Source organism: Micrasema longulum, unplaced genomic scaffold, assembly GCF_059751315.1.
Source record: "Micrasema longulum isolate JH-2025_06_02 unplaced genomic scaffold, ASM5975131v1 h1tg000899l, whole genome shotgun sequence".
Classification (NCBI taxonomy): domain Eukaryota; kingdom Metazoa; phylum Arthropoda; class Insecta; order Trichoptera; family Brachycentridae; genus Micrasema; species Micrasema longulum.
In genome coordinates, this window is record NW_028278090.1 from 6,574 (window position 1) to 150,752 (window position 144,179).

Sequence of the window (144,179 nt, forward strand, 5' to 3'; positions counted from 1 at the left end):
ACTAGAGAAAAGAACAAAATTAGACTTCCATTTAGGAAAAAGGCAAAGTCACAAAATTCTATTTTATTTAAAGCAATTAAAAAGTATTACGAAATGGAAAAAAATGTTTATGAAGAAAAAAACATATCAAAATTAAAAATAATGGTCAGGACATATGTGATAAACAATTTATAAATTAAATATATTTGCAATGTTATTATTAGAACACACATAACAATATGTATGATATGTGTGCCCTACTTTAAGATTTAAATAAATAAATATTGTGTCTCTGGCGGTTGTTTAAATCGAAGCCACCTGAGATGGGTTTGATGTTTATTCATTAATGACTTTCATGAAAATTGCGACACTCACAACCTTTCGACTGCGCAGTTATGCGCGAAATGGTATAAAATACACTGCGCTGTTTTCTGATTCTGGATTATGGAACTGCGTAAGTGCTTTAGTTTCTTTAAGGCGGGACCTTAGTACAGAATTTTGCAAGGCCGCGCATGCGCAAATAGAGATCTTTAATATCCGTGGAACCAATTCTAACAAACACGTCCAGGTTTATTTTCTATGTATTATGACAGTTTTATAACAAATTTAGCACTAAATCGGTTGACGCGATGGAATTATAAAATGAAATTATGGCATATAATTGCTTTATGGTTTATTTCAAAGCAATTAATTTGAATTTCTCTGTTAGTAGTAGGCACTATTATGTATATATCTAGTACCAATGACTGCTTCCCTAATCGAATACTCCACCGCACGCTCCTGCGTCTACCATTCATGAGCTCCTGATGGATATGATATTATATTGATTTAAATATGTAAGTGTTTTTCAATACAATATTTTACATTCCTTTGGCTGGTATTCGCTGCATTGGTTTATTCATTCAGTGCCCCGCGTAACTGCGAATTGATTATATGAATATGCATTTTGCAGTAATAATTAAAGCATTACATCATGTAATTAATTGAATTAGATATTTAACATGAATATGAGAAATATTCTACAATACAAGTATGAAAAGATGCCAGTTCGGGAAACCTGCTTCACAATCATTGAAAGCACATGTAGAATCTATACATTAGAGAACATAGTCGATTACTCAAACTAAATTGATAAACTCCTACGGAATAAACTCATCATCAGAGAAGCATACAACGCAAAAGTAATAAAATCGCCTGAAAAAGAAGAAAGCCCACAAAAAGAACATTGTGTACAATATGTGATAAAATAAACAAATATTAAAAATACAGCATCGAAAAAAAAACATAAGAAGTTAAAATTGCATAATATCGTCGGGTTTCTGGAACAAGTTAGTAAATAACATTTGACTAATTGTGAGATATAGCACTTTTGGAGTTAAAAGCTCGTCCTAAATCAACAATTAAAATAAAAGCGCAGGTTGAATATTATATAATAATGTTTTTTGCATTTATAAAATTCAAAATATTTTATCGACTTTTTAAACAAAGATTATTTGATACCAGTTCTGAAGACATCTCATTTCTCGAAAATTTGTAATTAGCAAATTGATCCAGAAACCGACGATATGATTCAAAAATTATTTTGTAAACGTAAATTTATTTTGTTTTAAATTATTACTGATACGTAAAAAAAAAAAAACTTCATTCACATTTCTGCTTAAAAATGTGATTGATTTTTAATACACGTGTTGTTATTTATTTATTATATATACGGCCTAAGCCAATTACAACAGTTAAGCTCGGGTTTCCTAGGACAGCGGTGCCCGTATTTTAACGGCCGTAGTGAACATTAATGCGGTTGACAGCCGTCGTAACGGTGACTAGAGAGTAGTTTCCTATAAAAATGATGTTGATAACACCGTTAAAAAATAAAACCACTCTCTAGTCACCACTACGACGGCTGTCCACCGCATCACCGTTCACTACGGCCGTTAAGATACGGGCACCGCTGTCCTAGGAAACCCTAGCTTTACATGAAGAAACATAAATGCAAGAAACTGAACAAAAAGAACATAAAACTATTTAGCAAAGACAAACAAGGGCAAAACAATAATTGTATACAATTAATTAAAAAAAACGAAAGACCTAAAACTTTGAGCTAAACCATGCCAATCCAACTTCATCCCACACTGTTAGTCGCGAAGAGATCTACGAAAAGCCGGAAGATCTATCCCAAAAAATGTTGTTATAATTAATATTTGAAGCATTAGCTTTGTGATTTTCCATGTTAAATTATTATTGATATCTAAAAATGATTTTATCAATTATTATTTCATTCACAGTTTTCCATAAAATAATTCTTGATGTTTAAATATTATAATTATATTGCAGTAAATAAATTAAAAAATATATAAATTTGTAATAATTTATGCACAAGATCTCGTTGAATGTTAAAAACGTTATCCGCTGTAATAATTGTAGGTGAGATGGATAACCTTTTATTTTATTTGAATAAAAAAACGTTAAGTTTTATGAATACAATCACGACTTTTGTCATTTACGGCTATATTTTGGTTTAAATTAATAGAGAAAAATTGCCCCATTGTACATTATAAGTATGAAATGCCTTTGTTCCCGTTTTACACTCGCGTAATGTAAGAATCTTTTGTTCCAGTAGATACGAGTGATATTTTTAAGAAATATAATGAAAATGTAAAATGAAAGGAAACACTTTCGAAAGAAAAACGGGTTTTGAAATAAATTGCGCCAAACAATAAATAATAAAGTTGAACACGGTCATAATATAAACGAGTTTTCAACTCTTTTGTAAGACTTTTGGGGGATTTGTCAGGACTCGGGACGTGTGTATTTCAGAGGATTTTAAACTACCGATTCCCAAAAAGGCGAAGACGGTGGAGACGATAAACTATATGAACATATTATAAGGGAACAATACTACACTGTAAGAACAGATAAAATTCTGCGAAATCGTGTGTACAAAATATTTCTATTTAATTTATTATAGAAATAAATTACGAGTGATACTTTAATCCAAATTTGGAATATCCAGTGAACGGTTTCATCGCTTCCGCTACATCTTCGAGACTGATATCTTTATTGAGGAGTTCAATCTACTTATACAAAACAGAGGTAAGGATAGAGAATTCAAAATTATATGAAAGTAAATGAAATAAAGTTATTTTTATCCAGCCCATCAGTTATATTCTGTATCCATTGTACGGAGTGTTAAATATATCAAGACTGTTAAAATTCTTGTCAAATGATTCACATATACGAAAGAAGGTAGAATGTTTCCGATGATATAATATTGAAAGCAGGATTGATTTTATAATATCAATCCCACTTTCAACATTACGCAGTACCTAAATCATTGAAAATTTTTAATCTTCAAGTAAGGTGGAATGACAGAAATAGACGTTTTGTCTTTTTTTGCTCTTTATTTCTAGTCATCAAATGCAATTTTCCACTCCTACTTTCCTTCTTTCATCCTTCACCACTTCTCATCAATTTTCTTCATTTCCTTCTCACTATCTCCTTGTTTTGTCCATATTTATTTTGTTCTTTTCTTTAATTTGATAAAGAGTATATTTATCATTTATATAGTTTAAACCATCGCCGCTTTATTTTAGTATAATTAAGTGAATACATGTTATTGGATGGCAGGCCCTACTATTTATATATATTTACATTTTTATAGATTCTATTTGTAATCATTTTACCGGTACATCTGTTTGTATTCTAAAAAAATAAAAAATAAATTTTCTTTCCTTACCATTTTTTGCAACATTTCCTAATTTTCTCTATTTTTGTGTCAATTTTACATTTTTTATAGATTCTATTTGTAATCATTTTACCGGTACATCTGTTTGTATTCTAAAAAAATAAAAAATAAATTTTCTATCCTTACCATTTTTTGCAACATTTCCTAATTTTCTCTATTTTTGTGTCAATTTTTCTTTCTATTTTGATACCAGTTATTTTTATATTGTTATTATTTTTTATTTGTGTGGTGAAATTGGCTCTGCGCCACTCAACCTTTTTACTGGAATAACTTATAATTATGCATATAATATCAAACTGTAATAACGATGCGTATTTTGCATTAAAACATTCAGAAAATGACTAGCTTGAAAACCTTCGTGAGGATGCCAGAAATTCAAGTGACAACCATATAAATATAATGACTTGGAAGTAAAGTGGACGTGCCGTTTCCCGTGTTGAATTTATTCGTGGAAAATAATTAGATGGAAAACTATACATTTTTACTTTTTGACAGTCACATCCATTACGCATTTTTGAGACATAAGTCCCAACTCCATGGGACTAAAAGTCCCGTGTTGAGTTGGGACGAGCAATTAGTTTACATGAACATACGAGTATATCATCACAAATATTATATTGGGTCAGAAACATAATAATAATTTTCAAAGATAAATATATGGCACATCAATATGGTAAACAGCAAACTGAAACGTTCGGAAAATCATCAAGGAGTTTCCCACTCAAATCCCTCCCACTAAGGAAAATCCAGTTCTTAACCCCTCTCTTGAAAAAAGTTTTTGTCCTTGAGAACTTAAAACATTAAGCACAAATATTTCTTATTCTTTGACAAAATAAACACTGTATTGTAATTATTCAGATAGTTGTACAAAAAAAAACAGCTAATAAATCTTTTAAAGTTATCAATTTAGACTTTCTGACGACACTCTAGCTACTTAGGTATTTTAATTTTTTTATATTTTGGTTCACAAACAATAAACAATGCATACGACATTAGTATAATAATCACAATTTGTTCTGTGTAGATATTGTGTATCAATTATGTGTGAACCCATCCAATTCTTTTTCGTGTTCTTTATTGTTACAAATAAAGAGGAGAAAAGTTTATGATTGACTTTTTTTCAAATTGGGTAGCTTAATTGAATTCTATGATTGTTATGAAAGTTATGACAATAAATTATTACTAACATACATAAGTGACAATTTCATTTTATAAATTGCGTTACAGTTTTCCTATAATTATTTAATGTACCGTTAAAGATATCAATATCAGCATTACTTTCTACATACTCATATAATCTTAACATACGTGATAGTGCGCCATATTATTATTGAAGGTTGGAAGATAAAATGTTGTCTACGACCCAAATCGCCGACTGGGGACATTCAGGGGTACATTCTCTTAAGAAAATGTAGAATCAACATTACAATAAATTATTTTATAAAGATACATCAAGTCTAAAATCTGTCTCCTAAATTCCAACTTATCTAGACTAAAATGTTCTAGGGGCTGATCATAAGACTGAAGGGTTCTGCCCAGGTTACATTTAAATGTTAGGTTACGAAGAATTTTTTTCTGCACAGATTTAATTAAATTAATGTGAGTTATGTAATGTGGTGACTGGTGACCAGACTACAGATCCAAACTCCAATCAACTACGAACTAATGAATTGTATAAACAAATTATCGATTATACATATTTAAAAGGTTTACATATTCTGTAAATAAATCCTAACATCTTTAGGGCTTTTTCTTTGATATTATTAAAATGAGTGGAAAACGTAAAGCGTGAGTCAAGAGTTATTCCTAGATCTCAAATCATGTTAACTGAATTAATGCTTATATTTTTAATACTGTAAATGATATATGTTGTTTGTTCTTTTCCTTGTAAATGTAATCTTATATATGGATGTTTGTTATTTCAGGATAATTTTTAACGTCAAAAAGGGGAAGTCAGAAAAATTCTCACGATAGGTAATGCATGGTGTTTTAATGGTTTTTCGAACGGATGCGAATACTTTATGTCGTCAAATACAGACGACCCGTCCGTTCGGGTGAAATCATCGTTCACACTTGGCTGACTACCACGAGGAATTAAATTAAACCCAATTGGACACTATTATCATTGTTATTCAGTTTCTCACGAATGCAAGCCATTCAAATTATATGCAAAAAATACACTTGGAATTGGTATCTATGCTGGCTTCTCGTACGAATTTTCCGGGTTCGATTCCGGGACCCAATGCCTCTGGATGTGATCTAAGCATATGATTTTGTACAGAGTTTTCCCATAAAAGGGAAGTAGTGTTGTTAATTTATTTATGTTATAACATAGGGGCAAGTTGTGTACCTTTGGGCGGATGTACCTTTGGACAATCGTCACATATCTGGCAATATAGTAGATAAAAAATTCACAAAAATATAGTGGGATTACATTTCAGCTAGAAACACATTTCTATCAAACTTGTAAAACGAGTTTTTTTTATTTTGATTTGAATTGATTTTCAACAAACATTAAGTTTTCATGCTATATTTGCTATTTTTTTCCCACATACTAAATTCTAGTCTTTACTTTTTGTATATTACATAAGTATAGTTTAAAGTGCTCTTTATTTGTTTAAGTATGTGTTTGTTAAAATTCTAACCTCAGATTCAATAGACGGTTATAGATTTTTAGTGAACTTTTGGACAGGTTCTAAAGAATAGAAGATGGAGATAGTTTTCTATATCACAATTGCTATACCATTTCAGAGGAATCCAATTCATTCGATTCTGATTGTTTTTTTAAATTCTACCTGTCCAAAACCAAAATTCTAGCCAATTATTTTTCGTGTTCTTTATTACTTTTTATTGGCATTGTGGTGTAGTGATCAGCACATTTATCTACCATCTAAGAGGTCTCGGGTTGGATTCTTGACATGGTGGACATGAAATATTTATTTATGTGTTTTTACATTAGAATATTTCATAGTCCCTGGACTGGCCACCTGAAGCGTAAGATGATGATGATATAAATTTTTTAAAAGGCTATTTTTATATCCACACGTCCACAGGTACACTTATATCGATACTATAGTTCTATAAGGAAATAACTCAAAATAGCTCATTTTGAGTAACTTGCACTTATTTTATTGTATTTATTTGTTCTTTTACAATTTATGTATTACTTTTTTTACATTGATGACAGTGTTTCTTTACCATCTGGCATCATTAACTCAATATTTGAAGATTTTAAGTTATTTCCCTGTAGAACTGGGGTATGGATATGTGTGGTACCTGTGGACAAAAACGTACCTTTTGTGTAAATCACTATAAAATAAAATAGGTGACATTTTAAGTATTTTAAAAATTAGTGCTAAATAATTATGATTAAAAAAATTATAAATCTGAAACATAAACAAAAAAAACTATCTCTATTAATAAATGGTCAAATGTAGAAGGTAGTAACAATTCTTTCACAGTGATTAGATTCAGTTGAAATTGTTCATAGCGGTAAAAAAAAGCTGATATAATGCTTGATTACGGAATTAACCTTTTTTTTTATGACTCATATGAAGGATGTCGGTAGGGTTAGGAAACCCTTAAAAATAATTTATTTTTGCACCACAACGGGCCAGGAGGCCCAATTACAGTGGTGAATTACATCACAGAACACCAGGCTTGAGAAAAATCACAATTTAATTTTTGTGTTTCACCGGGAATCGAACCCGGAACCTTTCGTGTGTGGGTACACCACGGAGGCCGCCAAATAATAATGATGATAATAATTTAATAAATAATAATAATAATAAAAATGGTGATAGATTTTTGTAACTGAATTTTTGATACAAGAACATAAACACAGTTTTTGCTACCACCCGTTTTATTGCAATATGATCATGAGGAAGAATGACAATATCCGAAAAAAGCCTTCCATACAATGCGCCAAACTGACAGTGAAAGGGACAATGAAAGCAGTAGAGTTAAAATTAATTAAAATCGCAGTTCATTAATTTGAAATTTTCAAAAGTAACTCGATTACTGGCAAAAGTTTTTTAGTACGAGCGAAATCGATAGATGTTTTTTTATTTAGAATTTTGAAATAGGGCATAAAAATCTATTTTATGACTTTTATTTCTATATTAAAAATTTATGATATTTTTTTTTCATAAAGTATAATATAGAAAAAATCTCCAAACAATCAAGCGGGTTTGTAAATTTGAAAAAGTAGTGCAATCGATTCCGTAGTTGTGAGTAGTAAATGTAATTGTCTACTACTATTTACCTAACCCTTTTTGGAATTATCTCCCTGACCTACATGTACCTACCGTTTATCCTCCGCCCACAGCGCTTTATTATTCCCCTCTGTTTAAAACTAATTTCCTAGACCAATCAATCTATTGAAAGGACCTTCCACAACCAACGTATCTGTGTCAATAGAAATCAACACAATATTACAGAGGGTACTGGTGGATTTTTTAAAGCTGGCGCGTGCGCTATACTTACACATACGCAATATGAAAATAAAATAAGATAATATGTACGAGTATTAAGTTATCGATTAAAAACACCGGTTTATAAATATGTAGGTATTTTCATTTAATCAAATCATGAATAGGTCGATTATGTAGTGATGGCGCTTTCGCAAAACTTACACAGAAACATTTTTAATGTACAAAATATTGATGTTAAATAAAAAGTTTTTAAAAATCTCCTTTGGATTAGAGCAAAAAAAAAACAATTACTTAAGAAAATGTCAATAATTAATAGAATGTAAATAAAATACACATTTCAAATTATATTGGTGAAAATATGTATACACACTTATTAATAAACAATAAATCTTGTTATTTATATACTCAAAACAATCTACACAATTTCGCATTCTAGTTCTAGAGTCTAGAGTAATTGACTATATATATACATTTTTTTATTTTTAAATTTAAATTGCCCCTTGTTCTTGGAAGGACTACAATTAGAAAAATGCAACATTTTAATTTTTTTTTCCACCGGCCGGTTTCAAAGCAAACAAGCTTCTTCGTCAAAGTTTACGTAACTAATGAATAAATTCCTTTTTTAAATTTTTATCATGTTCACTAAATACTACACGTGGACCCAATAAATCAAGTCGTTTTTTTCTTACACGGGTGGTAATTTGATATCACTATTTTCGAAGTTAGACAGGAGAGGACTAAAATAAATATTGTTTATTTGGTTATTAATTATTATTTTCTTATTATGAATCGCTTTTTTAATTTCTAAGATTTCTAAGTTGTCTAATTTTAATATTTTATTTTCAACATGAAGTACTTTTAATCCAGTTTCTTTATTGAAGTTATGATTATTGTCTATCAGATGATTTGCTAATTCAGAAAAATTATTATTATTTAAGCATCTTAAGTGTTTTTTTTACTATAATATTAAAGTCTCTTTTAGCTTTTCCAATGTAGATTGAATCGCAATCATTACAATTAAATTGGTATATCCCAGATTTATTATATTTATGGACTTTGTGATTTTTAACAATGTTCCTATATTATTAGTTGTGTAGAATATCGGTTTAATGTTTGATGGTAGGGAATTAGATAATTGTTTTGAAAAAATGTCATTTATAAAAAGAATTCGCCTCCATTGTTTAGGTGGGTTTGCTTTATTTACTGTGGGAGTCAAATATAAATATTTATTTATAGGTTTGCGTTTTTGTTTTTGATTTAATATTTTATCGATTAAGTTCTCATTATATCCATTATTATTAGCAATCTGTTTTATTGTATTAAGTTATTTTTTTTAATTAGTATCATCTAGTGGAACGTTAATTAACATATGCATCATTGAATGGAATGCGGAATGTTTATGGGCATTTGGATGATTTGAAGAATTATGAATAATTGTGTCTATATATGTTGGTTAACAGTATATATCGAAATAATTTATTTTTTAGTACAACTAGCCCCATAGATTTTTGTTTATCTACCGATGTTTGTCGGTGTTTTTTGTAATATTTTTTCCGGTAAGCTAGCTAAAAATGTCTTAAAATATGTATTTGAACGTAGTTATGCAGAAAGCAGCCAGTCATAGAAAAGTAAAACTGAGATAATAGCGCTTTTGTGAAAAGGGTGAATAATCCAATCTTAACAACAGTTGGAACGTTTTTTACTTTTACAGATGATAAATAATGCATGGATTCGTTTTTTTTTTTTTACAAAAAATAATTTAATTACGTGTATGACAAGACTGAACGATTTCTAATGTCTGGCTGACCATACAACCTAAGATGTGCATTTTGCAGAAAACAGCCAGCCCTAGTAACTCTGATGTGTGTTATGTCATTATGTATTAATATTTTTATTTTATGTTTATATTAGTGTACTGAATTGTAATGAACCACGTAATTAATTTTTTATAACAACTAAAAATATAATTTAATTATGTTTTAAAAGAATTTTGGGGATTTTTTAAAAGTCTAGCTGACAACAGATCTAATATTTAATGAAACCTTATACAAACTCCAAATGTTTGAGGTAACATTAATTTTCATGACATTTTGACATCGTGGAATTTTCAGGTGATTATTACACTTTTTTGTATGATAGCGGCCTGGCTATTTTAAGTAGAACATAGAATTGACCTTCCTAAAGTGATATTCCAAACGCTCTCACGGCCGTATAAAAAGTATTTATCTTGCGTTTTTGTATGTAAATACGCGAGATAAAAGTGTTCTCTACGGCCGCGAGTGCAGTTCAGAATAGCACCGCTGAACTTGAAAACACCAAAATCTCATTTTTCTAAATCGTGGACTGGCTGCTTTCTGCATAACTAAGTTTATTTCAGGGAATGAAAACTAGTTGCCTATAATGGCAAAAGGTAAATTAAATCAATTACTAATTCAGGCGTGATCAGTGTTACAATCCGCCCCGTGTGAATAGTTATTTATTGTTTACAACGTATATAAAATGCTTTTTTTTTTTAAACATCTGTATGCGAACGTTGAATTTTTTCTTAAATATTTATGCAAGAATAAAACATGAATCATTTTACTTACTATATACGTAATTTTGAGATATTAAAAGCTTTTCTGTTTTACGATTTCCAGGGATCAGACAGGAAAACATACACAAAGAATATACGAAGAAATAGCGGTGGATAAAGCTGCCGGGAGGCGAAACCGGTTATCGGGGCAGGGAAAAAACCGAGAGGGAAGGGGGAGTCGGGAATTTAAGATCGATAGAAAGTTCTAGAGAAGTCATCTTAGACCATTTCTAAGTACAAATTATTATAGCTGCTTATCGTGGAATTTTAATATCTCATGTACAAAACGAGGAGGCGTAAGTACACAAATTTACATAACTGATTTTGGATATCATTTACAAAATGAAAAATGATTTTAAGAAATCAAATTTCATGTATAAAAATATTATAGGTAATGAGTTATGTAAATTTTACCAAGGGCATTCGTATGTTCATTTTAATATTGTTTAAGATTTAAAGTTGAATATAATGTATTTGCATAGTATTTCATATTCAAATGGCAATTACAAACATTGCAAGACATTGAAAATAAACATGAAACACAACTCAATTCAATTTGTTCCGGGCATTTTATCACTATCCATACTAATATTATAAATGCGAAAGTGTGTTGTTTGCTTGCTTGTTTGTTTGTGTTTCCTTAACGTCTCAACGGAGCGACCAATTGACTTTTTTGTCCATAGGGATAGCCGAATAGGCGAGAAGTAAAATAGGATACTTATTTTTCATCCCAAATTTAAAAAAAATACAAAATATGTGATAATATATTAACAATGAGCAACATTATTTGAAAATGAGTAGGCGGTAAGGCGGGATGTCAAAAGGAATAAATTTGAAATTATTTCAATAATTGACTTGCTTTATCTATGGTTAGTTTGGTTTGCTTCGTTTTGGTTTTATAGTAGGATTTCGGATTCGTGAACACAATAACGATGATACGTCGCCATAGACAAACGCATCGTCATATTTTTTTCATAGTGATTGTTAAAGGGCCGGCAATCGATACAAGCTACTTTCTATCTCGAAAAAATATATTATTCCATCGGGAAAATTCTTACTGAAAAACGACAAACCTAATTAATTACATTACTTATCATCTTCAATCTGTTTTTAATGCAGCATCATCATCATCTACATTCCCTTTCCGCACCTAATGATGCATAGGGCATTGCATTGGTACACCAATCGCAGCGTAGCTTGATCATTTTTGTTACATGAAGGTAAGATGATCAGTCTTACGCTTCAGGTACCAGTCCAGGGACTATGAAATATTCTTGTGTGAAAACACCCTTTTAAATAAATATTTTATATCAACCTTGCCGGGAATCGAACCCGAGATCTCTTGCACGGCAGGCTAACGCGCTGAACATTACACCACGAGGCCGACAATGCAGCAGCAAAGCTTATTACGGGAGTAAAATAATATTCTCACATCTTGCAACATCTTCGAGATTTGCACTGGTTAAAAGCCCGGAGAGAATAAAATACAAGCTTTGCTGGACAGTATTCAAATCCCTTCATGAAATGGCTCCAAATACCTATCAGACATTCGTATTAGGGAAAATACATGTCAAAGAAAATCTACTCTTAAGTCAGCATTTGATTCAGGCAGAGGAAAACTTGTCGAAATCCGGCGTTCCCCAAACACTAGATTTGGAGATCGTGCTTTTGCCGTTGCCGGCCCCTTTGCCTGGAACCAATTGCCTTCAAACTTACGAATCAACGACAGTGTCAATAAGTTCAGATTCCAACTAAAATCTCACTTCTTCAGTTTATCATACCGTCAATGTTTAATCAGAAAATATAATATGTCAGTTTAGCTCAATTAGAATGTAAGTTTAAGTATACAATTGTAAAGCGCCCTTGAGGTGATTTTTCACAAAAATGGCGCTATTTAAATCAGCCAATTATTATTATTATTACTAATATTTCCTTAAACCACGTGAGCGAAGCCGCTAGTAAAAGCTAGCATATTAATAAAACCACAAATCCTGATGTGTAGAAAACAGCAAAATTAAGTGATTCACAATGTTTTACGATAAAAATTGATGAAATACAGTAAAAAAGCCTTATCTTTAACCTCAGGTAAATGAAGAACGAACGGGTCAAGTTTATCTGGTATTGCATCATGAACATAAAAAATGGCAGCTTGTTAACAGTGAATTCAGCGGCAAGATAGCCCAGAATTGGAGGTCAGATCCGCGGCGCATCAGCTCATACCCCGCAAGATGAAAATAGCACAGAGGAGAATATTAATGGAATGAGTTTACTATTTACGTCGGCTGTATTTATAGGCAAGTGAAAGACCACTTCTTTAAGCGGCATTGAGTCTAACCGCTGACCGCCGGAAACCGCATACACATTATGCAACGAAATCCCGCAGTTGTAGTTAATTGGACGTTGAACGAAATGCATCTCCGAAGAGGCTAACGGGTCGCTTAACCGAAAACTAGCAGCGAATTAACCTAATTTATTATGCTCTGACGGTCCGGTCAAAGTGACTTGAATCTACACGAGAGAACTTGAGAGTAAGTGAGTGCTAAGCTTAATGCATGTTTTCTACAGTATATGAGAAACATGTGTGGTTAAGTAAGAACGTTATATTAGGAGTGGATTCCAGATGGAAATATTAATTCAGGGTTATTTCTTTAATCGTTTGCACCACAACAGGCCAAGAGGTCCAATTAGAGTGGTGAATTGCAGTACAGAACGTCGGACTATTCCGTCAGATCCTCATAAACAAATAAGAAATTAGATAAAATAAATGTTTTCTTGCGCGCGGTAAAACTTAGAGCATGAAAGTTTCCTGAAAATGTACGAAAAAAATAATAAAAACGAACCGCTTTGAACGACGTCACTGGTTCATATGAATCAACCAATGATAAGAGAGTTGTGGAAGATTTCCGGTTTGCTTGCCGTCAATGGACCAATGGGCGAAACTGATCGAGAATAATCGGAAAAGAACCTTTGACGTCACACGCGGAGTCATTTCAGAAATACAAAACTTAAAAAATAATAGCGCTGATAATTCATTCATTATTCCATGTCCGCTCCCTAGTTGGAGCATATGGTGTCAAAAAAGATCCTCCGAGCATCTCTGTCGGCTGCCAGCTCCTATGCATCCTCCCAAATCAGGTTCGCGTCCTGTAGTTCTGACACGAACTGCCGACGAACAGTCGGCAGTGGACGTCCAGGACGTCGAGAACCTGATGCCTTGTAAAGTAGGCAAGAGTGGTTAAGGCCCTTAGGAGGCATCCGCAGCACATGGCCAAGCCAACCGTATCGCCTCCGCTTGATGACAGTTGTCACCGAAGTTTTCTGCGTCCGTTAGTTTATTGTATAATTTCAGTCCCCGGTTTATTCGTCTCCACTGTCCGTGTCTTGATTTAGAAAGTTGTATATGATATTTTTCTGATATTCTCGTATTATGTCCATGTTTACTACAATTTTTTACAAGTTTTAGTTCTTCGTCTACGTATAGAATGTTGAAAGCATAAAATATCTAGGAGTTTAGATTGACTCTAAATTATCTTTTTCAAAAAATGCAGACTATACGAGTAAGAAAATCGCAAAGAAGGTATCCCTGTTAGGAAGGATAAGGAACAAATTAGACATTAAAACCTCTCTGCTGATATTTAAAAGTATTATCGTTCCCCACATTGATTATTGCTCCAGTATTTTATATTTAAGTAATGAAGGAGATCTAAAGAGACTCCAAATAATACAAAACAAAGCGATGAGGATAATATTAAGATGTGGGAGACGAACAAAAGTTAAGAAAATTATTTAACTTCTAGATATCACGAAAATTGATCAAAGAATCAAATTCAATGTTGCTAATGAAATAAACAAAATTATTAAAGGAATAGTTCCGAGATATTTTCAAAATAAACTAAAAAATAATGAGTTCTTTCATAGAAACTATGCAACAAGAGGATCTAAAAATATAAGACTGGAAAAGAAATCAAATGTCCCAGAACTGCCTTATGTACAAGGGAATACAACTATTTGAGGAAATGCCAGAAAGCATAAAAAATGAAATTAATGTAAATATACTTAAAATTAAATGTAAAAAGTATATATGTAAAAAATATTAGGTAATATATAGTGTAAATAGTGAATATAATTAATGAAAATGTACATATGAAACAGTGAATATTATAAATTAGGATATTAAGTGTGTGTTTATTTTTAGCTGCTCGTCAAACTATTATTGACAATTCAATTTCATAAATTAAAAAAAAAATCTTACTTGTTTATTTTTATTACCTTATACTTGTTTTTTATTTTTTACTATTATATCAAATTGCACTGTAGTATTGGCAAATACGCATTTCATAGATACATATTTTTATTTCTTATTTTTTCGTGATAATATATGCTTGCTTGTTTATTAATTTAACTTAAAAATGTCTTTCTTGCTTACCGTAACACTTTATTTATTGTTTGATTTACAGAATTTATTTCATAAGCTTATATCTTTGCATTTTTTGTTTATATGCTTACTGTTTTTTCTTGCATACCTTTGTTATTATTGCTTTTTTTTTTTTACTTTGTAAAACTTTTTATCATATCCTTTTTAACTAATTTCACAATTTTTTTCTGTATATTCTGTTTATTATTTAGTATGTTAGCATGTATTTCATTTTTATTTTTTGTAAATGCCTTTTGGGCGTTAATGAACAAAATAAATAAATAAATAAATAATAGTGATAAATAATGTTAGAATAAGTAAAGATGTAAATATTGTGTTGTAAATATATATTGGACTATGTTAATCATAGAACTAAATAAAATTAAAAATTAAAAAAATATATGAAAAAAATTTATGATTGTAGTTAAAGAGTTCAGTTATATTTGATTGCTTAGTTTGTTTAAAATGTTCTCTAGTTGCTGTTAGATATGGAAGTTCATATAATAACTTTAATATTTTGTTATTTCTATTTTTAAATATTTTTATCTATTTTTATTTTCTATTGAATACGATTTTTAACTTGAATTATATAAAATTTTATTGGTTGGTTGGTGATAATATTATACACCCCTTCATTCAATAATGTTCATGCTTCGTGACGTCAGCGGGTAGGTGCTATTTCCAATCCTGGCTCGTGCCACAATCTATTTCCCTGGATTATTATTCATTCGCATGTCTTCCCCGCGACGATCCCTGAAGAATACTACATTGAAGCACGTCTTCACGCGTGCGCAAGTCGGAGGAATAATAACCAGAAATAAATAATTTATTTTATTACAAGCGACAACGTCTAAATGGCTGGCGTCTCAACATTGAAATATTTCACTAAATTTTAGCACGTCGCGTCGGCGTCATCGTTTCCATAATGTCAAGAAAATAATATAAAAAAACAGCATTTATACATTAAAAATATAATTTTTCTGTAATAAATATTGTAATAGGCTACAGCCTATTACAATATTTATTACTTGTAATGTAGGCTGAATGCTGTCGAAATGCGAACTGTCGAGCAAATGTGTGGTAAAACTATGATAGAAATATGAAGTGTATATTATGGACTTTGTAATCCTGTTTTGGCCTACGGATGTGTCGTCGTGTGGGGAGGAGCTCCAAAAACTATATTAGACCCACTAATAAACTCGAAAACTTGAACGACTTACATGCGTAAGGTATATTTTTGGTATTAGGAAATTGACCACATTTATGTTTATCGTAGGCAACTGAAATGGCTCAAAATTAGGCAGCGGAGATACTGTCACTCCCTCTCACTTCTATTCAATGTACTTTATAGTCCTAACGCTCCTATATACCTGCGTGAAAATTTTTAACACTTATCAGTTTATGGTTTACCTCTTTGTTCTGATTTTCAAAGCACTCTCTTAATACCCATCCATAATTCCTCTTTCTTCTTTAACTCATATAGTGTCCACGCCGCTCGACCGGAATCATTTCCTATCCACCATCAAAGACGTTATACAGTATCTCTGTTTAAGTCGCGTCTGAAGAAACATCTTCTTTCTCTTTCACATTCCTCCTTTCCTCTTTTTTCCTTTTTTTCACTGAGTAATGGTATTGATTTTAGGTAATTTATACACAAGTACATTGATTTCTATTTTTATATATCTTTATTGGTTGGTTGGAAGAGATTGCCATTTGGCAATAAGCCCGCCAACGTACAATTAACATTATGTACAAAAAGTTAAATAAATATTATCAGCTCAAAAATCTGTTTTGAAAGTAATACTAAAATGGTCGTATAGGCCCCCGAGTGAAGAGTGGTTTAAAACTCTACGTGTTCTTGATGTAAGGCACTCTTATATAATATTTTTTTAATTGAAACACTGGGATACCCTAGACAGGGTACACCATGCACACAAAACACGAAGTTCTGTAAGGAATGACTTGATGATTTCTATCTTCACGGGACGAAAATTGTATAACTTAGTGCCTTACATCCGGAAAAACGAAAGTAGAACATGTTTTTGGTAACTAATTGGCGAATGGTTGATTGACATGGGAAGCAAGGTGTCAGAAAACTTGTTAACAACTGTTACTTAGTTTGTAGATAATCTGTGTTTACTCGTATTATGTAAAACCAAATATATCACGTTTAGTATAGGTAACAGATCAACAACTGAACCCCACCTTAATTTGGAATTAAAATCCGATTGTTTGTGCCAGATTTTACAACCAGTTGATTACAATAAATATCTGGGAATAATTATTGACAGATATCTAGGATGGAAGGTTCTAGTCCAATCGCTGGATTCCAGATTAAGAAAGTTGTATCATGTATTCTGCTCACTAAGAACATCTTGGACACTGTCACTCTTAGAACTGTGTATTTTGCTCTTTTCCGGTCAGTGGCAACCTATGGTATAGTGGGCTGGGGAGGTTGCACTGCGTCTATCATGAGCCCCCTAATAAATGTACTAAAAATAATACGATGTCCCACTACTTTTCCATCTGAGACATTGTTTCAATTCATGAAGGTATTGGATATTAGACTTTTTTTTAAAAAGAGTCATTGACACATTTCTGGTCATGCGGTTACAAGAGCAGATCCCAGCAGAATGCACATACGAGGTTTTCCTGTAATTTGAATTATTTAACACCAAAATACGTACGACTTTTGCTAGGAGAAATTGATATTTTGTGCCTCAATAAGTGTTCAATGTCTTGAACGAATATCATATTAAGTTCTCCAAAACGTAAGCCGTTTTCAGGAGAAGTCTACAAGTTTGAATTTTGTCTAAGGGAAGAGACCATTGCAGGAGACTGCTGCGAGATATTGCATACATTTATGTACTATTAAGCGTGTTGTCTAGATGTTTAATGAAATATATGCTTATGTGAAAATGTTTGCTATTATTTAATAATGTACATGTTTCCACATTCTATTTTGTTGTATCCCAACTCGACACAGAGTTCTTGTCATGGCTGAGACAAGCATTATCGACAAAATCAAGAATGTACAGTGAAAGAACGGCCAAAAGGATTTACGATGCGAACATCGACGGATCCATTTTTTTTTTCATACATTCGACAGAGAGATCCTTTCATAACTTGTATAAGAATTATACAATTGTATTGACATAAAATGAATGCAGGAAAACTCTAATATCGTACCAAAAAACGCCATTGAATTAATATTCAAGTCTGTTATCACTTAATCCGATCCGTCAAATGCGTATGTCGGTCAGGCGCTGTGCAGCTTGATTGAAAGGGCCCGAGGTCCGTCCAAATATGGCCAGTCTAGGAAGACTAATGTTCCCCATGAGGCGGTCTATTAATCATAGTTAAAATGAAGACGGATAATCCCTCGGCGAACCGACATCCGACGTCGACAACACTTCTTAGAACGCGATATGATTATACGAACGTTTATACTTGCTACGGACAGGTATCAAAAGAATATTAGTCAACAGGGGTGGAAATGGAAAAACACCCTAAAAGGCTTGCTAAGCCAGGCACACAATACGTTAAATATGACAGAGTATTTAGTACGCAAGCGCCAGGTTTAAACATCAAGGAAAGGTAATTAACAGATGGACGAATTAAAGAAATTGTATGAATGGTCAAACATAGACAAAGATTTAGTTTGAATTAGTAAGGCTAGTGAAAAAAGTACAGTTAAAATTCTCGCTGTTTTCTATCTTTGAAACCAATCCAATATAAAAATATCAGGTCTCAAAAAACATACCCTATTCGAACAACAGATAACGCTAGTTTTCTCCATACTTCCATTCTCTATAGTAAACCAACATGCGTGGGTATGTAATTTTCGAAAAAAGTATGTAGAGAATCGAAAAATGCTATACGTGCATATGGAAGTCAACTACCTATAAAGAGAATGGTGAATGTTACAGTGTGTAAAGTGATCACCCTACCAAGCCGATGGCAGATCATAAGCTTTGTAAATACAAAGATTTTCATATTCCCCAACAAAAAACGTTGTCTATCTCTGCTGATATTATATATATTTTTTAATCCATTTAGAGATGGGCATTTCGGTTATTTAAAAAGAAAAGCATGAATTGTTACCGATTTACAAATTAAACTGTTTTGTAAAACGGTTTCTAAACAAAAGTTTAGAGCAGCTGCAGCGTCTGCAAAAAAAAACTGTTACTTCTAACTAAAAACCAGTCAGGATATGTGAAACTGTTTCTAAATTTTTACGGTTTCTTTAATTTTTTTTACCACCTCTAATCCCATTTGGTATAAATTGAAGACATAAGTAAAAAAACTTTTTATTTTATTATATGTGTCCACGAACAAAATCGATACTTGTAGTCGAAACGTAACGACCGTAAAACGTCTAACGTATTTGGTGGTTAGGTGTCAGCGACAAAAGACGATTGTCAAAAACAGAGCAAATCTGATAGAAACTTGCGACAATTGATTGCCGATATTTGTCGTTACTTGACGATCGTCAAAATATGTCCGGTATATCTGTAGGGAGCTTTGCTGATTTTTATAACATTTTCACAAATCGTGGAAACTGACAATAATCAATAGCCATGCACTGTAAGACATTTAAAAATTGATTATGTTCTCGGCATATTTACTGTCCATATTGTATAATGAGCTTGAAAATTGATGTTCGTTCATCACGCCATATTGTGAGGTATTTTAGCAATTTATGTAAGCACGAAAAGTACAGAAATTGTCGAATTTCGGAGAACAATAATATCTAAAGAAAACGTATTTTTTAAATGACTTACCTTACTTAATGATTCATTGGTTGGATGCACAGATATGTATATAATTGTAAAGCGAGATCCCCATAGCGTGCATCCTTTGCCTGTTTAAAACCAATTATTTAAAAAAATGTTTGTTGTCAGAGATTTTAATAAATAACAAAATACACGATTAATAATATAATTAAATAACGTCGATAAAAAAATAAAACATTTTTCATTTCATTTATTTCATTTATTTATTCAGATATTTAGAACATTACAGAAACTTTACAGCTCAACCACTGGATTTAGGCTTCGTGTGAAAAAATCCCGTGGATTTAAGGGCGATCTTACACGGGCGGAGCATTAATCATCCGAAAAGATTGAGTGATTGTCTAATTAGGAGACAGTAGGGCGGAAAGGGGTTAACTCTCACGGGGATCTAGAAATACAATAAATAAAAACCTTAACCCTTCACACGCACGAAACGAGATTAATATTTCTTATGAATACCGCACCCAGATTCGAAAAACCCTTAAAAGGTATTTTTTATTTAATGTTTTCAGTGTCGTTTTTGTCAGTTAAAAACAGCTTTTGGTTTCGGCTTGCCCACCACATACCGCACACCGCACCTGAGGACATAAGTCTCCTTGGCGGTGCCCACATACACGGAAAAGTTGCGCGTTATTTTAGGTTTACAAGAAATCCTGTTTTTTTGTGAATTCATAATTTTTTTAATTTTGTGGTGCAATAATATTTATTAAACTCATTAGAAATATCATTATATCAACTCATTAGTTAACCTGAAGCACTTTGTTAATGATCCTTAAGACAAAAATAGTTTAATTTAATTTACTCTACTATTTAACGCATGACATAAACAAATGCTTTAAATATTGTAAATTCATATCCTTTGCTGATGACATGAAAATTTACGCCTGCATTAAATCTCACACTGACTGTGCAAAAATGCAAGAAGATCTCGACAGACTTTTTCAGTATTGTAATCAAAATTTACTGGAATTAAATATTAGTAAATGTCATTCATTTTGTATTTCGTGCAAACAAACAACAATCAGCTTTCCTTACTCTTTTAATAATACCCCGATCTCTATAACAGATAGTCGAATTCGCGACTTAGGTGTTTTTATTGATTCGAAACTAATGTTTAATATTCATATTGAATCAGTCCTAAAAAAAACATATAAAATGGTCGGACTTATTATGCGAGTATCAAAACCTTTTAAACATGCAGAGACATATGAAAAACTCTACAAAACATTTGTTCGTCCCCAGGTAGAATACTGTACTCCTATTTGGTCACCTTACTATAATGTAAGTATTAATAGACTAGAAAGGGTCCAACAAAAAAAATTTAAGCAGGTCGACTACCGGTTAAACATTAACTTTTCTAATCATGCTGAAAGTATGCAGTACCATGGAATAAACTATCTTAAAAATCGAAGAATAATGTTGGACCAGTTATTTTTATTCAAATTAATAAATAATAAAATTGATTCTCCTAACCTACTAGAAAGACTTCCATTCCGTGTGCCATCTAGACCGACAAGACAAAATCTTTTGTTTTACACTGAAAACGCGTCAACAAACTATTTTAAACAATCTACAATACCTAGAATATGCGACCAATATAACAATATATTTACCGAGGCTGGTATTTTTTGTGACAATGTATGTAAATTTAGGTCAAAAATTATAGAAATTTTGAGAGAAGCAGACATTTAACGTTATTATTATATAAATATTTTTTCATTTCGTTTCTTTTACATTTATTATATTGAACATAATTGAAATTATTGTATTAAGTGTAAACAATTTTTTTGGTGTGTGCATGAGTTTCTTACTCTCATATACAAAGAAATTGGCAATATATGTGTACATACTGTTTGTTTACCTAATAAAATAAATAAATTTATCATTTTGAATTCTCTATCCTTACCTCTGTTTTTTTTTTATAAATACACTGAATTTCTTAATAAAGATACCAGTCTCGAAGATGTCGCGAAAGCGATGAAACCGGTCACTGGATATTCCAAATTTGTGGATTTAAGTATCACTCGTCTTTTATTTTCTATAATAAAATGTGCGATTATCTCAGTTCCACTTTTCTGTGGATGTCTGCTTTCTGCATAACTACGTTAAATTGTGAAAAGACAAGTGACCTAAACATTCCAATATTAAAAAAAAGGATACCGTAGATGAATGTTCAACCGCATTGTTTTATTACACTAAAATAAATATTTCAAATAATAAATTAATAATAATATTGACGGTATGGAATAGAGAATTTGAATGGAATATATACAAATATACATGTTTTCGTACGTAAATAAATGTTAGTTTATACCGTCTCGATATGTACCGATGAAGATAACGTTTATAATCGCGGCGCTGAGATCGAGAGGCCCTCTCACGACAAAATTATTTGAAAACCATAAATACGATTTGCTTGAAAGAAAAATAATTGAATAGATAGCACAAATTATGTATTACTGTAATGGGATATTTTAACATATTTTAACGAATGTTTTATTTAAATCCAATTTACTGTAATAATGTAATTATTACGTATATTGGTTATGTTATTGTTACAACATATTGTAGGTAGATTACATGTTTAATAATACGGTATTATCACAAACGAGGAATAATGATGAAAATGTAATGAACATTTAGAGCGAATTTTTACGATTCGAATAATATAATTATCAAAGTATAAAAAACAAGTTTTCAAGCATAATTTTCGGGTTTAAAAACGAGTACATACAAAATGGCTCGCTGTTGGCGCCTCGTCGCTTTGACGTCACACGTCATGCTCACCGAGTGCGCTCCTAACAAACAATGCGTTCAAGTATAGTGTGGTAACGCAATACGTGCCGTACCATGCCGTACCTTTAAATAAGCAGTGCTGCATGCATGATTGTGGGATTGATCTTTTGATGACTTATATGAAAGGCGTCGGAAGGGTGAATTTTATATAAAATAAAATAAATTAAAAACATAAATAAAATTGAAAATAAATTTTAACTTCCCATCAAAATACGTACCCTGGGTCCGTATTACAATGGGAAGATAACACATGTATCTTCAATTTTATCTACAAAGTAAAATAAAGTTTTCTGCGCATAAATTTGAATTTGAAAGGTTTCTGGACGAATATGAACATAAAATTCCATACAAACATACACATTTTCGTACACAAATGAACTTCGATTATACTTTATACCGTTTAGATATGTACTGATGGAGACAGCGTTTGTAATTGCGGCCCTGGGATATTTTATTGAATACATGCATAATATTACCACACTGAAGTATAAAGAATGATGTGTGAAAAAATCCTTACCTGAAACAAAAGAAAAATAAAACAATTAAAAAATGAAATTATTAGTGTTAATAAAACATATTACATATTACAAAAATTGTTCTTAAAAAATATTACATATTTAAAATGATAAGATGGAAAGTACAGAGTGTAGATAAATGACGTGCTCAACAAAAGAAAAAAAATCCAATTAAGTCATCAACACGACAACATTTTTTTACCCAGTAAAAGGCTAAATGGTGAAGAGCCAGTCAATTTTACCATATAAGACAAAAAAAACATATTTTAGTTTTATAAAACAATATGGAAATAAAGCATAATAACTAAAATAACATAAAATCTAAATATTCCTAAAAAATAAAAAAGAATAATAATTAACCAATGGCAAGAGAAAAAAAAGAATTTTTGCACGATAGTTTTTTTTTTACAATATATCCTTATGGCAGCCTCAACATTTGTAGAAACTGTTTTAGAAATACATAAATATGCATATTTCGCCGCCAAATAGTTGAATTAGCAACTGAATTGAGTAGCTAGGCTGTTCATTAAACGCCGGCATTTAACTAAATACCTAGGCCGTTCGTTGAATGAACGTTTAACGAAAGGGTTGAACATCGCTTAAGCCTTTATTTTTCATACACAGTAATAATCGTTAGGTTAGGTTAGGATAGGCTGGGTTAAGTTTAATTATAAAAAAACATGATTTTTTCCTTAACTTAACTTAACAAGTTAAGTAAAAAAAAAAACATTTTTTATTATTATTAAACTTAATCCAACCTATCCTAACCTAACCCGGCGGCTTTTGATTGGGCCGTTTGAGGGCTAGCTTACAACCAGCCAACACGTTGAACGTTGAGTTATCTTAATTCATTCAACGAACGGTCTAGCCATTCAGGTGAATGCCGGCAATTAATTAACAGCCTAGCCGCTCAAGTCAAGTGGCTGATTGAACTATTCTGCGGCGACATATACATTTTTACTTTAAACTCTCTGTTGAAAAAATAACGAATGTTGACATCTAAAGTAATGTAGAGAACATTATTATGCAGAGAACATTATTATGCAGAGAACATTATTATGTAGATGTTTTCAATTAACAAATAATTTTAAGAGTAAAATACTTTTTCCTAATCTACACAATGATTCAGATATAAAATGTCGAGCATTTTACCATTCAAAAGGCTTAAACGTCAATTTGATTCTACTCGTACGTTCCTCAGGCCTACGATTTGTTAGACTTTGTCGGAGCTTTAAATGATATTAAGTAAGAATAGAATGAACAAAGGTTGAATAACAGAAGGAGTTTAGACACGAAAATAGGACGAGGAAGAGAAAAGGATAAATAAGGATTGGTGTTTAATCTTCTCCGTGAGAGAATTCAAAGGAAAAGGGTGATAAGCTTTTATGTTTTTTCACCGTGGCTATTTTTGGATTAAAAAAAAATAAAGCATTAATTTTTATAAGACGATAAAATTATTTTTTTGTGAAAAATCTTGATTGCAGTTCATTGTAATTTATTACAGACATAAAAAAAATATTGATGCTTAAATTCACAAATAAGAAATAATCTTTTAAGATTTTCGGTGGATTTAGAATCACCCGGATAGTTGTTCATTTTTGATTATTAATAATAACGTCTGAAAATACGGTTTATAAAAAAATATTTAAAAATCAACTGATAGTACAGTATAGTCCTCCTTAAAATAGGTTTTCCTAGTGAGGACTCTTAAATTAATTTAGTATGAAAAAATATTTCACGTACATAGTACAATGATTGAAAAAAAATATTCAAAAAAAATCATCATAAAATAAATCAACGGTTTTTACAGGTTGTTCAAATTTCGATGAGAAAGAAAAATATGAAATACTTTGTTAAAATACTAATTAAAAATGGAATATAGGCATATCAATGGCTCGAAGCGGTTTATCCAGGTATGTATTTGAAAATGCTTATTTTAATTTATGTATAAAAATTACTAGTTTACGTATGTGTTAATTAGTACAAATATGATTAATTTTACGTTATTCTTGGATATTCGCATTATTATTTTGTCTGTGTACATTTTGCTGTATATTGTCCTTTCTGTTTTTGTTTACAGGTATACTTATTATAATTTGTTTTAGGCCGACGTTTCATGTTTTGGTAAAAATCCCAAGTAAATAAAAAAAAACGTTTTCAATTGTTCAATGGAACAATACATGTTTTTAAATCAATAAATAGGCACTTTCTTAAATATTTTTCCAAACATGTAATAACGTAATAATTCATGTAATTAAAGCGATTGATTTATTGCAACCACAGCGTATAAATACGGGTAATTCAATTTCATGAATAAGGTTTAATTTAGTATTGATCGTTAAACGATAAAATAAGACTTATTCTGATGCCGGGTTGCCTGTGAATAATAAGCGAATAAATCTGACCAGTTACCGTTCAGTACAATGGACAGGACGTTTGACTGCATTCCAATGCAACCAAAATGCAATCAAGATGATGAAAAATAACAGGACCCAACGCATGACAGCGACGTTCATTGTATAAGCATTCAAGGATGAATTTATTGGGACAAAATAAATTGAAAGAATTTAATAAGTAAATGTCATATTGTGAGCATACAGCTAAAGCCAAGTAAATTTTTTACGATTTAGAGATTTTTTCACACAGTTTTAGTGCTAGTCCAAGTTCACTATTACCCGTATGCAACCTTAAGGTGAAGTAAGTACATTCTATTGTCTTCGCCTTCGGGTTATTCTCTGCATATGAGATTAGAATGTACTTTCCTCACCTTAAGTTTTGTCTCTGCATACGGGTATATATCTCAAAGTTTTTTTTACAAAATTGATATTTGCATATTGGCCAAATCGGTTTATGAACATCAGCTAAAGGATTTCCATATTTATGGACAAAATCAAAACATTTCCATACTAACATAATACATTGCTAATGAGATGATTTTGCTAATAACTTATTTTAACGTATCTTTATTTTGTTTTAAACTCGTACTGAACAAAATACTTCATTTTTTTTTTTTTCAAGGAAAAGGAAATATTTGCGTTCTAATAGTTTACGCAAATATTTCATTTTGAGGGCCATTTTCAACGAGTTGTAAATAGCTCACTAGTAGAAAATGGGAATCAAGTTGGGGTAGAGTGGGATTCGAAGCACGGACCTTTGATCCGTGAGTCCGAAACACTAGCCACGGGACCACAACCCGATTCCGATTTGATTTACATTTTTGCTTACAAATATTACTGGTAATATAATTTATTTTGTTTCTCTTTTCATCATTATATAGTTTTATCTCTTATAAAATTTCTATAAGTATTTAAAAAAAAAAAATATAATGTTTTCATTAATTATTATAAAATTTAAAGTATTCAATTTTTTAATTCTTTTTTTATTTTATAACTTTTAGTTTCTTAATTTTGCGTTATTGTTGTTTTAAATAAATGTTTGTATTTTTCTTATGTCAATTGTATGATTTTTACCAACAATTTATTTAAATAACATTTTTTGTATTTTTTTTTGTATATTACATTATTATTGTTTTATAAATTAAGCTATACTTTTGAAAAATATATATTAATTGTATTGTAATCCAAAGCGTCTAATCAAATTTAGTATTATACCATGTTGAAATTTTGCAAAACATTTAAGCTCACCTAAAGAGCTAAAATATATACAATCAAATGTACCTAAATTCCTGTATTTGAAAATAAATAAATAAACATACTTTGTCTTTGTAAAGAAAAAGAAACGTCAAATCAAAAGTGTTCTAAATAGCAAAACTAATAGTTTGTGTCTATTTATGTAAAAACTTAAATCTTGATTTGCCAACAAACAAGAATTCTGAGTTGGCCAGTTTTCGTTGCATGCTCACTTAAACCATCCAATGACAGGTCAGAAGCCCTGTAAATGCCTAGACTACCATATTCCCTTTTCAAAAATGTTTTCTCTCTCCGTTCCAAAAAAAATGGATCTAAATAACTCCCAAAGGAGGAATTCCAGCCAGTCTGCAGACATTTGGATATACTCAAAACATTGTTGAATTAACTAACTGGTAAAGGACGTATAAAATTAGAAAATTGCTCTTTTTAGGCGCTGCCCAGTAGGTGAATCGGTTCAGCCGGATCTCACCCAGGTGATAAAGGTTTCAGCTCTTTTACTACACAAAAGTCAACATATGGAAGAGTTGCGGAAATGTGGATGTTTAAACATAGGCAGGATGGTGAATGTCACACAGTTTGTAAAGTGGTCACGTACACCAGCCAATTACAGGTCATAAGCCCTGTAAATGCCTAGACTTCCATATTCCCTTCTCAAAAATGTTTCCCCTCTCTGTTGCAACGAAATGCAATCTATTTAGACGAAAATTCCTGTTTATAATCGTTTTTTTTTTATTTCTATATTGTTACTATTGATATATTTATTTATATTTTTTTTCATTTTGTTTAAATACACGAATGTTTCTCGTTTTGTATTTTGCATTTATGATTATTTTTTATATTTTGTTAAACGCATAAGCCGTTGAATAAATAAACCAATTGTAGGTCGCATCAATTACTTAGCTATCGCTTTTAATTAAATTCCAAAAGTGCTTTAAAATGTAATGTTTTCAAGCGAAGACTTTCAAACTTGTAAAATTAAAAGTCTGCTGTAAAATTAAAAATAAACTATTATTTTTAGGCAAACATACTACGCTGTTATTGGACGGATGCGGGTTTTCAGGCGTGATATTCAACATAAACAAAAACACCCAAATCGATTGTAAATATGTGTGCTTTGGAACGAAAGGTAATCCGGTATCACGAATCTTAGTCTTGAAAGTTGCTTTACGGTATCGTTAAGTCTTTTGATATTTCATAGCTTTAAAACGTACGTACGTACGTATTTCCATTCTACGAGCTAAAAGCTTTTCTCAAGCATCAATCGTCGTCGGCCTTAAGACATTACACTCCAAACTGAAATAGATTTCTAGTGGAAAAAGTGAGTAAACTTTGATCACGGGTGGGTATTGAATGAATATGAAAACTGGGCCATAATGACGTATGAAATAAAAACAAGTCCACTGATGTTGGATTATTGGTTACTTTAAAAAAATAACACAAATTTCAACGACTACACGCAAATGCGTAATTAAGCTAATAAATTAATCTAAAAAATCACAAGCCGATCGGTACAGTTCTTATTAAAATCTGTTTAGAAATAAGAGAGATATAAAGGATTAAATTCTTATCATTTGAATGGTGCAAAAAACAAACAATTCGTGACGTCATCAAGTATGACGTCTTCGGATGTTTTGTGATGTCATCAGATTGTTTTCATAAATGTCTATGGATTTTTTGGATTATTGTAAATAGCTTCCTTTTTCTATGTGTCGTTTGTTTACATTTTCGGCGTCCTGTCACTTATCAAACGCTACGGGTTGTGATTATAATTTTCATGATAAATTGATAATTCAATTTATCATTATCATAGTAAATTAATATTTAGAAGAGGCTGAAAACCATAAAATAATTAAAGAAATTCGAGATGTAAGATGTAATTCGTTTTCACTTTTATCTGTCAGTGTCTGGAACTGGAGTGGATAAGGGGGGGGGGGGGCTTAAAATAATATGCATAGACAACTCTCCTTATATTTCTATCTGTGGCCAGTGGCATGTTACGACACATTACTCCAATTTAAAAAAAAAAAAATTTTTTTTTTGTTGTTTTTTTACAATAAACATAAATGATAAAACAGAGTATTAAAAAAAATAAAGCATAATTACATAAAAATGAAATATAGTATATTAATAGTAAAAATAGTAAACAAAAAAGTCCCACAAAGACATGGCCTGTTCGTGGGTTTACAAGAAAATGTTAATGAATTTTTGCTCCTATAATAAATAATGGACAGTTATAATATTTTTGTGTAACATAAGAAAGGAAAAATCAGATATTCTGTAAAAGATAATATGGTATTTTTTTTATAGTAATTAAAAAAGGAAATAAAAAATATTTAAAAAAACACAAAAATATTACTAATTATTACAGGGTAGCAAAATAAATCATAGGAAAAAAAGAGTTCGTATCTTTATCGTTCATGTTTTTTGTTTTGCTTTTAGCTATAAATAAAGTATTTTAAAGTTTGAATAATGTTAAAAACTTTCCATGTGCCGCTTTCCACTTAGGAAATTAAAAACGGAGGCTTTTGAGGTAATGTTGCTTCAAAGTAAGGCTTGTGTATCCACTGCAGATTTTAATTCGAGTGGTTTTTACAGAGCACCCTCCAAAAGTCCGTCGCTTCTAAATACATCCCTCTAAACTTTAGTCTCACCCCACCGTACAATGAGGTTTTCTAACTCCATCATCATATTTCTCTAATGAAGAAATTGTGACAGAACAAAATATAAACGCGTTTACCATCTATGCATTATAATCATTTTATTAAGAAAGCAAACGCTCTCTTATTTACTAGCAGATTGTGATTTAATTTATTTTAATAGAAATAAATAAAAATATCATCAGTCATAAAATGGAGTACGTATTTTCTACAATCGAATTACTTTTTACTATAATAAATCGATCAATTTGGACATATATGGATGAATATAATAAAAATAGATTGTTTATTGATATTTATTAGTCAAATTGCAATTTATCTAATAAATAACACGCGTATTTTTAGCTTTGATTTTCTTCTTCTTTAAAGGGTCCAGTAAGGTTTCGTCGAAGCCGATATCATCAGTAGCTCAATCACAAATAACTATCGACGTGCTTAAAAACATGCCAAGCATTTGAGCGATCATAATGAACAATAATGAACATGCTTAAGTTATCGCAGTCATAAGTCAACGCTCGCGTCGGTTTGTTTTCAGTTTTTCTCGTAAATAAATACAGTTCACTGGCAATAAACCGGCGTTTACTTTAAACAATAATACAATATATTGCATTTGCAAAATAGTAAGGAGCATCTAATACAAAAAAGGAAAAATTAAATTACAATTGCTATGGCGACAGCTTTTCTTGACGTTTGGCTTGCCAACCGCCGACTAAATGCAATAAATAGCATGATAAATAATAAATAAATAAATAAAAAAAAGCAGTTTTTAAATATTTTCCATATTTACACTGGTGAAATTCAACTATGTGATTGCGCAGCAGGATTATACGTCGCGAAACGTAAATATGTTGATATTTAATATTGGGTGTTCACAGAAGTTGCATTGTGATCGCGAATACGATAAACAACCCTGGTGAGAAATTGATATCACGTCGCTAATAAGCACGTCGATAGTTATTTGTGATTGTGCTACAGACGTGGTTAAAGCAAAAAACGCTTTTTATATATTGAGGTAATAAGGCGTATTAAACAATTTATAAATAATACATACATTTATATATATATTCTTATTACAAGAATGTGCTTTAGTTTGAACTATAAGAATATTTAAATAAAACAAATAATTAGGCAACGTAAAAAAACAAAAACCATTTGATACAAACTTAACCCAGTTCACAAAGACCTAGAAAAGTGTCGATTTTGATATTTTAGTTATGTTTGTACCTGTTTTAACTCTGAAAACAGCATTTTTGATACAGACATATTATTAATTATTCAATAATGGTGATTACATTCCGACTTCGAGTAAAAAAGAGCCAAGGTATCTATTACCTACATAAACCAAGTGTAAAATAAACACACAAATGGCTATTTATTTCGTAAATAAAGATTTTGGACAAAAGTCGAGTATTGCGATATGGTTGATTCTCATTGTTTATTCATTTGGAGGCCGCTGTGGCTATGTAGTACGTCAGCATAACATACAACACCCACGCGACGCTTCCTCCAGCAGTTTTCATGGTGACAGTATTCTTGCTTATCAAACTATTCTAACACCAACATAAACCCCGCAAGATATATTATGCTAAGCTGTAAACAAATTAAAAATTCATACAAAAGAGTGGCTTTTAAAAATGGGAAGGAGCCAGTTGGAGCAGCAATTAAGAGTTTGCGCGTGATTTATAATTTTTTTTTGTCAGTGTGTCTTATTAAAAAAATATATTATCTTGTCAAATTTTATATATTATTATATTTAACTTGATCTAGAATCTAGGGTAAAACGAGGTATTGTCGGCACCCCCCCGGTAATTGGCACTCTTATTCAAACTAAAAAAGATGGTTAGTAATTTTAGTATTGAATTTATCATGTTTAATTATATTCTTAATACTGGCTACAATTATTCGTTGTTACTATGTTGGTATTCCTATTTAAAACCATCTGTCAATGTGCTCTACTAAAACGTGAGAGAAATCGAGAGTTTCTTAAGATTTTTTCAAAGACAGAGCTGTGTTGAACTTTAATTTTCCGCAAGGTTAGTACAAAACCTAACTATATTATTTTTACCAGTGAATGAATACATGTTTATTAAGCTAGTTTTGTATCAAATGTGATTATTTTACTAAGAAATTATATTTTTTAATGAGAGACAACTATACAAAGAAAAAAATGTACAAAATCAGATATTGGCACTGTGCCAATAACTAACACGTTGTAGTGTTATTCGTTAATATTTGAATTATTGGCACATGGCAATTAGTATTTATGCTAGGGATCGAATCCGGCACTTAAAGCATGGTAAGCGAACGTGCCAACCATTACACTACGAGGCGGATTACTGTTCACTAGATTTTCTTTTTCAGGTTGTTGGGTATTGTGTTAAATAAATATATATTTGCCTGGTAAAAGAGACTATAGAAAAAAATATTACTGTAGATTTTTTAACGACGACCATCTTTCGGCTTTACTAGGCGAAAGTAAAGGACACGGGATTCATGCGAGAGAAGGTGAGAGTTGCTGGCTGGCGACAGGGTCTCCTAGAGGCATCTGGTGATGCTCCACTGAGGAGCGCACGAGGAAAAATAAAAAAAGAAGATTTATTTGACAGTATTTCTACTTTAAACGCGACCGTATTTAGCGTCATGATTTATCTGATCATGCAAATATTTTTCGTAATTTGTATGCTCTTGGTAGAGAGTTGTAAAAGATCACTGACCCAGTTCGTTTTGTTAAAAACTGTAAATGTTCTTAAATAAATAATAAATACTCTCCACAAATAGGTAACAGTTGTGTCAAAAAATATTTAACACTAATATTCAGTACGAATAAATTGTCTTTGTTAAAAATTAATTGAAATCTTACAAAAAATAGCGATTATGGAGTGTAACCTGCATCTGTATTTATAATTTATTTATAATTACAGCGCGGATTCGCCTGTAATGCGGATGCATATGCTTGCGAACCAATATGCTAACATCGATATCTTTAACGTGAATCTTGTAAATTTTAAATATCAATTATTATTTTTATGGATAACTTATATAGCGCCATTTTCGTAACAAAATACCTCAAGGGCGCTTTACATAGTGATTCTTTTAAAAATAATTTACTTTGTTGTCACATGCTACGGATTTATTCAAATGATTTAGAGAACAAGTGGGTTTTAAGTTTTTTCCGAAACATCACTTCTCTTTCACAGCCTCGCACCTCTGCTGGGAGAGCATTCCATGCCATAGGGCCTGCGACCGCAAATGCGCGTTCACTAAATTTAGTGCGCTGTTTGCGTAGAGGTAAAATAACTTTTCCTCTCGCCGTAGACGTAGCTGATCTAAGCGTTAGGCGCCTGTCAGCTAGTTCATCTGGAATGCATAGTTCCCTTAGATATTCCGGAGCAGAGTTGTGCAGTGACTTATACATGAGCCGACAGAGTTTGTATTCGACCCTCTGTGGAAAACGTAGCCAGTGTAGTTCCCGAAGTAGTGGAGTGATATGACTGAACTTAGAGATTCCGAAAATAAGTCTCGCTGCGGCATTCAATACAGATTGTAGGCGAGTCATTTTGTTCATTGGTAGACCTGCATAGATACCATTACAATAATCGACTCTAGACACTACAATGTATATGTTCCATATCAAATAGAACTTAATATTCTGCTTATATTGTATTTTATAACATTATGTACCAAGCTGCTTTTAACCTTTAACTGCATTTCTTTAGCTTTTTTTAAAAAAATATTATTATTTATTTTTTTTAAAACCAACTAAACTTCTAAACACAGTTCTATATTTTATTTCTTTATATTGTATTATTTTAAATTTAAATTGTTTATACACTCATCTTTTTTTAAAAAAAATATACCAACTACACTTCTTAACACTGGTCCTATCTTTAATTTCTTTATATTGTATTTTTTGAAATTTATGTTGATTATATATACTGATTTTCTTTTTTTATACCAACTTAACTTCTAAACACTGTTCTATCTTTTATTGCTTTATATTGTTTTTTTTATTTTTTTATGTTGTTTATAAAATGATGTTTTATATAACTTCCATGTACAATAAGTTTTTCTGGGTTATTATGCCGTGTGTCGTTCGTACTCTCTACCGACGTTTCGGATCGCGTTACAGCGTCCATCATCAGGGTTGATGTTATTTGTGTATGAATATGTGTTACGTTAGGTACTTAGAATTTTTACCGTGTCGTAGTCGTTTTTGTGTGATGTTATGTATTTGGGACTTGTACCGTGTCGTAGTCATACACAAATAACATCAACCCTGATGATGGACGCTGTAACGCGATCCGAAACGTCGGTAGAGAGTACGAACGACACACGGCATAATAACCCAGAAAAACTTATTGTGCATCTTAACGGCCGTGAAAATCTAAGAAGTTTAATAACTTCCATGTATGTAAAAGCCTTATGGGCGGGAAAAATTAATAAAATAAAATAAATTAAAATTAAAATAATCGATCGTGACTATTACTTAATCGTAAATCAAATAACGTATTTCTTAATTATTATAATGCATCTTTCAAACTACCATACACCAAAGCGGTGAGCTAACATAACAGTATGAGCGTCAGCCACAAAGGATCGTAAAAGCATCTCCATACGGGAAGGTCAATAGAAAGGTTAACTTCTCAAATATCTTAGAATATCGATTATTGACTATCACAATCTTAGCCACCGGCACAAAAATCATTATATTATTTTATTAAATTAAAGTTAGCTTCAGTTTACAGCGATACAACGGGCCGAATGTACTCAGGTCGAGAATTGCAAGCGCAATTCGAAACCGCCCGTTACACGTTTGTTGTTAAACTAAAAACCACATAAAAAAATTGCAACGCTTTTGTTTTATGCAATAGAGATAAAGGGCGTCTCTATCGAATATGGATGTCCAAATATAGGCAGAATGGTAAATGTTACACAGTTCGTAAAGTGGCCACTTAAACCAGCCGATGACAGGTCATAAGCCCTGTAGATGCCTAGAAATCTATATAACTATTATTATTATTATTATTATGGATAACTTATATAGCGCCATTTTCGTAACAAAATACCTCAAGGGCGCTTTACATAGTGATTCTTTTAAATTTGTAATTTAATTAAATTAAATTACCTTTCCTTAAATATTCTTCATCTCTGTTGTAACATGTTTTAATGACTAAATGCATTCTGTCGGTAAAGCCTCGATATATGGTTATTTACAAATAATTAATAACTGTTAAAAAGATTGACCACAAAGCTTTGAATAATAATAAAAAAATATTTAATTTGATTCAAATCAAATTCGCAAGAATACAAATTGATAGCGGAATAACAAAGAAATTGTGTACAGGAAACCCGAAACTTATCCAAAAAGAGAATAAAACCGATAATAAACAGCCGAGAACTGTTTCGTTCGTAAACTGAATAACTAACGATCAAATAACAAGAATATAAAACCAAACCTGAACAGGTAAGGGCTAAAAAAAAATAAATAAAAGGAGCACGAGCGTTGGAAACAACACGAGGTGTGTTCAGAAAATAACGGGAATTTTTCAACTTTGTGGGTTCGGAGAGTCCGATTGTCAATTTATTTCATTATGTTGGTATACATGCCCCTGAAGTATCATAAAATTTTCGGTCGTATTCGTTGTTTACTTTGTCTGTTGCAGCCGCTAAGGTTAGACGTGTTTTTATGAGCTCGGCGCTTTTAGTTTGTTAAAAAAATGGATCAAAGAATTTGTATAAAATTTAGGTATTTAAGTATAACAAAGTGTGTGAAATGTTAACAACGGCCTATGGTCAGTCTGCTTTGAGTAAAACAAGAGTTTACGAGTGGTATAAGCGTTTTCAAGATGGCCGAGAAGGTGACGAACGGCCCGGATGCCCCAGTACATCAACGACCGATGAAAACGTGGAAAAAGTAAATAAAATGGTTATGAACGATCGCAGAATCACAATCGGAGAAGTTCCTGATGATGTTGGCATATCGATTGGCTCATGCCATAAAAGTTTTCGCCGTTTGCGTGAAGCAATCCGAAAAATATGCCCGGATTTGTGGCCTAATAATTCATGGCTTTTGCACCATGACAATGCACCTGCTCACACTTCATTGCTAGTTGGTGAATTTTTGGCCAAAAACAATACTGTAACGATGCTCCAGCCTCCACATTCGCCAGACATGGCTCCGTGTGACTTTTTCCTATTTCCAAAAATAAAAAGAACCTTAAAGGGCCGTCGTTTTACAAGTGTAGATGACATTAAAAGCGCATCGCTGAAAGAGCTACAGGCTATCCCAAAGATCGAGTTTAAGAAGTGTTTCGAGGATTGGAAGAAGCGCTGGCACAAGGGCATAATATCTTATGGGGACTATTTTGAAGGAGACAACATTAATGTAGACGAATAAATAAATGATTTTTTTTTCAAAACACGAAAATCGCCGTTATTTTATGAACACACCTCGTATACACCAAAACCGAATGAAAGGGAGGAGTAAAAAACGATCAACCGTTTATATGGTGTGAAAGAGAGATGTACAGAACACAAAAGGTGATAGAAGTATAGGGTAAAAAGGTGGAGATGAGGCGTAGTGGCCACCTGTCTAGTGTCTCGAATTTCAAACAAGAAAGGAGGGAAGATAAAAGTTATCTTAGAATAGAGCTCTGTACAATAAGGTAATAGAACAGATTAGATAAGGTGACATTGCGGGTCATGGGTATCAAGAGACGACAACTTAATCAAAGATGGTAAAAAACGAACCGTCTTAATTTGTTGCAACAGAGAGGGAAAACATTTTTGAGAAGGGAATATGGAAATCTAGGCATAAACATTGATCTGCCAATGGCTGATTTAAGTGGCCACTTAACATACTGTGTAACATTTGCCATTCTGCCTATGTTTGAACATCCAAATTTCCTCGACTCTTCCATCTGTTGACTTTTGTGAAGTAAAAGAGCTGAAAGCTTTATCATGTGGGTGAGATTCATGCGGCTGCACCAATTCACCATGTTTCGAGTATGATTGAATGTTTGCAGACTGGCTGGATTTCCTCCCCAGGGAGGTTACATCACAGAACACCCAGGCTTGAGAAAAATCACTTTTTATTTTTTTGTGTTCTCACCGGGAATTGAACCCGGAAACTTCAGTGCGTGAGTCAAGCGTCTTGACCACTACACCACGAAGGCCGCTGTTGTATCTAGTACTGAACATGTAAGATTGCAGTTAGTTTTGTTGCAATTGCTTTGGTGAATAATTATTTTTATTGCTGAATCTAAATTAGTTTTGTTAATGAAAAATGGGCTAATTTTTGTTTTTTACGTATTTAAAGACAAAATATTTTTGTCAAACAATAATTTCAATTTATTCATAACGTCATTAGCTACTTAATTTGATGAGTTCCAGTTAGTTCACTCAACTATAATAAGCGCATTATCGGCATTTGGTATTATTTTTTAGTTTAAATTTTGATAATTTTCATATTTATTAACCGAATTATTAATAATTTATTACAGCAATGAGATTTCTAATATCATCATTATATTTGAGTAAATTAATTTCTTTTCATGTTCCTAACCATGTCATTAGAAGTCAAAATCTGCTATTTATCAAATCTTCTAAGAGCAAATTTTGTAATTATTTATTTATTTATTAATTTCGACGGCTTACGCCTTTGACAAAGTATAAAAAATATAGGTACATGAACTAAAAACAGCAGAAAATAAGGAAATAATAAAGAAAAATTAAATAAGAAATTATAACATGGTATACAGCAAATAAACAATAAATAAAGGGTTTAAATAAAAAAAAAGTATTGAAGTAACAGAGGCGATGTATCATAGCATAAACAGTAAAACAAATATAACACTTAGTACATTTTTATGGTTTAGAAAAGAAGTGATTAAAAAGTAATGATTTTAATTGATATGAAGATAAATTAAATAAGTCTAGGTTTCCATGTTTGTTTGGTAACATGTGGAACCGTGGAATAGGTGAGTATTTGGCATAGTTTGAACTATGAAAATCAACAAAAGAAGTATTTTGTCTCGTCCCACGCTGTCTCACATAAAAATTAACACAATTTAAAAGTTCGGGACTGTCAAGAACATTATTTAATAACTTGAAAAGCGGCATTAAATCTGATATTTCCGTTCTATCACTAATACATATTAATTTTAACTGCTCCATTAAACATTTATAGTTAAGCTCTCCAATTGGAATGTTTAATTTGAAATTTATAAATCTTTAAAACTTGTGTTGGACCTTCTCCATACTGTTTATATGGGTAACATAACGAGAAGACCAAACTGAGGACCCATATTCTAACTGGCTTCTTACTAGGGTCATGTATAATATTTTTAATGCATCAACAGACTTTAACTCTCTTGTTGTTCTGATAACAATTATGCAATTATGCCCCAATGTGCAGATTGGTCAATTCGTCACACAACTTTGAATTCTTTGGTAAAGATCTTCCGGCTTTTCGTCGATCTCTTTGCTACTAAAACAGTGTGGGATGAAGATGGATTGGCACTGTTTAGCTCGAAGTCTTTATTATTTTACATTATTTTATTGCCCTTATCCATTATTTTATTTGCTACACAGTTTTATGTTATTTTTGTTCAGTTTCTTGTACATACGTTTCTTCATATAACTGTTGTAATTGGCTTAGGCGGTATTTATAATAAATAAGCTTATTCACACTACCTACAAAATTATGCGAGGCAATAGTATAAGTAAACATAATGAAAAATAAAAACGCTTTAAAACTTACAATGGTAATAACAAAGGATGGTCTAACACACGTCCAATCTAATGACCCTTGACTATTACCAAGTTAAACCTCTTCATTCGTGGTATATGCAGTTAGAGTTTGATATTACCATAATCGTCTAGCCCGGTGTCCGATAAACATAAAAAAGGTGTGTTTTTATTACCATCCAACAATGGAAGTTATCTAATGACATAATAACAAGTGGTACAGAGTTCTGGAACACAATAAAGAGGCGGTCGCACTTGCTATCATCCGCCCACGGAAGTCCGGATGTGTTCGCGTATAAGGCAATAAAAAATAGAATGTACAACATAATTAGTCCGAAAACTAGGAGAAACACCAGAGAAAGAGACACAGTTGACTGAACTTGACTAGCTAAACAATGGGCTGCACGTAATACCGACGACAACAATAAAAAATGATAACTGTCATGTAGCAATGCCAGAATCATGATTTTTACTATTAACAGGGACACGAAATGTCGGACGGCGGAGGATGGAATAGAGATATTAGAACCGTTCTGAATGAACATCTGGCGACTATTTTTGATTCGCAATATTATACTCGATACTCATATATTGCGCCCACAGGCTACAGACCATTCTGCGACGCTCTCTGTACTTGAGCTTCATATTGCTGGATATTGGATGCGAGTGCGTATGTTACCGAAATAGACACAGAAAACGAATGAATTCGACATTCCGAGAATCGACAAGAAAAAATTGTAGAAATGGTGAAAAATTACCGGAGTGTGACATTATTAAGTGGCTGTTGAAATTTGAAACAGTGTCGAAATTAAAAGGGTTCGTGAAATAAACAAGATCCGTAGTGGATGTTCCAGTGAAGAAGCGTGTTGCTAAGACTATTTAGATACGTCAAACAAGTGAAAGATGAAGGCGAAGATTCTCCGCTTTATATTTAGCATTTCGTTCCCTTAAGCAAATACGGCGGTGTATTTGGTTCCGAGTTCGTTCGGTTCACTGACTCGCGACAAACTAAATAAGACACGTGGGAACCAAGAATCACATAAAGAAAACAAACCTGTACAAATATAAATAATACCCGAATACTTACAACTACTGCAGCTAATTCACGTTTCAGCAATGAGAATAGACACAGCGTGTGCGTCTCATCCACGTTGGGATGTATTGTGTCGCTATATCTCGCATGTTATAATTACGACACAGTATATTAATAACTCAGATGACAGATTCCCGTAAACACATTGTGTGCGCAGGTAAATTGATGGTAAATGAGGTGAACGAAGACGAAAGTCACGAGTCACGACCAAACAATGAGGCGAACAGTACCCGAACTGACTGTGGAAACTGCACAAAAAGTATTGAAAGCATCTCTAAACCCACGTACGAAAATTGCCACATGATTTAAGAACAAATTTTGAAGAAGTATTATATTCATAAGAGTAGGTTCATCGCAAGTTCAGTCGCCTACTTCAAAATAAGTACTGCTTAATAGATTCATCGAGTTATGAATATTATCATATTATAGGAACGTGTGTTCATCAAACCTAAATAATTTGCGTATACCATTCAGGAAGGCGGAAAAACTTAAATGGATAAAATAAGCGGATATCTTTAATTTTTTCATTTTTTTTCAAAAATATTTACAAAATAGTCTTAAATTAAAGTCCTGCTGAGTTGCATACATACAACTCGTCAGCAGGTTCTTAAAAATTGCATCGATTATTTACACTTAACCTACATTAACAATAATTTCACTTGAAAAACATTACATATTACATTATCAAAAATTAAAAACTATCATTAATACAAAAAACTTTTTTCTATTAACCGTAATTTGAGCAAACGTCTCACTCCTGTTTTTAACTCAGTATTTTTAATATTGTTTGGTAACATGTTAAATATTTTAGGTATACTGTATTGCAGTGTCCTTTTGCCATATTTATTGCAATATCTAGGAACAGCTAGTCCTTCCATATTAGCAAACCTGGTGTTGTAATCATGTACCAACTTGTGTTAATACTCGGAGTGAGACGCATGCTGACAAATTAATTTGTACCAAAGTAGAGCCCTAACAGATAATTTGATTACAGATTTATACATCAATGATATTGAAATATTGTGTCTCTGGCGGTATACATATTTATGTAGTAGCAATTTGATCATAGAATTTTGCAAAGTTTGAATAAAATTAATATTAGTTTCACTTGATAACCCCAAGGAAGTTATACCGTATCGTGTTATTGATTCAGAGAGAGATAAATAAATAATTCGTAAAGTATTAACAGGGACATAATATTTTAATATATACATTCTATTACTTTTTGCTCTTAATCACTTACACAATATGTACATCCCATTTAAAATTACAATCTATAGTTAAACCTAAATAAACGTACTGCTCAATATGGTGAAATGCAAATATGTGATTGCGCAGCAGGATTATACATCGCGAAACGTAAATATGTTGACATTTAAAATTAGTTGTTCGCGGATGTTCCATTGTGATCGCGAATACGATAAACAACCATGGTGAGAAATTGTTATCACGTCGCTTATTAGCACGTCGATAATTATTTGTGATTGAGCTACTAAAAAGTTAATTATACCGTCTCTATATGTACCGATGGTAATTTATAAACTAACTAACCATCACGCCATTTCCCCGGAGGGGTAGGCAGAGAGGATAGAACGCCACACCACTCTGTCCTGGCACACTTCCTTTGCTTCCTTCACATTCATACATCTTCTCATGCACGCACGTCGATTATTCCGACTTTTCACATGACCACTTTCAAGAATTTGTTGTACTTGATCATGCCATGTCTTTCTCGGCCTTCCTCGACTTCTACAACCAGACACATTCGCATCATAAATCTTTTTAGCCGTTCTTTCATAATTCATTCGCTCCACATGACCGAACCATCGCAAAAGACCTTTCTTAATTTTGTCGATAATGCTTAACTCAGCCTTGCATTCTGCTCTAATTTCGACATTAGGGCACCTATCATACATTGTTTTTCCGCACATTCGCCTGAGGGATCGCATTTCAACAGCATTCAGTCTACTTTCGTCCCTTTTTTTCCAACTCCATGCTTCGCTTCCATACATTAAGGTTGGTACCAGAACTCCATTATGAACTGCTAATTTAGCCTCTTGCGATAGACACTTATTTGCTACGACAGACTTTAAGGCACCATTAACTCTGTTACCGGCACTAACCCTCCTTTCAATATCCTTGTCCATATTTCCATCTCTAGTAAACATACTACCCAGATATACAAATTCTTCGACCTGTTTCAAACTATCTCCATTTACTACAATCTTACATTCAGTCATAGTTACATTTCTTTCAAAGACCAAAGCTTATTTTAAACATGTCATATGATAATAATGTAATTTATAAATTATATTAAATAACGAATTTATATTGCATCTGGAAGTGGTAATCTATTACCAATTTTGTAATTTAGAAGAATTGGGTGGTTTGACCATGCCCAATCCAAAAAAGTGTTCGCTTGACCATTTCGCATGACTGAAGTAATTCCAGACTGCCTTCACGGTCACTTCAAAGCCAAGAAGCACTCCCACGTTGGCTATGAATAATGCATGAGAAGTAACAGTGGGTCCAACACACAATGAGATAATTTAAAACCCAGTTTAGAACGTCCTAAACAATACTCTGTAGGCCATTACCAATGTACATAAATATTGGAGCATAGAACAGAGCGAAAGATAAATATGTTTAAATATACAAATGGAAAAATTAATCGTTTTTACTTGAGTTTGGGGAAACAAAATAAGCAGTTATGAAAATTAATATGAAGCTCGTAGTGATATATTTATTTATTTACGGTTCCGTGAACCTTTTACATAATTACAATAAAAATAGTGAAAAAAAATACAACAAAAAATAGCATAATATTAAAAAATAACAAAAACATCAAACAACAAAAAAAAGAAAAGTGTACAATCGTAAACAGTATTTTATTTATAAAAAAGAAAAATTACACCTGTAACAAATATAAATATTTACCTATATAAAAAGAAAGGAAAATTGAAGAAAATATCAGTTTTAAAAAAGAGGAAGAGAAGATAAAAAGAGAGAAAAAAAAGAAAAAGAAAGTGATTTAAAAGGAAAGTTAAAAAGTTTACTCCGTGGTTTATATAAATATTAATACTAAATAATAATCAATTAAAAAAATAATTATACACACATGAGTAAAGAGTTAAAACAAAAGTGAAGAACTAATCGTTTTTTGAACTTTTAATTGTTAATTCTTTTTCAAAACACAGGACTTGATCATCAGCGGCGTGGTATAAAATAAATCTAAATCATCACTGTATTGATTTGCAAGTCGCTGCATGCGAATAATTGGTGAATTCAATGAATAATTAGTACCATGATGATGACTGTAAAACAAAAAATTTAGTCTTGTTGGTCTATGTGGAATACGAAAGTTTATTAAAGTTAACATTTCTGGGCAATCTATTTTATTATTTAATAGTTTATAAATAAACAAGAGGTCATTTATTGTCCTCCTGCGAACAGTAATGCTGAATTTATATTATTCATCAAGGATTTATAATTTATTTCTGACACAGGTAGACCTAATTTAAATTTAATGTATCTTAAAAAATTTCATTGTACTCGTTCAAGATCACATGAGTTGCAGTTATAAGCGGGACTCCAAACTGCAGATGCATACTCTAGCTTTGATCTTACAATATAACAAAATAAAATTACGATTGTTTCAATATTTTGAAAATGAGTCCTGGTCCCGACCTTGATGTATGGGAACGAAGTATGGACTTGGAAAAACAGGGATGAAAGTAGGCTGAATGCTGTCGAAATGTAAAACTATGTACGATAACAAATGTTGAGATCCGTACATTATATAAGGCTGAGGGCTGAGATAAGCACTATCGACAAAATCAAGAATGGAGCTCTGCGTTAGTTTGGAAATGTAGAGCGAATGGGCAGCGAAAAAACGTCTCAAAATATTTACGTTGCAAATGTTGATGGATGCAGAAACAGAGGAAGACCGAGAAAGACGTAGCATGTTAAAATTCGGAATAATCGGCGCGTGTGTATGAGAAGATGTATGAATGTAGAGGAAGCGAGATATGTATGCAAGGATAGAGTGATGTGGCGTTCTATCATCTCTGCCTACCCTTACGGAGAAACGGCGTGATGGTTTGTTTTCTTTTTGTTTTGTCTGCTTCGATGAATCATTGTTAAGTAAAATATTTTTAATTAGTTGAGAATCCCGAAGAAAACTTTGCGTAGAAATTGAATAAAAATGAAAATAATACTGTTGCATTATGAGAATAAAAACGCCAGAACCATCTAACAATATTTTATAAAAGAACGATGGTTAATTAACATTGAATCAAATCGTTGGTGAATGTTTAGATCGCAGTGGGCATAGCATGAATAATAAAACAAGACAATTGCAAACTTTTTAATTGGAAAAATAAGAGAAAGGCAAAATGATCCAATTTAATTTGAGTTGATTAAAGATATTAGCAAGCATAATTAAATTTATGTTTATAGACGCCGTGTGGGACTAACGTGAGTCACCCCGGTTGGCACTGTGCACTGTACAATAATCACAAGAGTGTGGCAGTGTGGGTGTTAATACAGTTGCAGATTACCTTCGCTCGCGTGTATAGGCAGATTCGCCCAAAGGATCCAGAGGCACGTGAAACGTGGCCGTCTATCAATCGCGTTCACAGACCCACGAATTTGTTAAAAGAAATCTACATGTCTTAAAAACATTGTCACTCATCTTTTATCGCCCACAGTTGCGCTTCTAAATGACGTAATATAGCGAATGAGTAGTCCGATAAAGTATGAATAACGCAACGCATTGTCAATTCTTACGTGTCATTTCCTGCAATGGTAAGAAAACAAAAAACCAATTATTTAACTGCGAACTGCTAATTATTGCACTCAGACTTCAGAACGTGTCAACGGTAGACATTATTTAACGTACATATATAATAAATGATTTCATGTTTCTTAGGCGCCATTGAGAGGATTCCTCGGGGTGCTCTTTTTGTGAGAGGGTTCCTCAGGGGCGCCATTTAGGCCTTAACCTAATGCTTATTACGCGTAAAAAATGACTTAAGATGGAAAAGTTCAATGATTCTAGATATTTCGATGTAATTTTTAACACTCGCATATCATATATCTTAATATATTTCTGAAAAGAAAGATATTTTTATATTATATCACGAACCAAAGTCTGATCCTATCAACGGCTGATTGAATAACACAAATATTAGGTATACCCATAAGAAATTAATTATTTTTAGGGTTTGATAGTGACGCTTTAAAAACACTGGTGGAAACAAATCCTTCACTTAGTATTCAGGAAATAGCAAACACTCTTCGGGCTACTTGGTCAAGAGTTCAAAGACATCTTCACGAAATCGGGAAGGTTTGCAGGCAGGGTATATAGGTCCCACATCTATTGTCGGAGATGAATAAAGATCAACGGCGTACAATTTGCACATCTCTTTTGTCCGGAGAAATAAGTGATCCATTTTTACGAAGGATTGTAAACTGGCAGTGCACAACAGAGTTTTAGTCCCAACACTTATGTATGGAATTGAAACATGGAACTGGCAGAGGAAGGATGAAAGCCGAGTGAACGCGGTTAAATTCGATCTCTTAGACGAATGTGTGGGAAATCAATGTATGACAGGGTTACGAATGATGAAATCAGGCGAGAGTGTAAATCTGAGTCAAGTATAATTGATAAGATTAAAAAAGGGTCTCTGAGATGGTTTGGTCACGTAGAACGGATGAACGACGAAAGAATGGTAAAACAATTATATATGGCGAAAATGAACGGCAACGTGAGACGAGGACGACCAAGGAAGACGTGGCATGAACAGATAAACCAAAATCTTAAGTCTGGTCATGTAAAAAGCAGACAGAACCGAAGGGCATGTATGACAAGATGTCTGAATGTGGAAGAAGTTAGGAATGTATGCCAGGATAGACGTGTGTGGCGGTCCATTCTCTCTGTCTATCCCTACGGGGAAATGGCGTGATGGTAGTAGTAGTAGTCGTATATAGTATTTACGGCCTCCGTGGTGTAGTGGTCAATACGCTTGACTCACGCACGGAAGGTTCCGGGTTCGATTCCCGGTGAGAACACAAAAATTAAAATGTGATTTTTCTCAAGCCTGGGTGCTCTGTGATGTAATTCACCACGGTAATTAGGCCTCCTGGCCTGTTGTGGTGCAAAAAAAAAATGTAAAAATGTAAAAACGTATATTATTTAATAAAATTACTCTTATAAAATATTTCGGCGTTGTAAAACACTTTGCGTGTGCACAAAATAATTTTAATTGGATCAAGTCGTACTAAGAGAAAATGTGTGAATGTTGAATCTGAAATCGGCTGGATGCGTTTTCTGGGAAACTCAGAGATTGCATTGTTTAAAGAATGGTCTGATAAGTTATTGTACAAATAATACACGTCTTATAATGGTGTGTAAAGATAAGGTAATAAATAAATAAAACATCGTGAAACCTAATGAGTACAGATCCATACGAACACTTATGCATAAACTGCTTAATTCATAGCGATGTATCAGGAGAGAGTACAATAAATCCGAAGTGAAAGGAGCTTACAGAGACATAAATACATCAGTTGGAAGACTTCAATACAAGTAATATAAATGAACAGGAAAATAATATTGTACACTGTAAAGATACTTCTTTAAGTTTCACCAGATTAGATGGAAGAGAAGAGAGAGTTTAGGAAGATTAGAGGCAGAAGAGGTAGATATATGCGAAGAAATGTATCTTTATTTTGATTTATGACTGCTTTGAATGAGGACACCGCACCATTTAAAAAATAATAATATATAATATTATAATCTGGTGCCGCACCAAATCCAATAGGAGAATTTTTTTTTATGCTCACACCTTAAGTACTAAATTAAAGCTAATCTGATCATAAAAGTAAGACGAGGAGTATTTTAAGAACATCTGTTAGTATATTTTCACATTATTTAAATGTAAAACAGCTATTTTATCTTTGAAAACATCAATGGAGCTCATGTGTTGAATGTAGCTAATGATTTAGATGTTTCCAAAATTATAGACGAAATAAAAAACGAAGCTGTTTTCACATTATTTCGTATTGCTATCTCGATCAGTAGATGTTTATCATACATTATAATTACGCATTCAAGTGCGATTTGTGGTTTCAATTTGATATTTTAATTCAGTGTCACGGATACAATAATTAGTTGGAGCAGAAGTAACAAAACAATTGAAGTGTATGAACATCACATAAATACGACCGTATTTTATTTTTTTATTTTATTAACATATTTGGATTAATTTTTATTTATTTTTTAAACATTAATTTCCTTATACCCAAGATTTATAATAAAAATAAAAAAAACAAAATTTATACAAGATTTATATTTAAAAAATTAACCTAAAAATTATACAGTATATTCAGTAGAAAGTTTAAATAATAAAACATTCCACAGTAAAACAACAAGAACATCATAAGTACTGTTTCACACAGCTAGGCAAAGTGAACAAAAACTGTATATTATATAATATATATATTATGAAATGCATGAATAAATAAATATAATTACCATTCACCATCATTGAAAAAGTTCAAAAGGTTTGTTCGATAGGAACAATACCCTACACTAAATATATCAGATACGTGGGAATAGCTATTGCCGAGTTCATGAAGTCTATTTAATACGGCATTACAAGTATACACTGTCCGTGAATTGTTGCTACAAAACGGTGGCGCCTGGTTAGTCATTCTTCCAGGCACCCTCCCTGAAGTTGATGAAAGATAATAGTTCAGGGCAATCCCATATTGAATTTACAATTTTGAATAAATTTAAAAGATCTATAATTGTATTGTGTATATTCTTATTATAAAATGTTTGTAAAATAAAACGAAGTCCAACTGTGCAGATGGTTGAAAGGGGCAAGCGATGGGCTAAGAGTATTACACGTAATTTTAAAAGTTATTTTGTTTAATTTATTTATTAGTGTTTTTTTGCTGAGGTTTTATGCATAATTTAGTGCTGTTTTATTTTTTGTTGATATAATATATTTTACGATTTTATCCTGTAATAAGTGACTGCATTTTATGTGTATTTTTTTTATTTCGGCCATACGCGGGTTGTGCCTAGGACCCTGCATTCAAATGCATTAATATGTATTTTTTTAAATCATTAAATCGACAAATTATTTGTTAGAAAAGTGCGTGTTGGGAGCACGCCTTTAAAAACAAAAGCGGCACTAAAAGCCTATAAAGAAGATTTAAATTACCCCCAATGACCGCAGCCGGCTATGATTTCATGAAGACTATCTGAAATAATACAAAATCTACCTGACACATGGGTAGAAGGAAGCGGGTATGTTTAGCAGCCTGTTGTTTGGACCAACAAACCAATATGCACCTGCTTTAACCCTAAGCACCTGTCGAACGGTTTAATATCAAATTTATTCGATGGGCATTTCTACGGGCGTTTCAAGGTCGCATTAACATAAAGCTGTTTAGAATCAGGAAAATAACCACAACGCAACTGAGCAAAATCTCATTTTTAGTTTTTTCAAAACTTTTTATCAACAATATTTTGAGTTTGTCCAAATTTTTGTAGACAAGGACTGGATTCAACTCCCTGGGGAGCTGTTAATATTAACATCTTACAGCAGAGATGAAGAACATCTTAGATAAGGTAATATAGAAGTCTAGGCGTCTACGGGGCTTATGACCTGTCATTGGCTGGTTTAAGGGGCCACTTTACACACTGTGTAACATTCACCACTCTGCCCTTAATAATTGAACGTTTATATTCCTTCAATTCTTTCAACTGTTGATGTTTGTGAAGGGAAAGAGCTAAACTGGACCTTTACAAAAGATGTTAAAAATATTATAAAATAAAAGTGGAATAAAGCTTTATGTAAGGCGGGCCGCGGCGCAGTCGGTTGGCCGTTCTTTCGCTGTCCATTCGCTCTACATGTCCAAATTAACGCAGAGCTCCTTTCTTGATTTTTGAAGTGGCCACTTTACACACTGTGTAACATTCACCGTTCTCTGCCCATATTTGAACGTCTATATTCCTTCAATTGTTGATAATAATTTATTTAAAAATAAATTAAGACTCATTATTTCTGGTTGCGATACGCTCCCACTTGCTATTTAATGATAATCACGCTTACACACACCTGAACACTTGCTCCCATACAAATACACACAAACACACTTCTACACTTACTCTCATACAAATGCACACAAACACACCGTTTTGTTGTACCACAATTTAATATGTATGATTTTTATTTAGAAACTTCGCTGATCTGTCTTTAAATCGTATCTTTTTTATGTTATTATATCATTGTTGTAAAATAAATAGATAATAAATAAATCCACCTGGTCCGTGAAGAAGTAAAGAAATTGTAAAAAAAAATAGAAAAATTCATGCGTTGCCTAGTATGTAGGTGAAATAATTCAACTACACGTATCTCACCCGCATAAATAAAGGTTTCAGCTCTTTAACTTCACAAACATGAACATGAAAGAATTAGGGATATAGATGTTCAAATACAGGCAGAATGGTGAATGTTACATAGTGTGTAAAGTGGACACTTAAACCAGTCAATGAAAGCTTTTTAACTATTCAAAAGTGTTATGTGTCATATTTCTATGAGTTTTACCATAAATGGGTAGGTAAAACCATTGCATTATTTCCTTAAATAATCTAAAACGAAACGTGTGAATATCGAGACATAAACCACAGCAAAATCCATAAAATTCATCGGGTTATTGTTTAAAACATCATCTAATAGGTACTTTCATTAATTTTCAAGTGTCAAAGGTCCTATTGTGTTACCTTCAGAGCCGTCTGTTCCAGTATTTTAATTGACTATGGAAACTTAGTAAAAAAAAAAATGAGTAATCTAAAAAAGTTCTTGAATTATTTACTCAGAAATTGATGAAAATCAGATCAGTGAACCTCTAACAGTTTTATTGGAACCAATGTAGCTGAAAACAAAAACGTAAAATACCGCATCCCATATTTGAATGATGGCCATTTTGATTGGGATTTGAAACAAGTTTACATAAGCAATCAGCGGTGATTCTCTTCGCTCGGAAGCCATTGAGAGAGTGATGTAACAGATGCGAGAGATAATAATTGACACTTCTGTTTCAGCATGTCACTCAAGCAACGGGCAATCACAAAAACCTTATGGCGCCTATCAAAAAAACAATAAATCTGGCTCTCGCCCCGTCAATTCACGATCACGCGCGTTACAATTCGTTTACTGATGTCAGCGTGGTCCTAATAAGAATTCAAATGAGTTTTATCCATGCTGGGGATACTAGAACAGATATGGTTTTCGTAACGAATTTCCCAATTATTTATTTATTTATTTATTTATTTATTTATTTATTTACGGACAAAGTCCATTATAAACATTACAATTAAAAGAAATTTTTACAAAGGAATAAAAAAATATAAGGAACAGAAATAAGCAGCAAAGACAGATGATAGATTTTTTAGATTAAGTAAAAAGCATAGGCTAACTATACAGATTCTTTAGCTGATTTGTAAAGAAAGACATCCTTACACCATAATAATCAAGATCTTGATGATCGTTCACCCGCCTGATCATTCTGGGCAAAGGCGACTGTGCACCATAATTGGTCCTGTAGTGACCGAGGAAAAGCATTTCATTATTTCTTAGTCTACGGGTGGGAACGTTAAAAAGAATCTTTTGCAAAATTTCAGGGGCATCAATGAGACAGTTCATAATTTTATACATGCAGATTATATCTGCAATGCATCTGCGTTTTTCAAGACTTGATATGCTTAAAAACCTCTCCATATCAGAATATGAATAGTCTCCTCTTTCCAATCCCATCTTCCATGCAATTTTTCTTATAAAACGATGTTGAACTGATTCAAGGCGCTTGATATGAACAGCATAATGAGGGGACCAGATTACAGATGCATATTCAAGAATAGGGCGAACCAAAGAGCAATAAAGTGTTTTAAGTGTAAGCATACTTTGGAAATCAGACGTAGTTCTATTAATAAAGCCTAAAATTTTTAAGGATCTGTTTACTATATTATCAAAGTGTTCCAGAAAAGTTAGTTTATTATCTAGGATCACTCCAAGATCTCTTATAGAGGTGACAATCGAAAGAACTTGGCCATTAAGTTTATAATCAAAAATAAAAGGATGTTTACATTTATGGTATGAAATAATTTTGCATTAACCAGAGTAACCTTCTTTTGAACGGTGACCAATATTCGTTCAAATCGTGTTTGCCTTATTTAGATTCTTTAGAATTGTAAGGGTATAAATATAGGGCAGTGCATCATATTAAACTTCATAAAATTATTTCAATTTCCACATATGGAGCTAAAATTATGACCGAGGCGATAACGGATTTTTTTTCTATTTTCGAAGCAAAAATAAATAACGAGATGCTTTTTTACCATTGCATCATTCATCAAGAGGCGAAAAATTTCAAATGTTATGGATTTGGTGATCAAGATAGTCTACAAAATTGTCGTTGAATCTCCTTTACATCGCAATTTAAAAAGTGTTTACTCAATAACGGAGAGTAAATACGGAGATTTTCACTGCATAATAAGGTTCGTTGGCTTTGAAGAGGAAACAGTTTAACGAAAAGAAATTTGGCTCTAAAAAGAAATCTTAATCGTAGTAATGCTGATCTTTGGCTCTTTTCACTAATGAGTTTTCCGACCACTGGTACGGGGTATTGGTACTGCACTTGATCATTTATTTATTACATGAATGCAAGGTGACCAGTCTTAAGCGTCAGATATCAGTCCAGCGACTTTGAAATATTTCGCAGAAATGGCATCTTTTTAAATAAATGCTTCATGATTTTGCCGGGGATCTAACCCGGGACCTCGTGAATGTTAGTATAAACCGCGGTAGAGAAGGACATCAATTAATCGAATACAAAAATAAATATATATCCAAATTTGATCCAATGCAAACGTAGAAATAATCATTTTAAATTAGAGCAATAGATGTTTGGTATAAATTGATATTGTATAACTGTTTAGCAATTATTTTTTTAAAGAAATATTTGCGTTCTTATGATTTACCCAAATATTTCATTTTGAGGGCCATTTTCAACGAGTTGCAAATAACTCACTATTAGAAAATGGGAAATGGGTAGAGTGGGATTCGAACCACAGACCTTTGGTCCGTGAGTCCGAGACACTAGCCACAGGACCACAACCCGAATTAAATAGTAGGTAGTAATGTTATTGTTTATTTTTCCTTATAATGTCTGCCTTAAAACAGGTTGTACCTAGTTAGACAGACTAGACATGATCCAGAAAAATCTATTGCCTAAGTGTGTATGTAGTAGATAAAGTAATTGTTATTTTGTCAATAAACTATGATTATTATAATTGTTTATTTTAACAATCTAAGTCCATTAAGGTACGTAAAAAACAATATACATATATAGAGATTCAACGAGGACTATTTTATAGTAGTCTGAATAAATTTCTTTGGTTTGCAATACGAAAATGTAACGATGGTTTGGCGATAGATCGAAGATCAGACACGAACTAAAGACCACGCGAAGATGTGAGATACGGCGAAACGAAAGGTTGTGTCATGGCAATTATCGTGCGTCGGGACTAATATGGTATTCCTCCATACATGGTCCTCGGAGCCTGAGACTCGAGAACCGAGACTTCGAGACACGAGGCCAGACTACATACTGCTGTGTATAATACGCAGTCGGGACGTGAGGGGACTCGGCGGTCGGTGAGTTCTGGGAACGGCTGAGAACTGGTATAAAGAAGGCCGCAATATATGAGAAATGAGAAGCGATAAAAGAGAATGCAGTGGGAATAAAAAGAAAACAATGGACGAGTTTTTATCCCGTTAGCAACAAACAAGATCATCCACGTAGAATACATAATATGTAGATACCAGTAGCGAGCCGTGCTTTATTTTATAGGTAATCTACAAAAAATTATCATAAATTTGCACCTACATATAAGTAAGTAATATAATTATAAATTACTATTTTTTCAGTGGGTCAAACAACAATTAATATTAATCACGCGATATACGTAGCTTTATTCTACACTATTTTACCATATATATATTACCACAATGACATTCAGCAATAACTGTCAACACTGAGCACTGGCCGATTCCATTTTTTTTTTTTAAAGGAATAACCCGCTAAGCCTCTATTTTGAGGCTTATCAGCAGGTGAGATAGAAAGGATTTGTACGGAGGTAATGAAAAATACACCACAACAACCGGACCAATTGAGAAAAAAATCTTCCTTGGATTTTTTCTTGCAACTGGCGGGAATCGAACCCGCGACGCCAGTTTCACAGTTGGCCGTCTAACGGACTGCGCCACGGCGCCTGTCAATTTAAAATTAATAATGCCATAAACGGCCGCTGCGAAAGCCACATGTCCTATGTGATACATAATATGTTAACGGTATCCTATAAAACAAAAATAGTCCTTTGGAAATAATATTCGAAATACTAGTTTCCAAATAGAGAATCTTCAAATAATATTCGTAATCTGCAAGTTTGTTTTAGTACTAGAAAGGCTGACTTGGGTTAAAGTTGTAAAATAAAGTGTACTTTTTTGTATGGAGTAATAAGCTGAGGTAATCGGCTAGTTTCACCGTGCACTGAGAACGGGCTGGGCGCACTGCATAGATATTTTTTTGTAGGAAAATATAAATGATGAAGCGGACTTATCCTCACTCTATTTTCTCTCCCAGGATTTTTACCTGAGAGTAGCCATCGGGTCGAAAACACTCGTCCAGGATTCTGGTTTCATTTCACAAACAATTATAATTTATTAAGCAGTGAAGGCCTCCGAATTTTTGGTGCATTAAATAAATAAACACTCCCCATAAAACATAATTTTGATAAAGAATTGACCGGATATACCGTAACATTGATTATAAATTATTTAACAGTACACACGTACCTACATTAGTCGGGTTTCTGGAACAAATTGGCAACTTACATTTTTTTGTAGTTACTAACTGGCATCAAATAATCTTTACTTAAAAAGTAAATAAAAATATATCATGTTTTATCAATACAAAAGAGAATGCTTCTTAATATTTTGTTTATGGTTTTATTTAAATTGTTGATTTGGAACGAGTTTCAAACATTAAAAGTGCAATATCTCACATTTAGTAAATTTGTAAGTTTCCAAGTTGTATCAGAAACCCGACGACTTTGCAATAATTTATAAGCATGCTGAACGGCCTTCAGTATAACATTTTCATTTTATAGTATCCATCTTCAACGATTTACCCTTTCTCATCCCCAAATGCCAGGGGAAAGGTCACTGCCAGAAGAGCCATTGAAAAATAAATTTATTACCGTGCTATTAAGCTTACTTCTAGTATTTATTAATTTGTAAAGGGCTACCCCTCGATACGGTCATATTTCATCGAAAATAAAATAACAACGAAAAGAAAGTAATTTCTCAAATATTATAAATATTGATAGTAGTACATTATGTTGTCAAATATAACGAATATTCATTTTATTATCTTAAGCTAGGGTTTCCTAGGACAGCGGTGACCGTATCTTAACGGCCGTAGTGAACGGTGATGCGGTGGACAGCCGTCGTAACGGTGACTAGAGAGTGGTTTCTCAGGAAAACGGTTTTGATAACATTTAACAACGCCGTTTTCCTAAGAAACCACTCTCTAGTCTCAGTAACGACGGCTGTCCACTGCATCACCGTTCACTACGGCCGCTAAGATACGGTCACCGCTGTCCTAGGAAACCCTAGCTTTACAGAAGACGTTGTACTGCCCACCGTTATTATTTTTTATTAGTTTACAAGATGTAATAACAATAATAATAAACAAAGAAAACGATGCAGTATTCATTTCCATAAGAAAAATCGAAGTTTTGCATGATATTTCGTTAAAGTTATTAGTTATCGTCATTTGTAGCATTTTACTGAACATGCTACAGGCTGAATTAAAATTTCTCGAGAAAATATTTTAAAACAAAACTTAGACTGTCGATATTTTTAAAGCCGCAATCCAAATTGACCTTATTTGATCCACGTTACAAACGAGGTAAAATACAAAATGTTAAAAAGCTAACGTAAATAGGTGTATTTAATGAGAGAAATTATCAACCTGAGTACGATGTATTACTCATAATATTTATACAGGGTGTTCTTTAAACCCTGTCACATCTGAAACCACTGATTAGTATGGGCAAGAAGACATATTAGCATATTTTTAAAAATATTTAGAACAAAGAATTTTTTTTTAAATAAAATATTTGAAAAACAAATGGTTGCTTACTTCTGCACAAGAGAAGTGAGGGGAGCGCGACGCAGTATCAGACTCCCCCCTTCCCCCTTCTCGTTTCAACACTGCAGAAGTAAGCTTTTTTTTTTAACCATTTGCCTTTTTTGATTTTTTTTTTTTTTTTTTATTATTCGTTCTAAAAAAATATTTTAATGTGCCAATATGTCGTTGAAAATGGCCTTAAAAATTAAATATTTGGGTAAATCATAAGATCACAAATATTTATTTTTACATTGAAAAAATAAATAAAACATTCTTATGAATTACTTTACTTTAATACAAGGTGGGCATAAAAAAGCCCGTTCTAAGGAGTATGTTTTATAATCTTACGGAACACGACGTTAAATGAATTATTTTCGTACTGAGAAGTAAATTTGAACACAAGGATACAATTAATAAATTCAAAGTAAGCAGTATATCTCTTTCCTCTCTAACACATATTTATAGTGTCAGTGCGGCTCGACGGGAATCATCTCCCATCCTCTATCAAAGATGTTCCTACAGTAGCTATGTAATCACGCCTGAAGAAACATATCCTGTCTCTTCCTTAATCTCTCGTCCTTTCCTATCTTTTTAATCCCTTTTCCCACTGAATACAAGAATTAATGGAAATTAATTTATACACAGATATTGCTGTATCTATTTAAGTACCTATCTTTTTAAATTTAATTAAATTAATACATTCGGATTATTAGTACCTGTAATAATATACTCGTAGGTACTTTTTCTAGTGTTGTTGATGGATAGTTTTATGGCACAACACGTCGATTTCGCAAGATGAATTGAACGTAGTTATGCAGAAAGCAGCCAGTCCACAATTTTGAAAAAATGAGATATTGATGTTATCGGAGGCTGTAAGGTCAATTCTATGTTCTACTAAAAACAACCAGACCGCTTTCATACAAAAAACTGTATTAATCACCATCTGAAAATTATGTCAATCACAACAACGGAATTTCTCAATTTGCAGAAAACACCCACAGCACTATAAAATCTTATGGTACCTACTTTAAAAATCATTGAAACTGGTCGAATACATAATTAAATTCTTGTTTGTAATTTTTAAAAAAAACTTATGTTTCATTCTTTACCATTTGTTAAAGTCAAAAACACTCCAACTGTTGTGTAGATTTGGTTATGCAGTCTTTTTACAAAGGTGTTATTATCTCAATTTCACTTTTCTATGACTGGCTGCTGTCTGCATAACTACGTTCAATTATTCACAAGACGAGCTTTCTTTGTGTAAGTATCTTCGGCGAAATATTATTACTTTTCTCTAAATCCAACCTACGTCAACAATGTTCCAGGATCAATACCCGCTCCGGCGCAGTTTTCTTCCTCTGTATTCTGAAAGTCTGGAATGTGGGTCAGAACTCAGTACGAAGTGGAGCAAGGAGACGCACAATAAAACATAGAACCGATACCATTTACGACAACTTTACTTATAAGAAAATAAATCATAAACTACTGATCTATCTAGCGAATTAGAGATTCTTACTGGATGTTGAAAATAAAATATGAAAATAATGAATAATTTTAAAAAATATATATACAGATGGCAATCATGAAGTTTCGCATTATAAATAAATTGTCTATGTTTTATGAATGTATGTATATGTATGCGCATGGGTGTATGTACATGTCTATATATGTGTGTATATATGTATATGTGTGTATATATGTATATGTGTGTATATATGTATATGTGTATATATGTGTATGTGTTTATGTATACGTATCAAAATGTGTATACAAGTAAGTTTATATTTTATTAGTCTGTGCTCTCTATTAATTTGTTAACTATCATAATTTATAAGAATGTAATTGCCTAGCTTGGAACGGGGTATGTACCTTTGTTAGCTAGGCAAAGTGAACGTAAAATTGTAATTTTGATAAAAGGTGTAAATAAATAAAATAAATAAATCTAGTTAGAATACCTCAGTTAGAATATAGCAATCTACCATATGCCGATTATCAATTTAGTCAAATAAATATTTCTGTGCCAAAATCGTTACTGTATACGAATTTGTAGGTAATATGTTGAATGGGTAAATTTGGCATTTCATACAGTAATTCCAATTTTTATACGGAAATTTATGTTAACTATGGCGAATCTGTTACTTTTGATAGCACGGTACGTCAAAAAATTGTGTTAATCCAAAGCTTTAGTCTGTTCCCAACAAATTATATAGACGATTGGAAGAAACCGCAAATAAAGCATTAAAAATCGATCAATAGCAAGATTTGTGTTTTTCATTGAATTTACATTTTGTTTGCATGTTTTTGTAAGCAAGCAAAATAAAAGATATCGCTCGTGATATTTTGAAAGAATCTAGACGATTATTTATAAATATCTTACAAATAAAAACAAGTGTAATTGTGAATTTATTTGTTTTGCTGTCATGTCATATCAGTTGTTAAAAAAAGGGGCGTAGAGTAAATTTTGTCATTTTTTAATGCAACTTGTAAATGAATTTTAATATAGTTACACCAAGACAACCTTAAAGGTGTAAACTGATTATTGACAATAAATCAATAGAACAAGTCGCAAGTTTCGGATGTGTAGAAATAGATGTTTATAAATATATATTTAGATTTGTACAACGACGTCTGAGATCCAGTCAACAAAGCCTCTCAAGTGTCAGGATGTCTAAAAGAGATTATATAGAAAAATAAAAACATGAGAATTGACAGCAAGGTGACAATATATGTTTTATGCATGTTTGAGACCCATAATGACATTTGCTGTAGAAACACGAGCGGACACCACAATAACAGAGAACTTGCTAAGAGCATCAAAGGTGAGGGTTCTAAGATCGATTATCGGAAAACCTTTGCGCAACCGAAATTTAAGATGCAATGCACTGGAGCAGATCTCGTAGAAGATTCTGGAGAGACCATATAAACAGAATGAGCAGCGATAGATTGGTGTCCACAGCAGTCGAAGAATTGCTATCCGGACGACTCTGACGCGACGTCTACCTGGAAGACCCTATCAGCGATGGAAGGATACTCGTGCTTCATTATCGAAGACTGAATAGTCTAAGAACAGATCGGCAGATCTACAAGAATTTTAGTATGAATAGGTACCAAATAAATATCCCATAAGTTATTTTTTCAATATTATTTACTTATTCATATTTACTCATACAGTTAGGGGATACTTAATTACTATTTAATAAAAATAGCGTATCCCTAACTCTATGAGGCCAAGAGCCCTGTGTTGAGTTGGGATACAACATAATGGAAAGTGGGAGCTTGTACATTATTATATAATAGAAAAAATTTTAATGAAAAATTATTACATAAGCATACATTTCAATAAACATCTGGACAACACGCTTAATAGTATATAAATCCATGAAATATCTCTCAGCAGTCTCCTGCATCCTGCTCCTGGTCTTTTCCCTTAGACAAAATCCAAATTTGTATGTAGAACTGTGGACATCACACATTTTAATCCGCAAGAGATAAATAAATGATCATAATTCTTTGTTCATACAATAGGGCATAATTTTGCAAGAACAAAACGGAAATGCACTTCAAACGGAAACAACCATAAATAAATTAACATATTGTCATGATTTTTAATTTATTATAATATCTTTCCTAGAGTCGAGAGTCGAGACTAACAAACGTCGTCTGCTAACATTTAACACTAGATATTTAGGTACACGATGAAACTGTAAAATCCCTTTCTGAATAATTGAATGCACAAAACAATGCTAAAAACAACCGTGTTTGCATACAAAATACATTTACAAACATAATTTGCATGTAATTTACGAAGTTTGTCTTTGCTTTGCCCTCTAGAATGTACTTTCAGTCAAATATTTACCATAATAATTGTTCCCATGGTTATCGAAGACGTATTTTCTTTGGATTCCATGTTTACCATATGGATAGTATCACGCTCAACTTATACGAGCGTTCAAATGTAGTACTTACCAACTAGAAAGAAACGAGGATCCTAGCATGCGCACGTCAGAAGTGATCGTCCACTAATTAAGGCTTCGCCCAAGTTTTTAATCGTGCAAAAACGAAGTTCAAATAAAACCTAAATCAGACCGACTGACCTAAACATATATATCTTCAATCCACATATGGCTATTTTTACGAAACATAAACATGACATATTTTATTCTTTCAGCAAGAGGAGATGGACAATGTAACGCCTCAATATGTACGCGTGTACGTGTGCTACACTTAATGATTTTCTAATATTTTAATAGCACAGCTATAATTGATGCTAATTAAAAAATATCCAAAGTAAATTATTTGCACCTTGGGAAGAAAAGTTTTGAAATGTAAAATATTACAGGGATAAACAACACTTACGTTCGTAGTTTGATAAAAAGTAAGGAAATCGTATGATTTAACCGTTTTATAACGCCGTTCTTTTAAAATACCGGATGAAAAAAAAAGTTAATAAATATTAGATAAAATCAATCGTTCCCTAAGATATTTCTGATAAAAAATAAACTTAAAATTTAAAGAAATTAAAACTAATTTTTGGTACATTGGTATTCATATAAAGGCAAACTATTTAAGAATAGACAGTTCTAATAATTTAAAGATAATATATCCAATAGGAAAGTTATCAAAGAACAAACATAATTTTTGTTTTTTTTATAATGAATTATAATGAAGCATTTTAAATCACACAAATTTTGTGGCATCTTTTTTAAACTGAAGGAAAATTATCCCTTCAATAATTGTTAAAAATTTAGTTAAAACCTTTTTTTATGGAATTGTGTTTTTTTCTCTTTTTTCAGGAAGAATATTTCTGTAGTATATTTTTAGAAAAAAAAAATATCGGTTATTCGACGGCATGAAATTTGCAGCACATGGGAAATTTATGCAGAAAATGTTATTTAATAGTCAGCAAGTGCATTCATTTTTTAAATGGTTATTTCACTTTGATATTTTTAATCATCTCCGTTTTATAACTTTTCAGCGTACAGAGTTACAAGCGTGTTAGAATAATGAAAGGCTTCCTCGGTGATAAAAGCTTAGACATAAATTTTCCTAGTTTTAACGATATTAATTAATGCACCAGCGTCAAACGACTACGTTCGTCTGGCGAACGATAGAAGAAAAGGTGAGATTTGAGAATTTGTTAAGTGCGCAACCGGAATAGATGAATAATTGGGCGTTTGGCAGAACTGAGGTAGCTTCACATAACGTGAAATATAATATAATGGAGTGACGCAACTCGTGGCCGCGTTATAAAAATACACTTTGTGGGAAACCCGCAAAAAGTCCCGCTTTCGTCTACCGGTATTTATAGATATGCGACATTATCGTCAAACTTCGGACGAATGTAAGTGAAGAGTCTAAAATGAACGTGGTCATGCAGCCAGTCCACAATTTTGAAAAAATGATATTTATATGTTATCGGATGCAGTGAGGTCAATTCTATGTATTTCCCAAAACAGCCGGGCCGCTTTCATACAAAAAACTGTAATAATTACCTTTTGAAAATAGTGTTGATCACAAAAAAGACGTTTCTCAATTTGCAGAAAACACCCACAGCACTAGAAAAATCTTCCAGCATAGATGCTGATGGGAAGATTAATGCTTCCAGAAATCTACTTCTCTTAAATAAATTAATAGGCCAGTCATATTCGATATTCATAACGCGATGTAAAGCTGCTTTTTGGTATATTGTTTGGACCCGTTAGGGGAGTGTGAAACTACGTTTTGCAAGCAAAAAAAAGTTATGCTACCTGCGTAATACGCGAAGAACTGCAAATTTTTCGCAGTTTTTTCAGTTTCTGCAGTTAAATTCAAATACTATTGGCTTTTGACATTAGTTACCAATATACCATTTTGAAAGTACATATATAAAATTGAAAACAATTGGAACCAACCCACAACTACGTATATCTTATAGTTTTTGAGATATGATGCTTGAAAAATTTACTTGGTTTTCCGAAATGTTAAAATTTTAAGTTTTGTATATGTTTTTAGCCGAATATCGGCATAACCGCTAACGCTTATAGAAACATTGTAGTTAATTAAGTTTTAGCGAATTTAATTACCTTTCATTTAAGCGCAAAACAAGGTCTATTAACTCTTTAATTCTCTTGTAAACGTAAAAAACTAAAATTGCAACAATACAGATTTTAAAATATGAGCCTTAACTAACATAAAATTGTGTTCACATAATTGTGAAGAAAAAAAAAGTTGTTGAGTCTATTATCATTTATTGACACACGTTTAAAAAAAATAATTATAATGTTACAAAAAAATAAATCTTACTCTTTTTTGAGGGTCCCGGTTGATCATCTTTTTGAAAAAAGATAAAATATCCTCCTCAATAGTTAGTTGACAGTTTTGCGATTTTAGGTGTTTTTTTGTAACATTTTACTGGCCTATAAAGTGGATAAATACAGAAGTATTTTAATTTTATAAATTCAGTAATTTTAAAATACCTGTAATAAAAAAAAACATGTTTAATACAGAATGTCACCTTATACATTCAAAGTTTAAATGAGGTATCATTCAATATAAAATCTGGCTGTTTTCTGCAAAGTGCATATTTTAGGTTGTGTGGTCAGTGGTCAGCCAGACTTCAAATCACCAAAATTCCTTTAACACACAATTAAATCATTTTAAAAGTTATTACAACAAATGAATTGGGTGATTCTTTAAAATTAAGTACCCCGATATAAATATATATAACATGTTCTATACACAGTGATACAACATACGTCAGGGTTTAACTAGGGCAGGCAGTTTCCTGCAAAACGCACATTTAGGTTGTGCGGACAGCCAGATATTAAAAATCATTTTAACTAATCAAATTCACAATAAAACTCTTTTTGGTATTATAAAACAATTAATGTGTGCATTATTTATTATTTGTCAAAGAATAAAACATTCCAAATGTTGTGTAGATTTGATTATTCAATCTTTTCACAAAAGGGCTATTATCTCAGTTTCACTTTTCTATGGCAGGCTGTTTTCTGCATAACTATGTTCAAATGGCCTTTTCTGTCATGCTCCGTGCGCCTGATACAAACAAAAATTATTTAACCCTTTCATAATCCCAGATAAAATTAGATAAATAATAATTTAAATGCATTAAGGCGATTCTAAACGAAAATATGAAACTAATTGTTCATAGGTGGCGCTTTTCTAAATTTTATTGAAAAATGCCATTTTTACGCTTATTTTCAGTGGAAATTTTACAAAACTTGGTTTGCGGAAACTTTACACTATATTGGTTATAATAAACACTACAAAAATGTAATTTCGGCCCTTTTCACAAAATGGTATACAAAACAAAAAAAAATATTAGTTATTTTTTGTTAAACGCCATCTATTAATAATTAGTTTCAAATTTTCGTTTAGAATCACCTTAAAACCACTTCAAAGTAATTTAATTTTCACTGTTGTAATTCAATCAAATTCAGGGAATATTTCAAAACGCTAGAGTCGCATGTCTCCGTGCAAAATTACATTAAGAGTATTCAAGCACGGCGTTTTAAATAAATAAAACCAATATATTAATTTAATGTATTGTCAGTTCGAAGAAATACTTTGAGCTGTACTTATTTATATCTTGTATATAACAACTTATTGATCTTAACGTAATTACATATCGTACAAATGATCCGACAAGACGGTATGTTTGACACAGTAAAGTCTGATAGAGTAACGCGACGTATGGCCAATTAACGGCGGTCTCTCAACAAATTATCTCCACGATACAGAATCGATAAAAAAGGGTGAAAAGCGTCGTTAAGGCGGCGATAAACTTCTCCACGCGTTAGGCCATCAAGTCTGACGATTAATTAAAATCGTGAGAGGAAAGGTTGTTCGATTAAACATGTACTTAGGTAACATTAAACAATTTAATAGTATGTATTACACGGGTACAATGAGTACCAATGGGTATCGGAAGAAAACACCGTGAAACGATCGCATTAGGATAAAAAGGGAAATATCACATAATACGAATACCGACAAAAATATATTAAATGGATTAAGAATAATTAATTATATTTTCAAAATCAATGTGGCTATTGTGGAAAAATGTTCTAATACATAAGTGTAAAAAAGAGATCAATAAAAATACGTTGCTAAAAAACGCGACGTGTTTGGCCTTAGTTAATATTCGTGATAATGCTTACTGTTTTCTCCTGCATACCTTTGTTATTATTGTTTTATTTTTACTTTGCAAAACTTTTTATTATATCCTTTCTAACTAATTTCACATATTTTTTCTGTATATTCTGTGTTTATTCTTAAGTATGTTGGCATGTATTTTATTTTTATTTTTTGTAAATGCCTGTAGGGCGTTAATGAACAAAATAAATAAATAAATAATGTTTTAAACAAATTTCAATAGCCAGGAACAAATAAACATGAATCGTGACGTTATAGGGGCGAGGCCAATGGAATGACCGTTTTAGCGGGAATTTAAAATTGCAAATTTAAAAATATTTTTTATGCTATTAATAATTAGCAAAAAAAAAATTTTTACTGGACAGTATGTCAATGTAAACATTTAAATAATTTGACTACAGTCGCAGGCAATTACTACAAACAGATAAACATCGAAATTTTTCACCGACCCACGAGTATTATGATTATTTGAATAAACGTTGCTAAAACTCCGTGAATATAAAACTTAAGACTTCTGAGAATCGTGTTCAAATGTGTTTTGTAACCAGAATGTCGTCATTTTGTTGAAGGGAAAGGGCTGGGAATATGCAAGAATAATAAAAACTCTCGCGAAGCTTTTGTTAGGACGGCCGGCTTTCTTTTTTTATGCTCGTTCGTGCTATGCACGGTCACGAGTCCCGAGCCTTGGACAGTACACAGTACCTAACCTATTACTTACACTACTGGAGTTTACAAAAACAGAATGGCACTCTGTTGATTGGCCGACTGGTGACCCGAAGACAGGCCGGAGAACATTCCCAAATATGGTGCGAAATGAGTCAGTCATATGGTCAAAATGCTCAATCAATTCAGCGGCAAACTGTAACAGGCTGCGAAAATGTTGAAATTAGTTGCGACAATAAATGGTCGGGTCTTTCGATTCATTTGCATTTTGAGATTTGCAATTCGTATCGATAAGTTAGAAATAAATTGACCAAAACAGATGTGGGAATAATTATAACATTTGACTGATTTAGATGGCGGAGGCGGCCTCCGTGGTGTAGTGGTCAAGACGCTTGACTCACGCACGGGAGGTTCCGGGTTCGATTCCCGGTGAGAACACAAAATTAAAATGTGATTTTTCTCAAGCCTGGGTGCTCTGTGATGTAATTCACCACTGTAATTAGGCCTCCTGGCCTGTTGTGTTGTGGTGCAAAAAAAATGTAAAAAAATGTAGATAGCGCCATTTTTGTGAAAAATCACCCGAAGGGTGCTTTACAATACTATAAGTCTTAGTAAACCTTCATTCGAACTAAGCTAAAACTACAGTAAACTTTATGGTCAAATTAAAATATAATGCAAGTGGGGGCTAGATTTCTTACCGTCCATACGCTCTGTAGCTGCAAGACGTGCTGTAATCTAGCTCCTATCTGTTATAATTGAAATATATCACGATTGGAAACGGAAAACTAGAATCCCAATCGTCCAAGCGCTCTGTAGCTACAAGACGTGCTGTAATCTAGCTCCTACCTGTTATAATTAAAATATATCATAATTGGAAACGGGGAACTAGAATCCCAATCGTTCTGTAGCTGCAAGATGTGCTGGGATACTTATTTGTTGTACAACGCCCTTGAGGTGATTTTTCATCAAAAATATCTAATTAATGAATAATAAATCATTTTCCCTATATTGCGCATGTTATCTGCGAGTCTGTTCGGAATACATTTATAAGAAAAATTGCTTACAAATTAAGAGGCACAAGAGAAAACTATAACTATATCGATATGGCACATCTTCTAGATCTATCGAGTCTTTCAAAGCCCCGATTTAATGCAGATTTAATCTGCATCTTAAAAATACGTATTTTATTTAATATCTCGACTATTCTCCAACAAATACCTCATGTTCCTTCACGTACACTCAGAAATAGTGAAATTCTATTCCTCGGTCATCATAAAACTAGCAATGGTTTCCCAGTATGATCAGACTTGTTAGCGGAATTCGGGATCGGAATTATTTTGATTCTAAATTAAATTGCATTACTAATCAATTGTAAAACAAATAATAGTATTTAATACACTTCTTGCACATATACTTAACATGGATCCCATAATTTTGGTCCATTATCTTTGCGTTTTTCACTCTGTCCGTAAATTTATTAAAATAAAATAAAATCATGTCATGGAGAATGATGTAGTGGTGATTTTTTATAACCGAGGATTAGTAAACGACAGGAAAGAGATTAAGCTTAAAATAAATATCGCGAAATGTCACACATTGTCACTGAACGATAGAATAAATAATGAAAAGGTAGATAATAAATATTGAGTATAGACACACATACAAATATAGATGATCTTATGTCTAGAATCAGAATACAGACTTAGAAATACAGCCCAGGGCCGCGATTATGAAGGCTATCTTCATCGGTACATACCGAGACGTTATACTTAACTTCTGTACTGACTCTTTCTATCTCGGTATGTTCTACCGACCTGTCATATGATCGAATCCAACCAATGAATAAGCCGAAAATTAAGCTCGCGTTTCTTACGAAATTGAAATTTTAAATACTTCTCATTTATATTGAAATTATATAAAATAGGTTTCTGTGATAACTAGTGGCCACTTCAAAGCGATTATAAAGTACAATAAATCCCAATTCACGTAAAAAAATGCCCGCTTAAAAAAGTGTTTTATTGACTTTTGACAATTACCAAGACGGTATGCTTAACTTTCGACTGAATTTATCTACCGAGCGATAACAAAGCCGGCTCTTTTAACGTCTCGATACGTACACTCAGGAAGATAGTAAAACAGATGATTTTTTTTGGTATTTAAAAAAAAAATACTTGAGTTCTTGTTATTAACTCAAATATTAAAATTTTCAGACCATTTCCCAAAAGTCGTAAACAACTTGTGCTGGAAAAATGGAAATCGAGTTATAGTAGAGTGGGATTTCAACCTCGGACCTTTGGCTCGTGAGTCCACAATACTACCTCGGGACCACAACCAGGTTCAAATATAAAAATCAAATTTTGTTGTTGCAGTGGTAATATTTTTACGCCTAGATGCTCTTACATGTTAATAGGACAGAATCTAGCCACATTATATGTAAAAACATCTAGGCGTTTGTTTAAAACTGACAGTTCTGTCAGAATTAAATTCAACTTCAAAATTGACATTTTTCTCTTACTTATTTTTAATAATTAGACTTAAGAAAAAAAGTGGCAACCTCAGAACGATTACAAATTTAAATAAATTGTAATTAAAGAAAAAAATTATCGGCGGAACAAAATTTTTGACACTTTTAATACGTAGATATGCGTACTGAGGGGTGCTAGACCCGTCGATACATACCGATGTACCTAACTCAAAATTTAAGGGAGGGAGAATTTATCTATGACGTCATAATGAAGCTATGTCACTTTGGTGTGTAGATATGTGTACCGTGACGTACGCTCCCCTTGTTACAAATCGATGTCCCTACCCAAAACAAGAAGGAGGTGGGTCGGTAATGTATCTTCGTAATCACTCGGGAGAATTTATCTCTTAACTATACCGTCATGGTGTAGGAATGACGTCCTTAACTTGGCCCAGACGTGTCTAAGTTATGTGGGTTGGTATGTATGTAAGATAAATCAAACAAACACAGACCCAGACAACAAAATGGTCGTCTGCTATCACCAAATTGGTAATGACAGTAATTTTAATTGTAACGGTCCATTTACCGAGGTCTCTATAAATATCGGTGATGACTTATTCCGATGTGGATACAGCGGAGTTAATTGCTATTGCTCCGACAAATAAACACGGTGGTTGTTTAAATTAAACTTACGCTTAATAACACGTGCAAAGATTGCCAAGTATTCGTAAGAAAATTAGCAATTGGCGAGAATAGAATCCAATGATTGATAAGCCATAAAGATGTTGCCGTGTGGTTCATCCGATCCAAACCCAGACAGTATTTTTGTAAACATTTCGGAAAATCCACATATTATTCAATAAACGAACATGTTTAAATAAACGTAACCTATTATTTATTCATAATTCAAATATGGGATGGGTCTATTACGTTTTAGAATTTGCTTTACAATAACGTAATAACGAAGTTCAGTGCTGCGGGATATTGTATGGAATTTTTTTTTTTCTCAGACGCGGTAAAATTTAGAGCATTTAATTGTACGACGAAATTTCTCTAAAATAAATGAAAATTATAACAAAAACTCGTAAGTTCTTTTAGATCAACCAATGACAGACTGTTGTGATGATTTCCGGTTTCCGAGAAGCTAACCTACCAATCAGGACAACTCACCGAAGAGAACTAGTGACGTCACGCGCGGAGTAATTTAAAAAATGCAAAACATAAAAAAATCGTAGCGATGATAAAAGGATACCAAAAAATAAAAGCCTTTTTGGCTTCGTTTGATAGTCGATTAACAAATAAAAAAATATTTTAAAAACCACTGAATTTCCCATAAGGACTCGCAAAGTTTTGCTTTTGACCTAAAAAAGCGCAGCCGGAGTCAAGTGATGGTTATCTCTAGAGCCCGCCCAGGGCACTGCAGATTGAACTTCTAGATGTGGGTTCTGCAGTGCAAATGAGGAAACACCTAAAAACATTCTATGCTTATTGGCTAATCCAACTAACGTTAAAGCGTTTTTCCATTTTGTGAGCGAATGCGTGGAAAAGTGGGAGGAACTAAGCAAAGGCCTACCGTGAGTACTAAATCAGTTTAAGATAAATAAATACAAACTTGGGTACTAGCATCGGTTGTCTGAACTGAACTCTTGTCCGTCTGTGTTGTTCTTGTCTCATAGAAGAGAAGTGGTAAATTACAAATCTAAATAGTAGACTAACTCGAGACAACCGCGCGCTGACCATGCTCTAGGACCCGTTTCGTCTGCTCTAAGGTCTGAGAGGTTGTTAGGACGATTAGGGTCTTTGCACAGTATTGTTCCTACTGTTGGTATTAGGACAATTAGGGTTTTTGCGGGGATCAGTGTCACGACGAGAGGTAATTTCGCCTGAGTTCTATAGGGATGATGTTAATTATCTGGGTTGGGACTTTGCCAGTAGTGTCTTGATAATTTGATGTACTTATGTGCTTTGGTATACGTATTGTTTTTGTGCGTGTTGTATAGGGCAAATTCTTCTAAAGTTTTTTATACATATTTGGGTTTTGTGTCGTTTTTTGATTTGGTTGTATTACTACGTTATTTTTCCTTTCCGAAGCGGGATCTGGAGCATGCGGTCGCGGTCTCAATTTGGAACTAACACTGTATTACTTCACTGTCATGCTGGGAAATTAGAAAAAGGTGATTGTGCTGACCATGTGTGCTTGATTAATCACAAATTGACAATACTGCATAAAGGAGTACAATGAAAACATTTAAAGATTCATTGTTTTGTTATTTCCGCGGTGTGATGGTAAAGAAATATTGAATTTTCGCTTTTTAAAAATTGATAGTGAATATGCGAAACTGAAGAAAGGCACAAGTCTTAAAGCGGTGGGTGCTGTCATTGTATGTTAATGTGATGCTTTACACCATAAAAGAAGCCTCATTTTCGGGGATCACTAGTCAAACCCGAGGATGTTAAAGAGCTCGCCCCCTACCTAATTAATAGCCCAATACTTTACGGATCTGGGCTTGGAGGGGGAGAACTATTTACGGGGACCCGTGACAATAAATCTTCACAGGTCGTAGCGACGTCAGGAGCTTGCATAGCACTGACCCCCACCACTAAGAATAAGAATAAGAATTTCCTCATAGATAGATTGCGATTGTCGATAATTTTGCAATATTACATAGATTAAATATGTTTACAAATTGTATGACATAAATTAGAATTGCGTTCTTTATTATCTTTGTATTGTGTTTTTTTTGCCGCGCCCGACAGGCCCGGCACTATGGCCATGTGTGGCGTTTTTCATACGTTTTCGTAAGTTTGATATTTCGCGCCCGCGGTCGCCATCGAGCTAGGCCAGCACCCTGGACGCGCCCTAACGTTGAACGTACTCGCAAACTTGTGACTAATCTGCCGAGAGAAAACGACTAACAATTCGGGTACATTTTTTTAAAGAGACATTACTGAGTATCAAACACTTTTTAAACGAAAATTCTCAGAAATCGGGGAATAAGAAATAATATTGTAGTTAACAAAGTATTCGTAGTCCATACTAAAAGAATTGAAGCGTGTCGTGGGGGAGTACCTAGATGTATTTATATTTTTTGCGAGGCCATGTGTTAGTTGATGCTCCCAATGCGTCATAAATTTCGGACTAGCAACAATATCAACAATATTCACAGCTAACACGTCACTGTAGGATTTCCAAATACATACATAATATATACTACAAATATAAATATTATATTTCATGCACAAAACAATTTTGTATCTGTCACCCGTTTGTTGAGTCTGTTCAACCGCAAAACAGCGCAGCGGTTAAACAACGAAATGTGTACTACGATTTCCGACCGCCGTGGATTGAACCAACCAAAAACCAGAGTTTAGTCGTTTTTGCGGTTTTATCTATCTGGTGCAATAAGCAGATGGCTGATGGGACGATGTTACAATGGATTCTAGGTCCATTGTCCCACTAGGAACTGAACGTTAAACCATTGACCGGAATGCAGTTCAACGCCGTTGCATTGAATGCATTTCTGAATACTGCAGGTCGGCTATTAACGATAACAGTATCTTAAAAATGGACATAATTCAACAATTTAGTGTAATTTTCCAGAAATTGAGGGCGTGTCGTGTAACTGCTAATACCCGAGTAACTATTGACATATATAGTACGGTTAAAATAAAAACTAAAACTATTTTATTGGCAAAAATTAAACATATTTGAAATGGTAATACATCATTATTCAATACAGTGGTCTTTTATTAATCCGGCAGATATCGCACCAGAGCACTGCCGGATTATTGTAAATTATTAATAATGACGCATTCAACCGTTTGAATGTTTTATTGTATACATTGGAAATGGTAATATATAATTATTAAATACAGTGGTCTTTCGGTAATCCGGCAAATAAGCAGTTCGTTTTTATTATGTTTTTCGTACATTTTCAGGAAACTTTACCGTACTATTTAATGCTCTAATTTTTACCTCGTGAAAACGCCGGATTACTAGAATGGCCGGAGAAGTTATGTGTCGGATTACAGAGGGAGAAGTTTACATTCTTCATTCCTCGTATTATATAGTACAGAGCCGAGGAAAGTTTGCACCAAGACTTACTATACAATAAGACGTTTCTTCTTATATTTTTGCCGACTATTCTACTTATTGTTTATTGCTCATTGTTATTTAAATTGAAAATTCGGCATTTCATTCACCGGATAAATCGTGCACTCACACAAGGCCGAAATTACCATAAACAGTACATCAATACTACATTAAGGAGACGCGATTATGCGCATACATGTGTACTAATAAATATGTACATGTGTGATAATATGAACAAGCAGCACTCTATGGTACATTTACATACATATAATCAGCATAATTAATTGATCGAGACTTGTGATATAAAAACCAGGGTAAATTGATATGTGTTTAGGAGCATTTGTGGATCTTAAGCACGGTGCCTGAAATATACTTACACTTTTCTTATTTAGATAATAATTTTGCAAAAAAATTAGAAGAATCATTTAAATGTTTTGCCGCATTTCAATTATTGTTCTAGTGTTCTCTTTCTGAGCACTGAAAATCAATATTATGCCATGCAGAAAGCTCAGAATAGGGGAATGAGGGCAATATTGAGACGTGGCAGATGTGTGAAAACATTAGAAAATAGAAGAAAACTGGTTTTATGTTACAAATTACGGACAAAGGCATTATACGTTTCTGGCCCCTAAGCTATACAACTTTTTAAGCAAAGACATATTGGCGAACAAAATGAAAAACAATATTTTCAAAGCTAGAGTACATAAATGGATTACTAAAAAGACTAGACAGGAAGCTGAGGAATATGTTTCATATATAAGAATGTAATTATAGTTTCTTGAAAATCCTTTTTCGTTTTATTGATGTAGATATGTTTTAATTTTAATTTTTTTTTATTTCTTTTAAATTTTCACACAATTGATGTGAAATTATGTACAATTATGTATGAATAAAAAATACACTGTCACTCCGGAACGTGCCTGTGGGCCAGTGGAGTGGCTATATCCATAAAAATATATATATATTGAATGTACCTACCTATTGTATAGACAATTCTGTTAACTATGAATTTGTATTGTATTTTATATTGGATTAAATAAATAAATAAAAAAATAAAAAAAATGTAAATAAATATTTGCTCTAGTGCAACGGTAAAGCACTAGCAAGAAAAAAAATTATTTGGAGTTGATTGGACAATACAAAAATCTGTGAAAATGAAAACAAAAACATTTTTACAATTGTAATGATAAATTAGTGACATCTGGAGACAGGCCACTACAGCAAATTTGTTCCAAATGACCCCATTCCATCTATGTACCTTCTTTTTGTTCCACTCTCTACCAAACACCCTGTAAAATGTACGTACCAAGTTTAATTGAAAAGGAATACAGCGTTCTTAGAAAAAATGTAATATGCCTACTTGTTTGTGACTAAGATGGAATAGATTTATCTTTATTAGTGTGTCGTCAGAATGTCAAATGGAATCTGCAAAAGCGTTATAAAACAACAAATGTGGAACATTCATCAGATGACGTATGACATCACACTCACAACAAGCTAAAAGGTCATTTCAATATACCCAATAGTAGCAAATGATGCTGTACTTAACTAAGCGGCTGTACTTTGCATTGTAACAACTAATACTTAGCGCAAGGCGTGAATTCTTTGCGCTTAAAATATATTACAACAGAAACAAAGAACTTTTTTTAAAAAGATTTAAAAATTGCGGCATTTACAGGGCTGATCTAATGACGAGCGCACTAAAATAAGGCGCTGCATTAGTACACAAACCTGTAGCTCAATCACAAATAACTGTCGACGTGCTAATAAGCGACGATGTAACAATTTCTCACCATGGTTGTTTATCGTATTCGCGATCACAATGCAACATCAATGAACACCTAATGTCAAATATCAAAATATTTACGTTTCGCGACGTATAATCCTGCTGCGCAATCATATATTTGAATTTAATCGGTGTAAATATGGAAAATATTCCAAAACTGCTTTTTTCATTTATTTATTTATTATTATTGTTGTTTGAATCGGCATTCACTTCGTAGCACTTCATTATAAATTATTATGAAAATAAAACTTTGTTATTAGTGTTACACAATTTTTATTGTTTTACAAGAACACTACTACAGTGACTTTGTGAACGAAATTCTGTGTTTACTATATTAGTTTCATATCACCAGTCGATGGAAGGAGTGCTCTCCCGAAACTGTAGTAGTGTTTTTGTAAAATAATAAAAATGGTGTAACACTAGTTCTAACAAAGTTTTATTTTCATAATAATTTATTTATTTATTATTTATCACGCTATTTATTGCATTTAGCCGGCGCACACTGGAGCCGAATTACGAATTGTCGGAATAAATTATTTTAGTGGTATTTTAAATATGAAATAAATAAAACAATGTATTTAAATTGTTATAAAGTAGTTTTAATAAGAAAAACATGATTTTTTAAAACTTTATTCACTATCTGAAGAATTTTCGGCTTCGTTTTCACCGATCGTGGATTGCGTGGAAGCGTCGGACGTTATAATATTAGGTGGAGCCAATAAATCCAAAGTGTCCTTTTCAAAATTTACGTCTTTCTTTACAGGCACTTTTCGCAAACTGGTAATAAGAGGGTCCGAAGATATTTAAAGTAAATTTAAAACATCTTCATTAGTTTTGATACGAGACATTTTTCGCGAGAAGCATTCTCTGTATCTTTTGAATTCTTTGTTCCTTGCTTCTTGTGCCTCTTCACTTAGCTGGCCTATAGGTAATAAAGCATGTTTTATTATTTCTGGTCCGTGAATTAAAACTTTGTGAACAGGTGGAGGCATCGGGTACCACGCATATTTTTCAGCAAAGAGTTTTGCAGTTTCCATGGCGTAAATCCGAAACTTATTCACGTTTATTTCATGGCCACTGGAAATTTTTTGTAAGACAATTTTGAATCTCCTAATTATTTTTTTGTCTATTTCAGTAATACAAGTAGCAACTTCCGGATTACTGAAAAAACGCCTGGATGTATTGCCATCATTTTTATTTCCAAAACCGGGTTTTGGTTTGTCGACAGGCAAACCCATTTCGGTCTTAAATTTATCTTGAATATTTTTTTTTGTTACCGCAACCATTTTCTTGTCATCGTCTCCACGCGCTTACCCCTTCTTAAGAGGTATTTTATAACTAAGAGGTAACAAACATTCATTAATTAAAGGTACTAAAGACGATATAAAATATTATTATCCTTAGAATTTGGATCGTTACTAAACATCTGTTTGTATTCTGACTATGCAGATCCGTCTAAGCCTCATTTGCATATAAGGGTCATATTTTTTATATTTTCAGATTTCCGACCTTCTAAAATTTCTTTATGAGCTTCTAAAAGACGAATGGCAGTATGGTCAAGTAAACTTTGCAGTTTAATTTCAGCAAAAGTATCTGTGACTACAATGCTTTCCTTTAGAGGGTAACATTCCTTTTTCGCCTGTTGTATTTTTTTGTAAGATGGAAATAGAATTTGTCATGTTCTCGAATTATATTATATTGATGTGTGGTGAGTTTTACTTCAATAAACATTGAAAGAGCTTCTCTTCCTGTAAGCTGCTTTTTTTAGAGATGTTAAATTTCTTGAATGCATTTCTGTATGTGGCAGATCTTGTGGGCGAAGTTGTCGTAACTTCCTTCAAAACTTTGGATGCATCTACTTGACCAGCAGCTCGCAAACTTACCTGTGCTGCGAATGACAATTTCTTAGGAGAGTGCTTTGATCTTAAAGATTTAGTCTTTTGGCGTTTAGCTCTATCACAAGTTTCTTCAAAATTTGTTTGAGGGCGACCCACTTTTTTACTTAGGACAACATAATAGTTATGAAAACCTATTGAAGCATCTAGCCAGTCATTATTACAAACCGAGAATCTGTTTTCTCTTCTATTGGCCTTTTGCCACCTCTTCTTAAAATCAGACACAAAAAGTGAATTTTTTTTATGAAGGCTTAGTAATTGGTCTTTTGGACATTTAGTACGTGTTTCGACAATTTTTTTCAAGCATGATACTTGATCAGCCAATTTAACGTGGCCAGATTGTTTCATTTGATCAAATAAGGTACGTCTACTTATAAAAATATTAGTTGTACCTGATCCTTAAACAAAAAATTATGATGGAAATTAATGAATAAATGCTTACTTTTTACTATGTTTCCACATCCTTGACAAAAGTGACGCTTTATGTGAAAAAGCGCAAACATGCGCAAGATGTTTTTTGTATTTCCTTAAGAACAGTGAATACGTAAACAAATAAGCTAAAAACTATAGACATGATATGAACTGATATCAACTAAAACTTTACATATAAAATCAATAAACTAAAAAAAAGCAAATATATTCCCCAGTAATTTAAAAACCCCTTTAAAATATTTCAATTCAAAATATACGAACGAAATTTTCAAAAAAACAATAGTCTAACCTGTGAGTAATAACGCCATATTAAAATAATAACAAAATTTGGAAGCACCATAAAGTAATTACAATTAACACAAGGAGACTTTTCGTATTAAAATCGCAGACGGCCCAAGTTTCACCAATGACGGACAAGTTTCGACTGGAACAGGGATAAAAGTTGACTTGCACCGTGACTTTAGACTACTGAGCTGTATGCCAGGTATATTCAACTATCGATTCCAGGAATTATTTGTGAACTAATATTATTTTTCAAAAAAGGGTTTATTCCAACTATTCGTGATTCGGCTTCAGTGTGCGGCGGCGGCGGTTGGCAAGCCGAATGTCAAGAAAAGCACTCGCCACAATAATTGTTTGTAATTTAATTTTCAGTTTTTTGTATTTGATACTCCTTACTATTTTGCAAATGCAATATATTGCATTATTTTTTTATAGTAAATGCCGATTTTTCGCCAGTGAACTGTATTTATTTACGAGGAAAAAAAATACAAACCGACACGAGCGTTGACTTAGAAATTACCCACGCGTTGACTTATGACTGCGATAACTTAAGCATGTTCATTATTGTTCATTGTGATCGCTCAAATACTTAGCATGTTTTTAAGCACGTCGATAGTTATTTGTGATTGGACTACAGAGCTTATTTTTATCATTTTTGTTACCTGTAAAATTGCCATTCAATGTTCCGATCCGCTGGTTGCGAAACAATGTTCCTTGATCAGCACAGCACGAACTATGGTTTGCATGCACCAATGTCCCGATTGTATCGCATTGTAAACTCGAGACGAGATTTGGACTTTTTTGATGTACGAAGTGTGTTCAGAAAATAACGGGAGTTTTTAAATTTTGCGGGTTTGAAAAGTCCGATTGTAATTTTTTATTATTATTATATTGGTATACATGCCCCTGAAGTATGCTAAACATTTCAGCTGTATTCATTGTTTGCTTTGTCGGTGGCAATTTCGACAATCGGACTCTCCAAATCCGCGAAATTTAAAAATTCCCGTTATTTTCTGAACACACCTCGTAGTTATTTATTAGTGGCATAAAAAATATTTATAAATTTGTAATTTTGAATTCACGCAAAAACGATCATTCCATTGGCCACGCCCCAAATACGTCACGATTCATGTTTATTTGACCCTGGCCATTGAAATTTGTTTAAAACATTATCACGAATCTTGACGTCACAACAACCAAGCGTCACGTCGCGTTTTTCTGGCAACGTATTTTTATTGAATTTCTTTTGTTATATTTATGTATGAAAACATTTCTCCACAAAATCCATACTGATTTTGAAAATACAATGAATTATTCTTAATCCATTTCATATATTTTTATCGGTATTCGTAGTATGCGATATTTCCCTAGTCAATGTCAATGGTACCTTGCTGCTATACAGGTGTTCTTTAAACCCTGTCACATCCGAAAGCATGATGATCAGTATGACAAAGAAGACATATTGGCACATTAAAGTAAATTTTTAGAACGAATAAAATTTACAAAAATAAAATATTTGAAAAAACAAATGGTTGCTTACTTCTGCAAGGGCGAAGCGAGGAGAGGGGAGGGGGGGTCTGATACTCCGTCAACCACATACATGGCCACGCCCCCCTCGCTTCTCCTCTGCAGAAGTAAGCAACCATTTGTTTTTTTAAATATTTTATTTTTAAAAAAATTCTGCGTTCTAAATATTGTTTCTAATATGCTAATATGTCTTCTTGCCCATACTGCAGCACAATCACAAATGACTATCGACGTGCTAATTAGCGGCGCGATAACAATTTTTCACCGTGGTTGTTTATCGTATGCGCGGTCACAATGAAACATCCGTGAAAGTTATCGATCGGGATTATTATATTTTTTAAATATTGTCATACTTCAACTTGATGCTTGGCAACACCTAGTATTAAATGTCAACATTCAATATATTTACGTTTCGCAACGCATAATCAATCACATATTTGAATTTTACCGGTGTAAATATGGAGAATATTCCTTAACTGTAAGTAAAATAATTTAGTTTTATTTTTTGTTCACAATTTATCATGCTATTTATTTGTTTTGAATCAAATTGAGAAAGCTATTAAACTAAACAATTGTTGAAGGCGTTTGGCGGTTTGCAACGCGACCGCGATAACTTCAGCGTGTTCATAATTGTTCGTTGTGATCGCTCAAATACTTAGCACGTTTTTTAGCACGTCGATAGTCATTTGTGATTGAGCCCCTGGAGCTCAATCACAGATAACTATCGACATGCTAAAAAACGTGCTAAGTATTTGAGCGATCACCACGAACAATCATGAACACGCTGAAGTTAAAGCGGTCGCGTTGCAAAACGAAATTCAACTTCGGTCAGTTCAAGAGGATTGGTTGAATCTCGCACACGCCTTCTTTCAATTTTTCTCGAGTGCCGTATTGCATTTAGCCGGCGGTCGGCAAGCCAAATGTTAAGAAAAGCAGTCGCCATAGTAATTGTTTGTAACTTGAAAACGAAATAACAAACCGGCACGAGATTACACGCGTGTTGACTTTTTTGATTTGACGTTTGACCACGGACTACGGATACGGAACTTATCTATGGCGTTTTGCAACGCGACCGCTTTAACTTCAGCGTGTTCATGATTGTTCGTGGTGATTGCTCAAATACTTAGCACGTTTTTTAGCATGTCGATAGTTATCTGTGATTGAGCTCCTGATCATCGTGGTTTCGGATGTGACAGGGTTTAAACAACACCTGTATATACCATTTTACGTTTAAATAAAGTTATGTTTTTTTTTTCGTTTGTATTGTACATTACAACAATTCAATTGTCATTATAGCCGATTTGTGGTCCCGTGGTAGCGTCACGGATTCGTAGATCATAAGAACGCGTTAAACAAAAAAATGACAAATGAATTTCCGTATCTCTTGTTTTATCGTTAAGTAACAAAGCCAGTGCATATCCGGTAGGAAATTGAGGACAAAATGGGTAACATAAATACTACGCTGACGGAGCCTTATCTTCACTAAACTATTTAAATTGCAAGTTTTATCTGTTAACGCGTAGTTTATCTGTTAAAATTAGACCGGATATACGAGTATGGTGTGTGTTGCCTATGTATTATGTCGGGGTAATTACATTGCCATTTGATTGGGCCCGGTTGGGGGTAGTTGATAATAAATACATACACATACTTACGACTAGGCAATTATATGTAAGTCGTGTCTAATTTACTTTTGGGGCACTAATGAAAAATCTTTCCCTCAAAATTTATAAAACGTGACATATCATATTTTTCCATCTTTCAAAATATTTTTTTAAAATTTTATTCAGAAGACATACAGTCATACATAGTAAGTATTAAAAGCAGGGAGTTTTTAACATAAAAAGACCAATTGGGTTTTCATAAATTAAGTTAAAGAGTAAACATTACTCACTAATAATCGAGAAATAATTCATCGTTAACATTTACGTTTTTCACTAAGAATTATTGATAGTCAAAAAAATATAAATAGATCACAGTTAGTTTTGTTGCAATTGCTTTGGTGAATAATTACTTAAAATTATTATGATAATAAAACTTTGTTATTGGTGTTACACAATTTTTATTATTTTACAAGAACACTACTACAGTTTCGGGAGAGCACTCCTCCCATCGACGGGTGATATAAAACTAATATAGTAATCACAGAATATTGTTCACAATGTCATAAAATTTAAACAAAAATAAACAAATTAATCAGTGAAACTTGGAGCAGGGGGGTTTTTTCCACATATCTAAGGTGTTGAAGAATGAAGTGTTACGAAGTAAATGCCGATTCAACTAACAATAATAATTATTTTTAATACTGAATCTAAATTTGTTTTGTTAATAAAAAATGGGATGATTTTTGTGTTTTCCGTATTTAAAGATATTAAAGATTTGTCAAACCATAATTTAAATTTATTCATAACTTCATTAGCTAAGATTACCAATGAGGAGAAAAACAGAATCTCAAAACTCATTGTACAAGGGATTGATTGAAGCTGTACAATGAGTAACCTGAAGAAATAAAGAAGATTGAAAATATTAAAATATTTCAAAGTAATTTGAAAAAATATGTTGTTGAGAATTTTTTATAAAAAAATTGGAATGTTATTAAAAATTTATATTAGTTCTTAAGATGTCATGAACTAACTTAATAAAGCATAAATAAAAAATATATTATTTTTTAATTTAAATTTGGACAAAATATGTCATTTAATAAATTAAATCATGTTATTCCACAAAATGAATGCCGAATCAGTAAATATCAAACGTAGTTTAAAAGTATTTTAACAAACGTTCACAGTATAGTAATTACTGCTTCAAATTACCCTAATACATAAATATGTTAAAGTGAGCTTAATTTTCCATCCCTTTGCGACCCCCAAGAGTAATATTGATCTCCACACACACCCTTTAGACTTGTTAAGACACCCCCTTATGAGTCATATTAGACTATGTACTGCACGAGTACTTGGGGAAAGCCCTTTGTCTGATCAGAACAACAAATGAAATGAAAAGAAAATGTATTTTTTGCATTAAGTTCAGCTGAGGGTTGATAATGAAATGTATGATTTCAATTTCATCCCTATTTAAATGCTTTCTTTGTAATTTTATATCAATTCAAACGTTCAAATGGGATGTCATGAGACCGCAGCTATGTTGATATAATATGTATGCCGGTATTTTTTAAAAAAATAGTCCTAACACAAGATTTGAAAAAAAATATTTAAAAAATTAGAAAAAAATGTTAAAAATGTTATTCAACACTTGTATATAACCACTTACCGAATCTTTCTATGTTACCGGTTTCTATATAATATTTTTTTGCTACTAGTACCTAGTTAGTAAATAAAGAAGGCAGACTGATTCTGAACTGGTACCTAAAGCGTAGGACTGGTGACCTTACCTTCCATGTAACAATATCATCCAGATACGCTGCAATTGGAGTATCAATGCAGGTCCCTATGCACCACTGAATGCGGATAGGGATTATGACGTACATTTAAGTGACGATAGTAAATAAATAATAAATTTATAGTGTAGAAAAAAAAATCTTTTGAAATTAAAGTTCTCAATACTGAAGCCAATGAAATAATTTTGAGTATTTTTTTTCTTATTAATTAATTAACTGTTGTACGAGTACATTCACAAGTTAGGGAAAAATATATACTAACATTATTACAACAGATTAAGAATTTTTCAGGAAATATGGAAGTTTGGGCATTAACAAGGTCTATGACCTGATTGGCTGGCAGAAATATGGATGTTCAAACATAGGCAAAAATTGTGAATTTTACACATTGTGTAAAGTGGCCACTTAAACCAGCCAATGAATGGCCACTAGCCCTGTAATCCCTTCTCTAAAATGTTCACCATCTCTGATATAATATGTTTGTTTAAATAAATAAAAAAATTAATAAGTAAAGTAAAATCCAGTTTTTGTCTACAAACATACGGAAAAATTCAAAATATTTCTGATATAATTTATAGATATAACTTACAGAAGAATTTATAAGAATTATTTTAGTATCACTAATTTCTTTGTCAATTTCTAAATTGTTCGGGGAATTTCGAGACAAACGCAAAGCCCAAGGGTCTTAGATTGGACGAAATAAAAATAAACGTAGAACCTTCTACGTCGTGCGGAGTCATCTCAGTTAGTACATGTACCCCTAGAATGGTTATCGACCCATACGTCTAGGGGTTGTTAGCTTGGCGTCTCTGGTTACTAGGCCTGGGGAGGAGACTTCTGATTGCTTCTACGTATATATCTACCTAGGGTGCTTTACGCACGTCTAATCCAGAATACAGCCTCCAGTGGAGAAGGCTTATTGTTACTTTTACGCGCAAGAAAGGTGTTAATCCAATACCGGCAACATACCCCAGACCATAGAAAAAGTTTTTTTTTTCATTCGCGTAAATGAAAATAGAGAAAAGGATCATTTAACTTTTTTTTCAATTTAATTTTAAAATAAGCAAAAATTTACAATGGTAATTGAAAAATATACTGTATTTTGCGGACGATAAGACGCATACACATAGGACCATAAGACGCATCTAAAATACCTAAATTAATACATCCATTTTTTTTTTTTTAATGTTTTGGACGATAAGACATATCGGATCATAAGACGCACCCTGAAATTTATCTCACCCACATCAATAAAGTGTTCAGATCTTTGACTGTACAAAAATCAATAGATAGATGTAAGAATTGAAGAAAACCAAACAAAAGAATTTACGAAAAATGTAAAAAATATTATTTTACAAACAGAGTATAAATAAACTATGAATATATTATTATTGTAAAACGAATGTAATAATCCGTAAGGGTTAATAAATAATTTTAAAAATAAAAATATGGATGTTTAAATATAGGGAAAATGGTGAATGTTACACAGTGTGTAAAGTGGCCACTTAAATATGCCAATGACAGTTCATAAGCCCTGTAAATGCCTAGATTTCCAAAATTTATCCAGTAAAATATTCTCCATCTCTGTTGTAAAATATGAATAAGTAACTTTTAACTGTCAGCAAAGATACTTATTTTGATAAATATCTTTGATTAGGTGTTAACATAAATTGTATCAGTTTTTTTTCAAAATGACGAGAACAAAAGGTCACAGAAAAATAAAAATAAAACAAATTAGTCAAAATGTATTATGCTTCATTATTTTCCAATAAATAAGTCAATATTTCATAGCATCTTCACCGTACACTGCGCAAATTTCGCGAGCAGCTTTATTCCCTCGATTGAACGCGAACAAATGAAGGTGCCGAAAATCCTCATTTTCGTCTAATGGACAATCCATTTTGAAGGCTTGAATTAATCAAAATAGTATATACAACGTAAAAGCAATCACAACATCTTGTAGAGCGGAAAATTTTCTTTCGAATGATGCATAACTTTTACCTTTTTTTGCTAACTCAGCTGATTTTTAAATTTGGAAAAAAATGGACACAATTCATGTTAACACCCAAAAATGAAGAACTTCAGACCTACGGGAAATTGGATCCAAAAAATGTTTTCTTACGCGCGGTAAAAATTAGAGCATTTAATTATACGGCAAAGTATCTTGAAAATTCAAAATAACTACTTTGAACGACGTCACTAGTTCATATGAATCAACCAATGATAAGAGAGCTATGGAAGATTTCCGGTTTACTTACCGTAAACGGACCGATCGGCAGAACTCACAGATAATAAACGGAAAAGAACCTCTGACGCCACATGCGGAGTAATTTCAGAAATACTAAACATTAAAAAATCATAGCGCTGATAATACGATATACAAAAATTAATTAATTAATTCCTCATTATGAACTAGATAAAAAATCTTTGATTCATTAGGTATTTGTGTGTATTCTTGCTAAGTTTTCTTAGAAATATATTATTATTATACAGTTTTAATTAAAAATTGTTACCAAAAACTCGAATATTTTTATGGATTTGAGACTACAAAGACTTTTAGTAACTGGAGGGGGTGTCTGCTGGAGCTTAAGGCTATTGCCTCTCGGGGAGTGCCTTCGGGTTTCCTTTGTCTCATCTCTCATCATATGTTAAGGACGAGTGGTACAGGCGAGAAATTGGGAACGTCTGGCTAGGAGACAGTTGAATGACTCGGGATTAGAGATCAGAGGTAAGACGAACTTTAGAGATGACATTTAGAATTAACAAGATAGGCGGTGTCTAAAAAAAATAATTGAAGAATAGGTATTTGGACAATGTTTTTCCGTCACTCTCTCGCACGTCGCACTAATTATGCCTAAATAAAATATGAACTGATTTGGTTGTTCAGAATGCAATTTTCTGTCTGACCTTTGGCGTTTTTCAAAAATAGTTATCATATTTGCGTACCATACGTCCGGAGACGGCAAACAGGATTCGTAAACATCCCCTATCTAAAACGTAGTTAAGGGTATTCTGAAAATAACGTTCATAAGACGCAAGGAGATATAATACATACATGTATAGGGTATTTTATGTTTGTAGAGGTATCCACGTAGTCACGTTCAATGAGGCTTCACGAAAAAGGGTGACATCTTGGAAGGCTATCTCGCTGATAGCGAAGGGAAATATTCTAAAGCGAAATAATATTTACGGCTGTTGTAGATATTTTTTTACTAAGAATTAATAGGTACGATTCATGATACACGGAATTATATAGGAAGAAGAAATTATGCACTAATTTCGATATGTTATAAAAAATCACGCTACGACAAAAAATTGCGACCCATCGGGTTGTGGTCCCGTGGCTAGTGTCACGGACAAATAGATCAAAGGTCAGTAGCTCAATCACAAATAACTATCGACGCGCTTATAAGCGACGTGACAACAATTTCTCACCACGGTTGTTTATCGTATTCACGATCACAGTGGAACATCCGTGAACACCTAATATTAAATGTCAAAATATTTACGTTTCGCGACGTGTAATCCTGTTGCGCACATGTATTTATTATTGTATTTTTTTTTAATGGAGGGGGCGAGAATTTATGAAAATAACCGGTAAATATAAATTTAATGATATGATATTAATAGCAATAAAACAGTTATTGAAAGTAAACAGTATGTGAAAAAAAGCAAAGTAAAATAATGAAATTAACGGCAAAAGAAATGACACAATGGTTAAGTATGGTTGATTATAACAATAAAACTTAATCTTGTGCAAAATCCCTCGCTGCGTCAGAGGTAGTTTGTTATAAAAATTGTGGGATTTATTCGGTATACACTGCTTTAATGCCAGCAAACTGTTGAATTTAGTTGAAAGCATGAGTATTATTACTGCACTACTGGTGTTTTAGAACAAGCTATTTCAGTAGTGGTATAACGGAGGACTCCAATGTTTTTAGCATGAATATTATCTGAATATATGAACAAAATGACATTCATAACTCAATTTTGCAAAAGATGTGACTTCAAGCCTTTCAGCTTTAAGGTACAGATTTGCTACAACTCCAAAAAATGTTCCTTTAAATCTTGGTACGGCACACGCAAGTTTACTATGCCGACAAACATCGGCACATCTCTTGACATTCCATTGTACCTAATTCTAGTTCTGGCGCACCAGCGAGGTATTGGGTTTACAGATTTTTTTACGATTGGCAGTAAAAATGTTTTTACTAAGACGTAGGTTCGTACCTGAAAGCTATATAATATTATGTAGACACAAACATTCTACGATTTTGCAGAAAGTACTCGAGCAAAAGTTTACATCTCTAATGCAAAGAAAAAACAAACGAATAAATTGATGGAATACAAAGTAATAATTCGGTAAATAAATATATGTCACAGCATGTGTATTCTCAAATGTAAATAAAGATAAAAAATATTGTTAAGTGTGCTCGGCACGGGTAACCCCGGTAGGGTCAAATTATTTTTATTATTTATAATGTGAAAAAAATGAATAAATAAATCTACACCTATGTATAATGTCGTAACCCACAAAACACGGTTTTACAGGAGAAGGATTTAAAGATATTTTTATCCGGTAAAAATATATATGAAGATCGATTTTTGAAAAAAAGGGTATGCATTATGCATATTTATTTTTATATCTTTTTTTAAAATTAGCTTCCAAAAAATCTTTCAATGTTCTGCGACTTTTGTAAAAATACACATACGATATTATAATTGGGAAAAGACGTAAAGTAAAATATTTTGTGAATGACATACAATATTTTGCATCGGGATTATTTGAATAAATGGATTGTATATGCAACATACAATAATTATTTGATACTCTCAAACGATGCGATGTACTCGTATATAATCGTAACAAGCACTGACAATAATACCAACAACAACAAACCATCATGCCGTTTCCCCGTAAGGGTAGGCAGAGAGGATAGAACGCCACAACACTCCATCTTTGCATACAGATCTCGCTTCCTCTACACTCATACATCTTCTCATGCACGCGCGCCGATTATCCGACTTTTGACATGTCCATCTTCAAGTATTTGTTGGATTTGGTTATGCCATGTCTTTCTCGGTTTTCCTCTATTTCTGCATCCATCAACATTCGCATTATAAATATTCTTAGCCGTTCTTTCGCTGTACATTCGTTCTACATGTCCAAACCAGCGCAGAGCTCCTTTCTTGATTTTGTCAATGATGCTTGCCTTACATAATGAACAGATCTCAACATTTGTGCATCTATCGTACATAGTTTTACTACACATTCACCTGAGAAATCGCATTTCGACAGCATTCAGCCTACGTTATTCTGTATACTATAACAAATATAACATATTAGTTTTCAAATCAAACAAATATGTATAATATAATTAAATAGTTTCTTTTATTAAAAATTTTGCTATCTATCATGCAAATTTGGACTTAGGTTTACTATACGATGAATCTGTTGGGAGAGTTTTAATTGTAGGTAGTGTAAATTAGGTTTCAAAGCTAAATCTCATTATTGTGCTTTAGTCAGCTGAATTCTTTAATTTTTCGCATAGACGGGATTCATTTTGGAAAAAAATATACAAAAAATGCAATTTAAAAAATGAAAAAAAAAAGAAAAACGAACGGCCGTCTAGTCCGGGGAACACAACCGTAATTGATACTGACGCCGCTTCCGGTCATATCTACTCTTCCTGCGAAAATTTTCGCAAGGGTTATTCTTAAATATGAGATACGACAATATGCGTCCCAAAAAAACATAACAATGGCAAAATATGTTTTTTTGTTGGTCGGAACTAAAGCTATAATAATATATAGACGAAATACATTCAAAATCATTAGTGGGTCACGACATTATACGTAGGAGGGGTCGATGTTTAATAACTCTGGTGTTATGTGTTAGTGGCTACGATCATAGATAGTGTCTTCCAGTTTTATGAATTTTATACATTTTGGACATTTTTACACTGTATGTTAAAAAAATCACTGACGTATGTAGAGTAAATTTATTTATCTTCTTTTTCTCAAAAATAAAATTGAAAAACCACGTAGCTTCATAACTATGTATGACTTCTCTATAATAGCGATAAATAAATACCGGTTCAAGTGAACAGATTCGTGTGAAAATATTTATGTTGTTGTTCTGGGAGTCGAACCGGGATATTCTTATAGATTAATCACGGTACCGAAGATGCTGTGAAATAAGCATGTATGCACCGACATATTTATAATTGAATAATACACAATAGTGATTTTATTATTGTGAGAAGTAAACGATGAGTCATGCCACGTTTCCCTAAGTACAGTCTGTAGAAAACGTCATTATTTGTTTAGAAAGTTCGAAGAATGGAAGCCATACGCCATACACTGATGACTGATGCGATGATTGATGAAAGCATGATGTGGAATAGAAAATAACCACCCGTGTAGGTTATCCAAACTTCCTTCCAATTAAATTATAATATGTACAAATTAATACACATTACATTACCTAAATTCGGACGTCGATTATCAAAACTTAATTAAACATTAAAAAACGTATTTTGGGCCCCGACGAGGTGCCACGATTTGCATTGCCTGAGTCCGTAGTCTAATGGGAAGTAAAAATGTATCTTCAATTTTATCTACAAAGAAAAATTAAGTTTTCTCTACAAAGAAAAATTAAGTTTTCTCTAAAAAGAATAATTAAGTTTTCTATATGAAAAATATAATATGTTAACAATTATTTTTTCTAAACATGTTTAAAACAGGTTACTAAAGAAGATAGCTTGAATTTTCATACAAATTTACACATTTTCATTCATAAATATCGATGTTACCTTATACTATCTGCTTAGAAGATAGAGTCCATAATCGAGGCATAGCGCAGATAAAGACGTTATACCTTCACCTTGACGGTTTACTTGAAGATAAATACCCTCTAGCGATTATAAAGATATACTACCGACCCCGCACCTTTAAGTTTTGGGTAGGTACATCGATATGAAACAAGGAGAACATACCGAGGTAAAATACAGATACTACAGAAGTTCAGTATACCGTCTCGATGTATACAGATAAAGAGAGCGTTCATAATCGAGGCACTGGGCCCCGATTACAAACGCTATCTTCATCGGTACATAACGAGACGGTATGAAGTAAAATCGATATTTATGTACGAAAATGTGTATATTTGTATGAAAATTTAAACGTCGGTGACCTGTGATTGAACATGTTAAGAAAAAACTAATTGTTTGCATATTATACTCTTCATGCGAAAAACTTAATTTTGCTTTGTAGATAAAATTGGAGAATTTTTAACGGCATTCGAATGAAAATTATTTAGATTTTATCGCTGTAAGAATTTTTACTCTTAAAACTGACAGTGGAAAACGAAGCATATCAATTTCTCCATACTCGTTTCCGAGCCGGTGTAGTCTGACGATTGGATTACCAAAAAAATAATTCTGTCCACCAGACGCCACGACAAAAGTAGACTGCCATCTTGCACATCTATTTGCTACATTAATACTTATCAGTCTAGTTATAGATATTAATATGTAGGTCTTTGTGTATTATTTCATATTATTTACTTAGCGACTATAAAAAGAAAAAAAACCACCAAAAGCGCCTGCTCCTTGAGAATTACTGGTCACAGGTCTGGGTAAGTACTCGAGTAACCAAACTACGATCTACTCATGTATTATTGCATACGCAAAACATTCGTCTTGGGCAATTTCTAACCCCGCGGGGATGGGGTGCGGGTAAACAGGTTGTGTTCAGTGAGAGTTTGAGCCGTACCTACTTTGTAGGAATATTGATTTGAAAGACACCCCGTTGTAATGGCGGGCGGCGGGCGACGCGCATGCGCGGGGCGGCACGCCATTTATATGAATTTAGTGATGTGCCGACACAAGTGACCAAAACAAAAATAGGGTAAACTGCTACTACTCAAAAACACGTAGCATTTTTTTTCACTTTTCACAGTAACGCAGGATTGAGAGCGACTGCATTATAAGTTTATTTATTGTGAAAATCAAACGGCATTAAAAAAAAAAGACCAGGTTTCAGACGAAGTTCAGTGGTTTTTTGAATTGTTAAAAGACTATCAAACGATGTCAAAAGAACAAATCATTTATTTGTATCGTATTGTCAGCGCTAAGTTTTATAATGTTGAAATTACTCCGCCTGTGACGTCACAAGTTCTCTTCGGTGAGTTCCGCTGATTGGCGAATTGGCTTCCCGTAAACCGGAAATATATCACAACACGCTATCATTGGTTGATTCGGATCGAAAGAACTAGTGACGTTGTTCAAAGTAGTTCGTTTTTATTAAAATCATTTTCATATTTTTTTCATACATTTTCAAGAAAATTCACCGTAAAATTTAATGCTCAAATTTTAACCGTGCGTAAGAATACACCCTGTTTTCCGTAGCACTAAAAAAAGGCTAAAAAAATATTTTAATAAAATTAATTAAAAATATATCAAAGGGAGAAGACGTGGTATAGTGCAGATTATTGATTATTATTATAGATAACTTATACAGCGCAATTTTCGTAATATAATTCCTAATTGTTTAAATTAATGGAACATGTACATTTATATTTGTATGTATTACAAAAAATCTAAAAAGTTTACTAAATGCAGCGATGCGAGTAGTGCTTAAGTTAAGGAGGTATAAGTTATATTTAGAATGTATTTTCAATAGTCATGATATAACTGTTTTATTTATCGAGAAATATATCATGTGGATGTTACTAAAAATGTCGTTGTAAGTAGCCCTGCATTTATCGAATAGTGCTGATTTAATGTAGAAATAAAAAAAAACACAAATAAAATTATATGATTCGGTACAGTAATTGTACTCGATCCAAAATACTGTAGCGAATGACTTGTCAATAAACCTGTATATAAAATTTTGTGAAAAAATATATTGTATCCATAGAATTAAGAATAGTCCAGAAACCGCATACGCGCATCAAATAGAAGGCGACTAAACTACTCATAAATGAGTAGGTTAACGTTTTGACCCATCAGTTTCTTTGTAGACGTCGCTCAGTACGCAACTTCTGATTTGAATTCAACTATGTCGTGCTGTGTCCTTTTAAAGTGTAGAAATACTGCTAGGATCTTAAATAAACGGGATGCAATCACATTTCATGTGTAATAATCACATGAATGTGTACGTAGCATTACTTAAAAATTGAATTATTTTTCCATCTGTCAGATTGTCGAAGAAACAAAATAAAAATTTCGTTAGTGTTGCCAGGGTATTTTTTTTTTACTATACTTTGCTCATCTAATGAGATAATTAATGAAAATTGGATCTCGGATTAAACATCGTAGACATTTGACCGACATTATCTTTAAAACATCAAATATTATTTAACATGATATAAAAATGTCCGTTTTATGTCAAATAAAATTTGTTTTATATTTTAAGTTTAAAGTTCATGAATTCAATTACTCTTATTAAATGTCCCTTTACTTATCTACTCTGTTGTGTCAATCAATATTTCCGCGTGCACAATAAAATTTTAGAGAAATTAACAGATTGCATTTTTTTTACTTTACATTTGTGTAATAATAATATTTTTTCCCATCGTGCAACATTACGCGGCGACATCACGAATGCGCGCGGCGAAAGTAAGGCATAGTGGGGGAATTGTTGGACACAATCCGATGTATTCAAATATAATTCTACGCTCCTTCTGGACTATTCTTAATTCTATGATTGTATCTTATAGAATAAGTTGCAATGTGTTGTAAATATACAAAAAAAAAACACTTCACTCGCTAGAACACCCCAGTAGCACGGTGAAAAAAGTCACAAAAAAGAAGAAGAAGACTTATTCGATTCACTAAATAGCGCACTAAATTCGGCGAACGTGCATTTGCGGTCGCAGGCCCTACGGCATGGAATGCTCTCCCAGCAGAAATCCGAAACTGTGAGAGTGAAGTGATATTTCGGAAGAAACTTAAAACCCACTTGTTCTCTAAATCATTTGAATAAATTCTTAGCATGTGGTGGAAAAGTAATATGAAAAAGTACATTATTTTTCTTAAATTAAAAAGTTAAAATTACATTTATATCGTTATTTATTCACTTTGTAAAGCGCCCTTGAGGTATTATATTACGAAAATGGCGCTATATAAGTTATCCACAATTATTTATTTATTATCACTTAAGATTTCTCATCCCATCCAAGTCCTATCAATTTTACTAAAAATACGAAGAACACGGAGTTTACAGAAAAAAAACTATGCAAGGGTAGACAAAATACTTGCAAAAACAAAATTAAACGTAGATAAAAAATGACAAATACATTTTGCATGTGTGAATTTTATGTGTGTTTTTTGATCGTCAAATAAACTTTTTTAGACTCCACATTATTCCGCACAGAACACACACGTCATATACAACTAAACTTACCGCTTTTAATATTAAATAAGAAGTTAGGGCTGAATTTAAAACGCTGCACGGATATGTAATGTTTGAATCCGTTAAACAACTTACAAATTATTGTAAAACATTCATAAATCTATCAATTTTTCAATAAAACGCATCATACATTTTTCCAACTGTCAAACTTGACTTGCATGAAGCGATGCGGTGCTTCGAAAGCATAAAACATGAGTTATTGCAGTTATTATAAAAACCTTAACCTTTATATTCATACCATAAATCTTATAAACTACCAATTATGTTATTGTTATAGGAAATTGTTTTATTAGTAGAGATTCGTCTCAAAGTCGTGGACACGCCCCCCAATTTCCAAAATGCTGCGTAGTTGCATTGCAGAAGATGTTTTTTTGATTTATTTGGGAATACGCCACAACAAATTAAATTCTTAGTAAGCGGGCGTTTTCGAAGTAAGAATTTAGAACTTGGGGTTTTCGAATGAATTAATTTTGACTAAACGGATAGAGCAGGTAGGTGAAGTATTTTAGCAAAATATACATTTCTAGGTGCAAGAAAAAAACCTATATTCAATTTTTGCTTCAAATAAATAAATTGATATATTGTAGAAAATTGGAAATGTTAGAGGTCCCAGGTTCGATTCCTGGCGGGGTAAACGCGAATATTTATTTGAAAGGTGATTCACTGCAATATTTCGCTATCCCTGGACTCTGGCAGCTGAAGCGTAAGGCTGAACAGTTTACGTTCATGAAACTAATGATCGAAATACGCCGCATCATTTGTGTATCAATGCAGTTCCACTTCGTGCGGAATGAGAAATTATGAAATTGAGAATTATGAACTCAATATTTGACGACGTCCTTAAAGCATATAATGGTATATTTTTCAAGCCATAATATTCCTAATATAAATGCCTATCGAGTAAAATCATTGTAAATACAAATATCATGTAAGGCAAGTTTGATATTGATATTTGTTGATAAAATATTTAACATTCCAATTTAAAATTAACCAGCGCCTGTCAGATTGACAGTTCGTGCGATTGTTTTCGTTGTCAAGAACGATCCTTTATCGGCAGAAAAATCGATTTTTCTGACGTAACCCTTTGTCAACAAAGAATTAATACAACAAACAAATCAGTTTTTTGTTTGTTTATTTAAATATATAACAAAATCGTGGGTTGTTTATAAAGTTATGAGAATATTTTTTTTATCAAAACATTCAATTGACTGCTCGATTTCGTCGGTTGACGGGTGCGTTTCGGTGCATTTTTATCAAAATATTTTGATTATTGAGGAGTGACAGTATCGGAAGATGGGATAATTAAGGAAAATAGACTTACTGGCATTCATTCATGATTTCTTCCTGTGTGCGCACTTGAACAGGAGCCAGTTTCTCGACTGACTCCTCGTAATTCCCGAAGCACTTGGTTATCTTGTCGTCAAAAGTATTCACCAGATCTTCCAGGGAGCCAGAAAACGTCTCGTTGAAGTTGTCAGAGACGGCTGTAGCGTTATCCAGTTTAGGTTTTACGATGTTATCATTCTTAAGATTATTGATACAATCTTCGTTCAGAATATTAGAATCACTTTTCATGATTATCACATCCATGTCACTGCGATCCTTCATGCTATTTTTAATGTTGTTTAAATTTATCGCGTCGATGTTATTGTCGTTTATGGTTTTCGCGTTATTGGACTGAAATTCTACCGAACCCCAATCATCAGTTTCCTCGAATTGGGCCAACGGAGCCTCGAATTTTAGCTCGGCCATTTTGTTCGCGATGTCCCTCATTATAACAACGTAACAACCCGCTCGAGCGAGCGCCGCGCGCAAACTGAATTTAAAATTGAATTCAAATTCTCGTTTCTCCCAGTTTGCGCGACTTTACCGGCCGGCGCTGTCTAGACAGGCCGAAAAAAAACGTTTAGTTACTGGCGTTTCGTCAAAAAGATTATATCAAGACCTACACAGTGATTATTTTACCCTTTAATGGACGTAATTTTGTACTCAGAGTTCATATTATTTTGCAATCCGTTAACCTTATTAGGATTTACAACTAATGCATTATGGACTATATTCCCCTGCAACTCTCGATGAAAGCGATGAGCGCATGTGCAATATTACGCGCTTTTTTTTTTAATGGGGATGTCAGAAAAAAATAGGGGTAGTTTTTTTTTGGTCGTTTAGGAACTAGAAACTTTATACCTAATGATTATTTTAAACTACGACATTATTATTACCAAATTACAACAGGGATTGAGAACATCCTAGAAAAAGTAATTTGGAAGTCTAGAAATATTTGGACAAACTCAAAATATTGTAATTGACATTATTCTTTCGATTCAATGAAAACTAATAATACATTAGAAAATGGGGCTAAAAAATGAAAGGCGATTTAAAAACTGAGTTGGGGAGTGGATTTTTATTTTTTCCTTGATTTTTATGTGCAATGACACAAAAAACCGATTAATATTTGAACAAACTGTATAGGGAATATAGATGCCTGGGCGTTTACTGGACTTATGACCTTTCATTGGCTGGTTTAATAATCATAATATATAACTGATGAGTGCCATTTTACATAGAAAATGGAATTCAAGTTTGGGTAGAGTGGGATTCGAACCATAGACCTTCGATCTGTGAGTCCGAGAAACTAGCCGCAGAACCACAACCCGATTTACTTAACAATTGTATAAGTAAACTAACATTCTAACTAAGATAAAGTGTTATAAAAATTATATTTTGTGATTTAAAATCGAGGGTAGGATAAACTACAGAAATGAGATTTTAGTTGGGATCTGAACTGACTGGGAATGTCGATGATTCGTAAGTTTGAAGGCAATTGGCTCCAGGCAGAGGGGCCGGCAACGGCAAAAGCATGATCTCCAAATCTAGTGTTTGGGGAGCGCCGGATTTCGGAAAGTTTTCCGCTGCCTGAATCAAATGCTGACCTAATAGTAGATTTTCATTGACATGTATTTTCCCTAATACAAAGGTTCGATAGGTATCTTGGAGCCATTTCATGAAGGGATTTGAATACTGTCTAGCAATGCTTGTATTTTATTCTCTCTGGGATTTTCAACTAGTGCAAATCTCGAAGATGTTGTGAGAGATATGAGAATATATTTTTACTCCCGCAATAAGTCTTGCTGCTGCATTGAAAACAAATTGAAGTTTATCAGTTTGGTATTTTGGGAGATTTGCGTATATTCCATTACAGTAATTTAGAAGTGAATCAACATAAGCATTCACAAGAGCTTCAGTTGCGTCTATAGGAATATTTCTCTGTACGAATTTGATTTGTCGGAGATGGAAGAAACCAGCACTTACCGTTTTATTAACCTGAGATTGAAGAGAAAGATCTGAATTTAAATAAACGTCCAGTAGTTTAACATTAATACTAGAGGCAAGATTATAACCTGTGATTGAAATTGGAGATCGGTCTGAAAGGTGTTGTCACTTTTAGCACTGTCAATAGTATCTCAGTTTTAGATGAATTGAGTTTGAGCCTGTTTGATGACATCCAGTTATTGGCGGTTTGGATGCATTGAGACACGCAAATTTTCAAATTGTTTATATCTTTAGAAGAGTAGTAAAAATACATTTGTTGATGTTTAAGTGGCCACTTTACACACTGTGTAACATTCATCATTCTCACTTTGTTTAAACATCTACATTTCGTCAACTTTTCCACCTGTTAAGTTATACTAGAGAGTTTAAGTCATTGACAGGTCATAAGCCCTGATTGTTCCCAACTGGTACAACTAAATAACTTGCGTATGCTTAGCCGGGTTACCCAAATTAGTAAACTCTTCTATGTAAATGTATCTACAACAAACTACAGTGTACACTAACCAATAAGGAGAATTTATGCATTTACAAATGAATACGATATGAATGTATCAATTCATTATCTTCAAATTTCAACACCTAAATACTATTATGTTGATTTAAATTGTATAACTTTTATTAAATCATGTAAGGGACATTTATTTTGAAACAAAAATCATGCCTTTTAGCATGCTTTCCTATTTCATAATAACTAGCACTATCATTAATTCAACTCTCGACTTAATGCACAGTAACATAAAGCCCGCTTTCAATAGACATCCATCAGTACAGTACTCGATCAAAAAAAATAAATTATATTGAATCTGTGTAGTCTACAAAGTTTGGTACTAGATCTTTACAGTACATAGGTTTCATGGAATTTAATAAATTGCCACAAAAATTTAAAGTACCAATCTCAATAAACAGAAACAGGACGTGCAAATTGAAGAATTATTTTTTCCAGAAGTGCAGAAGTGAACACTAGAATTCAAGGTGATTTTTCTCAAGTCCGGGTGTTTTGTGCTGTAATTTACCACTGTAATTGGGCCTCCTGGCCTGTTGTGGTGCCAAAAAAAAAAAAGAAATATAAATGTAATATAAAATATAAGCTACTTTTTATATTGAAAAAAATATCACTCCCTCTGGGAAGCTTTTAGTAATAAATTCATGCAGAGCAAGTGTACGGGGGGCAAATGAGAAAAACCATAAAAAATAGGGGTAACCAACACAAAGTTATAGAAATAAAATAAAAAAACTACACAATTGCAAACTGCTGAATACAATAAAAAAATTTTTTTGATAAAAATGCTAATGTCAAATTTCTTCACAGTTAGTTGCAGCAAGCTTTAATTTTTATTTTTTAAAATTAATTACTTAAAAAATTCCTAAATGAAATAATATTAAACGATCGGGTAACACATATTCTCCATTACTGAATCCACTAAAATAAACAAATTATGCTTTTTGACAAGCACTGGCTGTTAGGAATTTTGCTTTTAGAGAATTACTTATTACCCTAGACAGGAATACAGCGGGAGCGCTTATTGGAAGGAGTTAAAACCAGGGGCTAAACATTAGCAATAACAATTTTTTTTTTAAACTTTCTGATCATGTCAAAAGCAGACACAACTGAAAGGCATGTATGACAAGGTGTATGAATGTAGAAGAAGCTATGAATGTATGTCAGGATAGATGTGTGCGGCCATCCATCCCTTCCTACCCCTATGGGGAAATAGCGTGATGGTAGTAGTAAAAACATTAAATTTTAAAACCTACTTTTTATTATAAAACTTCATAATATCATTTTTTATATATGGTGGCCTCCATGGTATAATGGCTAAGACACTTGACTCACGCACGGAAGGTTCCAGGTTCGATTCCCGGAGAGAACATAAAAAATAAATGTGATTTTTCTCAAGTGTAGGTGCTCTTTGTTGTAATTCAGCACAGTAATTGGGCCCCCTGGCCAAAAAATAAAACAAAATACAAAAATATGTTCTTTATTTAAACAACACACGTAATTATCATTTATCAAATGGTATATAGTAAAATTAATTTGATAATAACTTGTTTATTCCCATAAAAAAGTATGTTTAATATTATAAAAAATATATTTTTAAACTGTAAGAAAAATATAATAGATTTTGTTTGGATCCTTTTCTTATTTGATCAAACCCACATATTGATTTTTGATTTTTATGTGAACAACATATATTTTAGGTTGAAAATAAAATATTTAATATTAATTTATATTTACTCTATTTGTTTATTTATCATATTTAACTCTGAACTAGGACAATAAAAATATAAAAACTGGTGGGAAAACAAATTCCCAGGCGGATGCTGGGCGAGAAATTGTGGGGGCCTAAGCCTTAGGGCTTCTACTATTATTTAACGGAGTGGACTGATTTTTAATTTTAATGAAATAAATTAATATCCTCGATATGCGGGATGCAGTGTCAATCGGTCACAACCCCAACAAATGAGATGGATTCGGAATGGAGGCCACTAACCTAGCCCGTTCTTGATGGAATTGCGGTGGTCCGACTGGTCAATTGCGAGCGGCTCCAAGACTAGGATAGGCCCCCGATCTGAAGTTGAACACCGGTGGTTGGTGGAAACAAAGTCTAAGATGCGGCATACGTTCAACAAAATAAATGCGCGATTCACGACACGATGTCTTATTGTGGCGGATCGTCAAAGGATACTAAGGTGGGAAGTGAACAGTTGTTGGAACAAAGGATGTAGAGTTGTGACAATATTTTAACAATGCATACCCAGATAATTTACAACCAAAAATAATAATCAAAACAAAGGATGAAAAACAAATTAAAAACAATACTTTCAGATAAAGGTGGTTACATAATAAAAATAATGAAGAACTTTAAATATCAATTAACAAAAAAATTATCAATTCAAATAACATGTGTTGGCCATCTAATAACCATCATCAACTGCTCAGACTCTCCGTGACCAATTTCACTTAGGAAAGCAGTCAGTAACTTCTTAAGCTTGGGTATATGTTTGTAATAACTTCTCTCAGATTGGAACGTACTTATTAATGTAATGCTTCTGCTGGTAATGGATTGGAAAGCCAATGAGGATGTTTCTTGAGAATTTCAAACAGCATTTTCCCGGGACTCTCTACAGGGGAACATTGACAATGTGCAAGGAGCCCATAATTGGCTGCAAGATATTTCTCTTTTACAGCGAGCTCCAACAATAAGGATAGGGCGTGTAGACTTCGATTTGGAGGAGCAGACATCATGTAACATCTGAAATAAAATAAATAATGTAAATAATTTCAAGTCTTATCTAAGACGACACAATCCAAGGGGATGTATGGATAAGAAAGAAGCTGGGAATGTGTGACATGATAGATGCAAGTGGCATTCCATCCATAAAAAAATAAACAAATAAGGAGTTCTTTGACAACGTTATCAAAGACACTGTTACCTACACCAAGCACGCTAAGAAGAAGACCGTCACCGCCACGGACGTTGTCTACACTCAAATCATCACTCCGTTTCTCCATAAGAGTAGGCAGAGGGGATGGAATGCCATATCACTCTGTATTTGCATACAGACCTCGCTTCTTTTGCATTTATACATCTTTCTTTCTTTTCTAAACTTTCATATGTTTAAAATGATCTTATTTCAATTATGTTTGTTGTTTGGAAAAATTCCAGTTTTTTAAATATATCAGTTTTGGGAATAGGCATAGAATTTTTATTTCCAAACTTCAAAAAAGCCCATAGGTTGTGGACAAACAATGACGAAGTACAGTGGTTTTTTTTTTGTTCATAGACTATTAAACCAAGCTAACATTTTTTTTATAATTCTTATGTACCGTATTATCAGCACTATGATATTGTAAAGTTTTGTATTATGAAATATTCTGAAATTGTTCCGCGTGTGACGTCTCAAGTTCTCTTCCGCTTCTTCTCGGTCAGTTCTACCGATTGGTCCATTGTCTTACCGTAAACTGGAAATCTTTCACAATTCTCTTATAATTGATTGATTCATATGAACTAGTGACGTACTAGTACATAGTTGGTTTTTATTGAAATATTTTTTTGTACATTTTTGAGAAACTTTGCCGTACAGTTTGATTCTTTAATTTTTACAGCGCGTAAGAAAACATTTTTGTTTACAATTTCCCATAGGGCTGAAGTTCTTCATTGATATCACTAGCCAAAAAAATTTTTTAGTTTCCTTTACTGAATGAGTCAATTTTGCCTAATTTTGGGCCGAGAAAAACGAATATAACTAAGGAAAACTATGTTTCTGTGATATACAAATTGGAAGTATTTTATTTTAATGAATTAAAAGAAAACTAAACAAATTAATTACATATACAACATCGAAAGTCCATTTGAATTTGTTTGCATGCCAGCTACATTCAGAGATCTAAATTGATGTAAATATACTTGGTAGGTGGTTGGGTCTAAAGAGAATCATGTGGTGGCTTCATGAAATCCTTGTTTTTTGGCTTGCCTCTTGTAAGTGTTATCCGGAGCGTACATACAAATAGACCAGCATTACTTCATTCCAATGGCCCTGATGCCTTCCTATTACAGAAATATCCTAGTAGACCATTTCCCTGTGTTTATCACTGACAGCTCCACAACCAGGAGGGAAAAAGTCTTAGTAGGAGTGAAGAAAATTTTTTAAGGGAGATGTTGGATCTGAGTTGATGGAATTTTCGCAGGAATACTGTCGCCAACTGAGTGTAGTTATCATTTCTTTTGTTATCTAAAAATCCGTTAATCTCATTTAAAGACTTCCAAAGCTTCCTTATCTTTACCTGTCAAAACTTAATCAAACACAGGATCCTTTACAAGTTGTCAAATTTGAAGCCCAAGAAAAATACTTTCTTTAACTTTTGCAAATTAGCCTAGGAAATTCGTCTCTTAAGTATAATTACTGTCTTTGTAAGGCCTGTCCTTGGTTCATGCCTCTAATTTTTTTTCCCACGAAACCCAGCTTTGTACGAAGGGGTGAAAATAGCATCTTTTGGGTGCACGGGAGACTGGGTAAAGACATTTTTCTCGCAAGTGTTAGGGTTTCTTGGAGGCAATTTAGCTTAAATATTATGTGATTTCCTATCCCTACTGTACGACATATATATTTACATAAAAAGCATCAGTTTTTAAAAAGTGGCATCAGTGCGATAACAATTGTTTTTTGCACTACAACAGGTCAGGAGGCCCAATCACAGTGGTGAATTAATGCACAAAACACCCAGGCTTAAGAAAAAATAATTTTTCAATTTTCGTGTTCTCATCAGGAATTGAACACGGAACCTTCCGTAGATGAGTCGAGCATATAACCACTACACCATATAGACAGCCTTATAAAAGGATAATCTTGTTTTCTATAATCATATTTTATCATGTTGTTTTTAATATGCATTATGTATGAATGCTAAAAGGAATTATTTTTTTATTTCTTTCAGTAATTTTCAGTTTGAGGGCAGACATAGCTTAAAAATTTTGAATGGGTGGGCCATATATTAAGGATGCCTCCCGAGAGCCTTAACTACGCTTGCCTACTTTACAAGCCATTGGGTTCTGGCGGTCCTGGACACCCATAGCTGACAGTTTGTCGGCAGTTCGTATCTAAACTACGGAACGCAGACCTGACTTGGGAGGAGATGTGGGAGTTGGCCACGGATATAGAGGCCTGGAAAGATTTTGTGGACATCATATGTTTCACCGAGGGAGCAAACGAGGAATAAGTACACTAGAAAATAAGGATATTCTTTGAATATTAATTATGCTTTGTGGAAACGTATTGTTGCATATTTATAATATGTAAGCATGAATATTTTTTATTATTATTGATATAAAATATGGAATCATTATTTTTTTATTCTAGCATCAAAATAGGTAGCATTCTTATCACTGAGATTATATAATATCTGTAAAAATATGTAATAGTCATACTCTGGATTAAGTGAAAATAATGATAAAACATGTGACTCCTTGTTTTCATTCAAAAGGATTAATCAAATATTATTATCTTGGAAAAATTTGTTGATAGCAGTAAGACAAACAAATTATCATACTGCTTTAGATATTTGGTATAAAAATATCATAAATTGATGAATAAATGCACAATACATGTACGAAATAATTAATAATTATTTTGTAAACCAATTAATTATTAAATTAATGAACATTCATGATTTCTGGTAGGTGTATTTTTATGTTTTAATGTATTTTTTAAATATATAACTGTTAACAAAAAGAAAAGGCGAATTGATCATGTCCAATCAATTTAATCCCAGTCAGTGAAGAATTCACTTCCCTCTCTTCTCAATCCAATGAAGTACATATTTTGTACTTATGGTTTACTTTTCAGCACAAAGATGCTAAGGCTACCAGATTTCAGAGAGCTCCTTAGGGAGGCTTTTCTCGTTTGACAACGAGCAAATTTTCCGTCTATGTGGGCACCGCTAAGGAGACTTATGTCCTCAGATGCGGTGTGCGGTATGTGGTGGGCAAGCTGTTAACAAAAAGAGGACTGTATCGAGAAAAAAACTTTAATTCAGTTTTGAAAAACATTTGGAAATATTTGAAGAAAGGAAAAGAGCACGGAAATGGACCTACCTTTAGTACAATGTTCTTCAATTTTGGGTACTGGATGATGAAATTCACTATGAATTATGTAACGGTTTATAATATCTTCCACAAAGTCGCTTGGCAAATCCAAGAATTTTTATTCTATGCTTAATGTTATGTCAAAATTTGTTTATAATGTTTCAAATCCAAACATTCTATTTTTGTAATTCTTCTATCTTGTAGGTATCATAAGGATGGGTTAAGGGAAGGATGGGAAAGAAAGGTAATCGGCCAGGAATAATATTGATAAATGCTGTTTTATACTAAACAGTAACCATCGTCATTTCTTATTCACACCCAGTGGTGCATAGCGCACAGCATTAGCACTCCAATGAGGAAATTCAGTGGTTTTTTTTTATAATTTGTTAAAAGACTATTAAACTTTTATGTGTCGTATTATTAGTGCTAGGATTTTTTAAAGTTTTGTATTTCTGAAATTACTCCGCGAGTGACATCTCAAGTTCTCTTCCGCTTCTTCTCAGCCAGTTCTGCTGATTGGTCCGTTGACGGAAAGTAAACCGGAGATATTCCACAGCTCTCTTATCATTGATTGATTCATATGAATTAGTGATGTCGTTCAAAGTAGTTCATTTTTAATAAAATATTTTTCAATATTTTTTTGTGCATTTTCAAGTAACTTTGCCGTGTAACTTTAAATTTAAAAAGAAAACATTTATTGTATCCAATTTCCCATAGGGCTGAAGTTCCTCATTGTAGTGATCTGGATCATTTTTATTACATGGGAGGTAAGGTGATCAGACTTAGGCTTTAGGTTCCAGCCCAAGAACAATAAAGTATTGAGTGTAAAACCACCATTAAGACCAATATTTCAAACCCAGGACCTTAAGAGTAGTAGGTGAATGCGCGAAACAGTACACTACAAGGGACTTGTCCCCATTTGATTTCCTCAATTTTTTATCTTATATATTTTAATTTATTTTGTTAAGGATATCAACTTGTTGGAAAGAGTCCAAAGACGAGCTACAAAGTTGTCACCGACCCTAAAACGGCTTTCATATGTGGAGAGACTGGAAACTCTCGGTCTGGAACGGCGAGAAAGGGGTGACCTGATAGAGACATAAAAGATACTCAACAGTCACTATAGCAGCCCAAATTTGGAGCTCATGTTCAAGCTTAAACGAGATGTTCGTCTCCGAGGCCACAGTCTTAGGCTGGAGAAAATGAGATCCAATCTAAATCCACAGAAGCATTTCCTGAGCAATAGGGTTGTTGATGGTTGGAATAAGCTACCGCAAGAGCTGATATCAATGTGTAATCTCAATGGGTTCAAAAATGGACTGGATTTGTTTTGGGAAAGTTAAAGTGCGCCAACAACTAACTTTCGTTTAAATAGATTTAAGCATATCAGCTTTAAGCCGCTCGCTTAAAATTAATGTAATAATAATAATCGAGGTAGTAAGGTAATATAATATTGAAACATTTTACTACCCAATGAAAGATATACCAATGGCCACATGGTTATAGCCCAGGGTATGACTTCCAGCTCGCTTCCATCCTCGACCTTCATAAACATTTCCATCTTCACCAATCAGGAAGCTGTATGCTATGTCACTCCACTTTCTTGATTCTATGTGAAAGGATTGAATATCTCTCACCAAAGAAACATTATCAACAAGAGATGGAGCTGGTTCCGTTGCCGTGTGAGCTGAAAAATAAGGAGAATTCTTACAATAGTATAACAAGGACTTTACAAGTATAAAACGAGATGTGGAGACTATTTCAACCTTCCTAGGGTGAGACTGATCGGAAAAACAAATCAACCTGTTTTATAAACAGGTAAAAGTACTCAATAAGTTACCAGGAAACCTCAAATAAGCTAGGAATGTCTCCACATTTAGAAACGAATACTTACCGGTATATTGGATTAAAAATAGATGAGAATATAAATATTATCTAATGGTTTAAATATGTCATACTAGTGAGTAAACATGAATTTTGGTTTATGACAAAACAAATCATCATTATACAATACAATATTATTTTGTGATTTCAACTAGTTTTTTGAACGCCTCTATCCAAATGAATTAAGGAAAATTGTATTGGGGTCTTGAATTTCTGCTTTTAGGTGAAAATTAATGCTTTACTTTTTTTTTAATTTGTAAAGAACGTATCATTGAAAGTAATGTCCTTCACTAGCGATTACTTTCTTCCATCATTCTAGCAGCATACGAATATTTTCTCAAAAGAACGACTCAGCTTTTGAGGTTATCCACAAATCGAGCAATTTTTTGGCATCTTTATAAGAATGGAAGTGCTGTTCAGCCAGACCATAAGACATTGATCAGAACAAGCGGTAATTGGAAGGAGCCACGTCCGGTTAATATGGCGGGTGGGGTAGGACTCCCTATTCGAGCGTTTCCAAGTAAGTTTTGACTGGCCTTGCAACATGTGGCCGAGTGTTATAATGCTGCAAAACTGCTTTGTCATTTCGCTCCTCGTATTGTTGGCTTTGAGGAGCTCAAATACACCACACGCAACTGATCATGGTGCGGAGAAGATGATGATGATGATGATGAAGTTTGGTGAAGTTCTGAGTTCTGACTGAGATATTCTTTTTTTGGCATGAAATCCAACAAGTATAACACTATGAAAAAACAAGTTGTTTACACTTTGGCGTAAAAACATATACGTCGTTTCAAGTCTAATGGTAAGCTTCACGATAAAGTTGGCTGTCATATTGCCCGATGTCAAAAGGCTAAGATAACACTGTCTGTCAGGAAACAGTGTGAACTTATTCAAGTCCCCATTATATTTTATGGTTTACAGTTTTAAAAACAATTAAACGATAATTATTAAGGTAAGTTCTCGTAATCAACAGGGACTTTATAAGCTTGTAAGTGTCAAACCTACTGATCCATATTAAGAAAAAAAAGTACGCTAGTAAGCAAAATATGTTTTTCATTTTTTCAAACCACCATGACAGTGACTTTTCCAGTGACTAAAAAACGTATTTCAAATTGAATTTCAAATGAAACTTTGCACAGAAACGTGTACAAATAGATAGTATGGGATACAAATGGATATATTGATATTGCAAAATGCATAATGGTAATTCTTATTTTTATTCTTAGAGGGGGGGGTCAGTACTATTTAAGCTCCTGACGTCACTGCGATCTGTGAAGGTCTATTGTGACAGGTCCCCGTGAATAGTTCTCGCTCTCTAAGCCAAGGTCTATAAAGAGCCTGGCTACTGTGTGGAAGGCGAGAGGTTAAATTTTTCCAAATCTCCCCCTCAAAACCCAGGTCTACAAAGAGCCTGGCTACTGTCTGGAAGGTGAGAGTTCATATTTTTCTAAATCTCCCCCTCCATGACAAGATCCGTAAAGTATCGGACTATTAGGTAGGCGGCGAGCTCTTTAATATCCCCAGGTTTGACCAGTGGTCCCTCGAGGATGAGGCTCCTTTAATGATGTAAAGCATCACATTCACATAAAATGTGGATAGGTGTTTCCTCATCTGCATTGCAGAACCTACATCTAGAAGTTTCAGAAAGGTTCATTCTAGCAAGGCGTTTAATTTGCAGTGCCCTGTGATAACCCTCACTTGATTTCAGCTGAGCTTTACTTAGTCGAAGGCAAACCTTTGCGAGTACCCTTTTATCCGTTCCTTCGCATGGTGCTGACCAGGTACATTTTGCCCGAGCATTATGCTCTGCTTCCTGGCCCATGACCTAATCTCGTTACGAGGAGCACATGTGGGCAACCCACAGTAGGGCTCCGAGCCTATTGGGGCTGTCTCACATTGGTAATACAGAGAAAGATATTGTAAAAGTTTTATTTTAACAGTACCAAGAATTCTCTCTGGCTTATGTTTGATTTCAACACTAAATGGTATAAACTTTTAGATTTTCATGGCTGTTCACGCAACGAGTTTTTCTGGGATATTATGTCGTGTGTCATTCACACTCTTTTCCGACATTGAGGATCGCATTACAGCGCCCATTATCAGAGTTCATGTTATTTATGGTAAGAAAAATAAATTAATCCGGTTGTGGTCCCGTGGCTAGTATTGCGGACTCATGGATCAATGGTTCAAACTCTACTCTACTCAATTTGATTCCCATTATCTAATAGTAAGTTATTTACGTGGCCTCAAAATTGAAATATTTAGGTAAATCATAAAAACGTAAATACTACAATAAAAATAAAGTTTAGATATATATGTAACACTTAGGATTTCTAGAAACGTAGATTGTGAAACTACATGGATTTCAGATCAACAAACGACTGAGACATATAACAAATCTTAGAGCAAGAAAGCTAAACATATTAGCCCTTCGGGTCACATTTTATTGGCCTCATTACCTAGCCCAGAGGCTTCAGCTCCTTGGATTCTCAGACAGCAAGAAATTTCGGCCTTTTGAGCTTCACAATGTATTTTTTTGTTCTTTAGTGTGTTTAAAATAAAATAAAAAAACCTGTCCCTCAATATAATGCTACCAGAACTACACAAATTTAATAGTGAGTTATTTACAACTCATTGAAAATGGCCCCAAATCAACAATCATAAAAAAGCAAATATTAATTTAAAAAATTAATTAAATGCAAAGAAAAAATGACTAATAACATTTAGCATAATGAGTGTAGTGTATTACTGAAATTTGATACAAATTTATAGACATCAGTCACGGGTCTTGGACATCTCATTTTAGGTATTATTATATGTACAGTTTAACCACTACACATGCCTGCACTCAGTCAATTTATAGACAATCAACTAATAATCATTATTATTATTATAATGGACAAATTATATAGCGCCATTTTATTTGTATAGTTAAAGACTAAATATATTTACCGCTTCGTAGGTACATAAAATAATAAAATGACTAATCATTGAAAAAGGTCAAACATCTCTAAAGAATAACTAAACAACTTTTGAAATTAACAAATTACAACAGAGATGGAGAACATTTTAGAGAAGGGAATATGGAAATCTAGACATTTACATGGCTTATGACCTGTCGTTGGCTGGTTTAAGTGGCTTGAAATATTATAACTTTTGAAATATTTGACTTCGTAGTTTCGTATTACTATCCTCAGTCTTATTTGAGTCAAATCCGGAAGCAGTAATTAGCCGCGGCATAGTAAAATAAAAGGTAAAATTGGAAGAAATTATACAAAAAAGGACCATTTGAATTTGTGTACACCAGGGCCTTTGTTGTATACAAAAATTATCATATAAATAAGTTTAGCTTACATATCACTACATATTTTGGTATGTGATCGAATTCCTCAAATCTGATTGCAGGCTGTGCTAGCCACCGTCTTCTTGGTATAATGTAGAGTGGCCTTACAGTCTCATCTGACACTGAAATAAGGAAACATTCATTATGCATTATTTCTTTGAAAATAATATAACCTTTGTGATGATAAAATGTTAGCAAATGTGAGCCCATTGCATGTGAAGTGAACTAACAAATAAAATGGCTCTATGAGTTGTTGGCCTGATTTTTTTAACTTAACTTTTTGATATTTTTAACGAACATGGATGTTTCGTGTTTATACTGATAACAGAAATGAAACATAAGAAATAAGTTTATTTCACTTTTAAAATACCAGTTAGTTCACTTCACCTGCAGGCTCATATAATAATAGATTTACTAGTCATAATGTACAAATGGTTGAGATTTGATATTTTTTTGTATTTAATTTCTTAGTAGTGGATATACAAAATATATGTTTACAGTAAATAAAATTGAAAATAATTTTTAGATTATTTAATAAAATACTTTTACTTTGGGTCACCTATTACCTCAATATTTTGTAAAGATAACTAATACTCGGTAGGCAAGTTCATACTTGTTCTGATAAAACATCACATTTTATTTAAACATAAAATTAGGTACCTAGTACCTGCCTAATGTTAACTTTTTACAGTATGCAGATTTGAATAGCATTTTTTAAATCCTTTTTTTCCACCATCTATCATGTGCATATGCATGTATAATAAGTGAAATTACACAAAACAACTGATTTCTGATCGAAATAAATAACATGTGTATCAAGCGTGTTCCATCCATTGATTGGATGTAATCAATGCTGTCCTAAAAATCAGTCACAATTTTTTTTATACATTATAAAATCAGCTAAAAGCATAGAATTAAGAATAGTCCAGAAACCGCATACGCACATCAAACAGAAGGCGACTAAACTACTCATAAATGAGTAGGTTTACGTTTTGACCCATTAATTTCTCTGTTGACGACGCTCAGTACGCAACTCCTGATTTGAATTCAACTATGCCATGTTGTGTCCTTTTAAAGTGTAGAAATACTGCTAGGATCTTAAAGAAACAGGCTGCAATCACATTTGATGTGTAATTAGCAAATGAATGTGTATGTAACAAATGCATTACTTAAAAATTGAATTATTTTTCAGTCAGATTGCCGAAGAAACAAAATGAACATTTCGTTGCCAGTTTTTAAAAAAAAAATTATCCTACTTTGCTCATCTAATGAGAGAATTAATGAAAATTGGACCTCGGATTAAACAACTCTGTGGTGGACATTTGACCAACATTATCGTCAAAACATCAAATATTATTTAACATGATATAAATATATCCGTTTTATGTAAAATAAAATTTGTTTTGTATTTGAAGTTTAAAGTTCATTAATTCAATTACTCTTATTAAATGACCCTTTACTATCTACTCTGTTGTGTCAATCAATATTTCCACGTGCACAATAAAATTTTAGAGAAATTAACAGATTGGTTTTTTTTTACCTTACATTCGTGTTATAATTATATTTTTTCCCATCTTGCAACATTACGCGACAGCATCACGAATGCGCGCGGCGAAAGTGAGGCATAGGGGGGGAATTATTGGACACAGATTGATGTATTCATATATGATTCTACGCTCTTCTATGTCTAAAAGTAAACTAATCTATTTGCTAACTACAATAAATATTTTAAAATTAGTTTGTTGTTAATTGTAGCTATATGAGATGAGTTCGATGTTCATTCATTAATAACTTCTAAAAAATTGCGACAAGCCCACCTACCTTTTGCTTAAATTCCGTCTAATTCTGAAATATGCGTAAGTCTGTTAGTTTCTACAAAGCGGTTTCCCAGTACTGAATTCACAAGTCCGAGGATGCGCAAATTGAGATCTCTAGTAGCTCTGTGGAAGCAATGCTAACAAGATAATACAAATGTATTTTTCGTGCATTGTGACTGCTTATAACAAATTGAGCACTTAAATTAGTTGACATGATGGTATTATAATATGAAACTATGAAATATAACTCTTTTATGCTGAAATAATGGCGAACAATTGATTTTTAGTTTATTTCAAAGCATATACTTCTAATTACTATGTTAGTTGTAGGCTCATATTTTACCTATGTACGTAGTACCGAGTGACTCCCTCCTGTACTCCCCATGTAACTACCCCAATCGAAAACCTCACTGCACGCCCCTGATATATATGTATGTAAATGAGAATTTTAAAATGTCAGTGATTAGTAATGTTTTAGGGGTGGCAAAATGTTACAAGAATCAGGGAGAGTAAGACTGATCACATTATAAAACTACGTAGTATCCTAATTGTCAGGGAAAAAAAAAGAAAAAACATTTTCAATTCAAAGCTTATTACTTGTTCCTAAATTAATACCTAAGAAGATCAGTAAAAACAGAGGTTGTTATAAATTGTTTATACCTCTTGATTTCAAAAAAATATCATCTGGAACATGTTCTTCTGCATAAACAGATTTTTCTACTGTTTCTGATTCATTTTTTGCAGTGGTTTCTTCTTTATTATTGTTTAATTTTTCCTCTTTCCTCGTGTCAGAAACTTTCTTCACTTTGTAGATGTTAATATTCGTAACATTTCCAACATACACTTTCTCTGATCGATCGACATTGATATTTTTGAAAATATTCCCACTGGTATCTACAAATGTGTTGCTCCCATTTTCTTGAAGCAACTCTTCTACTTTAAACTTTTTCTGAAGAGCAAAGCGAGGATCAATAGCTTGATGGATGTCACTATCAGTAATGGATGATACATCAGTATCATAAACTTCACTTATTAAAGACTCCGAATCTGCTGATTCTGTAGTTGTAGATCCAGATTTTTCTAACCATTTTGAAAGCTGTTGATCAGTTATGTTAAACTGATTTATTGTTTGATGATGTGCTGTGGTGTTTTGAATAAAAGTTAAATTTTTACTCTCACTTTGAATCGAATCACTTGTAACATCACTTATAATTGAATCACTATTCATGTCATCTTCAGATTTGCTGGTATCAAGTTCGTGTATTGATAGTTCTGTTATTTTTAATTCATTCATATTTATGCCAAAGAAATCACTAACGTTTAAAACTTTTGAATTATTTAGGTATTCTATGTTGATTGAAATACACCTTTAATTACTAAATAATGCGGTACTTTTTTATTTAATCAATAATAGGAAATTGTCAATCTTTCCTTCAACATTCTTTTCACAAGTTTAACTAAATACTAAGTGATTATTTCTGATTCCTGATTACTAACATAATAGAACGCAAGTTTTGCATTTCGCAATGTTGCTAGTGATAAATTACTCATATTGTGATAAGAGATAAAGGCCCAAACGGAGAAATGTTTAAAAATTGTCTCTCAATTTCTTATCAGGAAAATACCTAAAGCGATTAGTTTATTTTTTAGGACGCACTTCATCAATTTGCCATAATAATGTTGATAAACAAGTAAAATAATTTGCTCAAAGGGTACCAGGTTTTATTAAAATTATCATATAAAAAAGCATAATTTGAATTAGATAAAAAAAAAATTGAAATAAGAAAATTCATAATCTGATTCGCATTTTCTTTTGTATGTCTTCTTATGACAGGGAGGGTAAAATTATTTGATATTTTGTTTGTGTTTTTTATAACTTTTCCAATTAATTTATCTTAAATTCCTTCCTGTACAAACTTATTATAGACCAATTATGTTTACTTAGATTTTTTTGTGTTCACACAGATTTCTGCTAAGGATATTAATATTTGTTTCATTTAAATAATAATACACATTTAAATTATTATTTTTTATTTCACAACCGGTTTTTCTTATATTTCTTGGTTTATTTAAGATATTACAGTCATCATCATGGTACTAAGTATTCATTGAATTCACCGATTATTTGATGCAGCGACTTGCAAATCAATACAGCGATGATTTAGATTTATTTTATACCATGCCGCTGATGATCAAGTCCTGTATTTTCAAAAAGAATTAACAATTAAAAATTCACATTATGATACGTTCTTCACTTTTGTTTTAACTCTTTACTCTTGTGTGTAAAATTATTTTTTAAATTTATTATAGTTTAATATTAATATTTATATAAACCATGAAGTAAACTTTTTAACTTTCCTTTTAAAGCACTTTCTTTATTTTCCTTCTCTTTCTCTTTTTCAAAATCTGCTATTTTATTTTATTTACCTTTTTTTTATAAAGGTAATTATTTATATTTGTTACAGATATAATATTTCTTTTTTATATTTAAATACTGTTTACCAATGTATACTTTTCTCTATGATTTTGTTATTTTTTTAAATATTATGTTAATTTTTGTTGTATTTTTTTCACTGGTGATATTGTAATTATGTAAAAGGTTCATAAAACTGTAAATAAATAAATTATATTATACTTATTCTTATTTATAGAGGTGGGGGTTCAGTGCTATGCAAGCTCCTGACCTCACTGCGACCTGTAAATATGTATTATAACGGATCCCGTGAATAGTTTTCGCCCTCTAAGCCTAGATCTATAAAGAGCCTGCCTACTGTGCGAAAGCTGAGAGTACTCATTTTGCTAAATCTCCCCTTCCAAACCCAAATCCATAAAGTATTGGGCGCTTGGGTTGATATTTTCTCATCAGCACTGCAGAACCTACATCTAGAAGTTTCAGAAAGGTTCTTTCTAGCGCGGTGTTTGTTCAATCTGCAGTGCCCTGTGAGGGCTCTAGTGATAACGAAGATAGATAAGACTCGAGAGTGGCTCGATGATTTGGGGGCCACATGAACTGAAGATAGAGAAAATCCAAAAGAAAATTTGTGTGATATCTCTACATGAGCAAGTGCGCGTGGCTCTACCCGACTGAGTTTCTCCAGCCTATACTTGGCTACAACAGTTTAGAGACTAGAAGGAATGTGTATTTAACTACACATTTTTATCGATTGTTGCGCGGTATGATTGATAATTCTGAAATTTAATGAGCATTGGTTTGTATGTTCCTGATAATTACCTAAGACAGCGTCAGCATAGATTGTTTCATATTTCGATATACAGGACCAACCTGCCGATGGTTATGCCTGTTGGAAGGGCTACCGCTATGCTGAACAACATCGCTCTGGATGTTGATCTGTTCCATGTATCCGAAGGAGTTTTCCGGAGCAGAATTCTCCTACTTATTTGAGTCTTTTTCATGTATTTTTTTCTTTTTTATAATATGTATGTATTGAATATATGTTTGTAATGTATATGTTATATTTAAATAAATTAATCGAATTGAATTTAATAACCTTTACTCGATTTTGTTTAAGTTTAATTAGGTTGAGGGCAAACCTTTCGAGTACCCGTTTATCAGTTCCTTTGCGTGGTGCTGACCAGCTACTTTTTGCCAGAGCATTACGCTCTGTTTCCTGGCCCATGACCCAAGCTTGTTACGAGGACCACATTTGGAGAATCCACAGTAAGGCTCTGAGCCAATTGGGGCTGTCTCAGCTCCCAGCCTTGCCAATTCATCAGCTGCCTCGTTACCGTAGGTTTTTGCGAGTCCAGGTACCCAAATCAATATCACACTGTTACATAAGATTATGTTATTTTTTCATCAATAACTTTTATTTACGTATATGTATTTTATTACAAGTATCTCTTTTCTGTTCACTATCACGTTTTTGGTGGATTTTTTTAGTAATGTTTATTTTAATTTATATTAAAATTTTATTAGTTTAGTTATATGTTAATTATTACAAATATCATTAATTTCACCCTATTCGTGTACATTATTTTTATGTTTGTGTAAATTTTAGTGTTCTTTGTCTTATATGTTTTTATTCTATGTCATTTGTTTGTTTTATGATAATCCTAAAAATACACAACTTTTTTCATATGTGTGTTCTGACTTAATAAAAATAATAAGTGCTTTTTTTATCCGCGTTAAGTTGGGATTTAGAAATGAATTAAATTGACATAAATTTTCAGGTAAAATAATGTATTTTCAAAATTAGTTTTTGCTTTAAATCAATCGACAGGTTTATTAAATTAACCCTAATTGAATGGTATAACAATTAATATGATATTTTAAATGAATTATGTTGTTATGTTATGTTATGTTATATTATATATGTCTGAAAATGAAAAAAATGGAGAACATGAAACAATAAACATATTTGTATATAAAGATCCAAAAGGATAATTATTTTCTCAGAGAGACAAGACATTGTCTTGTCAGTAAGTGTAATCTATTGAAAAACGAACTATATTTTTTTGTATAACTATCTTTGATGTAAGAATGGGGCAAGTGAGCTGTCTTTGGATACATCATTGTTAAACTTTAGCATTCTTGGTATTGGTGAAAAGAAGCTAGTGTAAGTAAGAGGGCGGCCTCTGCAGTGTAATGGCTAAAAACACTTGACTCACGCATGGAACCTTTCTCGGTAAGTACACAAATATTTATGTGATTTTTCTCAAGCCTGTTCTGTGCTGTAATTTACCACTGTAATTGGGCCTCCAGTCCTGTTGTAGTGAAATTTACATAAAAAACACGAAGTAAATTAACATAATTTAGTATTCAGTAAAATAACAGATAAAAGTGAATATACAAATTATGCACATCAATTTAAAAAACAAACATACACATCAATTATTTAAACATAAATAAAATTTAAGAATTAATTCATGTTCATATCACATTCTGTGAATATTGATTTTTCCTTAGAGTATATACATATTATACTCTAAGGATTTTTCCATGTTTATTTTATTTTTTTCTTTCTATTCCATGACATTGCCATGTCGGCATCGTGGTGTAATGGTCAGCATGTTTGTCTACCATGCAAAAGGTCTCGGGTTCAATTCCCGACATGGTTGATATGAAATATTTATTTAAAAGGGTTTTTCACACTAGAATATTTCATGGTCCCTAGACTGGTACCTGAAGCGTGAGACTGATCATCTTACCTTCATGTAGCAAAAAAGGATCAAGATACACTGCGATTGGTGTACCAATTATGTACCCTATGTACTATTAGGTGCGGAAAGGGAATGATGATGATGACATGCAGAAAAGGCATTAAATATTTATTTAAATGAAGATATTTAAAAGATAATAAAAATATGTATATAGTATAATTCCACATTTATAAATAATTTTTACCAGTGACCAAGTTTTGTCATGATTGACATCATCAGACTGGTGTTGGTCATGACGAAACCCGGTCACTGATAAAAACCATAAATAAAAGTGGATTAAAACTATATGTTTATACAACTTATTAAATTTGATATGACTCATCAGTGAAGAATAAAAAACATTTGAAATATGAGTCGTCCATATGGACAAAAACTTACTATTCTATGACTGTCAACTGCAAAGTTAGCTACAGTTTATATTCAGATCGAGAATTGCAAGCGCAAGCTAAAACCATCCGTTACACGTTTGTTGTTAAACTAAAAACAAAAACAAAAAATTGTAACACTTTTGTTTGCTAAAGGACTTCTTTGTAAGCGGGAGCAAAGTAGTATTCCTCTGAGGATTGCGTTTCATTATAATTCGAACGTAATATTGCAAGACAATTCAAGGAAAGTATAAAATATTCATATATAAGCTTATTACAATTTGTAAATGGATGTAACTTGTTTTATGTCGTTGTTATCATATTTGGTAAAAAACGCCTTTATTAATAAATGAGCGACATCTACAAATAAAAGTTGCCTTCATGTTTTTAACGTTTTTACTCAAAGCTTTAAAATTTTATCGCTAGATGTCAGTAACTTTCAAAATGATGCATTTAAAAAATATTTTTTTCATAGGCGAAAGAAATTGTGACATTTTAATTACAAAATTTATTTTATTAGGTATCATTTTTTATATGTCTTATTCCGAAAAAAGTAAAAATAAAGAAACTAGTGAAAAAATGTTTTCAACTCGATCTACCTTTGCCAAAGTAAATTTGACATCGCCGAATGACGGAATACTTTATTATCATAATTTTCTCTCGCACCCAGTGGTTCATAGGGCACTGCATTAGTACTTCATTCTTGTTAGATGGAAGGTAAGGTAATCAGTCTTCCGCTTCTGGTTCCAGTTAGGAAAAGAAAAATATTGAAGAGCAGGACTACTTTTAGGAGCAAGGACTTACATAGTAGGCGAACAAGTCAACCACTTTACTACGAGGTGGAGTTTTCCTCACCGATTTTCTTTTCTTGATTTTTACCTGGGAGTAGACATCGAGCCGAAAGCACTCGTCCAGGATTCTGGTTCTATTTTTGAACTGAACTGTATTCTTCATCAATCTGGTCCGATTACAATGGGAAGTTAGGAGAGTTATCTATAATTGTCTATGAAGTAAAATCGAATTTTCCGTATGAAAATGTGCATATTTGTTTAAAAATTTAAAGTGCTCTCGTCGGTAATCTGTAATTAGACAAGTTTAAAAAAAATATTTATATAAAAACTTGATTTACCACAGCTTCGCTGGCCTGGTATTAAGGAGAAGTAGGTTCATTAATTAGTTTCGCCGTTTAAAAATAGGATTTTTCTTGATGGAATGGTATGCTATTTCCTATTTCAGGATTACAAGTAGCCTGTATCGATTGCTGGTCCTCCAAATATCGCTGTACAAAAAATATCGCTATCTACGATTTGTTAGTTCATGGCGACGTTGCATCGTTATTCTGTTTCAATACCGTCGAAGGGCCGGTATGAAGATAATAAAAATCTAAATTCGATATTGTAAGAAATTTAATATTTACAACCAAAATTCTCTTCCTAAAAAAATAATAATTAAATTCTAAATAATAATAAAGTTCTATAAAAAAAGTTTCAACCAAAATAAACATATATTTTCTCAAATATTACCGAAGGTATAATTTTACGTAGAAATAAAGAAAAATGTCACAAAATTTATGTGATTTAATATGCTTGTATTTCTTTTCGAAAACCGAAAAAATAAGATTTCGCTAGAGCTTTTTTAATGCTTAAATAATCTCTTAATCATTTCAACAAATTTTAATTAAATAATTACTTAGTTTTTATATGAGAATCGATGTACCAAAGTTTGGTCTAAATTTTAAATTGCCGGTCAAACCCTAATTATATTTTAGTTATATTAAACTTTGAGTATATTTTTTTATAGAAATACATGTCAAAATCACTGTCTTTATCTAATGCATGTTTTAAATATTTTATTTATTTTTTTAATTTCCAGATTTTTCTAAAACATCGTTTTTCGTGCGATTTAAAAGACTAAATTTTGTAGTAAGAATGTTTTTTTTCCATTAAGAAATTCCCGAGTGAGCGATATTTTTTCAGGATAAAAAGTAGCTTGTGACACTTGTCAGCTTTACTTTTATCCCTATGCAAAAAATCACATCAATCAGTTGCTCCGTTGCGACGTGAAAGAATAATTTATTCACTTTTCCACTAAGAATTTTCACGAGGCAGTGATATTTTTTTCGAGGTGAAAAGTATCATTTTTAATTTCTTAGCTGTTTAGCTACTTCTATTAAAAAAATCAAGTCGATCGGTCGCTCCGTTGTGACGTGAAGGAAACACAAACATACAGACAAACAAACTTTGCATTAATCATGTTAGTTTACGACGAAAGCACCCACCCCTTTCCGTTAATTAAAATAAATAGAGTTAAAATGCAGTTCCACCGAGAAATGTCAGTAGAAAAACTCAATTTATTAAAATAAATCGGGGTTTTACTTTGTAGATAATTATGTCAACTTCCCATTGAGTTCGGCGCCCTGGACTCGGAAAAAATACGGCACAAAATAATTGGTTATTTTATTTTCCTGTAAACATTAACTTTATAAAAGCTCTAGGAGCATTTAAATATTTGAATAAATTTAATATATATACTTTACAGCTCCAGAAATAGGCAGTAATAACCACAATACATTATTTTTGTATCACCACAAAATTATTTCCAGCAATTTAGGGCGAAAAATTACACAACGCCGATTGGTTTGTATCTCATCTGGGAAGAAGCAGGTGTTCCAAAAAATATCATTTCTCATGCTGCCAAAGCGTTGGAAATGATTTAATTTATTATTAACGATAATGTTCCCAAGATGCCCAAACCTATAATATTTGAATAAAGATAAAAATTCAACGTAATAAACAAACAATAAAGAAACTTTTAATTTAATTTTAATTTAAACTTTTCATTTTAATTTTAATTTTTACTTTTAATTTTAAACATTTGATTTCAACTCTTAATTTATACTTACCTACATCTACTACCTGCATCGAATAATTTATTGTTGGTTGTGATTTTTTACAATAAAATTGAAATGTTCATGGAAGCAGAGAGAGAGGGAGGAAAGTAGAGTAGCTTTACAATGTCTTCTCCTTTTTATGAACTTTTTATGTAATATTTTTAATTTGACTTTTTAAGAATTAAATTATTTTTTCCCTCTCCTCCTGCATTCATTGGTGTGAAATCTGTAATTGGTCTTACTTTTTAAAATTGTTCTTTTGTACCTTGTTTTATATAATGACTGTATGATTTCATTAATAAATAAATAAATAAGCTCCGTTTCCTCTTAGGGCTAGGCAGAGAATATAGAACGCCATATAACTCTGTCTTTGCATACAGACCCCGCTTCCTCTACATTCATACATCTTCTCATGCACGCACGCTGATCATTCTTACTCTTGACATGTCCATCTTCAAGTATTTGATGAACTCGATTACGCCATATCTTTCTCGGTCTTCCTCGTTTTATCCATCAAAATTCGCATCGAGATCCTCTTAGCCGTTCTTTCGCTGTCCATTTGCTCTACATGTCCAAACCATCGCAGCACCCTTTTTTGATTCTGTCGAGAATGCATGTCTCAGCCTTACATAGTTCACGGAGCTCGACATTTGTGCACCTATCATACATCGTTTTACCATACATTCGCCTGAGGGATCGCATTACGACAGCATTTAACCTACTTCCATCATTATTTTTTCAATTCCGTACTTCGCTTCCATACATTAGAGTTGGCACTATTATTTTTTAACATTGTGAACTGCTAGTTTAGCCTCCTGCGATAAACATGTGTTTGCCAAAGTAGATTTCAGTGCACCATTCACCCTGTTCTCGGCACTCACCCTCCTTCCAATATCTTTCTCAGTCTTTCCATCCCTATTAAACATACATCCAAGAAGAACACAAATTTTTCTACCTGATTCAGAATATCTCCGTTTACACTGATATCACATTTAGTTATATTTTCATCCCTTTCAAAAAATCATCACTTTAGATTTATCAACATTCATTAGCAAATCGTTTTTCTTGCATACATCGTAGACTTTTGTTACCAAGAATTGCGGGTCTTCTTTGCTGCTAGCAAGAAGCACGGCATCATCCGCACACAGAAGATAGTTAACAGTTATACCACTCATTTAGCTCCCATTCTTAAATCTTTCAGTTCTTCGTACTCGTACTTCAGTTATTTATTATTATGGACAACTTATATAGCGCCATTTTCGTAATATTAACTCAAGGGCGCGTATGTAATAAAAAGGTTTATATTTGGAGCACTAACTTTGTGGTTATTCATTATTACATAATAAATATAAAATAACTTTAACATATTCATACAACAGAGGTGGAGTACATTTTAGAGAATTGAATATAGAAGTCTAGGCATCTACAGGGCTTATGTCCTATCATTGGCGGGATTTAGGGGCCACTTTACATACTGTGTAACATTCACCATTCTGCCTATATTTAAACATCTATATTCCTTCAATTCTTCCATCTGCTGAGGATTGTGAAGTCAAAGTGCTGAAACCTTTATTGATGTGGGCGAGATTCATCTGATTGGATTATTTGGATAAACATATTAAGTTCTCCAAAACGTAAGCCATTTTCAGGAGTGTACAAGTCTGGATTTTGTCTGAGGGAAGAGACCATTGCAGGAGACTGCTGCGAGATATTGCATAAATTTATTGCATATACTACTAAGCCTGTTGTCCAGATGCCCTTTGAAATAAATGTATGTTTAGTAATAATATTTTCGATCATGTTTTGAGTGTGTCCAAATGCTTGCAGACTGGCTGAATTTTCTCCCTGGGGAGTTGTTCATATTAAAATATGTTGCAACAGAGAGGGAAAACATTTTTGAGAAGGAAATATGGGAGTCTAGGCATTTACAGGGCTTATGACCTGTCATTGGCTTGTTGAAGTGGCCACTTTACACACTGTGTAATATTCACCATTCTGCCTATGTTTGAACCTGCACATTTCCTCAACTCTTCCGTCTGTTGACTTTTGTGAAGTAAAAGAGCTGAAACCTTTATAACGCGGGTGAGATTCATCCGGCTGAACCAATTCACCTACTAGGCATCGCCTAAAAACAATTTTCTTTTTTCATATTCCTTTCTTAATAATGTTTTCCCTCTCTGTTGCAATAAATTCAAATATGAGTAACTCCCTAAGGAGGAAATCCAGTCAGTCTGCGAGCATTTTAATATACTCAAACATTGTTGAATTAACTACCTGGAATAAAAAGATGTATAAAAATGGGAAAATTATTTTCAGGCGTTGCCTAGTAGGTGATTTGGTTCAGTCAGATGAATCTCACCCGCGTGATAAAGGTTTCAAGTCCTTTACTTCACAAACGTCACGGATGGAAGAGTTGAGGAAATATGGATGTTTAAACATGGGCAGAATGGTAAATGTTCCACAGTGTGTAAAATGGTCACCTAAACCTACAAAATCGACGTTACGCTGTCCCATTTTCCGCACCCAAAACAGAATCGATTTGTTTTTTTAAGTATCAAAATAAAATTTTCTGTGTCGTTTAGTTTTCTGTTTTTTAAAATTATTTATCATAACATATTTGTTATTTGTATACCGTGCGTCTAAAGACAACGGATAAAACTGGATGCTTTTAAGGCTATTTGGATGCTCCTTGCTCGCATTTGAAACAATTTATCAAAAAACCAAAACTATTGAGCCACGCCGATGGTAAACATCTATGACGCGTAAAAAAATCATTGTTCTAGTGACATAATCCAGGGAGAAAATACGAGAATACGTTTGTATGAAAAAAGGCGAGACCGCGTTTCTTTTTAAAGAAGAGGAAACATCGCCTTTGAACCTTTTGCATTCCATAAATGAATCGGTATTGTTTCTTTCAAGAGGAAAGTTTAATTTGGATAATTTTGTCTTTTTCTGAGACCGGACAGATGAAGAATACAATTCTGTGCGTAAAATATAACCAGAACCCTGAACGAGTGTTTTAGGCTCGATGTCAACTCTTAGGTAAAAATCCTGAAAGCGGAAATCGAGTGGATATAAATCCGCCGAGTAGTTTAGATGTTAGCGCGTTCGCCTACCATTTTCGGGGTCATGTGTTCGATTCCTGGCAAGGGTGGACGTGAAGTGTTGATTTTAAAGGTTTTTTGAAACGCAATAATAATAATATTTATTGGGTATTAAAAAAAAAATCATTTTTACATATTAAAAATAATATTAATAGAATGAGTACTTACATTAAAAATTATTTATACATAATCCCTAAGACGCTGTTCTCTGTATATTTCCAATATGTTTTTTTTTGTTGCATCTATCTATGTAGGTAAACCCGTACCAAGATAGATGCAAGTTGTATCATTATGGTGTGGTGACGGTAGGGTATCGCACCTGCGGGCAGCACATCAAGAAGCGACAGCGAGGGGATCCACGGCCACTCGCTTAAATATTTTTTTATTCACCCGAATGACAGCGGACCACCCCGCTATCACCGCTCACTATACCTCCCACAAGTACATAATCATACACAAATATCTTCATTAAAAATTATACATAAATAAAACACTATGCTTTAAGGGCATTGTGCCTTGTCCAAGAGCCACATCGCCACTGCTCTTGAAAACCTATGTAGTGGTTTTATAACTCTAATTGATTAAGGAAGTTAGTTATATGGTTTTATTCCACTACAGTAGTGGTAGCGCTGGGCCGATGTGGTCCTTAGTTTGGGGACAGTGAGGGATTTGTTTGTGATAGTTCTAGTAGTGGTGTGAATGGTCTGTATATTTCTGCGCATGTATGTTTTTGTGTATAAATGCAAATATACATTTATTGCACAGTTGGTTGAAAGTTAAGACAGGAAATTTTAAAAACAGTAAACTTGATGGATAACGCTGGGGTTTTTTTTTATTGATTATTCTAATATTGGCTCTTTGTGATTTACTGGTGGGTTCTAGGTTCGATTTCGCTGCAGCGCCCCAACCGATTATGCCATAAGAGAATGTGGACTGGCATAGAGCGTAGTAGGTATTTTTTAGAGTATTTTTTTTTAACTACGTGAAACGCAAGTCTGATCATCATACCTTCATGTAACATGCCGTGCCTTATACACCACTAGATGTGGAAAGGGAAATAGTGATGACATATGAACATCAGTTTATACTAAGGTATATTAGATATTACATCGCTGAATTTTAGCTAAAATATTTTACAAAAGTTACGTTGGGTACTCAGAATAATTGAATAACAAGGTTTAAATATTTTTCCGATGAATTAAGAAAAATTTTAGCAAAAAAATAAAATTTCCATAGCAAACAACGCTTTTCAACTATTTTCTGTCTAAAATTTTAGAAATTTTGATTTGGTCATGACGATAATTCATAAAACTATAAATTTAAGAGGTGTGAGGCTGTGAGAGTGAAGTGATGTTTTGGAAAAAGCTTAAAACCCACTTGTTTTCTAAAATATTTGAATAAATCCGTAGCATGTGATAACAAAATAAATTGTTTAAATTAAATAGCTTCGATTAAATTTATTTATCTATAGAATCACTATGTAAAGCGCCCTTGAGGTATTATACTACAAATATGACGCTGTATAAGTTATCCATAATAATAATAAAACAAATATTATGAGTCCAATAAGGGAAGACATTTTTATTGACAATAATAAAATCAAAGTGATTGATGAATACATATATCTAAGACACAAAGTCAAACTTGGTAAAGATAACCAGACAGCGGAGTTACCAAGAGGAATATGCCTAAGTTAGGCTGCTTTCTGCATGTTAAAGTGCCTAGACTTCCACATTTCCTTAGAATTGTTCTTCATTTCCGTTGTGATGTTTTTAACGAATTTTATTATCTAGTACATACAGATATGTGGCGTAAAGTGATTGAAAAGCGTGAAGTAAATTAAATAAAAAAATGTTAAACCTGATTGAGATAATTCAAAACATTTGGCCACACACAATATGTTTTCGACAAAAACAAATTGATAAAAAAGTTTGAGTAACAGCGTTTCTTTGTATAGACTAAGTTATACAATGTTGTTGTAACTCGGGGGTGGTTTAAGAGCCACCCCCTTTGAGGAGATGCTTCAGGTAAAAGCCTGCTATCTCTCCACTCTACAGCCTTCAGAGCTTTGTAAGGGAGCTTTTCATGGAAGAGGCAAGTTTTAATTACTCGTGAAAAGGATGCTGTACTTCTGCCAACGGTTTTCACGAGAAAGCCATCTTGAATCTATTAATATTTTACATTTTTTCCATTCAACAAAGATAAATGTTAGAATGTTAGATTTTATATTATGTAGAAAGTCTCTAAAAAAGGATTTATAAACTGTTTTAAGGTTATATTTTATAAACAGTTTCTTTAATTTTTTGTAGATAACAACTGGATTCAACACTCTAGGGAACTGTTTATATTAACATATTACATACATGATATCACAACACAGATGAAAGTTTAAGTGGCCACTGTGCACATTGTGTAACATTCACCATTCTGCCCATATTTGAACATCAATATTTCTTAAATTCCTCCATCTGTTGATGTGTGTGAAGTTAAAGAGCAGTAATTTAATATTATTTTGTCTTTTTAAAATTATATTTAAAATATGTAATCATACCAGTCTTACTAAGTCCCGAGAGCGACGAAACCGGTTATTGGTCATTGAAACTATTTTAATGAATGTGTCAACTTGTCGTTCATATGTGATTTTATTTTATGAATGAATAATTATTGTTGTAACATATTACAGCAGAGATGGCGAGCATTTTAGGGAAGGGAGTATGAAAGTTTTGACATTGCGAAATGGCTGGGATACTTGATTTACGCACGGAACATTCCAGGTTCGATTCCCGGTGAGAGAAGATTGTATTCAGGTCTACTGGCCTTCTGTAGTGCAAAAACAATACGAATACAAAACACAATAATTTACAGGGCATAAGAGTAATAATTTGGTGGCCACTTTACAGACTGTGTAACATTCACCATTCTGTCCATGTGTAAACATGCATATTTCCAAAATTCTTCCAACTGTTGATTTTTGTGAAGAATTTTTTTTTGATGCGGGTAAGATGAATCTCACCTGCATCGATAAAGGCTTTAAACTTAACCAGACAATGAAAATTCAAAAGCTTTTTATGTTATATTAAAACAGATCTTTTCATCTCTGTTGAGATATTAATTTATCATATATAAACAAAATATTATTTTCATCAAACGAAATGAAAAGCCATTAGTGTTTCCTCTTATTTCAGACGCAGAAACGATACGTCTAATCTAATACGTCCAAAACGGAAATGGATGGTCCCGGTGGGGAAATCCTTCATTCCGGAAAGAGGAAGCGCAGTGTTTTCCCGCGCGTTGCTACTTCCGGTCCACTCTGATCGTTTTCCCTCGAAATCGTTACATTCTGGTCCACTACTAGCATTTTAATTAAAAAGTTTAATTAAATTACTGAACATTCAATCGAAAACAAAATTAAACTCGTGTTTTTTTAACACGTTCTTCTAAAGTGAACAATGATATCAGTTTTCTTAAAATAATGATCATTTTATTTATGTTTTAAATCTGTAAAATAAATTAATAAAATTTTGAACGTTTTTTTAGAAAGCGCTTTAAAAATTCGTAAAGTGCCTTCTTTACTTATACAATGATGTAATCTTGTGATGGGCATTTAAATAGGTGAGTATAAAGTTAAAATTCTAAGGACGTATAGTTGTTTTATTCTTATTATGAATCGCTATTTAAATTAAAAAATTTCTAAGAGTTCTTAGTTGTATAATTTGAATATCTATTTTTCAACATGAAGAACTTTTAATCCAGTGAGTTTATTAAAATTAAGATTATTTTCATAAGGGTTTTCGAACTCAGAAAAATTATTATTTAGGCACAAAAGTTTCTTTCTCTTAAATGAAATGAAAGCTCCGTATGTTTTTATGTATTACATAATATTTAGTAATCATTTTTAACGTTAAATAGTACAAAATTAATAACTTAAGTATACTTTGACAAATAAGCTAGTATAGTTTTGAAACCGGTTGGTAGAAAAAATAAAAATAAGTGATTAAAACCAAAAATGTTTTATATTTATTTTATTATAAGTATAAACATATCTTCGTTTTTTAAAATACCCTAATGTCAGTGTTTTCTTTTCCAGGTAAACTTTTTATTTGCTTTTGTATTTATTCTTAGTTAAATTATATATCTTTAATTGAATAATTTTTGCTCTACACGTATTTTTTCTTTTTTCTTTTTCATTTCATTTCATTCACATTTTTTAGATTATAGTGCTTTCTTTGTTCACTTTTGTATGGGTACTATTGTGTACCATATTTATTAATTTATTTATTTATTTATATATCAACGGTTCAAAGAACCTTTTACAAAAAAATAATAATTTACAGAAATAATCACAGCAGTGCACAAAAATCATTAAAACTAAACAATTTAGTAAACATATAATACAAAAAGTTAAAAAGAAACATAACATTTCTAAATAAAGATAGCAATAACCATGAGAAAATCTTACATACTAAATATAAATATAACACAGTAAAACAACTGAGAATAACTAGATAATAATAATAAAAAAATAAAAGTTTTTTGAGCAATAAAACAAAAATAAAAAAAGTTAAATTACTAAATAATGATACCTCTATTTAGTGAATCATCACCAGTTGGTTGGAAGAAGTTGCCATTTAGCAATAAATCTACCAATGTACAATGTACAATTTAAAATTATGTCCTTTACAATTTAAAATATTTACGTGCACACTTATTTGTTAAATTAATTTAATTGTTATTATTATTAATTTATTTTTTTTGAGACAAAAGAATTTTATTGTATTTAATATACTTATATTTTGTACATATTAAAAAAAAAATGTAAATTCTTTTCTTTCTAAAACTTCTTCTGCACACATTGTTTAACTATTTTTTTATATCTATATATGTTCTTTGTACAATTCTGCTGTGTTATATATAATATTTATGTAACATAATAGTTTCAATTTAATTTTTAAGTTTTTCACATTATATTGAAGTGTTTATATTATTTTTATTGTGTATTTTTTTAAGGTATAAGGCACTGCGTGCCGTGTTATTAATAAATATTTTCCACTTTCTCATATAAAAAAAAAGTTTTAAAAAAATGTATTTATAAATGCATCTACACCATAAATTTCAAAATGCATTCTAGATTTAGTATACCCACACACAGGCCATGCCTATGTGGGATTTTTTTGTTTTCATAAATAAAGTGATATATTATGTACTAAAAAATATTTATTTATTTGACAGACTTATGCAGTCCATTCTAACGATGGTAATATAACACATGTTAACAAAAAAATATAAATTAATAATTAAGGCGAATTTAAAAACACAATTAATAGGCTCAAATCGTTGTTTGATTTCAATTTCAAAATTATAACCAGCGCATAGTAAATAACGAAATTTCAACAAAACTCCTTTTTAAATCTGAGTACCTTTTAAGATATCTATTTGAACTTGTTCAAAAGCGTTATTCATGTATTTCATTAGATACAAAATAATACGCAAAAAAACATACCCTTTAACATTATTACATAATATATCATCCCCCTTTACCAACACATATTAAATTCTATACCTGAACCCAAACTCCATACATTTATAATTCTATCCTTCTACCCTTCCTGGGCTTTCCCGCGCAATAAAATATTTATTTGGGTAAAAGAGCTTAGCAAAATTAATATTGTTGAATTTTTAAAGAAAATAGTATGTAATACATAAATACATCACTGCTCTTGAGTCATATTGGAGTAAAACAACTGCGAATATAATTAAGTATCCAGATAGTAATTATAATAATATTATGTATTTATTTTATTTATTTTATTTATTTTATTTATTTTATTTATTTTATTTATTTTATTTATTTTATTTATTTTATTTATTTTATTTATTTTATTTATTTTATTTATTTTATTTATTTTATTTATTTTATTTATTTTATTTATTTTATTTATTTTATTTATTTTATTTATTTTATTTATTTTATTTATTTTATTTATTTTGTTTATTTTGTTTATTTTATTTTTTTAATTTAATCTCTCGGGCGAATGCGTGCTAGAACTATGTATGATAGGTGTACAAATGTCAAGATTCGTGTAGGTATTATATGAGGCTGAGACAAGCATTATAGACATAATCAAGAAATAAGTGCTGCGTTGGTGGTTGTTTGGACACGTTGAGCGAATGGACGGACTAGCGAAACGAAAGAGCGACTAAAAGGATTTACGGAAATAGAAGACCGAGAAAGACATGGTTTGCCCAAATTCGGCGTTCGTGCATGACAATATATGTGAATGTAGAGGCAGCGAGGTCTGTAAGCAAAGACATAGTGATATGGCGTTCTGTTCTCTCTGCCTACCTCTAAAAGGAAACGGCTTTACGGTTTGTTTTTTTTTTAAAGGGAAGAAAAATATTCAATATTACTTCAAAAAAGTTAAGGACTTTTATTTTCTATCATATTCTATTCATCTATGACATACAACGAGCATATAGATAATATCTTCCATGATGATAACTTCCATGTATGTAAAAGCCTTATGAGCGTGAAAAATTAAAAAAATAAAATGTTGTAAATAAATCTCTGAAATTACGTGGCTTCATTAATATAATGTCCGTACTATCAAAACTCTTTATTGCTCAACTCTTCGCCGTCTTCTAGAATATGCCTCCGTGGTCTGATCTCCATTCTATGTGAATCGCATAAATCACATAGAATCAGTCCAACATCGCTTGCTTCGAAGTAGCGTGGATGCTTGGACTAGAGAGAGGTAATTATTATTATGTTGATATAAAGTCAATGTTAAATATTTCTAGTCTACAAAAACGTAGAACTAATATTGACTTCATATATATGTTCGGCCTAATAATCGATGGGCCATCATTACTGGGAAAAGTAAAATTCCAGATTCCAACTCGTAGGTTGAGAAACAATGAAATACTTTTCATCGATCAGCATAGAACAAACTATGTCGTATTGTTAACTCAAGACAAGATCTGGACTTTAAAACGAGCACAAAATAAATAGTCCAGATATTGTCTTGATGCCCCTTATGTTTGTCAATGCTTCTTTTCTAATGTTTTTAACTATTCATATATTGTAATATTAAAACCCCATAAATTGTACAAATGGACAATGTCCGTTAATAAATAAATAATTTGGAAATATAGGATACGTAGGGTACCAAAGCGAAAGAATGCTGTTCAGGGCTGGCATTCTGAACGGGATTGCGCGTGAAGAGATCGCTCTGTTAGCGTGTATTTAGTACGTAAACGCGCTTTTGCGTTCAGAATACCACCCCTAGTCGAAGTGTAATAGTACATATTATGTGATGTTCTTTCTTCTTTAGGTGCCTTGTCAGGTCCTACCGACGCAACGTTAGCGATCACTGCAGCGAAAGCATCTGGGTCCTGCGATACTTTTATATTCCGCAGCCAGCACAACTGCTTATTCATACACTCGCCATAGTGATTCCTGGGAAAATATGACCAGAGTGGTTTCCCGTTGCCTTCTTCGGTGGATTTTTCTTTGGATTACTTTTCTTTTGCTGGTTGGTTCTGATTTAGAGGCGCCGGAAACTAACCTATCATCCCCTCGTTATGTACTGTGATCACACCATTATGACTGTAATCCCATTGCCCAAGGTTCCCGACGTGCACGCTAATGAGTTGGACTATTCAAAAGTGTTGTCGGTGGAATGCAACTGGGCGTTCACAGCATTTTAAACACTCACACCTTCTAGCAAGATGTGACTCACTGATAGATTAAACCCCATTTTGTGATGCACGTACATTAGATGTGTGGTTAAAAAACCAATTCTCCAAACTCAAGAGCTTCTAACTACACGTCCATATAATTTATTTTTTTCACCGATTTTTCTGTTGCTTTGTGCGTCAGAGATTTATGGCAATCTATAATAGATACTCGTAAATGAAAAAATCATCGAGTCGTAATTTATTACATATCGATTTATCCTGGTCCGATAATTCGAGGACAAACGATGTGAGGAGCAACTTTGTATTGAAACAACGCGTGCATATTATACAACACAGGATAAAGAGTTTTACTTTGTTACGAGAGGAGATTCAAATTGATTGTCAATTTGACCCATTTATAAATTGGCTACCGGATAAAAGGGGATTAATAAACAGTGGGGATCGGATTACTGAACGACGAATCTCAAAGCAACAACCAACCCAATTATTTTTAATAGTTCAAACGATTTTTAAGTCTGTTAATTATTAAATAATCGCATTTTGCTATCAACAATTTATCAGGTCTATGCGAATATTAAAAATATGTCATTACGTCAAAAAAATTATGAAAAAATAATTTAATCAATTATGGATATTCGTTTCGTATTGCATCAATTTTTAAAATCGTATTTATTTATTTTATTTATTTAATTTATTTTAGTAATTTTATTATTTTTATTTATTTAATTTATTTCATTTGTTTAATTTGTTTAATTTGTTTATTTTGTTAAATTTGTTTTATTGTTTAATTTGTTTTATTTGTTTTATTTGTTTTATTTGTTTTTGTTTTACTTGTTTTATTTGTTTTATTTCATTTATTTCATTTATTTAATTTCTTTAATTCATTTAATTCATTTAATTCATTCCATTAATTCCGTTCATTCCGTTCATTCCGTTCATTCCGTTAATTCCGTTAATTCCGTTCATTCCGTTCATTCCGTTAATTCCGTTAATTCCGTTCATTCCGTTCATTCTGTTAATTCCGTTCATTCCGTTCATTCCGTTAATTCCGTTCATTCCGTTCATTCCGTTCATTCCGTTCATTCCATTAATTCCGTTAATTCCGCTAATTCCGTTCATTCCGTTCATTCCGTTCATTCCGTTAATTCCGTTAATTCTGTTCATTTCGTTCATTCCGTTCATTCCGTTCATTCCGGTCATTCCGTTCATTCCGTTCATTCCGTTCATTCCGTTCATTCCCTTAATTCCGTTCATTCCGTTCATTCCGTTCATTCCGTTCATTCCGTTTATTCCGTTCATTCCGTTCATTCCGTTCATTCCGTTAATTTCGTTCATTCCGTTCATTCCGTTCATTCCGTTCATTCCGTTCATTCCGTTCATTCCGCTAATTCCGTTGATTCCGTTCATTCCGTTCATTTTGTTCATTTTGTTCATTTTGTTTATTTTGTTTATTTTGTTTATTTTGTTTATTTTGTTTATTTTGTTTATTTTGTTTATTTTGTTTATTTTGTTTAGTTTGTTTATTTTGTTTATTTTGTTTATTTTGTTAATTTTGTTTATTTTGTTTATTTTGTTTATTTTGTTTATTTTATTTATGTTTTAATTTTATTTATTTATTTTTACATTTTATGTTCATTTTGCCCAGCTAATAAGGGTACATACTCCGTTCAAAGCTAGGCAATTACATTTTAATACATGATAATGGTTTACGAGTAATATATAAAGCACATACTAATAAAATATAAACTTATTCGTATACACATTTTGATACATATACTTACACACATACACATTCACATATACACATATATACATACATATATACACATATATGTATACATATACACACATGTATACATACACACACATGTATATGTATATACTATATGCACCCATGCGCATACACATATATTAATTTATAGAACATAGACAATTTATTTAATATAATGCGAAACTTCATGATTGCCATTTGTATATATATTTCTAAAAAGTATTATTTGTATCAGTTATCTAAATATTTATTTGTTTTTGCAATTTTTATCTAATACGTCGTTATTATCGTCCTTCAATCTAATTATTTATTAGTAACTGGATATATTTACAGACTAAACAGTAAATGAATGAGTGGATTTAAAAAACAAATTAATAATAAATATGACATCAATAATAAATATGTATCCGTTGTGTTAATTAACTTTACTATTTAAACATTAAATTTATCATCTTCATTCCCTTTCCGCGCCTAATGGTTCATATGGCACTGCATTGGTACACCAATCGCAGCGTATCTTGTTAATTTTTGTTACATGAAGGTAAGATAATCAGTCTTACGCTTCAGGTACCAGTTCAGGGACTATAAAATATTCTGGTGTGAAAACACCATTTTAAATCAATATTTTATATCAACCATGCCGGGAATCGAACCCGAGACTTCTCGCATGGTAGGTAAACGCGCTGAACATTACACCACGAGGCTGACAAAATAAAATAAATTTATGGAATGTTCATAATGAATGACAAGGACAATCAAGACTAATGAACCAGGGACTGAAATTATACAATAAACTACCAGACAAAACTAAACAAAAGACTCAGACAAACTTTTCAAAAGATGTAAAAAATATTATTTTGAACAACAGAGTTTAAATGAAAAATGTATATATTATTTTATGTAAAATAAATGTAATAATCCGTAAGGGTTTATAAATAAATTTTCAAATAAAAAAAATTAAAAAAATTCTGCTATAATTGGTTCAATTCACATAAAAAATTAAATATGCGAACCTTTATTGCACATTAGATATTTTTAAATCTTTTTCTATAACCCTATACCTATGTTGGTACATTTCCTTATTTTTACTTATTATTGTATCTTTTAGTTTTTCTTATGTTATCTTTAATTTTATCTAAATTTACATACTTATGTTTCACTGCTGCACTTGAATGTAATTTCTAATATATGTAAAAGCCCGTAGGGCGTGTAAATTAATAAATAAATAAATAAATTAGTAACAATAAAAAAAAGTACTATTTGACTGATTTATTAATATAGATACATATGTTTGTTATTTATTTTTTTGTAAAGTTATAATTTTGCATAATGTAATTATAACTTTTATGCAAACCCAACGAACCTGAAAAAGTTAGGTTCACATCTAACACTTTTGCTTATGATTTCCCTTTTGGCCATTTAAAAATAAGTAACTGTTATATTACGTTAGCTGTTTTTTTTAATGTAACTAGGCCATATAAAAAACTTAAAGTTGACAATATCATCAGATGATACATACGATTATTATCCCTTTCAGCAAAACTGTCTACAATGTTTTTTTTAAAATTACAAATATATATTTGCGTTCATATTTACTCAATTATTTAATGATGTATTAACTTATATTTACATATAAGTTATTAATTTAAAAATACTTGGTACACTTCCACTTATTTATTTAGCCAATTAGCGCTTTCACCCTCTAATGAGCATCTTCAGACTGGTGAATATTATACAGTGTAAAGAAAATTCATATAAAACTAAATATTATCTTAAGTGTAGGTACATTTAAAAATAAGTTGAAAAAGACACAAACGCAATATTTCAATGGAACGGAGTGAGAAAAATTATTGAAACATGTGTTGGCGGTACTTTAAGGGAGGTGAGTAATAAAGGTGAGTTCTTAAATTCTATCTGATGATTTATTAAAATTCTATCGCTATTATTTCTAAAATTTCTAATCTATCTAACTTTTGACCTTTATGTCCTACATGTAAAATTTTTGTTTTTTTCGATTCGTAAAAATTATGTGTTAATTAATTTAAACGTGATTCATAGTTTGATACATCGTTATTTAATCTATGTATGTGAAGCTAAATGTTCTTTCAGTCTATATTTAATTGCTCTCCCGCTTTGTTCTATATATGAACCAGGACAAGTACATGTTAATTCATTTATTCAGTTTTTTTTAATTTGTTGACGTGATCTTTACTATTAATTAATAACTTATATGTAAATTTAAGTTATCACATCATTACAATGAAATTCCATCAAGAATTTTCAATAAATCATTTAAATAAAATCAATTATTTAATGTTTGGAGGCATTTTCAATAAATTGTTTGTAATTCACTATTAAAAAATTGGAATCAAATTAGGGTAGAATAATGTTCAAACGTAGGACCTCTGATCCGTGAGTCCACAACACTAGCCATAAGACCACAACCCGATTCAAATGTATTTTAATATACATACGTACTATTTGCAGGTGTACAACTTTGCTTCTGCTGTTTTCCTGTAAGTAGATGGTTTAAGCGGTAAGCTGTGGTCCAAATAAATATATCATACACGCCATGCCTCATAGAAACATTAGACCATTTATATCTGCATCATAAAGTTGTTCTCGACTGAAAATGTCAGTTTACGAGCCGAATTCTCGTCTTTTGTGGGAGGTTTTAATTTTCCGCATCAATACGAAAAAATCTGCGTTTAAGGCACATGGAATGCTGTCAAATACTTCTAAAAGGGCGTTATTAGTAAAATAAGGTATCGCATCGAGTGCTCTCAATGCCTCCAGAACGGTGAATTTTACGACGGGGACCGCCATAGCGGTGGAAGAGAGAAGATTTTCGAAGATACAGAATTGGAGACAGTACTTGATGAGGAATCGTTAAGAAGAATTAACGCGATCATAGGGAGTGACTCAACAAGCAATTTTAAACTGCTTAAAAACCATGGGAATGATTCAGAAGCAAGAATACAACGAGAGACACGATAAAGTGGTTTTGCAGCATGACAACGCTCGACCCCATGTTGTGAAGGTGGTCAAGACATACTTGGAAACGTTGAAATGGGAAGTCCTACCCCACCCGCCGAATTCTTCAGAATGGCACACGACCTGGCTGACTAGCACTTCCGGTCTTATAAATAAAAATTTGATCGATTCGTGGATCGCTTCTAAAGATGACCAGTTTTTTCAACGCGGGATTCGTACGCCGCCCGAAAGATGGGAGAAAGTAGTGGCCAGCGATGAACAATACTTTGAATCATAAATATGTAACAACTTTTTAAAAATAAAGCCTCGAGTTTCAGAAAAAAAACGCCGAAAATAATGTTACAAGTAAACCATAATTCATAATATAAGCAAAAAAAATGATTTTCGGAAAGATATGAGTTTTGATTTTATTAATAATAAAAAAAACAAACAATGTTTTTTTTATTTTATTTAAATCTTAAAGTAGGGCACACATATCATACATATTGTTATGTGTGTTCTAATAATAACATTGCAAATATATTTAATTTATAAATTGTTTATCACATATGTCTTGACCATTATTTTAAATTTTGATATGTTTTTTTCTTCATGAATATTTTTTTCCATTTCGTAATACTTTTTAATTGCTTTAAATAAAATTGAAATTTGTGACTTTGCCTTTTTCCTAAATGGAAGTCTAATTTTGTTCTTTTCTCTAGTATTGTGATCGTGTTCATGCTGGTTCCGATCAATTTTTTTCCAAATTTCTGTTTTTTTATTAGAGTTTATAATTTTATGAACAAATATCATTGTATTGTAAAATATTTAAAAACAAAAATTTTAAATTTTCACATTTTTAAAGACAAAATCAAAGTTGTCGAGAAAAATCTTAAAATATTTTCTAATCGATTCTGCTGTGTTAAATAATCGGGCCGCGTGGCAAACCAATTAAAATGCAATATTGAAATACCGACTCACACTGAGAATTTTAATTAGAATTTCTATTGATTATTTTTGTCGCCAAAAGCAATTTATTTTAACACAGAAAGTAACGAGATTTATTGATGCATTGTGCTGGATATTGACTGTTGATCAAGGTTGCCAAAACGAATTTATTTTTATTTTAATTAATAAATGGAAAAAACAACAGCAAGTCATATAAAATAATTAACATATTAATAATTGGTGTACTGAAAACTGTTAAACGTTTTTTCATTAAGTCAAAATACTAAAAAAAAGTTTCGTGTGATATGACTAGCTAATATGTATTGCCGCTAAAAAGACAAAATATATGCATTGGCGTATTTCACACCATGGCAAAAATCCACTGGTGAATTGGTGAATTAATTTTTATTGTATTATAACTATATATTTATACATGTTATGCCGGGCAAACGCAGTAACGAATACACCATGAAGCCGATTAATCTTTAGTTGATTTCTTTCTGCGGGATTTTTAGCTGAGACTAGCCGCTGAATAAATTTAAATAGCTACAAATGAATATAATAAATATCAGTACACCTTAATACATTTTTTTTTCAAATTATAAATTTATAAAGGTCTGTGAAATACTGTCAAGTAAATAAATAAATTTGTATTTATTAGTAGCATAAAAATTATTTTTTAATTCATAATTTCAAAAGTCCTGCGAAAACGGTTCCAATCATTGGCGACGCCCATAATACGTAATGATTCGGTTATATTTTGACCTTTGTTTGTAACCGTTTGAATTTAAATAGAACTTCGTCACGAACCTTGACGTCACAGTTGTCAAGGCCAAAAATGACGATTTTTTAAACAATTTCATTTAAAAAATTTCGAATGAAATTTTTTTCCACAATATTTGTATCGATTTTGAAAACGAAATTTAAAAAAAAAAGTAATAATTGCGTTCTTATGATTTATACAAATATTTTATTTTGAGGGCCATTTTCAACGATTTGTACATATTCCACTATTAGAAAATGGGAATCAAGTTAGGGTAGAGCGGGATTTGAACCAAGGACCTCTGAGCCGTGAGTACGAGGCACTAGTCACGGGACCACAGCCCGATTCAAAAAAATAATATTTTAAAATTTATTTGACATATTTTAATAGGTATTTGTAGTACGTGTATATTTATTTCCCAATTTTATCGTGCCGCGCAGATTTAGACAATGCGTGTGAAATATGCCAATATCTGTCGGTTATTACGGTTGATTTATTCATTTGGAAATTCTAGTTTTAATAAACAGAATTTAGCTTATATACAATGTTTTGTTTTGGCAATCCTGTGTCTACATATTTGTTTATGGATTAACCAATACCATTACGGTATCGAACATTGCATAGAAGATAGAAACCGATGCAAGGGAATTGTATTAAAAGTTGGGGTTTTGCGTATCGGTTGTTTCAGAATGGAATGGCCGTCCACAGATCGTTAAATGGAAAATTAATAAAATAATAATGATTTGTAAAGTTGCGTTTTTCTAAAACCATAAAAAATAACAGAGACGGAGAAACCCTATGAGAAAGAAACATGAATGTCAATCTCAGAGTAATAATGCAACAAGCTATAGAGGAGCCCAAAAGTAGGAAAACCTTTCTAGGACTATTAAGTATTGATTTAGAACAATAGTCTGTATTTAGGTCGAGAATTGCCAAATCGATATTAATTTAATCCATTGTCATCTTTAGGCATGCTAAAAAATAGTACCTACATATTAACGCATATTTTTAATTTAAATTAAAATGAACATTATTTTCCTTTTCATATTCAATCATTATAATCATTACAGAAAACTTAAAAAATGTAAATTAGGCGTTTTGGGTTTCAGGACATTATATGGATGCCTAATGCGGCCCTAATATTACCCGTAATCAACTGTCATTGTTAACCGTAAAGTAAACATACTTTAATTCACAAATTTATCACCCAAATTGAGAAAAAATAGTATATAAAGTAAATATGTTGACATACGTTTTTAAGCTACATAATACGTCAGGACAATAAATGCCAAAAATCAATGTAAATCAAAGGAAAATATTCGAAATCAATTACCCGTGAAAACTGACTCCTTAAACACCTTTGACGCTCCTACTGCTGCAACCAAACATACTGCAATTCACCATAGTCGATTTTTATTTAAATAGCAAAGTTATTTACAAACAAAGTCAAGCACAGCGACAAAAGCATCCGTTAGGACCGTTACGCGTCTGTTGTAAAACATAACAAAATGGCCGCCAGCAGAGTGAAGTTGTCGCTAACCAACAACGCTTCCGTTCTTTGAAACAGCTATATGGCTTCTCTTTAGTTGGGCGCATTATTACTCTGAGATGCCAATGCATATATTTTGGGGCTGATTATTTGTCATTGATGGAATAAAGTGATATGTGATCATAACCGTAACCAATCATGTTGACATATATAAATATAACAACAAGCAACAACAGTGCCACACTAAAAAAGCAAGGAAAAATCGAAGAAAGTCAAAATACGATACAATGGACTTAACACTACAATGACTTACCTGACCACTAGAAAAATTATATTGTAGGCAAATTTAAATTCACCATCAAAAAGCACACAATTAACTAGACAAGACATAAGAGTTTTTGAAAATAATAATTAAATTTAAATTTAAAAGCACGAAAAATCTATATTTCTTCCATATTAATATTGACTTTTACCTACCAGAAATGGGTCCGATTAGACCCATTGGAAATGATCGATTATGTGGAAAGTATTTTTATACATCATTTTCCTTTACGAAATCATGTAAAATTGTACAAAAAACTTTACCACACGTCTTTACATGATTCAAAACATATTGTGATGAAAGAATAATATTATAAAAACCCACAAAAATGCCTAAAAGGCGACATTAAAAACTGGGTCTAATTTGATCCAACACTGCCACGCACGTATTTTTTTGAGCCAGCTAGCTTTAAGAGTTATAAATGCGAAAGTGTGTTTCGTTTGTTCAAAGTAACAGTGAGATATCTCTGGAGAACATATTCTGAGATAATCGCACTTTGAGGTGTGAAAAGAGCCTGACTTAATCAAATTATTTGAACTAGATTATGAATTTTATATTTTCACATAGGTTAACTATCTAACTTCAATATTTGATTATTTGAAAAGATTCATTTATTTCATTTATGAACATATTCGGCAAGCGGTTCGTCTGCTTGTTTGTGTTTCCTTCAAGTTGCAACAGAGCAATTTATCAACATGATTTGTAGCATAGGGATAGCCAGAGAGCTGAGAAATGACAAAATATACATTTTTATCACAAAAAAACACTCCTTCTAGAAAATTCTCATTGGAAAAGTAAGTCGTCTTTCACGTCGCAACGGAGCGACCGATAGCCGTGATTTTTTGATGGAGGATAGCCGGGGAGCTGAAAAGTGTCGCGAACTACTTATTATCCCGAAAAAATTATTCTCCCTTGGGAAAATTCTTGGTGAATAAATGAAAACGACGCTACGCAGTTTTATTATATAGATAAGGGCTACTTTTCCATTAAGAAAACTCTTATTGTTAAATGACAAAACTAATGAATTAACTTGTTTCTCCTTAATATCACGCTAGCGAAGGCGATGTAAAAATCTACTTATATCACTCTTTAACCTCACATATCAATTTTACATTTATTTCAGCTTAACACATGATTCCCACAGTTTGAAATAGATAAAACATAATTTATTGTGATGCCAAGAAGTGTTGAAACACAAACATGGCCGTCGGACGATAAATTTATAATCCACTGAAAGATGGGGCTAATATGAAAAATATTCGTATGTACTTAATATTGTTTATAGTGATGACGCATAGGTTACTAAAATTTATAAAAAATATATTAACAAAGCTTTTTTATCAAGAAAAATAAAAATACGAATTGTGATTGATTCAGATTAACTTTTCTCTTTAACAACAATGTTTTGAGTTTGCCAAAATTTTTGTAAACAAGAACTGGATTTAACCCCCTAGGAAGTCGTTAATATTAACAAATTACAACAGAGATACAGAACGTCATCGTCATCATTACCTTTCTGTACCTAATAGTGCATAAGGCACTACATTGATACACCAATCACAGCGTATCTTATCATTATTGTTACATGACGGTACGACGATCAGTCTTACTCTTCTAGTACTAGTACAGGGACTAAAATATTCGAGTGTAAAAACACCCTTTTCAAAAAATATTTCGTATCAACCATGTCGGGAATCGAGCACAAGACCTCTTGCATGGTAGGCAAACGCGCTAACCATTACACCGACAGGCCGAAAACAGGTCATGATTTACCTTTTCTTATTTTTTTTCTTTCTAAGGCGTGAGATTTTTTTTTTATTTTTTTTTTATATTGAAAACATATTATACATAATTATATACAATATTCCCAGGGAGTTTTTTAAAAAAAAACTCATTTAGGGACATACAGATAATAAATTTTTTAGAGACGTTTTTAAATTTTAAACTATAATATTATTTAACAAAAGCAGAAAAATTAAAATTATGATATACTACAAATTAAAAAGGGTATGAAAAATACTTGAAAATAACAGAATAAACAGAATACTAGGCATGGAAATAAATTCAAAATAATGTTTACATTATGCAATCTGGGAAAGAAAATTGAAAAAGTTTAAAAATTACATGGATGTATATATACATACTGAACTAGTACAAAATAAAATCATTTTTTTTAATTAACAAAATATGCGCACACCCAATACAGGTTAATTTTTTTTATCAAAAACGTTGAAAAAATTGAAATTATGTATACAAGCCAAAAAAAGTATATAAAAAGAAAAAAACACAAATAACATTTAAATAGTATTAAAAATTACATATACAAGCAAAAACGGTGAAATATTAAAAGGTATATGTTCAAGATGCGCATTCTCTATATACTAACATTATTTATTCAAAGTACTTCTGGAAAAAATAATTCTTCAATTCGCACGTCCTGTTTCTATATTTTGAAATAGGTACTTTAAATTTTGGTGGCAATTTATTAAATTCCTTGAAACCTATGTATTGTAAAGATCTAGTACCAAACTTCGTAGACTTCACAGATCCAATATATATATTGTTTTTTGATCGAGTACTGTACCGATGGATGTCTCCAATGAAAGCTGGCTTTATGTTACTGTGCATTGAGTCGAGAGTAGTATTAATGATAGTGTCAGTTATCTCGAAATAGGAAAGCATGCTAAAAGGCATGATTTTTGTTTCAAAATAAATGTCCCTTACATGAGTATCATACGGTAGGTGAAACACATTTCTGATCGCTCTATTCTGAATAATCTGCACCTCAGAAATTTTGCTCTTAGTTGCAAAACCCCAAACACAGCATAGGTATGATAAATGCGAATGGACCATAGAAAAATAGATTGCTCGAAGCAGCGAAACTGGAAGCATTCTCTGAAATCTGTACAGTATTCCAGCTACAGGGACAATCTTTCCTGTCACGCGCTCAACATGTTCATTCCAAGTAAGCTGCGAGTCCACTAACAGTCCCAAGTACTTAGTGCTATTTTTTTTCTCCAGACGATCAACACCAATAAAGACATCAATAGATTCATTACTCTTGTTTCCAAATAGAAGGTAGTGAGTCTTTTTTGCATTCAAGCTCAATTTATTTAAACGCAGCCATTCCGCCAGATGTAAAACGTCACTTTCAACCATCTTCTGTAAATCTTGTTTGTTTTTAGTGTGATATAAAATAGTCGTATCATCTGCATAAAGCTGTATTCTTCCTTTGATGCCCCATTTGTCACATCGTTGATGTATATAAGAAATAGCAACGGACCGAGTATAGACCCTTGAGGTACCCCGCAGGTGATTTTACCAGAATTGCTAAACTTACCTCCGACTTCTACCAAAGATGATCTGTTTGAAAGATAGTCTTTAAAAATTTCTAAACGTATTCCAGTTACACCAATATACTGAAGTTTTTCGATCAAAATGCTGTGGTCCACAGTGTCAAAAGCCTTTTTTAGGTCTATGAAAACACCAGCAGTATAATCACCTTGGTCTAAATGTTTCTGTATCGATGAAATAAAGTCAAAGGATGCGTTTTTTGTACTTGAATTCTTCCTGAAGCCATATTGTAATGGAGTCAGTAAATTACAGCCATTTAAGAATTTGGAAAGCCTGTCTTTAAGTACTCGTTCAAAAATTTTTGAGAAAACAGAAAGAATGGATATGGGTCTGTAGTTTTGTACATTTTTTTTGCATCCATCTTTATAAAGTGGTATAATTTTGGCCAATTTAAGTTTTTCAGGAAATATACCTTGTACTATCGCTAAGTTAATGAGGTCAACTAAAGGTTCAGCAAGTTTGTATTTACAATTTTTTACCGTTTTTGGTGTTACACCGTCCCTTCCTGCAGCCGCTCGTTGCTTAAGAGTAGAAATGATTCTCAGAACTTCAGTTTTGGATGTTTTAGTCATAGATTGATCACCTTATGATCACCTCACCGTTAATGTCGAGCCTTAATGACTATACCACATCCAAAGGCGACCTATATTGACCCAACTATTTGTTCAAAAGTCAGTTACTGGGATATGCTTTTTACAATACATAATATAGAGACTTTTAAAAAAGGAAAATTGGCTTTGAGGGAGTTAAAAAGGACAAAATTTACGGTTAAAAATTGTTCCCTGCTATGGCAGTCTTAAAGGCCAAAGATACTTTTTTTTTTCTCACACTCCTAATACAATAATTTTAATTAATAAACGTTTACCAAAAGGAACAAGGTGAAGGGGTTTGACGATTTTTGGTGTGGCACTAATACCAAAAATGGTCCAGGAGCATTATCCGAATAGGTAAAAGACGAAGAAGAAATATCCAGAGCAGGAAGAGGAAGTCTGTACGGTTGCAAGTCAGGGGAACTATGTGCTCTACCGTCCATTCACAGAGACTGGACCGCTGTGCACGTGCAAACCACGAGCCCTCTGCGTGATATCGCACGATTGGCCCATTTCACACCACGGCAAAAATCTACACGGCGTGATAAAATACAATACGGTGGATTGATATTTATTGTTTTACAATGATTTATTTATTTAATGCCTGGCAAACGCAATAACCAGTATACCATGATTCCGACTAATCTCCAGTCGACATTCTTTTACAGGAATTTTACCTGAGAGTACTCGCTAAATTTAAATAATGATTTTGATACAATCATCATTAAAATCTCTTTTGCTAAGTTTTACTATGTTATTTGAATCAGGTTGTGGTCCCGTGGCTAGTGTTGCGGATGCACGGAACAGAGGTCCGAGGCTCGATTCCCATTTTCTAAAAGTGAGTTATTTACAACTCGTTGAAAATGGTCACCAAAATTGAAATATTTGGGTAAATTATCAGAACGCTAAAAGTTCCCTTTTTAAAAAATAATGTTTGTTTACTGAGGCGTTTTTATTGATATTTTTATTAAATTAGTACGGAATTTTATCAAATTTAAATAGGACTAACAAATGTAGTAATTGTCGATCCACTTTGATTTTACCGTGCCGTTTAGATTAAGATAATATGCGTGAAATAGGCTTTTCTCCGTCGGGTATCACGCAGCTGGTTTGTTTATTTGGACATTTTTGTAGTAATGAACAGACTCATCGTCTTTTCCTAGGCTCAAAATCAAGAGAATCCCTCAGGATCCGTGGCGACTGAAAGGGCTAAAATGAGGGGGTCATTTTTGAACTAAATAGGTACATATGTATTTCAAAATTACTTAAAATTTTTTTTTTGTATAAATACATGAATATACTTACCAAAGTCTGTGTAGGTGTTTCCAATATGATATACAAATTCACAAAATGTTCCATGTATCCGAAGGGGTTTTTCGGAGCAGGATTCTCCTACTACTTTGACCTGAGTCTCTTTCGTGTATTTTTTCTTTTTTATAATATGTACGTATTAAATATATGTTTGTAATGTATATGTTATATATAAAATAAATTAATTGAATTGAAAAAAAAAATACTATGCAACGATTTAACTATTTTTTTGGCCTTAATACTCAATAAATAACTATCAATTTGTATTAGATACTTACTGAATATCCAAACACAGTTTTTTTAAGGTTTTTGTTCGTTCAAGGTATTTTTTTTGCTGGTAGAACAAAAACATGAAAACACAAGAGAGAAAATTATTTTTATTTTTCTATACTTACCTAACATATCCAGTGCACTTAATTCATATTGGCTTCTTTAAAAAGGTTTTGATTTGCTTTTTGCATCAATAAATATATTTCACTCTGAACTGTAGCCTTCGTAATTCCACAAATAAAAATTACTTTGAATTTTTAAAACACAAAGAAAGTACTGAAAACGTACAGGATTGAAATTTGACGAGTCAATATGAATTTAGTGCATATGAAACAAGGCGCTGGCGAACACTTGGTAGTTAGACACGTGCAATAAACAATGTATTATAATAATATTAATTTACGAAGCACAATCAATCATTTTAATCACGTGGAAAGGGACGGAAAATATAAGCTTATATTTATCCTTTCCATTAAGAATTCGCCCTTCTTTTGTGTAGGTATATGTAAAATACATAGTAATTCATTTATCATGGTATCTCGTCCAGTCTAGACCGATGCCAATATTATAGTATTACTATCATCAATCTTATTCTAATCTTCCTTGTTTCATATTGTTATCTCTACCGGGACAATGCCCGCGCTCCAACTAATTTTGGGCAAAATGTAATAACCCTCGCATTCGACGTAAAATTAATATAGTAGATTTGTCGGCGGAATTACGGTGATTTTGCTTCATAATGTTTTAGATAACATGTATTAAAATATAAAAATAAATAGGTACTTATATATATTTGAATAAATAATTTAAAAATATATATATATTAAAGCATTACATCATATACTTTAAAAATAAAATAAAATTAATGGCAAATTTTTGGGGGTTATTGACCCAATGTACATACGAGTAAGGGAAAGCCGCCATTGCCCAGGATCCTTTACACTGACGACTAAGATAAAGTAAAAACACTAACAAGCGAACAAGAAGCAAAAAAAAAAATGTCCAGTAATAAATAATCCATTAAAAACTAAAATAATAATATAAACACATAAATTGTGTGCGATGTCAACAAAAACCGTTCGCTGTCGATGCCATGATATAATCCATCTTATAAAGTTTTAGTCATTTAGAATAAGTAAGGGTAGGGTCCATAATATTTACTTCACAAACCTTGAGCCTTTTGGTTGGCTGGAAGATATTACTTTTATCAAGAAGCTCCCCGGTAAATATACAAAATATTGTAAAAATATAACAATTTGCTTTACAAATTCAAAGCGTTTTTAAAAATCCGTATTTTCAAAAACATCGTTGTAGTTTAATAGATTTAATATTTATTTAATCCATATTAAGTAGCTTAAATCATTACCCTTTACATCTGAGACACATATATTTAATGTTTTACTTATGACTCGTCTTTAGCTGATTTGATTAGTCACTTTAAACAATGTGTGAAATTACTACTCTGCCGACGATTAAACATCCAGATTTTTTTTGGCCTTTAAACATTTAGACATTCTTTAAATATTTTGAATACGCATACATAAACAGTAAAATAAATAAAAAATAATACGTCAAAATAATAACGAAAAAATAATAGCGAAAAAATAAAACAAAACGATAACAAAGCGTTTATCTTCATTCCGATTATTTTTTTTTACATCTTTCATCATCAATTCCTTTTCGCACCAAATGGTGGATAGGGCACTGCATTGGTACACCAATCGCAATGTATCTTGATAGTTTTTTTGTCCTATGAAGGTAAGATGATCAGTCTTACTCTTCAGGTGCCAGTCCAGGGATTACAAAATGTTCAAGTTAAAAATACCCTTTTTTAAATAAATATTTCATACCAGTTATTTTGGAAATCGAACCCGAGACCTCATGCATGGTAGGCAAACACGCTGACCATTACACTACGAGGCGGACAGTGTAGTTCTCTTTCAGTGTATTTATAAAATTTAAAATCGTGTTAAAACTAAAAAAAAAAGTATTTAGATCAGCAGATCTTCAAATCATTTTCCGTGTTTTTGATAATTTATAGCAAACACATCTGAAATATCTCATTTAAAATCAGTTATAAAAACATCTGGCATTTTGTGGGTTCAAAATCAATTAACGTACACTGTTTTATTTTATTTGCAAAAAAAATGATAGGTGGTGTTTAGGCTTGGATATAGGTAAATATTTTTATTTATGTATCTAGATTTTGCCAAATATTATTTATATTACAAATGGCTCATTATAATTATTACTTTTGAAAAATATTTTACTTGTCCAAATGTTCAAAGGCAATGTTGGTTTTCGCTCCCAAGGTGGTTATTTATATTAAAATTTATTGCAACAGAGGAAAAAACATTTTTGAGAAGCGAATGTGGAAGTCTAGGTATTTACAGGGCTTATGACCTATCATTACTGGTTTAAGTGGGAACTTTATACTATGTGTGGCATTAGCCATTGTACCTCGTTTGAACATCCCTATTTCTTCAATTCTCAAAAACTAAATCTAAATTATTACTTTTTATCGAACATTCTTATATCTACCTTTGTTGCGGCGTCTGGTAGACAGAATTATTATGTGAATTCTCCAATCGTCAGACTACACCGGCTCGGAAACGAGTGTGGAGAAATTGATACGTTTCATTTCCCATAGTTTGTTTTGAGATTTAAAATTCTTACTGCTATAAAATCAAAATAACTAACTTTATTTGTATCTTGCTTATCTAATCTAAACTTCATTTTTTTAATCTAAAACTGTTATATTTTTCTAACACATTAAAAAATGTACCTGCTTACTTTTATGTAGTATTTTATCTTTGTTTATGTAAATCTATAAAGCATAATTTATTTATTTACTATAAATTGTCTCTGGTTCAATCGACTGTCATGAACTACCATGCAAACTTTCTATCAATGTTCCTTCCAAAGTTCTAAGAAATAACCTTCTTCTTCACATACCTCTTGTTTTATCTAATTATAGGCAAAATTCATATTTATAGCGAACTTTTAATAATTTTAATGTAATAAATAAATAAATTATTATGAAAATAAAACTTTGTTATCAGTGTTACACAATTTTATTCTTTTACAAGAACACAACTATAGTTTCGGGAGAGCACTCCTCCCATCGACGGGTGATATAAAACTAATATAATAAACACAGAATATTGTTCACAATGTCATCGAATCTAAACAAAAAATAAACAGATTAATCAGTGAAACTTATTAGGGGGGATAAGAATAAAACCCCCCTTAGCACTCACTCTCAACACTCTCTTAGCCGAGCGATGTCTTCCCACACATTAAATCTTAGACTTAATTATTGCAACTTCCACTTATGTGCTAAATTTTAAGAAATAAATTCGACTTAATTTTCTGCCTATGTTTTCATATCCGTACTTAAGATAACCATCCATTCATATGCCAACACCTTAGATAAGAATAAAACCCCCCTGCTAAGGGGGGTTTTATTCTTATCCCCCCTAATAAGTTTCACTGATTAATCTGTTTATTTTTTGTTTAGATTCGATGACATTATGAACAATATTCTGTGTTTATTATATTAGTTTTATATCACCCGTCGATGGGAGGAGTGCTCTCCCGAAACTACAGTTGTGTTCTTGTAAAAGAATAAAATTGTGTAACACTGATAACAAAGTTTTATTTTTATAATAATTTATAATGAAGTGTCACGAAGTGAATGCCGATTCAATTTAAAAAAAAAAATATTAATAAATAAATCATTAAACATAGATCTTAATGACGTACGGCGTTTGCTTTCGAAATAATTCGTGGTATTTTTTCTTTTCTTTTGGATTTACATTAAATTACCGTTCATTTTATGTTCGAGAATCTTTTTTAACTTACTGTGATGCTACTTGTGAAAACCTGTAATTGGCTTATTTGTTTTGTTATATATATAAGATAATTATAGCTGTTGGTTATCCAAATAAATAAATAAACAATGTAATTCGGCATCTAAAAAAACTGTTTATTAGATAAATGCCCACATACTGCACTGTTATAACGTGAAACACTCGAATTTTATTTTTTTAGTTGTTATATAAAAGCCCTCTGGACGTATCGGTATAATATATAAATGTAAAATATGATAAAGTAATACTTAAGTGTTGATTGGCTAAGTATGCTTAAGGCATCTATCCGCTGAGGAAATTGGTGAATATTCGCGATAAGAATAATCGTTTATAATAATATAGCTCTTGAAATATAAAACACACTCGAAAAGTCAGTTTAGTACTGTTTCTGATAACCTAGTATAGAAAAGTAATAATTCCCAGGCATCTTCAAGCAACGTGGTGAAACAAGGTCAGTACGCTTGCCGATATCTATTTATAAAAAGCACAACAATGTGTGTTTACGAAAACAGCACGTTGTGGTAAAATAACTAA

General features: G+C 32.4%; 2 protein-coding genes across 2 annotated transcripts; both read right to left on the minus strand.

Moving 5' to 3' along the window:
- Positions 1-23,233: 23,233 nt before the first annotated feature.
- LOC148278288 (uncharacterized) lies at positions 23,234-91,582 on the minus strand. Its single transcript, XM_088231637.1, has 2 exons — positions 91,102-91,582; positions 23,234-23,252 (listed from the first exon to the last, which is right to left on the minus strand). Exons 1-2 carry the CDS (start codon positions 91,551-91,553, stop codon positions 23,249-23,251), a joined length of 456 nt encoding a protein of 151 aa, XP_088087763.1. The 5' UTR covers positions 91,554-91,582; the 3' UTR covers positions 23,234-23,248.
- Positions 91,583-95,136: 3,554 nt separating this feature from the next.
- LOC148278289 (peptidoglycan-recognition protein LE-like) lies at positions 95,137-108,235 on the minus strand. The gene is made up of 4 exons (XM_088231636.1): positions 107,405-108,235; positions 104,939-105,049; positions 101,168-101,384; positions 95,137-96,367 (listed from the first exon to the last, which is right to left on the minus strand). Exons 1-4 carry the CDS (start codon positions 108,036-108,038, stop codon positions 96,151-96,153), a joined length of 1,179 nt encoding a protein of 392 aa, XP_088087762.1. The 5' UTR covers positions 108,039-108,235; the 3' UTR covers positions 95,137-96,150.
- Positions 108,236-144,179: the final 35,944 nt, after the last annotated feature.

Coding starts and splice junctions, on each gene's coding strand:
- LOC148278288 (XM_088231637.1), bottom strand. CDS start 91,553: ATGAGGGACATCGCGAACAAAATGGCCGAGCTAAAATTCGAGGCTCCG.
- LOC148278289 (XM_088231636.1), bottom strand. CDS start 108,038: ATGAATGAATTAAAAATAACAGAACTATCAATACACGAACTTGATACC. Junction 105,050..107,404: donor TATTTTTTTGAAATCAAGAG/GTATAAACAATT, acceptor TCCTTATTTCAG/TGTCAGATGAGACTGTAAGG. Junction 96,368..101,167: donor ATTGGTATATCTTTCATTGG/GTAGTAAAATGT, acceptor ATTTTATTTCAG/ATGTTACATGATGTCTGCTC.